Raw genomic sequence first — 144179 nt, forward strand, 5'->3', positions numbered from 1 at the left:
AGCAAATTTAAAATAAGTATCAGAGAAGTATACTTTGAAAACAAAGCAAAAATCGTGAAAAGGAAAAACACAAGCAACCCAGGGTGTGCACAAACATGTATTGTACTCAATGCAGTAGGTAACTGGAGTACAGTTTATTCCAGCTGCTTGGTAAGGTTCAATGTGAACTGCAAACTTGGAAAGGGATCACTGCTTTTCCTTTATCTTAAAAAATATACAAGCCAGCTTTGCAATTAAGAGGAGATCCGTAGCGTTTACTGTAAAGGCTTTGATGTGAGTTCAGTTCTACCTTCTTTAAAATAACCAGAAAAACTCAGAAATGGTTTGCCAGTCTGCTCTATGATCCTACTGTCAGAAAAGGCATTTTATCCACCATAATTTTCAAATGTGCATATTGATAAAGCAAGACAATTTTTATGCTGTCACAAATGACAATCAAGACCATGTAAAGTTTAATATTTAGGTCAAGTTTCCAAACATCTGGGCAGTCCATGTCTACCAAGCACAGCCCTGGTGGGTTGTGTTAAGGAAGACGTGGGAGGGACAGCAGCAAGTCCAATGGGTGCCCAGGGAGATGCTTTGGATGTCTGGAACGTAGCCTTTGGTGATCATGTTAAAACTATTTCTGACTTGAATGGTATTGTTTTCAGCCTGTTATTTAAAAGGTGCAACCCAAAATGCCAGTATTATTTGTATGCAGAAAATACAAATAAATTGAAAACCACCACCTTGGGTTCTACCTCATCCCCTCCCGCGCACACTTGGGTCCAACTAAAATTTCTCTCTTAAACATCTTCAATTACTTCTTAATGGTAAAATCATCTGGTGGTTTCTCAGATCTCATCCCACTGTTGCTCTCAGACACACTAAACCCCACATACATTTTCCTTCTCAAAACTCTGTACAATCTTTCTTAGTTTCCTCATAGTATTTTCTGTTCTCCTGCCTCAAATTTCTCTCTTTGCTTCTTCTATCTAGTCCTCCCCCACCCACTCTCACTCTCTCTCTCCACTCTCAGGGCAAACATACTTTCTTGGATGCTTTTCATAATACCTGTATACAAATGGCTCATATTTTGCTCTGTTCTTCTAATTTTCAACAGAGGATTTCTAACTCTGGACGCTGTGCTGTGCTGATAGCAGTGCCAGAAGTCACTCAGGTGAGAACTGAACTTTTCTTCCTCCTAGGGCTTCCAACTTTCAATAAGAAATACTGAAATAAATACTGAAATAATCAGTAAACAGAGCAGCATCTCAGCATGCCAGTGAAATGATGGCTGTTTGTTTCAGGTTGATCCTGTTCCTCCTTTTAAAAATTGTGTTTTTATTTATTTTTGTCCAGTTAAACTTGCACACATTATTTAAAGACTCAGTCTCAGTTCCAAAAAGTTTTCTTGTATTTCTTTTGTACTTTCTCTTTTCCAGTCCTTTTCACTCTTTCTGGTACTTACTATTATTCAATTATTGGAACCTGAGTAATAATAAAACTCTAATCTCCCCCACAGCTGGCTCTGCATGAATTACTCTTTCTCTACTGAAATTACCCGGTCTTGATAAATTGGCTCTGTCTAGGCAGCAGGCAAGGTGAACCCACTTCATGGTTACAAGTTTTCAACATACCTATCTTGTGAGCTTCCAAAATTATTTTCTCCTTTTCCATTTTGTCCTTGTGTGTCTTCTTGCTTGCGATATTTGACCTCTTTATTGTTGTTAGTGGGTGTCTGAAGGCAGAGAAAGTGATGTGAGCATGGCATTCAGCCAGGCCAGGATCCCATTCCCATTGCCCTTGCCTTCAATGGGATTTCTGCAATAGACTCTTCCCAACCTTTGTGCTTCTCCATCCAGGCGTTATATTGCCACTAAAGTTGCGTTCTTCAAACACAAAACCAGCCATTTACTAAAAAAAAGCTCATCAGCTCTCCACTGCCTACAGAAAAGTCAACACTCCTTAGCACAGCCCCCTAGGTCTTGGATAACCTGATTCCAATATAATTTTATAGTGTGACTTATACCACCCACCACACATATCCAAAGCTGCAACAATTTTAGTTTTAATAGGGTACATCCATGATCTTCTGTCTTGAAGGCAGGGAATAAATTATGGAGGGAGTCTGAGAAGAGGTTGGAACCCAACTACCTGAATCCATTACCTCAGCTCTGCCACTACTGGCTGGGTGATCTTGAGCAAGCTACTTAATCTCCATGTCTGCAAAACAGGAATCAGTGGGACCCACCTTCTAACAGTGTTACAAGGATTAGAAAAGCACTTAAAACAGTAGCTGGCAAGCAGGAAGTGCAAGATAAAGATAATGATTATAATTCTCCATCTCCTTCAGTAGATGATCAAATCCCTGGAGAAGGATCACTTCTCATTTATTCAACATTTGTGCTGTGCCTATGATATGATGATGTAAAAAGAGCTTAGCAAATGGAAAGACTGTTGACTTATGGTTCAAATATAGTGTGACAAATGCTACAATAGAGGAAAGACCAACGTGCGGAGAATAGAGCATGCAAAATTAAATGGTGCAGAATGGATGAGGGAAGGCTTCACACATCTAACACTGAAGAGGAGGCTTGAAGAATGAATATGTGAGGGCCAAGAGTTGTGCAAGGAACAGTGGATGGCGAGAAAACCAGTCTGGAGAAGCAGATTAGGGCCAGTTGCACAAGGCCCTGCATAACCTGTTTAGCATATGCTTTAATGTTTGACCAGTGTTTGTCAATCTCACTGTGCTAGCATACTGGGTGTGTCAGAGAGTTATGAGGAGTCAAAGTATCTTGTTACTAATAATAGCTAAAATGTGGGTACTTGATCTTTTAAAAATAAACCAGTACACACTCCCAAATGATGCTGAACAAAAGAATACATAATCTATGACTCCATTTATATAAAAGAAAGACGAAACCAGGCAAAGATCATCTCTGTTGTCTCAGTTCAGGATACAGGTACCTTTGGGGTGGACAGTGACAGGGAGGGGATTCAAGGGGAGTTCTGGGTGCCTCATGCTATTTCTTGATCTGGGGACTGGCTCCACAGGTGTGCTGTTTCTGAAAATTTAACATGCTGTATACTTACAGTGCACTTTTCTGTATCTTTTCTGCTTTAAAACAAGTAAGTTTGGGGCACAGCACCGTGTGCTCACTTGCACTTCCATATGCTTTTACTTGAAGGGGCGAGGTTACAGACTGCTCTTGTGTTGTACAATGGGAACTCACTGTGCAGACATGTATCAACAGTTTTGTGTTCCTTTATGACCTAACTGGGAATAGCTCTTAGACTCAGAAAGGCCAAGGACAGTGATCACAAAGCTAAGGGTCACCTTTAGCAAGAGCACGGCTTAGTGAGTGTGTGATGAATTGACTTACACTCAAGTTAGTTATACATTTAGAGATTCTGAAATACCAACTTAGCATACCTCTATGATTGCTTTTTCCTCATTTTACATGTAATGAAGGGCTGACAGTTCCTTGCTAACCTTATAAACACAGGTCAAAACCACATCTGCATAGCCATGAGTTATAATGCAGTCAACATTTATGTACCCTTGGGAACAACAGTCAATTTTTTTTTCTTTTCCTAGTTATTTCCATTAAAAAACAATTAGCCATGGGTCACTTGACAGGGACAAGTTCTGAGAAATGAGTTGTAAGGCAATTTTGTTGTCTTGTGATGTCATGTATGTCACAGAGTATACTCAACAAACCTAGCTGGCATAGCCTACTACACATCTAGCCTGTATGGTATAGCCTATTGCTCCTGGACTACAAACCTGGACACAGCAGGTTATCGTACTGAATACTGCAGGCAACTGTAACACAATAATAAGTATGAGTGTGTCTAAGCATAGGACAGTTACTGTAGTATGTGGTCTGTCATTGGCTGAAACATCCTAATGCAGTGCTGGATGTATCCAGCTAAAAATAGTACAAAAAGATGAGAATTTGTCTTCTACTTCAGACCTGTCTCCCAAGGCAGCCACTACTATGACTTCCTTATATAGTCTTACATACATATGTTATACATGCCCAAAAACATATGCAAGTATGTGAATGTGTATTACTCCTGCCCTGATTATTTTTCTAAACAATTGCAAGCCCCATGTTTTACTTGTTTTTCACTGGAGATGTTTTATATCCACAAACATGCATAAAACCCATTACTTGCACAGGCAAGTAATATTCCACTGGATATACAAATTCTGACTTACTTAACAGGTATTTCTAGTGAAGCTCTAAATAAAACCTTAAAAATGTTTTTTACAAACAAGATGGCATCTTTGGGTGCACATTCTTTGACATGCTTTTTAAATCATGGTAGAAACTGCCTCAATGCACATCCTTACCAACAGCAGGTTAAATGCAAACCTTTTGACCTTTGCATTTCTATGTGGCTAACACTGGCACTTCACTGTTATTTTAATCAGCAACCTTCTATTTAGCATCACTGATTTTTCCATTTCTACCTGAATAAGTACTAAACTGTTTCAGTTACCATAGCCTTAATATATATTTCAATATCTGGTAGGTTTAATCTTTCTTCTGTTTCTCTGCAAAGGGATCATTTAAAAAAAAGAAATTTACAGGCAATATTTTAGACTGCTTTAATACCAGACTTAGCAGCACAATACACTTACTGCTCCTATTACACAAACCCAATAAACATATTAAGATTGAATTTACTGCTTCCCCTCAAGAATATAGAACATTATTATTAATGTCACCATTTTATTTTTTTCATTTTTTTAAAATTATGCTTTAAGTTCTGGGGTACATGTGTAGAATATGCAGGTTTGTTACACAGGTATACACGTGCCATGGTGGTTTGCTGCACCCATCAACCCGTCATCTACATTACGTATTTCTCCTAATGCAATCCCTCCCCTAACCCCCACCCCCCAAACAGGCCCTGGTGTGTGATGTTCCCCTCCCTGTAACCATGTGTTCTCATTGTTTAACTCCCACTTATGAGTGAGAACATGTGGTGTTTGGTTTTCTGTTCCTGTGTTAGTTTGCTGAGAATGGTGGTTTCCAGCTTCATCCATGTTCTTGCGAAGCACATGAACTCATCCTTTTTTATGGTTGCATAGTATTCCATGGTGTATATGTGCCACATTTTCTTTATCCAGTCTATCTTTGATGGGCATTTGAGTTGGCTCCAAGTCTTTGTTATTGAGAACAGGGCCGCTGAACATACACGTGCATCTGTCTTTATAGTAGAATGACTTGTAGTCCTTTGGGTATATACCCAGTAATGGGTCAAATGTTATTTTTAGTTCTAGATCCTTGAGGAATCACTGCACTGTCTTCCACAATGGTTGAATTAATTTATACTCCCTCCAACAGTGTAAAAGCATTCCTGTTTCTCCACATCCTCTCCAGCATCTGTGTTTCCTGACTTTTTAATGATCACCACTCTAACTGGTGTGAGATAGTATCTCACTGTGGTTTTAATTTTCATTTCTCTAACAACCAGTGATGATGTTTTCTTTTCACGTTTGTTGGCTGCATAAATATCTTCTTTTGAGACGTGTCTGTTCATATTCTTCACCCATTTTTTGGTGGGGTTGTTGATGCTGGATATTAGCCCTTTGTTGGATGGATAAATTGCAAAATTCTTCTCCCATTCTGTAGGTTGCTTGTTCCCTCTAATGCTAGTTTCTTTTGCTGTGCAGAAGCTCTTTAGTTTGATTAGATCCCATTTGTCTATTTGGGCTTTTGCTGCCTTTGCTTTCGGTGTTTTAGTCGTGAAGTATTTGCCCATGCCTATGTCCTGAATGGTATTGTCCTGATTTTCTTCCAGGGTTTTTATCATTTTGGGTTTTACATTTAAGTCTTTAATCCATCTTGAGTTAATTTCTGTGCAAGATGTAAGGAAGGGATCAGTTTCAGTTTTCTTGCTGGTACAGTCTCTCATGCCTTCACTTGGCTAGGAGAGGGAGCTCCCCAACCCCTGTGCTTCCCCGGTGAGGCAATGCCCCACCCTACTTTGGCTCACCCTCTGGGCTGTACCGTCTGACCAGTCCGAACGAGATGAACTGGGGACCTCAGTTGGAAATGCAGAAATCATCCACCTTCTGTGTCAATCTCACTGGGAGCTGCAGACAGGAGCTGTTTCTATTTCGCCATCTTGCCAGTGGTCCAGGTCACAATTTTAAATAAGAAAACTATGTAGTAACTAAAATTTTTTAGAAAGAATCATATTCATACAGTATAAGCACTTCTCAAAGAAACTACTAAGGTTTTACATTTTTAATATATCCTTGCTGGGTATATACCCCAGAGGGAAATAGTAACTATATTTGTTTTGTATTCCTTCTGGATTCAAGTCCACCAAGAACACATGAAAGTGGCCTTATCTGGAATTAGGGTCTTTGCAGCTGTAATCAGGTTGAGATCATACTGGATAAGGGTGGGTCCTAATCCAATGATCAATGTCCCTGTAGGAGGGAAACTGGGCACAGGCAAGTGTCGTATGAGGCAGGAACTGGAGTGACACTGATACAAGACAAGAGACACCAGGGATGGCTGGCTGCTGCCAGAAGCTGGAAAGCGGCAGGGAGGAATTCTTCTCCAGATCCTGACAGCATGGCCCTGCTGCACCTCGAGTTTGGATTCTGGCCTCCAGAACCATGAGAGTAATTTCAGGTGTCTCTGAAGCCGTGGCACATGTGGCAGATTGTTAGAGAAGCCCTAGTTAACAAATATAATAACCACCCCTGATTTTCTGTCAGTTTGAACTGGCATAAATCTCCAACAGTATACAGCTATATTGGGGGACTTGTCATTTGATGTCTCTTTTTCATTCACTAGGTTGCTTACAATAAGGCAAAAAGTAGGAACTCGTTTAGAAAATCCAGCCGGGCACAGTGGCTCATGCCTGTAATCCCAGCACTTTGGGAGGCTGAGGCGAGTGAATCACTTGAGGTCAGGTGTTTGAGACCAGCCTGGAACATGGCAAAACACCATCTCTACTAAAATGCAAAAACTAGCTGGGTGTGGTGGCGGGCACCTGTAATCCCAGCTACTCTGGAGGCTGAGGGAGGAGAACTGCTTGAACCCAGGAGGCAGAGGTTGCAGTGAGCCAACATCATGCCACTGCACTCCAGCCTGGGTGACAGAGGGAGACTCCATCTCAAAGAAAAAAAAAAGAAAGAAAGAAAGAAAAGAAAACCCTTTTGTGGTGATTGTTTCATACTATTATCTCATTGAGACACAATTTATATTAAGAAAAAACAATTCCTGAAAATTGTTTTACAAAGTGTTCATAGTTTTATTACTTATCACCTCTATGTATTTTAACAACTTCATAAGTGCAGTTGGATTATATGGGAAAAGATTTTTCTTTTGCAAACGGCAGATGGCACCTTGTAGTTCTTTGAAGCATTTAACTGTTCTGTAAAATATTCCCACTGCAGAGAGTACATCATTTGGGACTACTTCACAACCAAAGGAGAAGGCTGTATCCAATTCTTTCACAACCAGAGGCCTTGATGGAGGCTCACGGCTAAATTCTTTTTCATCCCTGCTTGTCACAGCTGTGTCCTTAATCTCCTTAGTTCCTTGTTGGTGTAAAGATGTCTGTTTACTGTTAGCTAGACACTGGTCTGTGGACTCCACTTCAGAATCATCAGAGCTGTCATAATCTACCAGACTTTGAGACGCCGGTGGGGAAGACAGACTAGGAGTGTACATGGGGTGATTCCCTTTGGATGTCACAGCTCTCAGTGGTTCAGAGGGAGCATCAGAAGCCTGAGAGTGGCAAGCACACACCTCTACGTGACTATGAGGAGCAGGTAAACGATGGGGTATTGTTTGGTTGGTGCTTTGGTCTTGGACAAGTGAGGGGACACAGCCACAAGTACTCATGTCATATTTAGATTCAGCTGCATCAAAGTTACTGCAAATGATGAAAAAATTATCCCAGTCCTTTTGTAGTAATTTTAAATATCTAACGAAATATTCAAGAAAACAGGTTTCTGATGAAATCAAAAAGTCAAGAAGAACTGTAGAATCAAATCCTATATTTCCTAAGAAGAACAGGAAAATACAGTGAGGATTATAGCCATTTTCATGTGTGTGATGGGTCCACATTTCCTTTCCTTGGGTCAAGCTTTCAGTGGCTTCACATCCTCTGAAAATGAAGATAATGGAGCATCCAAATTAAGGACTTTATAAAAATAAACAGTTTTAACAGATATAATTCATACAACACAAATTAACCTATTAGATTACTTTTAAATCTATGCATTAAAAGAAAAAAATTCAAGACCCACTCCTTTCTCCATAAGCTCTAAATAAATCTGACTCAGTAAAGCAGAATCCACTGACTTTGGCAGTTCTAGCTTTTGTCTGCCCAATAAAAGTTCTCTGTCATCCTTTTTCTTGACATCAGAATTCCTCATTCTTACAGGTAACCAATTTCATGTGGTAAGATAATTCCTAAACCTCTTTCCTTACCCACCTCAGCAAGGGTGGGCATGTGACCCAGACTGGCCAATCAGAGCACTCCATGCTCCTGGCCACAGTGACTGGTTCTGACAAGGCTCTGTGACCCAAGTGGGCTAATCAGATTGCCCCTGGGACTTCTGCTGGAGCTGTGGAAGATTATAACTGTAAGGCTGAGGTAAGCCTTAAACTGCCGGTTGCCATGCCTGAGAATGAATTCAAAGCTTTGAGACAGAGAAAAAGAGAAGTAATTGATGACATGGTTAGAGTCCCTGTACATATAGTTAATACCTGACCCCAACTTGACCCTTTAGAACTCTTAGTTATGAGCCAATAAATTCTGTTTTTTTCTTAAATTAGTTTGAGTTGGTTTCTATAATTTACAACCAAAAAAAATCTTAACAAATACAACTACATGTGAAAAAAGTATGTATGTTGTAAGCACATGCCTCTCTGGACACACTGAACTGGAATTAAAAAGTGGGAAATTCACATACAAAGTTAAGTTTAATTCAGGGGTTTCTACTTCCTGAGGAGTAAAAAGCTAACTTTGAGTACAATTGAGATAAACTCTTACAGGCATGTGCATTTTCAGACTGAATTTGTATTTGACTGTTTTGAACCTAATTCAAATCACATGCAGGAATTTTGTGTTCTTGATTAGAACCTTTTGAAAATTGGCCCCAAACACTTAGAGTCTAAAAGCAGCCACTGCCAGCAGTGTCATAATACAAGTAAGTACTGGCAGCACAACGCTGCACCACAGATCATTAGCAAGAAATCCCTTTCTCCCAGGCCAAGAAAGAAATGGAAATAAAGCAAATATTTTAGGGTTTTAATAAAGCAGAAGCTGAAACATTGGGAAAGGTCATCAGTTATTAGCTTCATAACCAATTATAGCTATTTGCCACAAGAAGATATTATCCCAAGTACAGCTATTTTAATGGAGCAGAAACAATCAGTATAAATCATCAGTACATGAACTTAACCAATTTCAGACACTTGCCTCAAGAAGGTATCAGCCCAAATTTGACTGAATATTAAAATGAATATTCAGAACAGCTCCTTCGACTATTTCTAAGTTTGTATTCACCTTTACAAAGGCTACTGAAGCTTAATACGGAAAAGCAAGTCTTAGGGGTCAAAAGAGGTCTTATATTAACAACAATCAAGATTCAGAGAAGTGTACTGACTTACTGGAGACTGAATCAGAAGCCATGTTTTCAGGTCCCAATCTAGTTATACTACCTGAGATCTGCCCAGTCAGCCAAGTTTTCATAGTGATGCAAATGCAGTCTCCTTTTCATGTAAGTCAGGTTTAATGAAAGGAACAGGAACTTAGGAGGAAACCACAGTATGTTTCCCCCCAAATGATGCAAAGTAAATAACATGCCCAACACATTCTCAGAAATGTCTTCTGCTTTCCTGACTTGAAGGCAGTTCAATAATATTCTAAAATACACTAACCTGGTCAGTGTTAAGTAGATGCCCAGTGATGCCTTGGCAGCCTCCAGCATGTCATCGTCTTGTTCTATGAAAACCCTAGACAGCCATTTGCACGGATTGTGTAATTGCAGAGAGGGCTGAAGGTGAGGCTTTAAGAAGGTCAGTAACTCAGACATGAACCTCTGCAAGTCAACTTTAAAAAATGCAAATTTCAAAGTGTAGGCAACAGTTGATGAACACATTAATAATACCTTGCCTATATATAAACTCACAGCGTCTAAAGTACCTTAAGATGCAATTATCCTAATTCACTTTCAAAAAGTCATCAGGAATCAGTTAGGAATCATCTCTCTTTGGCAAATGAGGCTCAGGAAAGAAAAGTCACTCATTCCAGAGTGCGTACGTGCAAAATGTACAGCTAGATCAAGTATTCGCAACAACTGCCAAATAACTGTCTCTTAGAAATAAAAGTTATGTGGTTTCTTGCTAAAAACAGATAAATGAGCAGACAACAGAGATCACTTCATCAGATGCCAGAGTTATCTGTGACTAGAGGCAAGAATGCAACCGAGCAAAAACCGTTTTGTCTTCAAAATAACAGAAAAACATATTGTTTGCTTGTTTAGAGCATAGAAGTACTACTATTAAGCACAAAAATAAACAACATTTTAGGGAGTTTTAACTATAATTTAAAACTGAATTATATAACAGGTGCCATCTAGTGTTACAAATTATAACTGCACAGAATTATAAGTAATGTGTAGTTATTAAAAGCTAAATTATATCAAAAGCAATTCAGTGATGTCATTGCTCACAATTCAAACTTTTCACTGAATCTGTATGCTGCTTGTTTAGAGACATTTACTATTCATTTTCCTCAAGTGAAATGGAAGACTTTGAACTCCTGAGTTACTATCGTGGAAATTATATATGTAACAATTTCTTTGTCAATGTGATTTCTCATATATTACCTTCAGTTCAGTATCTAATTTTCAAAAATCTATGTCAGTAGAAATACTAACAGTATGAAGGATTAATATAAATGGGGTGGGGAAATGGAGGCAGGAGGATCGCTTGAGCTCAACATGTTGAGGCTGCAGTGAGCCTGGGCGACAGAGCAAGACCCTGTCTCCAAATAAATAAACAGTAAACATAATAATAACAAAGAAATGACAAACAATAATAACAACAAACATATAAGTGGGAGTGAACACATTTTTCTTTAATCTCTCTGACAGATCTCCATCTGTTGCATCAGAGCTGGAGTGCAGGTGTGCTATGGATCGTGGCTCACTTTAGCCTTGACCTCCCAGGCTGGGGCCTGCCAGGCTATGACGGGAGGATTAGTCTGGGCCCAGGGGGGTCAGGGCTGCAGTGGCCCATGGTTGTGTACCTGCACTTTAGATTAAAAAAAAGAAGAATATAAATAAAATACTATAAATGTTTGAATATGAATTGATTTCCATCACTTACCTTGAGAAGACTAATCAGCAATTCTTTTTTAAACCTAAATCATTCCTTAGGCTCTACAAATTCCTTGAGGCCACAAAAAGCTGCCATGTTTCTTAAAGGTAAATCCAGTTCTCTTTTTTTTTTCGGAAAGTGTAGTAAGTTATAAATAGGATAACATATAGCTTAAATTAGTGGAATTTATACCAGTCCTGAGATTTGATAATTATGAATTACTGTACTTATACAGTAAATAATTACACACTGCATACAAAAGGAGTTCGGAGAATTACCTTTCATTTCACTTGCCGAAGAACAATTTTGAAACTTGATTTCTAAGGATTTCATTATAACTAAGCTTGCTGCTCTAAGGATCACATGATCTGGACCAAAGATATGTTCACATCCAGGCTGAACTTCATCACCTCCAAAAAAGGAATGTTTTCCATGAACAGACAGTGTCTTCAACAACCCTGAATTCACAGCTTGCAAAACAGCATTAGCTAATGCCAGCATGTCCACCGCTACCTGATGGTCTGGTGGCATTAAGGCAGGCACAGATCCACTACAAAGGTCTTCGCCCACTTTACAGAGAAGGCACTTTTTGAGGAATATAATGAACTTTCTTTTGACAAAAGCCTGAATAGGCCAGGTAATAACTTCTAGCACGCAAGTTGGCTTCAAAAATAAAATCCTCTGGGAAGTGAAATGTAACTTCAGGTAGATTCTGGAGGCTATGAGAAGCTCAAGCAACTCCAGGAAACACATCAGGATGTTCACTATTTTAGACGTATCTTGGCAGTTTTCAAAATGCTGAGAGAATAAGGAATTGTAAAATGCTTCAAAAATCGTATTGAAATGAGTCAGGAACTGCTTTAGAATTTCTGCAATTATAAAAACAGGAATTATAAACAGGGAAAACAGTCTCCTTCAAACAATTTTACAATTTAGTTTTTATAAATATCACTTTATAAGATGGAAAAATAGATTTGGAATGTTTACCTCTAACATTAACACATGAGGTGACACAGATTAACGGCTAATAACCACAGTTAAAATTCATTTTATGGCTAGGCGTGGTGGCTCATGCCTGTAATCCCAGCACTATGGGAGAGCAATGCGGGTGGATGATTTGAGGTCAGGAGTTTGAGAGCAGCCTGTGGCCAACATGGCAAAACCTGTCTCTATTAAAAATACAGAAATTAGCTGAGTTTGGCAGCGGGCGTCTGTAATCCCAGCTACCTGGGAGCCTGAGGCAGAAGAATCACTTGAACCCAAGAGGCAGAGGTTACAGTGAGCTGAGATTGTGCCATTGGACTCTAGCCTGAGCAACAAAGCAAGACTTGTCTCAAAAAAAAAAAAAAAAAAGTTATCCTCTATCAAAATATACGAGAAGAGATTTTTTCATACTTTAAGACAGATCAGATGTTCTAAAGTAAGTTTCATTCCTCATTATAAACACAGTGCTCCCAGAAGAAAGATGACGATTGTTTATAGGGCAACATAAACCATACCTGTTTTTTGTGAACATGAATCTTTAAAGATTTCCTTTATTACTGCTGTAAGAGTCCAGAGGCAGTATATTGCTTTATTACTCTCAGAGTATTCAGAAAGATTTTTCTGGCAAAAAGCAATCCAGGAATTACTTAAGGTTATCTACAAGTGAGAAAATAAGGTAGTTAAAATACAGTATTTTCTTTATATAATATAACTGCATACCACACTGTTTACTCATTTGCCCAAAAGAAGTAAGATATGTGGCAGAGAAGAAACAGAAATATCCTATTTAAGAAAAAAAAATGAATATGCCATAGAAAGAAAATAGAAATGAAATAGGAAAATGTTAGCAGTGTTATCTCTAAGTGGTGAATTTTTTATTTTGTTCTTCATGCTTTATTTTCCAAATTTTCTACTTTAACATCACTTTTTCTATTCAGACAAAAAGTTATTGAAAAAAGCAAGAGATTCTAGTTGAAAAGTCAGTAGATGTTTCATTTGTTTATTAACTAATTCAGAGATAAGAAAAAAACTTGACTCTGAATTTGTTTATATTGTTTTTCATTATGCTGAGGCATTACGATTTTACATATGTTATTATGTGAGCAAATGTCTTAATACAAATATTTGAAGAATAAAATCAAATGTCAAAAAGAATTTTAAAGAAACTATAAGAGAGGCCAGGTGTGGTGGCTCATGCCTGCAATCCCAGCACTTTGGGAAGCCAAGGTGGGCAGATCATGAGGTCAGGAGTTTTGAGATCGGCCTGGCCAACACAGTGAAATCCCATCTCTACTAAAAATACAAAAACTAACCGGACATGGTAGCACACACCTGTAGTCCCAGCTACTCCAGAGGCTGAGGTAGGAGAATAGCTTGAACCCAGGAGGCGGAGGCTGTGGTGAGCCAGTATCACGCCACTGCACTCTAGCCTGGGCAACAGAGGGAGACTTCATCTCAAAAGAAAGAAGAAAAGAAACTATAAGAGAAGTAGGTTGGGTGCCATGGTCCTTGCCTGTAATCCCAGCACTTTGGGAGGCGGAGGCAGGAGGATTGCTTGAGCCCAGGAGTCTGAGACCAGATTGGGCAACACAGTGAGACCTAAATTAAAAAAATATTAAGAAAGAGAGATAATAACATACTTTGATGACTTATCTTACCTTTTCTCTCAATTGGAAATATAGAAGCAATGCAAGGCACTGTGCGGCCATGTGAGATAACAATTTATCTGAATTTTGGAACATACAGATCTACAAGAAAACAAATACAATTAACCATTACTGCTGAATGTTAGCATTTTTATTTTAATTATCGAGATCTTTAAAAAAATAAATGGCTTACTAATTTAGAATCGACTTTGGCTGATTCTAAGAGAATTTTAATGATATCTCTGTATTTCTCCTTTGCATGGAAATCAGTTTTAACAGACAATATTCGAGTCATCATTACTTTGATCACTGTCAACTGAAGAAGCACTACTTCTCTGGAACTGCTCATCTGACAGTTGCTCTTCAAACATGCGGGTGCTACAGCAATGGAAGCCAAACCGACAGAGATGGGCTGATGCCGGCCCTGGATACCAGTGTTTGCCTGTTCTGAGGAGGTGGCCATAGAGCAATCTTGTTCTGAAACTGCTGGGTTGAGATAAAAGACGCAATCGTGGCTGTCATTTTCAGGTGTGGCTCCAAGAAGTACCTTCTTGTATAACCGTTCTAAAACTTCACAGAAAACTTTCATTTTGACTTCCAAAATGTGTCTTACAAGAAGGTTGACAACTCCAAGTTGTAAATATTAAATCTGAGAAGTGCGATAAATCTCTAAGATGTTTCTTCAGTGAAACCTAAAATAGGAAAAGTAATTTAAAAATTCTAAGTGCTACACATTTATTACAAGAGAAAGCAACTGTTTCCACTTAATCACTAAGTCTCTTAAGTTAAAGGGAATGCTGACTGCTTAATTTCTAGAATGGAAAATTGTAACAGGAACATTATTTCAAGACCATAACAATGAAATGTATGCTTTCCGTAGAGATTTAAGAGCATAAAATTATGTTTAATTTTAACGCAGCACAAACTTGAACTTTCCTCTAACAGTTTTCAATGGCAATCAGCATTTCTTAACCTTGGCACTATTAATATTTGGAGACAGATAGCTTTGTAGTTGAGGGTGCTTTGCGCATTCTAAGACGTCTGGCAGCATTCCTGACCTCTGCCTTCTAGATGCCCAAAGCACGTCCCACCTGACCTGCCAGATTTTGACAAACAAAAAATGTCTGCAGACATTGTCAAATGTCCCCTGGGGGATAAAATCACTCCAGTTGAGAACCGCTGAGCTAATTCAAATCCATTAACCTTCACCTCCAATTTATATATACAATTTTAAAGTTAGACTGCCATACGGTCAAACTAGATTATGGCTATTGCTGATGCTGATGAAATTCCAATCTAAATTGAATCAATATCAGAAGCAGCAAGTAGCTACTATAGAGGGAGTATGGAAAGAAAAAACTTAGGACTTTGGCATAAGCAAAAGAGATTGCTGAATATCATGACAATGGAATGCTGGAGCCTCTGGGAATGATCTGACCTTGGGGAGGAGGGGGCTTTGAGCCTTTCATTGCCTTTGAGCTATTTCACACCTCTAAACTGTAGGTAACAGACGAGAGGGCAAATAATTCTTGTCCACAGATACGTGAATAACTGTCTGGTAAAGAGGCAACCCTTTCCCCAGTGGAAAAAAATCAGTTTTGCTTCCATTTGTAAACTCATGTTAACATTCCTTCACCCCATGCAGATTTGTGGTTTTCTTACTGCTCCTTTAAACAGGTTGTGCCTGGTTCCCTGACTAATAAGGTAAATAAAATCTTTGATATGTGGTCATTTTATATGGGTTGTGATTTTGCGCTCTTGAAATCTACCCTTTAATAAAATTAGACTTCTCTGCCCTGGCCCATTTATAGACACCCTTCCCAGCTTTATTCCAAAAAACTTCAGAAGGCTACCACTATACTGGGTCTTCCGTCTACAACATGGCCCACTATCCTAGTGTTAGTCTTTAATGGCTGGCTTCTTCCCCGATTTAGTCTCTAAGGAATTTCAGTTGTTGATCACGCCACAACAAAAAGCTGCCCTGTTTTGGTCCTTTCATGAAGAAATAAACATTAAGAAACCTATAGATTTCAGTGATGAATGAAACTTTTGATAGGTATTCTCTGAATCCCACTTTCAAACTGTGGTATGCATCCCACGATTGATGAACATAAATGTGAGTAATGTCCCATCTGACAGTGCTGTACTTTATCTCAGTCCTGTGCTCTCAGAAGGCCAGGAGGGATAACCACCATACCCTTTTTTATTCCAAGAAAGGGTTAACCAGAAAGGACCAACCCACTGTCTATAATTCCCATATAGGACCTACTTCCACCCTTCCTCACTGACTCCCTTGTCTTATTATTCTCTACCTTTTCTCCTTCCTCTTTGAGAGGTTTCCCATTAGTAAACATTCTCCCTATTGCAACTGCCTGAATAAAATGATCTCCTTAATTGCCTGATACATCTTGTCTGTTGCACATCAGAAACTAGTCTTTATGTTCTATCTCAAAGTCTAATTCCATTGCACTTTGTATTTTAGTTATAAAAACATTTCTTCTCAATGAAACCAATGACACTTTACAACAGAATATTTTATTTTACTTACTACCACACGCTCAACTCTTTTAGTAAAAATTTCAGCAACAAATGGAATTATTTTTATGTAAGTGCTATAGCAATAAAAGTACTTCCAATAATATTCCTATGGGTCACTAAGCCCTTACATTTTATCAAAATGAGACTGAATTGCTATTTGACCCAGTTTCAACCCACAAAAAGGACAACTGCATATGGCTCAATCATTTTAGCACACCAGCCAAAGTGAATGCCAGTAAATAAATATTTCAGGGGGAAGATGGGCTGTTTTCTCTCATGGTGGGACCTCGGTTCTTTGATAAGAGTTATTGTGAGAAATTAGATTGAAAGGTTGTAAACTTTAAGAAATATAGACTCAAAACGAGGCTTTAGAGACAGAGGGGGGAAAAAAGCTACGGGGTTATGAAAGGAAGAATTAAACTCAGTTTCTTCCATTATCCTCTTATGGTGCGGTTCTGACATCAGATGTGTGAGGATTTCTCACCACCAGCCAGCCAGCAAGCAGAGCAACCCTGCATAGAGCACTACCTGGGCGTCCTCCAGTTCAATTCTATGTTGTCTACCTGGGGATAGCATCAGATCACATAGATTGAAGACTCAGCCACAATTCTAATGCCAACTGCAAGCCCCAGGGTGCTTCACCTGTGTTTCTGATCAACTAACTCTAAACTGGACTTTCCCCAACTTCCCCTTTGCGTTTGATTAGTTAATACGTTATAGCAGCTCACAGAAATCAGGGAAACATATATGTTTACCGGTTTATCATAAAGGATACTGCAAAGGATATTGGTAAATAGATAGATGGGGTGAGGTATTGGGAAAGGAGCACAGAGCTTCCATGCTTTCTCTGGGAAGGCTACTCTCTAGGAAGCTCCATATGTTCAGCTTTCCAGAAGCTCTCTGAACCTGACCTGCCCATCTCAGGCAAGAGAATGGGGTCTGGAGACAGGGAACATAAGACTGATTCACACCAACTTCCTAGAACGAAATCAAATGTTAACACTTCAGCTGTGACAGGAAATATCCTCTCCATTTACATAGGGCGTATACCGAGTTACAGTGTACTCGGTGAGTCTAAGCAATTTTTAAGTAAATGACTTTGTAACTTTACTTCGTCTGCTTTATTTACATAGGGCATACACCAAGTAATCAATGGAAACCTCTCGAGGATACTTAGCCCCCAGAAAATTCCATAATAGGCGTCTTGAGCCCCTATGCTCAGGCCCAGTCCTACCCTGTGGAGTGTAGTTTTGTTTTCAATAAATCTCTGCTTTTGTTGCTTTATTCTTTCCTTGCTTTGTTTGCGTATTTTACCCAATTCTGTTAAAGACGCCAAGAACCTGGACACCCTTCAACCAGTAACACATTTTGGTGAGCTGGCTAGGAGGTAAGCCCAAAGTTTGGGATTTATTTTTCACCTTTTCCTTTCTGTTCCATAAAAGAGCATCTCTCTCTCTCTCTCTCTCTTTTCTTTTCCAACTCAGGACCCTTGGTGGGCAGCAGCTAAACACAGAGGCAACTGCAGATTTCTGGCCAGGGCCAGTCTGAAACACTCTTTCCTATCTTTCCTGGTTATGGTCCCTGATCCCTACATGTGGTGCACGTTTCAGGTGACTTAAACCTTTTCTTATGCTAAATTCTTTCCTTCCCGTAGGCGACTGGCTAAGGACAAAAGAAGCCCACCCAGCCTCCAATTCCTGTCATTACAGTTCATAGCTGTAACTCTTGTGGAATGAGAAACGTGGGTGAGTGGGGCCTTAACAAATTATATGGATGCTGAAAGTTGGGATTATACACAGGTAGCAAAGGAAAGCTCATAGTAAGTCATCCCCTCTGTAGGGAAAGTATGCAAAGCGGCACCAGTGCCCATCTAAGGTCAGAGAGGTCTCCAAAGGGGGACACCCCAGGGGATCTTCTGGACCTCAACCTCTACAAAGGGGACACCCTTGGCAGAGGTTCTGAAGTCTAGTACTAAACTCTCTTTAGAACTTTCTCTTGCAGTTGCAATACTGGTTGGCCCCAGTATTGTTTGGAATCTGGAGTTCGCTGCTGAACGAGAAAGTGGGATAGCATTGCATGTGCCCAGGCGTTTGTGCTGCTGTTCTAAGCAGGGGCCTGGTTAAAGTGTGATGCTCTCCTTTGGTGCTGTTTGGCCACAGTGTTCTTTGGAGTCTGGGGAGGTTTGGCCTTTAAAAATCAAACTGCCATGGAAACAGCTTTACCCAAAATTTTGATTCCCAGCCATCACTGGATTATCTAGTGCAGCAAGCAAAGTGAAAACAGTGAGCTTGTATTGCCGTGTCATAGCTAGAGTTCCAAGCTATTGGATCTTCGTTCATGTATGTGTATACAGGTCTAGATGTGTTTATTTGTATGTACATTTATTGTTATATGTTGTGTTTACCAAAGTGGCTTATAAGTAAAAGAGTGCTCATAAATTAAGTCTAAGCAATCTTCAAGTTCATATGAGTTAAGTATAACTTTACTAAACAAGCTGGCTTTGAAATTATTAGTAAAATAAAAACAGAAATGCCTTCAGAACTGTCAGCACACATTTTTTGTTTGGTTTTATGTTTGTCTTTGCTAGATATTTTGAGATGTCAGTGTTTTGCATAGAAGATTATAAAATTATAGACCCAGCCAAAACAAAATGATCTTGCTTTGCGTGGCTTTTTTTTTTTTTCTTTTCTTTTTTGACAAATGAGAGAACTCTGCAAAAGGAAAATATCTTGGGCCCCCAAAATCACTAGGCTAAAGGGAAAATTCAAGTTGGGAACTGCTTAGGGCAAATCTGCATCCCATTTTATTCAAAGTCATCATCCCTCTGCTCACTGAGATAAAGGCATATCTGGTTGCCTCCCTTGGAAAGGCTAATCAGAAACTCTGATTAGAGAGAATGCATCTGTTGTCTCTCACCTACCTGTGACCAGGAAGCCTCCTCCTTGCTTGGAGTTGTCCCACTTTTCCGGACTGAACTAATGTTCATTTTACATATGGTAACTGATGTCTCACATCTCCCTTGTTAAAGCTGAAAGAATTGAGCACAGTAAATGGGATAAATTTTTAGGTAAACTTTTTGTGTAAATTAAATGCTTAAAGTTATTTTTGATGCTCATTTAATATCTGGGTCATTTCCAATAAAGAAAGGGTTGCGATATGGGATGCCCACATCTGATGGCACAGGATTTCTTGCTTTTAGGGGTTTTGCTAAAGTTGTTAGGTTACTAAGAATTCTAGTTAACACATCATTCTGTAAACAAAATGTGCCAAAAAGTCTATTAGTGAGAAAATGAATAATTTTGTGTAACTCAGAGGTTATCTAAAAGTTAGTTAAGATTACAGATGTGAAAAGGTTATTTATGAAACAACTTAGTAAGAAACCAGTAAGTAGGGGAGAAAGATGTGGAAAAATTTTAGATGATAATATTACTTAAAACCTGATAGAGAATTGGAGACATTTGGCTAACTAATGTTTTCAGTTAAAGTTCGTACTCTTGATTAAAATAAAACGTCATAAAGAAATGCATCAGCAGTTTGGCAATTTTTTCTTTAAATGTAGTCAAGCCTGAAGCCAGATTTAGTGTGGAGCCAAATTTCACATACGTGCTCACATTGCTTCACACTATATTTACTGTTTTGCATGGATAATGCTGGCACTGAAGTACTTATTGGTCATGTGCTGAGAGCAAATTTCTTGATTGCACAGGATGTATAATGGCATTGGTGAACTTAAGGAAATGTAATTGTGTATTAGTAATAAAATAATCATTATGTGGGTTTTTTGGGTAACATTGTAACCTCCAGGATAGACTGAGTAGGAAAATTTAGGGTTGGTTTCCTGTTTTTTGTTTTTAGTTTTCATTTGTTTGCTGTTTATTCTCCTCTGGGCTTTGCTTGTGTATGCATGTATACAAAACCATGAATTTTTTTTAAGTTCCTAAGGGGAAGGCTTTTATTTGGTTCTGTGGATATTTTGTTTCTTACGTGTTTCTAGAAAGCCACCATTTGTCCCATTTATCTAAAATTCCTTGGCCTGCAGGAATTAATGGAGCACACCAGCTTTTTAACCTTAAACTAACTTTTTCGGTGAAGTATCTTGATTATATTTTTGTAAGCAGAATCTGAGTCATTTCTCTCTCTGCCTAATTCCTCCAAAACTTGTAAACTATTTGTGAATATTCTTAATTCATGGGAATGTGTTTGTTTGCATACATCAAGCAGGGTCACTAGGGCCGCTCAGGGAGAAAGAACCCAGAACCTGGCATGCCGGCAAAAGGGCAAGAATTTCTTACTAGTCAGACTCTGGTCTCTCTCTCTTTGTGCAAACTGTTTAAATGAAAGGTGAACATCACTGTTTATCTCCTCTATAAAGCTTTAATTAATACAACAGGAATTCTGAGACTGGTCTTAAGCTATAGTGAATCTGGTGTGCTTTGTGTTTTTCTGTATTGTTCTCTCATAAAGTGGGGTGCCTTAGGATAAAATGTGTGCCTAGAGCCCCAAAGGCCCAGAGAACTGGTCTGTCATGTCCTTGGGAGCTTGACCTTAAAACCATGTGGCTACACTTTCTCTTTTCACAATGGTGGCTCAGGGAATGAAGCTTTTATCTTTTATCTGTGTATTTATATGTGTTGTGTCTGTAATATGAAAGAGCTTTAATTAATTGGTTTAATAATAATAAAAGCTTAAATCAAATATTTTGTCAGAAAAGTAAGAAGTGTAATGTCTACCACTTAGTTCCTATGACTTAAGTAATATCTGGGAAATAGAGACAGTTTTAAAGGTTATTGGTAAAATAAAAATGTTTTCATAAATATAAACATTTGGTGTTTATAAATATCAATATTTATGTAAATTATATAAATATAAATTATGCCAGTCATATTTTTAAAATTTATTATATTTGCTAAGTGCTTTAAGGTTATAAACGGCTTCTTTGACTTTTTTCTTTCTTTCTTTCTTTTTTGAGACAGAATCTTGCTCTGTTCCCAGGCTGGAGCACGGTGGCACGGTCTCGGCTCACTGCAACTGCCACCTTCCTGGTGCAAGCGATTCTTCTGTCTCAGCCTCCCAAGTAGCTGGGACTATAGGCGTGTGCCAAATGCCCAGCTAATTTTTGTATTTTTAGTAGAGACGGGGTTTCATCGTGTTGGCCAGGATGGTCTCAATCTCTTGACCTCATGATCCACTTGCCTCGGCCTCCCAAAGTGCTGGGATTACAGGCATCAGCCACTGCACCTGGCGTTGCTTCTTTGACTTTTAAAAATCATTCATTTTGGAGCATTAGATTCTAGATAAGTTCTGGGGACATGTGATATTAGCCAAGCCCTTTAGCTATTCAAAGATGGTTATAAGTACAAGAGATTTTATATAAGAAAGGATCCTGTATGATAAATTCTTGTCCTAAAGTGAAGTAACTGGTTGTTTAAAAGAGGAATGTTTAGGACAGGTTAGAAAGCCTATGCATGCCACAGATGGTCTGTATAAGTCATGAAAGAATTTATGAAAGAATTTATGCAAGAAATGTGTAATTTAAAGATGATTAGTCCTCCTAAATGCTTCATAAATGCCACTATGACTCTTAACTATACAACTTGCCTGTTTTACAGGTAGGTAAGTCCTGGGACACATGGAGTTAGACATTGGAAATAGTCAGACTTTATCTGCATTTCTGTCTGGGTTCTAGGCTCCTCCACACATAGTACGTAATTAAAATCCCAAACTTATCAAGGTTTGCACCAAAAGTAAAAGTTGCTAAGAGTTAACAACATAACATGTAATTAAGACTACTGAAGAGGGGCCGGGTGCGGTGGCTCAAGCCTGTAATCCCAGCACTTTGGGAGGCTGAGGTGGGTGGATCACAAGGTCAAGAGATCGAGACCATCCTGGTCAACATGGTGAAACCCCGTCTCTACTAAAAATACCAAAAATTAGCTGGGCATGGTGGCGTGTGCCTGCAATCCCAGCTACTCAGGAGGCTGAGGCAGAAGAATTGCCTGAACCCAGGAGGCGGAGGTTGCAGTGAGCCGAGATCGTGCCATTGCACTCCAGCCTGGGTAACAAGAGCAAAAACTCCGTCTAAAAAAAAAAAAAAAGGACTACTGAAGAAACAGTTTTACATGCAAGGTGTGTAAGAAAAGTGGAAGATGTTTTTGGTAAAAGACTATAAGAAAGCATGGGAATGTAAATTTTTGCCTAGTTTAAAGGGTTAAATGACAGAATAACCAAATTTCTAACCCAAGTAGAACAAGAATTGAATACCAAGAAAACACTTTCTGTCAAATTTTCATGTTAAACCAGCTGTTAATTGTTTAGATATACAATTTGAATGAACTCCACGATCTAAGTCAAATTACCTGTGATAACCCATCAGTTACCAGTGGTATGCACCTAATTTGGAGAAACAACTTGTATTCAAGAGGATATAAGTTTAATGTTATTTAAGCATGGACTCATAGAGAACCAGGATGGCCACCTTGTCCTGAGTCTTTAAAGCTTTTATTATTAGAAGTTCTACATTCCATAACTCATCATAGAAAAGATAAAATGATCCAAATAAAATACGTTGGTGTGAAGACTTATAAATTACCGAAATAGTTTATAACCAATGTTTGGTCCCATATTCCTGGCAAAACAATCAAAGCTTCAGGTACATTTCGTCACCCGATGGACCACGTAAACAATTTATAAAGGGATTTCATTCAATTGTTATTTTCAATGCATGTTTTCTGATTGTATAAAAGCTCTCCAATGCAAGAGGACACACTACATTGTATTTTCACCAGGTAGAGAAAGCTTTTTATGGTTCACAGAGGACAATCAACCCCTTCGCAATCTAGAACCTGAAGATTAACTTTTCTGAGAACATCGGAGAAAGACTGTCCTTGCCACCCACACTGCAGCAAAACTTTGGAACCCTGAACTTTGGGTTTATAATCTCACAACTGAGAAGGGTCCCTCCACACTCTTGGAACTGTACACCCACTGAAACCCTTAAGGTAAAGCTCACCAGGGAAGTCTTTCCCTAGAATAATATGGCATCCTTGATGTGAACAGCTTTTACCAAGATCGAAGATCAAGACTTCTACTAGTATGAGACTCTTATCTTTGCATACTTTTTGTTTATGCCTCTATGAACAACAGAAGGGAAAAGAAGGTCTGTTGTGTGCACTTATGGGGTACACTTTTATTTGTGAAGGATTTTGCAGCCAGCCTCATGTATGTATAACCTTATACTTTGACAGATGAAAGACAAAGGCCCAAGGCAGGTGAGAAACTTTAATGGTACACATATTGCCTCATAATCAGTCAGAAACAGAACACTGGTTCACTCTTCTTAACCCACATCACAAGTTAAAGAGAACATTGCTAGAAGGGCATCTAACATTTGTTAGGTCCTTTTTCCATGGTCCTTTTCCACTGCAAAAGAAGTAATGATTAGAAATGTATTCCTCACGATAGGCTGTATAACAAATTCTACTGTAAAGGCTACAGTTACACAACAGACTTTAAATTCTCTTGTGAAAGTTATGATAGAATTGGCTGAACAGAGAAGTATCTTTGCAGCTGCTGGCACTTGTGGCCTATAGAGAAAACAGCAAATGAAAAGTATAGAGATTCATTGGTAGGGGATTAACAAAGAGATTACTTGGTTAAATGAGTAGGCTCTTTATCTAGCTCATTCTTTGATCTATTTGATTTTAGGTAGTTTGGTTTATGGGAACTCTGGGTAAGGAGCATACTCCAAACTCTTGGTATTATCCTCCTGATACTCGTAACAATAGTCTCAGCCGGACACAGTGGCTCACACCTGTAATCCCAGCACTTTAGGAGGCCAAGGTAAGCAGATAGCCTGAGGTCAGGAGTTTGAGACCAGCCTGGCCAACATGATTAAACCCTCTCTTTACTAAAAATACAAAATTAGCTGGGCGTGGTGGCAGATGTCTGTAATGCCAGCTACTTAGGAGGCTGAGGTAGGAGAATCACTTGAATCTAGGAGGCGGAGGTTGCAGTGAGCCAAGATCATACCATTGCACTCCAGCCTGGGCAAAAAGAGCGAAACTCTGTCTCAAATCAAAATAATAATAATAATAGTAATATTCCTTGTATACTGTATTCTTTCAAAGGTTTTAAATGCTTGCACACAGCGATCAATGTCAAATGGTCTCTTTTTAGTTGAAATGACAAGAGCTGAAAGAAATGTGCGGACGTGAGGACACCATAACCTATGAATCACGTGCTGAGACAAGAAACCCAAAATAATGGTAACAGAGAGGCACTAAGGCCCTAAGTTTTGGTCACACTCTTACCTAAGCGAGAACCTGACCAAAAAGGGGGAATTTTAAAAAATAAAATTATGGGAGGCCATTGTTTTGGACTGAACTCATTTGCTAGGCCCCAACAGACCAAACCAAACCAAAATGTAGTCGCTTGCATTAAGATGTTAAGGAAACACATAAATCCTAGAACAGACTAGGTTTTGTTTTTCTCGTGCAAATCTCTAAAAACATTCCTGACAGCATAGGTATCCACTCCTTGAAGTTCCCATTAAATCTTTTAACCAAATTCATTTCCCTTCACCTAGAAACCGTCAAGCTTCAGATGATCATGCAACAATGGTTCCAGCCAGTTCCAGACACCACTCCTGGCCATCAAGGGTTACTGTGCCTCCACTAGACACAAGGTGAGAGTTCTGTGATTCCCAGTAGGTAGAGACTATGCCCTAAGCCTGCATGAAGCAGTTACAGAAGAAAGACCACTGGTCCCCCCCTCTGCCTCCATAAAGATTTATGAGGATCACACCTTTCTGGGGGGAAATGAGGCAGAATAGGATATGGAGGCAGAGACAAAAGGCTAATTCAAACTGACTCCCTGGAATTAATGAAATGGAAACACTTCATCTATGAAATATTCTCTCCACTTACATAGGGCGTACACTAAGTAAGTGACTTTGTAACTTTACTTTACCCTCTTCATTTGCATAGGGCATACACCAAGTAATCAATGGAAACCTCTAGAGGGTATGAAAACCCCAGAAAATTCTGTAACGGGGCTCTTGAGTCCCTATGTTTGGTCTGCTCCCACCCTGTGGGGTATACTTTCATTTTCAATAAATCTCTGCTTTTGTTGCTTCATTTTTCCTTGCTTTGTGTTTTGTGTGTCTTTCCTTGCTTTGTTTGTGCATTTCTTTAAGATGCCAAGAACCTGGACACCCATCAACTGATAACACTTTCCGATCTTTATGGAGGCTTCCTTACTTAGGCATGCTTGATTAAATCACTGGCCCTTGGTGACAAACTCATCCTCAAGTCCCTCTCCCCTTCCTGAGATGGGGTAGGGCTGAAAGTTCCAACTCTGAGCACAGGGCTGGTTACCCCCAGTAGCCAGCACCCCATCCGGTAGCCATCTAGATGGTCCCAAAAAATCACCTCATTAATATAAGCTGGGGTGTGTGAAAAGTGTTTATTATAAATAACAAAAGACTGCCTTTTACCTCAGTGCTCTGAAGCTGTTCTTGAGCTGCTTCAGAAACCCAGGACAAAGAGCCATATGTTATAATTTAACAAAAGATCAACTTACTGTTCTAGTCCCATGGGAAATTAAGGCTTAAAGCAGATGAGCCTGGAATCTTGGATGGAAATCAAAATATATCCATCTTAGTAATACAGGTCACAAATGCCAAGGGGCCAGGAAGGTAATGAATGAATGACAATAGATGCTAAGCTGTTTCTACTGTGATCAAGCATAAACTCCTCTTAATTACTCTGTCTTTAAAATAAATGTCTGTGGGTAGCCCACTGGAATTGAAAACCGTAGTTTTTATGTGTGTATGTGTTTTAAAGCAATTGTGGTATTAAAGGAAAGGATACATCCTTAAGAAAACAAACTAGAGGATTTAACCGAACACACTTTTTTTCTCAAGTGGATGCCCCACGGCTTGCACATCGCACTCTGCATTACCATGATAGCCTGGGGCAACCTGTACTCTGCAGACACCAAGCTTTTAAGAGATACCAATAAACCCAAGTGTCTGAGGAAGGGTACACAGGATGCTGAGAGGCTTTGAGGCCATCTATAGATGATAAACGAGAGAGACCTCTCCAGCCTGGAAAGGAAACAAACAATTGGAGCAATCTTCCTAGGGGAGTGAAGGGCCAGTGCTTCTCTTAGTGCTTTCTCTTGGCAGAGGAGCTGAGATCACACCAACTGGCCTAAGGATTACTGGTATTAAAGTATAAAATTAGTCTGAAGCCTCTATTTTCTAAGTTCTGCAAATTATTTTAATTTTGCATTTGATGACTAATCAAACCATGTGTCTATTAATATAAAATAACATTCTTCCCACCCATCTTCACATAGAATTGCTGTGTTAGGAATACTAATTGTTAAACTACATTAAGCCCCTCCTGTGTACCAGACACTACTCTAAGTGAGTTTCACAACAACTTTAAGAGGGGAGTACTTAATTATCATACCCATTTTACAGATAAGAAAACTAAGGCAGAAGGATATTACGTCATAGAGCTTAAGGGGCAGAGTCAGGATGTGAAGCCAGAAAATCTAATTTCAGAGGCTGTGCCCTTCACCACTCTACCAAGGCACTCCTCAAACTTCCGCTGGTGCTCCAAAAGCCAAGGACAATAGTTCAACATTGGACCGCAAATTAAGTTGTAACTCATATAGCTCAACTGTTCACACTATAAACAGTATGTCAGTGCTCACAATCATTTTCACATGTTACATAAGATCTAAAATAAAGGTCAATTACTATGCAATTTCCCAATACAAACTAAGATTAATTTTTTTTCAAAAGAAACTCAGCAACCACAGGTTGAAATGTTAATCAAGACAGCCATTTGACTGAATTTTTAAAATTATATAGTCACCCCTAGATATCTGTGGGGGACTGGTTCCAAGACCCACCAAGGATACCAAAATCCATGGACATTCAATTTCCTGACAAAATGGTATAATATTTGTATATAACCTGTGCATATCCTGCCATGTACTTTAAATCATCTCTAGATTACTTAAAATATCTAACACAATGCAAGTGATGTGTAAACAGTTGTTATACTGCATTGTTTTGGCTTGTATTATTATTATTACTGTATTTTTTTTTTTATTATTTCTGAATTTTTTTTTAGCTGAGGTTGGTTGAATTTGTGGATGTGGAACCCATGGATCCAGAGGGCCAACTATAGTACCATTTAAGTCCCCAAATCAACGGGCTAGCATGGTAATCAGACCTTCAGGGGTCTCTGATTTTGGTTAATGATCAGAAATCTTGCAGGATCAAATGTTATTGGTAGAGCTGCTGTCAGTGACACGGTCTTCCGGAATTGTGAGTTTCTGAACAAAACAAAGTGCAGTCGTCCCTCAGTATCCGTGGGAGATTTGTTCCAGGACTCTCTACAAATACCAAAATCTACAGATGCTCAAGTCCCAAAATGGTGTACTGTTTGCATATAATCTACACGCACACTTCTAGGTACTTTAAATTATCTCAAGATTACTTTAAATATTTGACACTGTACATTGTAAATGCTACATAAATATTTGTTACACTGTAGAGCTTAGGAAATAATGACAAGAAGAAAAAAATTCATACATGGTTCAGTACCAACTCTGAGCACAGAGCAAGTTCTCCTGGAAGCCAGTACCCCATCCTGTAGCCATTTCCCCCCCCAATTCCCTAAATATTTTTGATCTGGGGTTGGTGAATCCAAGGGAGCAGAAGCCACGGGAATGGAATCCACAGCTATGGAGGGCTGACTATATTTTTAGTGGCTATACCAAACCCAGCAAGCTCCCCATGAAAAGCCACCTATCCACTGTTCTTCTCAGGCAACAACAGTTCATCAACATTAAAGGCACTGTGAATAAGGGTGCCTATGACCTTGATTTTACTTTCTCTAAAATAATTCCAACCTTTCTACAAAAATTAACTCCAAATGGGTCGTAGCTGTAAAATTTAAATTAAACTTTTAGAAAATAAAATGTAGGAAGAGTCTTAGGGATCTGAGGCTAATGAAAGAGTTCTCAGACTTGACCATAAAAACATGATCCACAAAGGTAAAAACCGATAAACTGGAACTCAGCAAAATTTAAAACTTCTTCTGCAAAAAAAACCCGATTAAGAGGATGAGAAGACAAGCTACAGACTTAAAGAAAAATATTTGCAAAGCACATGACTAGTACCCTAGAATATATAAAGAACTCCCAAAACGCAACATGAAAAAAATAATTCAATTAGAAAATGGACCAGAGACATGCACAGACATTTCACTGAAGAGGATATAAAGATGGCAAACAATCACAAAGAAAGATGTTTAACCATGTTAGCCATTACAGAAATACGAATTAAAACTACAGTGAAATGCCACTACTAGCAGGGCTAAAAAGACTCTAAATGCTGGGGAGGATGCTGAGAAACTAGATTTCTCTTACACTGCTGGTGAGAATGTAAAATGGCACAGCCTCTCGGGACAACAATTTGTAGTTATTTTTAAAAACTAAATATACAACTGTCATATGACCCAGCAACTACACACCTGGGCATTTATTCCAGAAAAATGGAGACTTATTCACATATCCAGAAAAATGGAAACTTATTCACATATCCAGAAAAATGGAGACTTGGTCACATAAAAACCTGTACATGATATCCTTCAGTGAGTGAATGGTTAAACAACCTGTGATTCATCCATACCATGGAATACTACTCAGCAATAAACAATGAAAGCACGATTGATACATGCAACAACTTGGATGGTTCTCAAGGGAAATATATTGAGGGAGAAAAAAGCCAATCTCAGAAGGTTGCATACTGTATCATTCCGTTCTTAAAATGACAACATTAAAGAACGAAGAAGAGGGCCTGGTGCGGTGGCTCACGCCTGTAATCCCAGCACTTTGGGAGGCTGAGGCGGGTGGATCACGAGGTCAGGAGATCGAGACCATCCTGGTCAACATGGTGAAACCCGTCTCTACTAAAAATACAAAAAATTAGCTGGGCATGGAGGCGCGTGCCTGTAATCCCAGCTACTCAGGAGGCTGGGGAAGGAGAATTGCCTGAACCCAGGAGGCGGAGGTTGCAGTGAGCCGAGATCGTGCCATTGCACTCCAGCCTGGCTAACAAGAGCAAAATTCTGGCTCAAAAAAAAAAAAAAAGAACAGAGAAGAGAGCAGTGCTTGCCAGCTGTTAGGGAATCGCTCTTACTTGGTGGGAAGGACTGTAAGGGGTAACATAAAAGATACTTGTGATGATGGAACTTGTGGGGGACATGCTACCCTACATATATGATAAAGCTGCACAGAACTATATACACACATAAACGAGTAAGAGTAAAATGGGAAATCTGAGTAAGACTGGAGGATTGTGTTGGTGTCAGTATCCTGGCTGTGATATACTACTACCATTTTATAAGATGCTATCATAAGGGCAAAGCGGTAAAGACTATACAGAATCTCTCTGTATTCTTTTCTATGATTTTTCACTGTGTATAAATCTCTAATTATCTTAAAATAAAAAGTTTAATTAAAAAAATAATTTCAGGCCTGGTGCAGTGGTTCATGCTTGTAATCCCAGCACTTTGGGAGGCCGAGGCGAGCGGATCACGAGGTCAGGAGTTTGAGACCAGCCTGTCCAATATGATGATACGCTGTTTCTACGAAAAAATACAAAAATTAGCTGGGTGTGGTGGCACATGCCTGTAGTTCCAGTTACTCAGGAGGCTGAGGCAGGAGAATCACTTGAACCTGGGAGGCAGAGGTTGCAGTGAGCCAAGATCATGCCACCACACTCCAGCCTGGGCAACAGAGTGAGACTCCATCTCAGAGAAAAAAAAAAAAAAAAATTCAGACATCAGTCTTTGGATTCCTAGTATTAGTAAGTGTACAGGACTTTTCATTAGCATCAACTAAAATCTAAACGAAAATTACTTGAATTTTGATTTTGAAGGTCTCTAGACCTACAACTGAATAGAATGGTATCTAAAACATGTTAGAGTATTTTCATACAGAATATTTAGATACAGGGTCTATGTTGCCCAGGATGGAGAGCAGTGGCTGTTCACAAAGGTGAAAGCATAGCACAATAGAGCTTCAAACTGCAAGTGATCCTCCCACCTCAGCCTTTCCAGTAGGTGACCATGACACTGCACTCAGCTGAAATACGTAGACTGTCTAAGTACACTGTCTATTCATTAGAAAACACTCTCCCATCGCCTAATTTTGAAATTATCAAAGAACAAGCTCCTAGTAATTTAACCTTTCTTTTTATGTGACAAAAAACATCACTACTTTTTGGGAGGTTTTCTTTAGATAATGTCTATGTTTAAATTCAGAATAAAAAAAATATTTTCATGATCAGTATTAAAAGTAAAAAAATTACTAGTCTTCTTTATATGATGTGGCTACTACATAGACTGATAGACTGGGAAAGTCAATAGGGGGCCTTCCCCTAATTCAACCATAGGTTCAAATCTGATCACAGCCCAAAAGGCTACTTCATCTATTTTGCTTCACTAAGGAAGACTCAGGGACACTTAAAGCAGAAGCTGAGGCACTCCAGACCAAGGCTGTCTTCCAAGATTCTGGTTCCCTCCATCAAAAACTGCATGAACTTTGACAGAAAAAAGAAAATGGGTCTGGTTAGACAAGACCACCTCCCTCCCCTATTGAAAGAAGTGGGGCAGATACCTTCCAACAGCATGCCATGTACCAGTATCTTCCTTTTATTTCCATTCGTCACCCTCCTCAGTGCCCCAAGAGGCTCCAGGAGATTTGGAGTGGGAGGGGTGGAAGGCCTGCTGGACTTTCAAGTTCCAGGAACTGCCAGCAATCCTTAGCCTCAGGGCTAAAGGGGGTACTGGCTGTTACTAGCCTCTGGGTGCTACACCATCCTTTCCTTCCCTCAAAACAGTGGTGCTCAAATGGTGGCATGCACCTGACAGGTTTGTGAAAGCAGACTGCAGGGCCCTACCTACCCCCTAGGAGTTTCCCATAAGATAGTTCTGGGGTGGGGCCCAATGATTTGTATTTCTAACAAGTCCCCAAGTTACTTCTGAGATAGAATACAAACTTTGTCCCGTGTTTATAAATTGTCTTCTTATTAAACTATTGTCTTAAGACTCTGAAACAGGACAGATTTTTTTGGCATGAAGGAAAAGCCTGGCAATCAAGTTATAGATAAAAAACTTCATACTTAAAAGCATTTTTCTGTCGAAGTAATATATTGGTAACAGCCTGGTGACATAGGAGCTAGAAAGAAATTATTTAGACAGATAGGGTAAGAGTCCTTGGCAAGGTTTCCCTTTTAATAAAAAACAGCCCCCAAATCACTTCTTTTCTAACAAAAAGCAGCCTGAAAAATCAAGCTGCAAGCGTAGATACGCAAGCTAAAAGGTTGCGTAGGTGAATGCCAGCAGCTATGCCAATAGGAAAGGGCTACCTGGGACCAGGCATATTCAACATGGAGGCTCCATCTTCCTTTTTCTTTGTCAAACATGTGTATGGCAAAGGAACAGGCAACATGTTGCCAGCCATGATGGGTAAAGAATCCCTCTGCATAACAAAGGATTAGGGTGAGGTGGCCAGCTTCTCACACTATGCAAATAGCACACCTGGTCCAAGCAGTCTCTCAGGCCCCAAGTAAATCAGACACCACCTCCTCAAGCTGGTCTATAAAACCCCGTGCATTTCACCATGAAACTGGAAGACCCACTCGGGTGCCCCTCTCTCTCTATAAGAGAGAGAGCTATTTTGTTTCTTTTGCCTATTAAACCTCTGCTCTTAAACTCACGTCTTGTGTATCCACATCCTCAATTCCCTTGGGATGAGACGACAAACCTTGGGTATTTACCCCAGACAACGAGGCACCTTCACTGGGCTCTGGAGACAAGTGGCTTCACCACATCAGAGTCGCCGCAGGGGCAACTTACCTGCCAAGCTTCAGTGTCCTAAGTTCAAGGGGCATAATGATGGGACCCAGCTTACCAGATGCTGGGAGGGTTAAATTAAATGCCATTGTCTCTGTAATACTCAATTCTAGCGTCTGCCCTGCATGCTCCTTTATTTCCTTTGCAGGTCTACATATGAAATAAATTTGTTTTTGTTTTGTGTCTTGCTCAGTCACCTAGACTGGACTGCAGTGGAACCATCCTAGCTTGCTGCAGTCTTGAACTCCTGGGCTCAAGTGATCTTCCTGCTCCAGCCTTTGAAATAGCTGAGACTACAAGCAGGCACCACTCAGCTAATTTCCCTTTTTTTTTTCGAGATGGAGTTTCGCTCTTGTTACCCAGGCTGGAGTGCAATGGTGTGATCTCGGCTCACGGCAACCTCCACCTCCTGGGTTCAGGCAATTCTCCTGCTTCAGCCTCCTGAGTAGCTGGGATTACAGGCATGTGCCACCACACCCAGTTAATTTTTTGTATTTTTAGTAGAGATGGGGTTTCACCATGTTGACCAGGATGGTTTCGATCTCTGGACCTCGTGATCCACCCACCTCGGCCTCCCAAAGTGCTGGGATTACAGGCGTGAGCCACCGCACCCGGCCCTCCATATTCTTTTTAATAGAGACAGGGTCCTGCTATGTTGCCCAGGCTGGTCTTGAACCCATGGCCTCAAGTGATCCTCCTGCCTCAGCCTCCCAAAGTGCTGGGATTACAGGCATGAGCCACCATGCTGGATCAAGTTGTTGTTTAAAAAAATGAATGAACATAATTTACTTTGAGAAGGAAAGCTCCCTGTTCCCCATTTTAAGGGGGTGGGAGCAAAACATCAGCTATCAGATTCTTTTTTGTTCCCTGCACTCTGGTTAGCAGATTCTTGATCAGGAATTCAGTAGAAACTAGCAGATGTTGAACCTCTGAAGGGGGATAGGGTGTGTTCTCAATGATGAAACAGTGCAAAATCAAGAGGTCACATTCATTTGGCAACTGACAACTTGACTGAGGTCACCCTGGTTCAGCTTTAATTGGGCAGAATGTAGATACCAGCAAATACAGAGCTGCTGGGCAGATTCATGAAAAGCCTGTACTGGATTCACACATACAATGAAGTGATTTTGTTCTCAGAAGCCTGGAATGATACAGGGATTGTGTAATAGCATTGACATAAACTTGGTCAACAGAAAATATACATATTAGGGCAGGTAGTTAGGGAATGGGGCATGATTACTTGCAGGCAGCTAAAAGCAATACAAACAGAGCCACAAAGGTTAGCACAACGACTGGCCCCTAGTAGAAAGGAACTGTTACAACAGGCTGCAACAATGAAGACAGATTGCAGGACATCCTGCTTTAGGCACAGATAAGAGTGTAACAAAGATGAAGCCTGCTGCAACTGGTTAAATCCAAGATGGCCAAAAACTTGACTGAATGCAGACTCTGGGCTGCACTATGCCCCATTACCATAAAACTTCCCTGGGGAAACCACCCACTCCCTGCCACATACCTGAAGCCACGGCAGTTCTGGATTAACCACATTTAGTCAAGTAAAGGTGGCACCCTGATTCAGGGAACTGCCTGCCCATTTCCTGGAAACCCTCTCCTTTAGTATAGAAGAATCTGTGTCTTTATTATGCCTGTCTGTGTGGTAGGCACACCTCTTTTGAGGGTGTACTTGCTTCAACTCTGCAATAAAGCTTCTACATTCTACACTGTGGTCTCCCTTCCAAATTCTTTTGCGCACAGAAGAGAAGAACCTGACCTGGCCTACTGGCAACAGTATCTTTCTCAAGTAGCTCTATTATGTGACCATAGGCAAATGTTTTTTAAAAAACATAGTACAGATTAATGCTGGACATTAGACGCATAATGTGTTCATAGTAGAAGAGATCTCAGAGATAATTTAGAGAAGATTCTCACAAACTGCAGCATCAGAATTCCCTGGAAGGCTTATGAGAACACAAATGGCTGGGCCCGCTCCTTGAGATTCTGATTTAGTGGGTCTGAAGAAGGCCTAAGAATTGAACCAGGGACTACACTTTGAGAACCACTGCATAATCTACTTGGTGTATTGACAAGGAATCTGAGCTCCTTAGGTTTTTATCATATTATGCTAATGCTATGCATTTTTTTCTTTTTTTTTTTTTTGAGATGAAGTCTCACTCTGCTGCCCAGGCTGGAGTACAATGGTGTGATCTCAGCTCACAGCAACCTCTGCCTCCCAAGTTCAAAGAATGCTCTTGCCTCAGCTTCCTGAGTAGCTGGGACTAGAGGTGCCCACCACCATGACCAGCTAATTTTTCTATTTTTTTTTTTTTTTTTTTTTTTTTTTGAGACGGAGTTTCGCTCTTGTTACCCAGGCTGGAGTGCAATGGCGCGATCTCGGCTCACCGCAACCTCCGCCTCCTGGGTTCAGGCAATTCTCCTGCCTCAGCCTCCTGAGTAGCTGGGATTATAGGCACGCACCACCATGCCCAGCTAATTTTTTTTTTGTATTTTTAGTAGAGACGGGGTTTCACCATGTTGACCAGGTTGGTCTCGATCTCTCGACCTCGTGATCCACCCGCCTCGGCCTCCCAAAGTGCTGGGATTACAGGCTTGAGCCACCGCGCCCGGCCAATTTTTGTATTTTTAATAGAGACAGGGTTTTACCACATTGGCCAGGCTGGTCTCGAACTCCTGATCTTGTGATCCACCTGCTTTGGCCTCCCAAAGTTCTGGGATTACAGGCATGAGCCACCATGCCCAGCCAATGCTAAGCATTTTTAAAATAAATGGAAACTCCCCAATGCACTAATATGAATGACGATACTTTCTACACTTAGTTGCTAAATTATGACTGCATGTCTTAAGTGGTACTTCAGAATGAAATGTTTCACTGAAAAGTTTTCCTTAGGCTTCCCCTTTTCTATTCTATGCCTTGTCCCTTTTCCATCTACCCCCACAAACCCACCACCAGTGGCAGGGTACTGTTTAGGAACTGTCTACAGATGTGATACTACCCAGATTTTACTGAACTCCTAAATTCTGTACATACAGACAAGATTTGATTTTCAACTGATAAAATGAGATTGTCTATCTACCTCAGCCAAGTAGTATACACTCCAAGATTTGCAAAAATTAAATGGTTTATATGGTGAAAACATCTACACAACTCAAATAGGAGGACGTCAATATGTCTTTATTTACTGATTTGAAAGGTTCCTTCCTGCCTCTGGGCCTCAATGCAATACTTCACCTTCTGCCCAGAAAGCTCTTCTGTTCACTTTCCCTTTTGTTTTAGACTTAAATATGACTTTCTCTGGCAGGGCTGGGTCCTCTGGCGGTAGTCTGCCCGCCAGCTCTGGGGCTCTGCCTCACAGAGCGTGCCACGACTATACTTGAACGGATCTGTGCAATGGTTTGTGTATGTCTGCACACTAGACTAAATTCAGTTAAGAGTTGTCTGCTTGGTTCTTCCAAGCTAGGTTCTCGCCTAGCTACTGGCACAGCATTTGATACACAGTAGGTACTTGTATTTGTGGAATACCTTCCTGCCCAAAGATTAATTTAGTAGTGTATATGTCTCAAATAATCCTAAAATCTGTCCCAAAGTACATTTCAGTACCATTTTGATCCCCAAAAAACTTTTTAAATGTCACATAATTTTCAAGCTCTGAATTTTTAATTATAATAAAAACGTAATTCAAAAAACTGTAAACAGTAGTACCCACAGCAGGGATTAAGTTCTGAGCTTATTTCATCTTTACTGTATTACACATCGGACAACGTACTCAACAGAAGCAACAAATGTTGAAGTACCATCCTAAAATGGTTGTGATAGAGTACAAACGAAAACTACCCTGGAGACCAAAATCCCTTAGCTAGGACGCAACTATAAGGAACTCAAAAGCCTCCATTTAGCTTCCTTTCTTTCAACATTCTTTTTGCTGGGATGACCAAGGTCTGAAATGCAATTTTTCTACCCAGCCCCATCTCCCTTTTCTGCTCGGTACAGCTGAACTAAGTTGGGCAACAAGGCAGATAATGGGCTCCAAACTGTGCCGCATCTGTCTTTCTGGTGGCCCTCTTTATTACACCAAGATCCCCAGACACCACCTGCAGGCCCAGAACAGTGCCTACTGCCAACTAGAGCATAAACTGCTCATTCGCTCCACCACCAACTGCTTTCTGGGCCAGGACACAGCCTCCTGGGCAGTGGTCCTTGGCCTTGGAATCTGACCTTCACACTGACATCACTGGAGCACTAGGAAAAACGCCCCAGCCTTGGACTCCCCAGAGATCAGCTAAATCAGAATTGCTGTAGGGGGCTAGGGCATTTTTCTAGTGTTGAAGCCTTTTCCTACTCAAGAAATAAACTCAATTCTGACTGAGTCAGGGTTTCATGAATTGCTTCATAAATACTTATCCCAATTATTTCATTTATATGTTGAAAGATGTTCCCATTTTTCTGAGCTTTATATTAACTAAGTAAATGGGAAATGAGGTATATCTGTTAAAAACCTAATCAATACTAACTTGTTAAAAATATTCTGCAATTGAAATTGTTTCAACACAAAGAGGACAAAAAAAAAATCATTGAAGTTATAAAAATTATCAAATTTGATAGCACCAATTCAATAAAGCAATTAAAAATGACCTAGTAATACATTCTGTGAAACTTTGACAATATGATGTTCCTTGGCTATGACATAATCATGTATTTCAATGATTTGAAAAATTGTTGTTTAATTTGAACGCAGGATTAAATGGCCAGAAATACAGAGAGTCAGGAATTAGGAGACAACTCTGTTTCCAGGCTCCTTACCAACAAGTTCTTAGGCCCCCCCATCTCTCTACTTAACTATCATTTAGCAAACACACTACATGAGCTGAATGGGTGCTGAGTCTGCCACAAGACTGAATATATTCTCCACAACAACTTATTATTTATTAATTTCTTTCTCTCCCTGTTTTCCCTTTTTTTTTTTGGAGTTCAAAACTTCTTGACTCTGCAATTAGTAAATGTTATAAAACTGAACTTGTACATTATATGTGAACTGTTAAAAAACAAAATTTGAGGCTGGGCACAGTGACTCACACCTGTAATCCTAGCACTCTGGGAGGCCAACGTGGGCGGATCACCCAAGGTCAAATGTTCGAGACCAGCCTGGCCAATGTGGTGAAACCCCATCTCCAGTAAAAATAATACAGAAATTTGACAGTTGTGGTGGCACACACCTGTAGTCCCAGGTATTAGGGAGGCTGAAGCAGGAGAATTGCTTGAACCTGGAAGGCAGAGGTTGCAGTGAGCCGAGATTGTATCACTGCACTCCAGCCTGGGCGACAGATCAAGACTCCAACTCAAAAACAAAAACAAACAAAAGCAAACAAAATATAAACATGTCATGATTAGTCTACCTCGCATTTTCCCCACGCCCCCTTTCCATTCATTCGCAGGAACCCGCCAACGTTGCCATCCCTTCAGGGGAGCCCTTGGACCGGCGTCGCCATCCCAAAGAGTCCCCTCTCCCACTCTAGGCGAGGCATTCCCAGCCTGGAAACTAACGGAGTCTCAGGGACGGACAGACGCGCCAAGGACCGGGCACTTGCGTCTGAGAAGCGCCGAGCAGGGGCGGAGAAACAGGCACCCCTCTCTTCGCTTCTTTGAGCCTGCCGTCCTCCCAACCTTAAGCCCTGGACCAGGCCCTCATTTGGCCGCACTCACGCCTCCCAGCCCGCCGAGCCCAGCGACTGCTCCGGGTTACCTGCCTGGGATCTGGCTCAGACCAACTCTCTTCACACCGCCATTCGAGAGAACACACCTGCCCTCTCTGGGCCACCGTAGTTCACAGAAAGTACACGCTGGCCCCTCCTCCCGCATGCGCAAAGACCGCGTTCGGCGTACAGTGTCTCTTAGCAACCGTTTAGAGTCTCTCGTCGGGGGCGGAGCCTCGGAAGCCACCACAGGGAAGCCGTGGGGGTAGATGAGTGAGACCAATCGGAGACGAGTCTCAGTCCCGGTCGACACGCCTCCCCTAACTGTCGCGAATGCAGAGGCAGCTTTACGGCAGACAGAAGGTGGGGGCTGCTGGGGGTAAGGAGGAGAGAGGGAAGCAACCAACCAACCAAGTCGCCCCCACTTCCCCCACCCCCACCCACCCCGGACCTGGTTTACGGCTCCAGGCTCAGGCTCCACTGCGGCCGCTGATTGGTTGCTGAAGGCTTGGTCCCATCCCAGTGACCCCAAAGTGCTGGAGGGAGGGGGCGGGGGTGGCCCAGTGCAAAGTGCATCCCGAAAGCCCCCTATCCGGAGACCCCACGGCTGGCACTTCGGACCTCGTATGACCTAGGACCTTGCTGTCCCAAGACCTGCTGGGTCCCTCCGTAGCTGGAAGCCTCCGGCCCGGAGCGCGGCAGCCCCCAGTTCCGAGCCCTGGACCGGGACTGCCCCCCCCCACACCGGAGCCGGGACTTCCTCCCTGCCTCCCTACACCCCTGCCCCGAGGCTGCCCGGCAGCCTGCTCGGCTTTTTGAATGCTCACCGGGCTGGGGCCGTGAAGCACCAAGGAGGATCAGGAACACCAGGGTCCGGCCCTGCCTAGGGTATTTCTTCAATGGAGAAGTTGGTGAGTGTGGAGGAGGCTAAAAGGAGGAAGAGAAGCAGCAGCTGAGGAGACAGGTAAAGTCATATACCTCCCCGGAGGGGAAGAGGGCTGGCTGGGACGGCAGGAGGTAGGAAAATCTCTGCTTTTTCTTGCCTGCCCTTGCCACTCTCCAGTCGCTTTCCTGAGCTCCCCCTTTTTCAGAGCCCCCTCCTCACCCCTGAGGCACTGCCCCACTTACTGGTTTCTGTTTTTCTAGGTTTGAGCTGGCTGAAGTAGACGCGAAAGCAGGAAGGGGTCTACCCACTTACAAGGGAAGCAGAAGGCACCAGTGCCTCTGATCAACATCGTCTCTAAAGGTAAGGAACCAGTCTTCCCCTCCCCCATTGTTTATTCCTGGCCCCTACCTCATTATTTTCAGGGTGGTTGCCTGGGAATGCAACCTTTCCTAACCCAACCCCGCCTCAGTTTACCAGGAAAAACGAAAGCATTACCCGTGCCTGATCTTTAACATTTTATAACTTCTCTGCCCCGGGAACGTATTTTTCCACTTTGTCTCTGTGCATTGTGTTTCGGTGTTTGGCGTTATCTTTTGGTACACTGTGCCATTTACTTTGCTCTGAGGCTTTGAGACCTTTTCATAGCTACCCCCCTTCCTTACTCTCATAGGAATTCCTCAATTCCTTGTTAATTGCTTGTTAATTCTGAATGACTCTCCCTTTTAATTCAACCATAATTTACTATTGCCCTCCCACCTTTCTCTTTCCTATCACCTTTCTTCTCCCTGCATCAGGAAAATCTTTTGAGTTACCGAGCTGACAATGATTTGGTAGAGGAAGGTAAATTAATGGCTTGAGATTTATGAGTGTCAGAAAATTGATTTTATTTCCTACTAAAAAGCGAACCTGTGTACCTTAAGAGTGTGAATGGTATAAAGACAACATTGTTACCCTGAAGCACTTAAGTGTAGTTAACTCTTTTGGCTTTTTGTGTGTTTGTGTGTCACAAAGTAGCTGGGCTTTAAAACTTGTAAGTTACACCTCATTTTCTGGAAGAACTTTAAAAAGTTTACATAATATCTTATTAATCGTCCGACTCTCAGGAATTTAAAAAGAAAGGAACCTTTTGGTGTGCTTACATATCTGGCTCTTAATTTTAGCACTCTATAATAAAAGATTTCTCATTTCAAAACCCTTACATAGAGTTTGGTAGATTGAAATTTAAGCATCTAATTCATGTGATCACATTTCTACTACCATATTTTGTTGCAGCTTCTGAAAATGCACTGAAGGTAAGCATAGGACATTAGTGTAATTCCTAAAGAGGGAATATAAACATGGAAATTATACAAAGTTTAATTGCAAAATTAGCCAAATGAATGACTTTTCTAAAATCCAGTAGCAAAAGTATAAAGTCACTTGTTAATCTGAGTTATTTTAATATCCCAGATTGTTTAGGGAATTTTTGTTACAAGGAAGTACTTTAAATAGCAGAAATTAATATTTTTGTTTTCCTATGTTCCTTTGGACTTTCTGCCCTCCACAAAAAGAAGTTAGTATCTTTACTGATTTTGTTAATTCTCAAGACATAGCTAAAGACGCTTTTAAGGGGATCTGAGGTATACATATTCTTGAGACGGGGAACTGGATGCCAAAAGAAGAGATTCTACAGAATAGGATTTAGAATCAATATGTACCTGTTACTGTTCCCTGGTGAAAACTTAGGGCAGCCTTTGTATGTGTATGTAGGGAATCAGGAGTACTCGACTACATCAGTAAAAGCTAGCAGAAACCTTTAAAGGCTAATTTTATTATGTAAGTATGGAAGTTGCCAGGGAGATGGCCTAATGATTACTTCAGAACTTCTAAAAAATGCTAAAATATTTGAAGTATGTTTTAAAGATCAAAAATGAAGTACTGTGTTTTGTATTCCAGGCCTCTCAGTTAAATATTTTTTCTGCTTTAGATTTAACTCTAGGGTGCTTTCATTTTTAAGGGGTAGTTTCACCTGAGATGGTAAGGAAGGGAGTCTGTGGCTAGTCCAGCATATAAGGTAAGAGAGGAAAAGGCTTTACCCTGGCTCTCAGCCAGTTCATTCTCATTGCTTAAATAGTATTTCATGGATCATCTCATCTTTTAATGGTTTTTCTAAGATTAGGGAATATATATAAATTGTCAGCATCTGTAATGTTTCTAATATTAGAATGATTGAGAGTATTTGTTCTAGATTATGGCAGACATTTGCAATATTGAATTTGGGTATTTACCAACATGGCTAGTTAGGTAGCTTACATTTTTTAATCTGGCAGTTAGCTTTTGTTAATTCTGTTGCCAATTATGTGGTTTAAAAAGAAAATCCAATTTATTTGGTCACCAAATACAGATTTATAATCTCATAGGGAGAATAATTGATTTTAATTGAAGATATTCAATGATGCATCTTTAGTATACTGTGGCCAGTACTTATATTCTTTATACATAAACTGATGTCATTTACAATTATTTAATACTATGACACCTACACTATCTCTTTAATTCGTTCACATTTAACTTTGGTAACCTAGAGATACACACTATCCCTAAAAAGTCTAAAGCCAGATAATGTTTATATTAGCATATCTAGTACCTGACTCTCAGCCTTCCATTTCATTATCAACTGAATGCACTCCTTAAGTAGAATGATTGTGTCCTTTCTTACAAACTTTCTAGGAGCTGACACACATGGCTGCAAAGATGGTATTGGCAGAGCTTGGTTAAAGGATAATGTTGACAGAACCTCATCGTTACAGTACTTGTGATTTAAGCTTTGAGTTGGGTCTGGATAAATGAATTCTAAAATTTCTTCTGTTGCTTCATTCACATTTCATGAAAATTATTGGTTTTCTCTGCTGGAATTTATGAGTCCTAGATAAGTTGTGCATGGCAATAAATCCTTATGTTATATGGTGGTCCAGTCATTTGGATGAAATAGTAATACCTTTATTTGTTTTGGAACATAACCACTATGCTATGCTATGCTGAATGATACTAAAATTACCCTTCTACTTTATTTTGGGTTCCAGGCTCCTGATCATATCAGTAGAGCTTGTGAACAGGCATCTCAGCCATGTTCTACGTTTTGGTCAGGCCTTGTAGTGCTTTTACGTCCATCTTCCCTCTTAGATCTTGTGAACGTGAACCACTGAAGAATTTTTTTTTCCTCAGATCCAATGTCATAGGAGTTGCTGGCTGCATTTATTTTCTTAACAGCATGTATTTTTGTTTACTTTGCAAAGAAATGCTTATTTCTTTCTTTGAGCAGCAAGCCAATAGCTTGTTTCTAAGTTTACATGACATCAGAAAGCACAGTTCCACTTACAACACTTAATCAAAAATGTGTGAACTTTTAATGAAAATAATATGCAAAAAGTCATTAATGTCTAATCATTTATACCAAAGGAAATTGGGGAAATATGGTCAAATTTGGTGAAGGTTTTCTAACTTTGGACAGGGCTTAAACGTATTTTATTTTACGTTTATTTTACTCTTCACTCTGTTCTATCAGTATACATTTTTTTCTTTTAGCTACGTGAAGCAAGAAGTTTTGGTTTTAACTAAATGAACTTCACTTGGCATATATATGGAAATTAGATGGTAATGTATTTTAATTTCAAAATCAGTAGTTATTAATATGGTCAGTAATATCAAAGCTTGGAAGCCTAGATTGCTTTCTTTTGACCCCATGTAGTGGAAAAGAGTCTTCCTTGTTTGGATTCTTTTTTCTTCCTTCTGACTGAGACCTGGAATAGAATTTCTAAAGATTGTACCCTCAGTATCAGTAGCACCTAAGTGCACAAAAACTTACACTGAACATACGTAACTTAGAAAATTACCTCCTTTGTTATATTCCGTTATATTATAGGTGACTTCCATGAACTATCAGATTTTTTAACTTTAACTCCCTGAGGGAAAATAGACTTTCTTCCATTCTCATCTCTGGACTTCCTCTGTGGTTTTTAATAGGCATTCTTTACCACTGGATAGTGTGTTTGCTTTTAAGCTCCATAGTCTTTTTCTTCTTCATTGATACAAACGTGAATAGCTCTACTCTGTCAGGTGCTTTTCTCATAAAGTAACATCAAGAGGAAATTACTTGTTGATGTTTTGACTATTTGGGGGTCTTTTGTAATAAATTATTGTTGTGATTCAAAGAAGTGCAGCTGACAGGGATCATGTGTCCATGACATATGTGTATGTTTTTTTCTGGTAAACGTGGATGTATTAGTACATGCAAGGCATACTTTTTTGGTTTGAACCTGTAGTTATTGTGTGTAACACTTGGTATTGTCAGAAAAGAGAAAAATAATCTTAAACATGTTAGGGATTAAAAAAAAAAAATTCATTTTAAGTATGCAGAACTCTATTGGAATACCACCTGGAGGTGCTACCTGTGGCCAGAGCCCATCACAATGCCAAGTACGCATCAGGCATTCCACAGACATTTGTTTGTGTGATTGAAGGAGCTCATATGGAATGGTCACAAGTTACTACGCCTTTGCATCTTTCTTGTGGGGAGAAAGAGTGTAGCCCCTTCATCTTTTACTACCAGGCCTTTTCTTTATATTTATAATCAATAAATTAATATCATTTCCTATTCTGCTCAGCTCTCATGTCCTCTTTCCTGTCGCTTCCAGCTACCTCTATGGAAATAGTGATGGGTAGTTGGAAGCCAGCGACAACCACAGGATTCTCACAGGCTTGAAGCTGTGTTGGGTGATTTTTACTTCTTATGGGAAGCAGGAAGTGCTGAGAACAAACACACTTAGAAGTGAGATGTCCAGTGATGTTCACTCTTAAAGTAGCTTATGTGAAAAGTGATGGCAAATTCATCTGTGGCAATGTGTGGTTGGAGACATTGATTTGCCTCTTAAAATAAACTTTATTGTAGTAAAACTTTGGATTTGCAGAAAAATTACAGAGGCAGTACAGAGTTCCTGCATGCTCCACACTCAGTTTCTGCTAATAACGTTATATTTTCATATGTTTCTCACCGTCTTGAGGAGGGACTTTCTATACAAATTATTTGGAGTTCTGGACAGCAGATGTGTTTCTCCCTTCTTTGTTTATTGAATCAGTTATTTGTCTCAATATGAACACTTTGATATCTGCTTTGTACTTTGGGTTGTCATTTGGTAGTATTTTAAGTATGGCTCTACGTTGTTCCCTGTCTGGCCATCAAGGGATCTTTCACTTGGCTCCTGTGTCCCTTTGAGCACCTCCTTACTTTCTGGCACCGTGTGATGTTCCAGTCTTAGAATCAACCATTTGTATAAGGATCGTTCTGCATGTTTCACAGCTTGCTTCGTAGGAGTTGTTCTGATCCTGCCTGCCTCATTTATTTAGAAATAATAATAGAGTTTTAAAACAAATTTTATTTCCAAGGGTAAGTTGGCAAACTCTTTACCTTCCTTGAAGAAGTTTGACAAGGAAAAACGTAAGAATAGAGGAAAAGAGAAAAGTGGACTATACTATTTTGGATTGGTTGAAAATTCTGGTGTGCAGCCAGCAGTATGTACAACTGCTCTATGTCTGGTTGCTAAGTGGCCTGACCTTTTCTTGTCTGAAAGTTTAAGTGATGCTCATTCACCATAAGGGGAATGGAGTAGTTCGCCCAATATGTAATTCCTAGAGTTTTGTATAGAAGTTACTTTGTGTCCTTAACCTTAATGGAATTAACAGAGCTGGAATTTAATTGACAGAAAGAAAGATCCATCCCCCCTCCTCCTTTTTTTTTAAGTTGTAGAGAGTTTACTCAGAATTCACAAGGGGAACCTGGCAAGGCTGTTAATGTTTTATCTAGTTTGGTGTATGCATAAAGAAAAAACAATTTCAAAGCAATTGACTTGATGCTTTTAGGGCATATGAAGAAAAAGCATTTAAAGACACAGTCTCCTTTTATTCATCATAGATTTCATTTTAACCCAGGCTACCTACTGTATTGAATGCACACGTATTAAATGCTGTTTAGAAAGTGCAGGTGACTAATGGTGTCAGTTAAAAAGTAATACAGATGAAACAAGTCTGAAAATGTATTCTCAGTAGAGGAAAATGAAGAATCTGTGCTTGCATCCAAATTCCAAAATACATGATTTATTATTTTCTTTATTTGCTCTTTTCAAATAACTGCATTTTTGAGGGGGAAGTCCTGAAACTAAATCATATTTACTGGAGATGAACATATGTAACAAGATTGTTTTCTGTAAGAGTTGATCTGAGTTCCTTCTCCACTCTGTAGATTTATTATAAAGCACTGACATTTAAATTCATCAAAAGGTAGACTGTGCAGACATCTTGATTATTATTTTAAAGAATTTTCCTATGATTGTTATTTTGTTTTTAGGTTAAGAAGGCCTTTTTACTCTGCAGTCTGGACATACTTTGAACCCCCTTCCCACGATGCTGTATGTGCACAATGGTTATTAAGCAATCCAAACATCAGGAGAAGGGACACTCTTCTGTAAGGTAAGTTGACTCGGTCATCAGTCATCTGTGTTGTTTTGGGGGAAAACTCATTTAACTTTTCCTTCTCTCTTAAATCAGTTAATGTATATTAAATATACCACTCACTAAAGAAAACCCAGGTTTGTTTTGGTACTCTTTCAGTCTTTTTCTTGCATGGTAGACCTCATTTAAGTGCCAACATAATCACTTCATTAAAAAGAAAATCTGTTAAGGATGATTGTGAGCGTAGTAAGTTGCCATTAATTTCTTTGGATGGTCTTCAGCATTTTCTCTTATAACTGAGAATAAGCAACAACCTATTCTGAAAGGGTTCTCGTTTAAACATTTCTAAGGAGGGTCAATTTGTGAAGGAATTGAGAGAAGAAAAAAGAGGCAATCTTGTTTATTCCCAGTTTTTTTTCTGAGGAAATAGCTGTTTGTAGAAGTAGCTTGATATTTTTAAATTTGATCATTTAGTCGTGATACTTATGAGTATGTAAAGACACCATTTTTCTATGTATAAAACAACATAGGATATTTGTATTCTTAAGTTGTGATTATTTGACTTGTTGGGGCTAAGTTTACTCTTTGTACAGTCTATAATAAGTTTTGCAAGATAAATGATTGTTGTTAGCAAGATTATCCTGCGATGCTTAACCTACATACGAAAACAAAAATGTCTTTGTAAAGGGCTTTATCACACTTAAAAAATTTTTTTAGAAACAGAGGCTACTAGTTAAGAGATGAGTCTAATCTATTCCTTCCAGTTAGCACACCTGGAATGGCTTTCTAGAAGCTTGTTCATTTAGATTTCTATATGTAGTTAAAAGCTTAAAAACACACTAAAAAAGCTTCTGTATAGACATGTAAGATGCAACTTTTTACCATTTTACTTTGGACTATTCCTGTTTTCCATAAAGGAGATCTCATTTTACTTTTTTATTTTAATTTTTGAGAGAAGGTCTTGCTCTGTATCCCAGGCTGGAGTACAGTGGCATAGTCACGGCTCACTGCAGCCTCGACCTCTCAGGCTCAAATGATCTTCCTGCTTCTACCCCCTGAGTAGTTGAGACTACAGGCGCACACTACCATGCCTGGCTAATTTTTTTATTTTGTATTTTTTGTAGAGGCAGGGTTTCACCATGTTGTCCAGATTGGTCTTGAACTCCTAGGCTCAAGTGATCCTCCTGTCTTGGTCTCCCAAAGTGCTGGAATCACATATGTGAGCCAGTGTGCCTGTCCAGAGATTTCGTTCTGTATTGGGTTTTAGTACATTCCTCTTTTGTGACCTTTTAGAGAGTATGAGAATTCACTGTGTTACTTTTCCTTTTTGTAATTTTATCATGTGGTTAATCATCAGATTGTTTAGATTTTTTTTTTTTTTTTTTTTTGAGACAGAATCTCACTCTCTTGAGCAGGCTGGAGTGCAGTGGTGCAATCTCAGCTCCCTGCAACCTCCTTCTCCTGGGTTCAAGCAATTCTCCTGCCTCAGCCACCCAAATATCTGGGATTACAGGTGTGTGCCACCATACCCAGCTAATTTTTGTATTTTTGGTAGAGACAGGGTTTCACCATGTTGGCCAGACTGGCCTCAAACTCCTGGCCTCAGATGATCCTCCTGCCTTGGCCTCCCAACATGCTGGGCTTACAGGCCTGAGCCACTGTGCCTGGCCTGATTGTTTAGATTCTTAAGGTTTTAAAACATATTGTATCATCTTGCTACTTTTTTTTTTTTTTTTTTTTAATTTTTTCGAGGTGGGGTCTTGCTCTGTGGTCCAGGCTGAAGTAGTGCAGTGGTGCTATCAGGGCTCACTGCAGCTTTGATCTCCTGGGTTCAGGTGATTCTCTCACCTCAGCCTCTTGAATAGCTGGGACTGATCTCCTGGGCTCAGGAGATTTCCCCGCCCCCCTCAGCCTCCTGAGTACCTGTGACTGTAGGCACATCACACCTGGCTAGTAGTATGCATTGTCAAATAAGGTTTACTGATTTAGCAAATGGAACATTCTGTGATACTTAATAGACATGGTATCAGAAACCAGTTATTCTAAATTTCATGTTTTCTACCTTCCCTTCTTAAAGGCTGATCCCTGTGACCTAATGAATCCTTTGTAAAAAACGGACTCAGCTAGGATGTTACACCATCATTGTCGAAGGAACCCTGAACTCCAGGAAGAGTTGCAGATCCAGGCTGCAGTGGCTGCTGGGGATGTCCACACGGTGCGAAAGATGTTAGAACAAGGCTATTCTCCAAATGGCCGAGATGCTAATGGCTGGACTCTGCTTCATTTCTCCGCAGCAAGAGGAAAGGAAAGATGTGTTCGAGTTTTTCTAGAACACGGAGGTAAGTTTCCTAGAAGCACATCTTTTTCCCCAAGGAGAAACATAAATTACATTTAGTTTAAAATGTGTCTATGTGTAATTTTTAATGCTTCTCTCTTGTTAGTACTCAACATCTTACTCTCTTTCCTTTGTGAAGATTTGCTAAACCTGATTGTTTAAAAGATCAGTTTTGTGAATGGATTCTTTTCCCCGACACCATAGTTTCTGTACTGCCAGGCTTGCCCAGGTTATTTCAGCTTAACAGCCTTTCTTCAGGTTGTCCGGTTGCTTTTATTTCAGAATCAGAAGTGACTGTGGTGTACCTGTAATTAGAGAATTACACAGGTTTCCCCTGTTGTTAGTTGTTCAAGCGTATAGACTTAGCACAGGTCCTTTGAACATCATGGGCCTGGCTGGGTACAGTGGCTCATGCCTGTAATCCCAGTGCTCTGGGAGGCCAAGGTGGGTGGATCACCAAGCCCAGCCTGGCTAACATGGTGAAACCTTGTTTCTACTAACAATACAAAATAATTAGCCGGGCGTGGGGGCATGTACCTGTAGTCCCAGCTACTCGGAAAGCTGAGGCAGGAGAATTGCTTGAACCTGGGAGGTGGAGGTTGCAGTGAGCTGAGATCGTGCCATTGGTCTCTGTGCCATTGGCAACCAGAGCAAAACTTGGTCAAAAAAAAAAAAGAAAACCAAAAAAAAAAACAACAAAAATCATGGCCCTAATGATATCCTGTCCGTATCTCTTTTTGTTTTAGGTGCTTTCCTTTGCTATTGTTTTAGAGCACTTGTTTTTTTCCAGCAACTGTACATAGCTTGTAGTTATACTATAAGAAGACTGGTTATCTGAGATCTAATTTTGTATAAATATATGCAGTTGGAAACTTGACATATTCCGTTTTTGGTTTGAAAAATTGTCCATTCCCATGGTTTTTAAACTAATAATTGTCCACAACTAATTTACTTTCTCTAGTCGAATTTCAACCTAACTTTATTTTCCTAGAGATGGATTTTATATATATTTGATCATGTGTACCCACATTATCTCTGTGAATTATGGTTGAAAGCAGCTTGCTTAGGGACTCAAAATTATATATGTGCCAGTCTAGGGCTTTAGTTGCTCCTTAGAAATGATTTCATTTCCTTCCTAAGGTATTCTTTGTTACAAGACTAGCCAAACTTACTTGCATTTTGAAGTGCTGAAAAATGTTGGAAGTTCTAGTATTCTTACAGGAGTCATGTGAATAATATGAATATGTGAATACAAAGGCTGACAGGAGGGCCCACTGCAAGGCTGCACTAGCCCTGAGCCTAGGAGTAGCCGCCTGGCCCAGGGGCCCTGAAACGGGAGTCCCTTGCCTGAAATAGTTGACTGTTGTCAGGGCCCAGAAGTTCTCTGGCCTGTGCCTACCGTGTAGCTTGTCTTCCACATGATTCACGTGGAACCTTACAACACGGAAACCTCAGTTCTGAGGTTAATCAAAGTGAACTGTAAGTGGAATGCCAGGAAAAAGGTCTGTAAAAATTAAAAGGTGGGTGTAGGGTCAGAATTGCTAAAATTCTGTGCAGAGTTTCATAACATTAAGACCAAGATCACGGCTCACAATTGGTATTCCACCTAGTCCTGTTACTTTCCACTTTTGCCAGCCTCACTTTATAAAAAGTTAATAAAAAATGTCCTCAAAATGTATTATTCAAGTAATACATGAATATTGTCTCTTTCAAACAAAGCAAATCTTCAGTTAAATTACAAGTAAAGCCCAAGTGCCCTTTGACTAACCCCTAATCCTTATCCGTCTGCCTCTGCGTGGATGTAACTGGGTATACGTTTGGTTTGGTGCTTCTCCTTCTAGAGCATTTCTTAACCATGTTGCATGGAATCACAGAAATTCTGTCATATGGGCAGGCACAGTGGCTCACGCCTGTAATCCTAGCATTTTGGGAGGCTGAGGTGGGTCGATTGCCTGAGGTGAGGAGTTCTGGACCAGCCTGGCCAATGTGGCGAAACCCCATGACTACTAAAAATAAAAAAAATTAACTGAGCATTGTGGTGTATGCCTGTAATCCCAGCTACTGGAGGCTGAGGCAGGAGAATTGCTTGAACCCCAGGCAGTGGAGGTTGCAGTGAGCCGAGATCATACTACTTCATTCCTGCCTGGGCGAAAGAGCAAAACTCCGTCTTAAAAAAAAAAAAAGAAAAAGAAAATGAAATTCTGTTGTATCATGTTACTTGGGGTTTTTGAATATTAATGATATACTGACTGTATAATTCTATAACTGTTTTTTTTATTCAACTATGTGACTTGAAGACTTTTTAATATCAGAGATCTGCAAACTTTTTCTGTAAAAGGCCAAATAGTAAACATGTTAGGCTTTGTGTGCCATACTGGCTTTTGTAACTACCCAGCTCTGCCATCATAGCATGAAGCAGCTATAGATAGTATATAAACTAATGGGTGTGGCTGTGTTCCAGTAAAACTTTATCAAAACCAATGGTGGGGGGAAAAGGGAAAAACTGGTGAGGGGCTCTTAGGAACTAGAATAGCAGGGGTGTCCAATCTTTTGGCCTCTCTGGGCCACACTGGAAGAATTGTCTTGGGCCACAAATAAAATATACTAACACTAATGATAGCTGAGGACCTAAAAAAAATTGCAAAGATGTTTAAGAAAGTTTATGAATTTGTGTTAGGCTGCATTCAAAGCTGTCCTGGGCTTCATGCCACTTTGGGCTGCAGGCTGGACAAGCTTGCACTGTAGTTTCTGAATCTTTTCTCTCTCTCTCTGTATGTATGAATGTAGCTAGTTACATACAGCATAAGGACATTTTGCTCAATCATGGACCCCATTTACAATGGTGGTCCAATAAAATTACACCATATTTGACTATACCTTTTCTCTGGTTAGAAAAACAAATGCCATTGTGTTACAGTCACCTACAGTATTCTGTACAGCCATATGCTGTCTAGGAACAGTAGACTATATGCTATAACCTGGGTGCATAGTACACTGTGCCATCTAGGTTTGTGTGAGTGCATTTTATGATGTTCACACAAAAGCGAAATCCCCTAACAACGCAGTCCTCAGAATATCTCTGTTGTTAAGCAGTAAATGACTGTATATCTATATATATATATTTTTTAATAGCTTTATTGAGATATAATTCACGTGCCATAGAATTCACTCATTTAACGTGTACAGTTAATAGCTTTTGGCATATTCGTAGAGTTGGATATTCATCACCACAGTCAATTTTAAAACATTTTCATTATCCGCAAAGAAACCTTCTATCGGTTCTGTTAATACATATTGATTCACTGTTCTTCGCAGCTTCTGAATATAGTATTTATAAATATGGATATGCTATCATTTATTTATTTTATTTTTTGGGAATGGCTGAAATTTTCATAGCAGGAGATTTTGGGTTTTGAAAAGAGGGGCAATATCTAGCTTTTAGCCCCAGTCTCTTACCCTTCTTCTCAGAGGCCATCACTTTCACTGGTTTCTTACATACTGTCCAGAGGTCATCTATGCATGTAGGCAGAAATATTTTTCCATCCTCTACCTTGTAACCAGCTCCCTTTTAAAAATGTTCTGTTCTACCTCTTGATTTTTTCACGTAACAGTTAATTAGGTGATAGTTCCTTATCTGCATAGGACTCTGTCTCAGATTTCGTCATATGGATGTGATTTATTTATACTTACCTTCTATTTCTGGACATTTTAAGTTTTCATTTTTCGGCTACTAGACACATTACTGACAATGTCCTTGACTGATGATGTTATACGTGTAAGAGTTTATTTCTTGAATAACTCCAAGAAGTGCATTTGCCAAGTCAAAACATTTTTTATGGATATTGGCAGGTTGTCCTCCAAAGAGATTGTCAACATTTTGTGTCCTTACTGACCAGGCGGGATAGTGCCTGTTCACTTGCTTTTGCTAGTGATGTACTACCAGATGGTTTTTCTCTTCCCCGGTGTGATATACCTGTCTCTCTCTCTCTCTCTCTCTCTCTCTCTCTCTCTCTCTCTCTTTCAAAAAATGACATATGAGTAACAAACATTGCAAGACTGGGCTTTTTGTCTTACTGATTTATTATAATGGTTTATGTATTCTTTGTTACATGTTGCAATGTGTTCCTTCTCTAGTTTTTTTCACATTCTGGTTTTTGTTGTTGGACAGAAGTCTACATTTTAATGTAGGTGAATTTTGTTTTTCTTAGCCATGTAGTTTGTGCCCTTTGTGTCTTGTTCAGGACATATACTGCAGGGTGATTATTTGCCTTTATTTTCTTCTAAAATGTTTTATGGCATTTAGGTTTTTAATCTGTTCAGAATTGGCTTTTGTGTGTATGAGGTAGCCTGGTATAGTTTCACTTTTCTTCATGAAGATAGCCTAAATCATGCCTTCTTTCTTCATTACTGTGCACTACTAGGTCACATACAAGATTTTCATATGTGTGGTTTCGTTTCTGAGTTTTATCTAAAACAATATTTTGGACAAGCCCTATGTTTGTTTTTATATAACACCTTTTACCTGATCCCCTTTCCCTAATAGAATAAGAGATTCAGAGAGTGTTTCTCCTAGCATATTATGAACCAACGTGGAAAAATTAATAGAAAAAAATACCTTACTGCCCTACTTCCTTATGGCCACATGTGGCACTTAGGCATGCTCTGTATTTAACCTAGTCCTGGCCTCTGATCTCTAGACCAGTGTAGGCAACTGTGTGTTCAACCTCTGTACTCCCATAGCTCAGAGACATTGCCAGCACAGCACAAGCTGTGTTCATTCTCACCACCGTGCTCATTCTCAGCAGATGGCACCAAAGCCTCTGATTGCCATGCCGGAAATCTACAAACCATCCTTGGTACCTTTTCCTTACCTCCAATACCACTGATTGCTAAGTCTGATTGATTCTGCCTCCTAAAAAGTTGTCAGATCTTTTCACTTCCTTTCCCTGGAGATTCTGCCACATTCTTGGGTTGGGAAACATTCCTCACCAGAAGGGTTGCAGCGGCCTCTTCCATCCCTGCATCCAGTCTTGCCCCTTCCAACCCAGTCTGCAAATAATGTGACCTGTTAAAATGGAAATAAAAATACTGTCTTTTAAAAATCCATGATTGATTCCCCGTTTTTCTTAGGGTGATATTCAAAGTTTATAAGGTGATCCGTGTGGCCCTGCAGTGTCTGGCTCCTCTTACCTTTCCAGTTTCAGCTTTGAGCCACAGCCCCTCTCTATTCTTTCAGAGTCACGGAGTGCAATGGTTTTGGCCTGGGACCCTCTGGGGTCACTCTTCTGCTCATTCCCCACCCCTGCCCCCCTTACCGGCTCTGCCTGCTTCTCTCTCAGCTCTCACTGATCATTTTCTCAGGGAAACCTCCTCTTACCAGCCAGACCAGGTCACCTGGTATCCATATATGTATATATATCACTGCTATGTGATACTATTGTTCCCTGTGTGACGTTATTCCTCTGTTATATGATATGATTGTTCCCTGTACCTTTTTTATTACAACTATCATAAGCATAGTGAACTGTTTTATAGTTCTCTATTTAATGTCTATATCTCCAATGAGTCTAAAGCAGGTGTCCCCAAACTACGGCCCGCAGGCCGCATGCAGCCCCCTGAGGCCATTTATCCGGCCCCCTGCTGCACCTCAGGAAGGGGCACCTCTTTCATTGGTGGTCAGTGAGAGGAGCACAGTATGTGGCGGCCCTCCAGCGGTCTGAGGGACAGTGAACTGGCCCCCTGTGTGAAAAGTTTGGGGACGCCTGGTCTGAAGCTTCTTGAGGGTGGAACCCATATCTGTTTTGCTTCCATCTAGAAAGAGAGCGAAAACTAACACCAGTTATCTCAAGTAATTGTTCCTCAGTTTTACAGAGACAAAACTAATCTTTTCTTTTATCATAAGGTTGGAAATGGACCGCCTTTTGGTGAGATTAGAAAGTTGCTTGAATGCATCATACATCCCTTCACTCCCCACAGGCTCTCTTGCTCTGTCACCCAGGCTACAGTGCAGTGGCACAATCATAGTTCACTGCAGCCTCTACCTCCTGGCCTCAAGCAGTCCTCCCGCCTCAGCCATACCTGTTACTTTCAAAACAATGTAGTTTCTTTTCTTTTTTCTTTTTTTTTTTTTGAGGTGGAGTCTCGCTCTGTTGCTCAGACTGGAATGCAGTGGTGTCATCTTGGCTCACTGCAACCTCTGCCTCCTGCCTTAGCCTCCAAGTAGCCGGGATTACAGGCGCATGCCACCACACCCGACTAATTTTTTTTTTTTTTTTTTAGTAGAGGTGGGGTTTGCCATGTTGGCCAGGCTGGTCTCAAAGTCCTGATCCCAAGTGATCCACCCACCTTGGCCTCCAAAAATGCTGGAATTACAGGCATGAGCCACCACACCTGGCCTCAAAACAATGTACTTTCTTTAAGAGTTTGTGACTTCCAGTCAAATTGGCTCCTCCTGTTAGTAGCTCAAAGATCCCAATAGGGAACAGTGAGTGAAATAACTGATAAGAAACAAGACTTGACTTTTCACTCTCTCTTTCTCCCTCGCTTCTCACCCTGCTCGCTCTCTCTCTCTCTCTCTCTCTCTCTCTCTCTCTCTCTCTCTGTGTGTGTGTGTGTGTGTGTGTGTGTGTGTGTAGAGACAGAGAGAAAGAAAGAATAAGAATTCACATAGATAGACAGGGTGACCAGTTGATCCTCCATGAACTATATAATCAGCAAATATTTATTGAGCACCTAATGGATACCAGGCCCAGGGCTGGGCCCCGAGATACAGAAATGAGCAAATACGGTGCCCTCCTTCTGGTACTTCATCATCTGCCGGGGGATGGAGTTAGCCTAACACTTACTGAGGGTTAAGTACATGGCAAATTCCTCGTAAGTCTTTTAGGATAATAAGTATTATCAGTTTTTACATTAAAAATTATAAACTACAGAATAAGTAATTCACCCAAGGTCATTACTTCAAAAACACTGGAGCTGGGATTCAAACCATTGTCTTACCTGTAATTCTGTTTTGTTCCTAAAAAAACAAGGCAGTTCCAAAAGAGTGAATTTAAGTGCCGTGTGTAATAAGTCCCCACTGTCTGCTGGGGTGGGAGGGCGAGTGCAAGGAAGACTTCCTAGGGAAAGCAGGGTGGGACTGGAAATCTGGAAAGCTGAGGCAGGGAGGGAGGCTAGAAGGATGGAGGTGTGGAATTACTCCAACTCAGGGCACATTGTGTGTGACGGGTTGAAGGAAAGAAGGAACAGTTTTGGTTTTAGGAGCTGATAAATGTTCAGTATGATTGGAGCATATCCAATAATTTACTGTAGGGACATTGGTGAGCTGTCAAAACCTTCGACAGAGGAATGGGAGAACAGTCGTGATTTAGAAAATTAGCTGATTAGGCTGGGCACGATGGCTCACGCCTGTAATCCCAGCACTTTGGGAGGCTGAGGCGGGTGGATCACCTTAGGTCAGCAGTTCAAGACCAGCCTGGTTAACATGGTGAAACCCTGTCTCTACTAAATATACAAAAATTAGCCAAGCGTGGTGGTAGGTGCCTATAATCTCAGCTGCTCGGGAGGCTGAGGCAGGAGAATCGCTTGAACTCAGGAGACAGAGGTTGCAGTGCACCAAGATCATGCCATTGTGCTCCAGCCTGAGCAACAAGAGCGAAACTTCATCTCAAAGAAAAAAAAAAAATTAGCTGTTTATAGTGTGCAAACATTCCAGAAGGGCATAAGCCCTAAGGCAAGAAGAGTAGTAGCTGGGATGTGATGTGAGAGTGAAATACATCAAGAATAACTGAGACTTTTGGCCTGAAGATCAGGAAGAGAAGAGTTGTGGTTAATTTAAATGGTGAAGATTAGCAGGGACGGGGGAAGCTAGCCAGATGCAGTTTAATAAATGGGACGTAGATATCTAATACCAGTCACTCACCCAACTAGAATTTATCTCAAATATGTTAATGGGTCAGATTTTACTAACGTTAGATTCATATACCTGCATGGTAAAATGTATCGCACAGAGCTAGCCAGAATCAGAGCAAGTGTGGCCATAGTTTAGGCAGAGCGCTGTGCCCATAGGCACCCTGATGGGGAGCGGCCACGTGAAGCCACACTTGCTGCTGCTTCTGGAGAAATCCACTTTTGTTGAGAAAATGAGTGAGTTTGAGTTGAATAATGGACACTACCTATATTCCAAAAGGAGAACAAAGTGTGGCTTTCTGTCTTGTTTAATCTAAGCCTGTGCTGTCCATAGCAGATCTGGTTATTTAAATTTCAGCCAAGATAATTAAAAAGTTCAGTTCCAGCCAGGTGCAGTGGCTCACACCTGTAATCCCAGCACTTTGGGAGGCCAAGGCGGGTGGATCACGAGATCAGGAGATTGAGACCATTCTGCCTAACACGGTGAAACCCTGTCTCTACCAAAAATACAAAAAAATTTAGCTGGCCGTGGTGGCAGGCACTTGTAGTCCCAGCTCCTCGGGAAGCCGAACCAGGAGAATCACTTAAACCAGGGAGACAGAGGTTGTGGTGAGCCGAGATCATGCTACTGCATTCTAGCCTGGGCACAAAGCAAGGCTCTGTCTCAAAAAAAAAGTTTAGTTCCTCAGTTAACACTAGTCATGTTCTAAATGGTTACTTCTGACAAGTGGCTGCCATATTAGAGAGCATAGTCGTCCTTTGGTATCTGCAGGGGATTGGTTCCAGAACCATGCCCCCAGTATACCAAAACCACATATGCTCAGGTTCCTGATAGAAAATGGCATAGTATTTGCATACTACCTTCCTGTATACTTTAAAATCATCTTTAAGTTGCGTATAATACCTAACACATTGTAAATGCAATGTAAGTAGGTGTTATACTGTATTGTTTTTAACCGTTGTATTTTTATTATATTGTTTCTAATTTTTGAATTGAATTATTTTTCATCTGTGGTTGGTTGACTCTCTGCTAGGGAACACGTGGATATGAAGGGCTGACAGTAGAACATTGGCCTGTGCACATAAGTGATACTTTGCTACTTTACTTTCAAGCATCCGGCATCAAATGATGAAAACTTAAGGAGTTTTACAGTGGTCTAAAAATATTTGAGTTTTGAAACACAAACGGGATGCATATAATAGCATCTCGGTACAAATCCTGGTGGTCTTTCTGACCAGTTTAGTGTGCTGTTACAATCGTAATGAAACAGTCTCTATTGTAAGGGTGGAAATTGTAACAAACTCGTTATTATCTTTATTTTCCAATTTTGAGTCTTCTAAAAATTTCAAGACCATGCTGGACATTTCAAGAAAATAACATGAAGAGACCATGTTGTAGTGCATTTATTCATCTTCAGATTCAGTGTTTCTGCAAATTGGCCTGAGGGCTCTTAGATAAAGCTCTAGAATTTAAGTCTATAAAAAAATCCCCAGAGAAATGTCAGAAAACCTCCAGATAAAGTAGGTAAAATTCTTTTGGTGAAACACATGAAAATAAGTAAGAGATGGCTGGTCACGGTGGCTCAAGCCTGTAATCCCAGCACTTTGGGAGGCCGAGGCAGGTGGATCACGAGGTCAAGAGATCGAGACCATCCTGGTCAACATGGTGAAACCCCGTCTCTACCAAAAATACAAAAAATTAGCTGGGCATGGTGGCACGTGCCTGTAATCCCAGCTACTCAGGAGGCTGAGGCAGGAGAATTGCCTGAACCCAGGAGGCAGAGGTTGCGGTGAGCCGAGATTGTGCCATTGCACTCCAGCCTGGGTAACAAGAGCGAAACTCCATCTCAGAAAAAAAGAAAATAAGTAAGAGATAAGGGGGTAATCAAATTCACGGAAGAAAGACAAAAACAATTTTTGGCTTTTCAAAAATGAAAGATTTTGCAAATGATAATTCTAAATGTGGTGCAACTGGCACATTGATGGAAATTTGTGAGAGTACATTGGAAAGCAGTTTAGTAGTGTGTATTGAAGCCTTAAAAACAATAGCTTCTCTTGCCAATATAGAATGTATATTAACTCCATTCATTTGAATTAAGTATAATTAATGATCAGATTAAATAAAATTCTTTTAATGTGACCAGAGGAAGCAATCTTAAAATCGGGAAATATTTTCTGTATAAAACTTTCACCTTTCTGAATATCATGATGTACTGAAAAAAAGCTTGCCTTTTATTGTATATAATTTTCCAGATGTAGGTGTTCTCAATGCTCAAATATAGAGAAACAGTTAAGTAATTAAAGTATGATTAGACCTACAACTTTTTAAAAATGGGTAAAAGAAAAGCTGAGTTTGTCATCGATGTTGACAGTAGTTATTAGGAAATGCGGTTCTTTTACCTTTGATTAGTTTTACCACAGACAGTATAAATATATTTTTGTTGTCATTTCATCTTTTAAAAGAACATAGAAGACAATAATGATGAAACAAAATTCTTGTTGGGCTTATAATATATAAAGATGAAATATATGACAGTAATTGCACAGAGATTGAAACAGTTTCTGTATACTTCTAGAATCCAGTTAATCCCAAAGTAAAAACAGGAATGAAATAATAAAGAGAGTAATTGAAATCGGTGGAATTGAAAATGGGCAAATGATAGAGAAGATAGAACTAAAAAACAAAGGATTCTTTGAAAAGATTAATAAAATTGATTGAATCTCTGTCTAGAATTGGGACAAGAGAAAAGATCCATAACCAATGTCAAGAGTGGAAGAGAGGTTCCTATAGTACTGGAAATCCTGGCCAGAGCAGTCAAGCAAGAGAAAGGAATAAACGGGATTCAGATTGGAAAAGAGGAAGTCAAATTGTATCTCTTTGCTACTGATATAGTCTTATATCTAGAAAAACCTAAAGACTTTATTTAAAAAAAAAAAAAAAAAAAACAGATCTGATAAATTAGTAAAGTTGTAGGTTACAAAATTAACATATAAAAATCAGTAACATTTCTATATACCAATACTGAAACAGGCAAAAAAGAAAGCATGAAGGCATTCTCATGTATAATAGTTATCTGAAAAACAAAACAAAACAAAACAAAAAAACAAAAACCAACAACCTGGGACTAAATTTAGCCAAGAAGGTGAGAGATCTCTACAAGAAAACAAAAGCACTGATGAAACAAATTGAAGAGGACACAAACAAATGGAAAGACATCCCATGCTCATGGATTAGAAGAATTAATATTGTTAAAATGACTCTTCTGTCCAAGACAATCTGTAGATTCAGTGCAATTTCTATCAGAATACCAAGGTCACTTTTTGCAAAATTAGAAAAAACAATCTTAAATTCATGTTTTTAGGATTGAGCCCAAATAGCTGAAGCAATCCTGAGCAAAAGGGACAAAGCTGGAGGCATCACACTACCTGACTTGAAAGTATATTACAAGGCTCTAGTAACCAGAACAGCATGGTATTCACCTAAAAACAGACACAGACCAATGGAACAGAGAATCCAGAAATCTACGTATTTATAGCAAACTGATGTTCAACAAAGATAACAGGAACATACAGTGGGGAAGGGGCACCCTCTTCAGGAAAATGTTGCTGGGAAAACTGGATATCCATATGCAAAAGAATAAAACTGGACCCCTGTCTCTTATCATATGCAAAACACAAGATGGATTAAAGCCATAAATATAAGACCTGGAACCCTAAATCTACTGGAAGAAAATAGGGAAAACACTTTAGGACATTGGTTTAGGCAGAGTTTTTATGGCTGAGACCTCAGAAACACAGACAACTAAAGCATAGGCAAATGGGACTATATTTTAGAAACTGAAAACCCTCTATACAGGAACAGGAACAATTAATAGAGTGAAGAAACAACCTGTTGAATGGGAGAAAATGTTTACAAACTATTCCTCTGACAAGGGACATTGTAATATCCAGAATGGAAGGAACTCAACAGTAAAAACAACAACAAACAATCTCATTAAAAAGTGGCCAGGCCAGGCACGGTGACTCATGCCTGTAATCCCATCACTTTGGGAGGCCGAGGCAGGTGGCTCACATGAGGCCAGGAGTTTTTGAGACCAGCCTGGCCAACATAGTGAAACCCCATCTCTACTAAAAATACAGAAATTAGCTGGGCCCACGTGGTGGTGGGTGCCTGTAATCCCAGCTAGTCGGGAGGCTGAGGCAGGAGAATAACTTGAACCCGGGAGGCAGAGGTTGCAGAGAGCTGAGATTGCATCACTGCCCTCCAGCCTGGGCAACAAGAGTAAAACTGTCTCAAGACGCAAATAGACATTTCTCGAAAGAAGGCATACAGATGGCCAGCAGGTATGTGAAAAAGTGCTCAACATCATTAATCAGCAGGGAAATGCAAATCAAAACCACAATGAGATATCTTATCCCAGTTATAATGGCTACTATTTAAAAAATTAAAAATAACAGATGCCAATGAAGATGTAGAGAAAAGAAAACTCTTAATGCACTGTTGGTGGGACTGTCAATTAGTACAACCACTGTCTATGGACATTTCTCAAACAAAAAAAAAAAATAAAAATACCGTATAATCCAGCAGTCCCACTACTGAGTATCCAAAGGAAAAGAGATGAGTGTACCAAAGAAATCCCTGCACTTGCATGTCTACTGCAACACTATTCACAGTAGCAAAGATGTGGAATCAACCTAAATGTTCATCATGGTATATATACACACAATACTATTTGGCCATAAAATGAAATGAAATCATGTCATTTGCGGCTACATAGATGACTGGAGGTCATTATGTGAGGTGAAATAAGTCAAGCACAGAAAGAAAAATCATCACATTCTTACTCGTGGGAGCTAAAAAAGTTAACCTCTAGGGAGTAGAGAATAGAATGATAGATAACAGAGGCTGGGGAGGGTATGTTGGTGGTAGGAGGAGATGAAGAGGTTGGTTAATGGGTGCCATTCATCAAAAGAAAGAAATTGTAACCTTCAGTAACAGAGTAGGGTCACTATAGTTAGCAACAATGTATCACGTATCTCAGAGTAGCTGCAAATGTTTCCAGCTCATAGAAGTGATAAATGCTCAAGGTGGTGATGGATAATGAAAATACCCTGACTTCATTGTTACACATTCTGTGCATATAATAAAGACTCACATATACCCAATAAACATGTAAGATATTACATACCAATAAAAATTTTTAACAAGAATGGAAAGGGGTATGTCACTACAGATCCTCTAGACATAAAAAAGGTAATAAGGAGTGTAATGGGCAGCTTTGTGCCATTAGGAGAAATGGACAGATTCCCTGATGCACATTGCTAAAACTGGCCCAAGGAAAAAATAGATTAAAAGCCTTATATCAGTTTAAGAAATCTAGTTCATAACTAAAACTTTTCACCAAGAAAACTTTGGGCCCAGCTGGCTTCTCATTGAATTATTTCAAATATTAAAGGACATAAATCAGAATTCTACACAAATTTTTTGGCACAGGAGGGAACCCTTCCAAGCTTGTTGTATGAGGCTTGCATTGCCCTGATACAAACCAAAGACCGTGCAAGAAAGCTATAGGCCAGTGTTTTTCTCTACAACAGACACAAAAAGTGTTAACAAAATATAGGCAAATCCAGTCTACTGGTATATAAAAAAAGGATATTCCATCAAACCCAAGTAGTATTTATTTCAGGAATACAAGATTTGTTTAACACCTGCAAATCAATAGCCTGAGTAATTTATCATCTTAGAATAAACCATAAATACCAAATAATTATTTTAGTAGATTCAGAAAATGAGGTAGTCTTAAATACATTCATGAGAAAGAAGGGAAACCAGAAGCAGAAGGTGATTTCCAAAGCAGTGAAAAGCCACAGCTTCCCGGGTGGTGAACTACTTAATTCTTTCCTTCTAAGATCAGGAATCAAGGGAAGGGTCATTCAGCATTCTACTGTAGGTTCTAACCAGTGGAATAAGGGCAAAGCAGTAATCAAGAGTCATGAATTGGAAAGGAAGAAGTCAGACTGTCTTTATTTGCAGAGAACATAATTGTGCTTGTAGATCCTGGTAAGAAAATTACAAATGTGTACTAGAACTAAAAGTGATTCTAGATAGATTATAGAATACACAAGTCAGTGTACAAAAATCAGTTTTATTTCTAATAGTAGTCATTTGGAAAATGGAATTTTAGCTCATAATAGCAACAAAATTTAAAGTATTTGAGAATAAATGTAACAAAAAGTATGTATGACATGTACACTGAAAACTACAAAACATTGCTAAAGAGAGTTAAAGAGGACCTAAATAAATAGAGAACTGCCATGGCTATGGTTTGGAAAAATCAATAATGTTTAGATCATTTTGGAGAGGTTGCCTTCCTTAGAGTCAGTGGAGTTCTAATGAAAATTCCAGCAGGCTTGTTTGAAGAATTGATAAGCTGATTCTAAAATTTATTATCCCAAATATTAATAATTTAAAAGTAGACTGGAGAACTTAAGCTACCTGCTGTCAAAGCTTACTATAAGCTCTAGTAGTCAAGACAGTGTGGGATTGGTGTATAGAGGGACTTTTAGATCAATGGAACAAAACAGATTTCAGAAATAGACCTACACTCATGGTGAATTGATTTTCAGCAGTGACACCAGGGTAAATCATTAAAAGTCTTTTTAACACACTATGCTGGAACAAGTAGATATCTTTGCAGAAAGTACTGAACCTTGAACTTACCTTATAAACCACACACAAAAATTAATAATGGTCCATTGATCTAAATGTAAAAGTGCAAAATTCCTAGAAGAAAACAAAATTTTTGTGACATTGCATTGAGCAAAGATTTTAAAAAGTGGAATACAAAACCACAAACTGTAAAATAAATGATAATGGGTTTCCTCAAAATTAAAAGTTTTGCTCTTCAAAACATGATACAGAAAATGAAAAGGCAAGCAACAAACTAGGAGAAAATATTTACAAAAAAAATCTGACAAAAGGCTTGAACCACAATATACACAGAATTTGTGTATAACTCATTAGTGAGGAGACAACCAATAAAAATGGATAAAGGTTGGCCGGGCGCGGTGGCTCAAGCCTGTAATCCCAGCACTTTGGGAGGCTGAGGCGGGTGGATCACGAGGTCAAGAGATCGAGACCATCCTGGTCAACATGGTGAAACCCCGTCTCTACTAAAAATACTAAAAATTAGCTGGGCATGGTGGCGTGTGCCTGTAATCCCAGCTACTCAGGAGGCTGAGGCAGGAGAATTGCCTGAACCCAGGAGGTAGAGGTTGCGGTGAGCCGAGATCGTGCCATTGCACTCCAGCCTGGGCAACAAGAGCGAAACTCCGTCTCAAAAAAAAAAAAAAAAAAAAAAATGGATAAAGGTTGTGAACAGACAATTCACAAAACAAAGTGTATGAATAAGCTCAGGATAAGTAGAAATTAAAAGCATCATAAGCCATGATTTTACTCTCTCTAGAATGAGAGAAATTAAAATTACTGATGATACCAAGATAGAGAACAACTTGAACTCATCCATTGCTGGTGAGAATGTAAAATGGTATAGCCACTTATAAAAGTTTAATGTGCATTTAACCTATGACTCAGCAGTTCTCTCCTAGGTATTAAACCCAAGTGAAAGGAAAACACGCATTCTGTCTCTCTGTCTCTCTTTCTCTCTCTCATGTGTGAATTCACAATAGCATTGTTTAAATAGCCTCAAATTGGTAATAACTCAAATGTCTATCTTCTCATGAATGAATTAAAAAAATATGCATCCAGGCCAGGCGCGGTGGCTTAAGCCTGTAATCCCAGCACTTTGGGAGGCCGAGGCGGGTGGATCATGAGGTCAATAGATCGAGACCATCCTAGTCAACATGGTGAAACCCCGTCTCTGCTAAAAATACAAAAAATTAGCTGGGCATGGTGGTGCGTGCCTGTAACCCCAGCTACTCAGGAGGCTGAGGCAGGAGAATTGCCTGAACCCAGGAGGCGGAGGTTGCGGTGAGCTGAGATCGCGCCATTGCACTCCAGCCTGGGTAACAAGAGCGAAAACTCTGGCTCAAAAAAAAAAAAAAAAAAAAAAAAATTATGCCTCTATAGTACACAGTACTATCAAATATAAAAGAATGAACTGTTGATACAACATGGGAGTATTTCAGAAACATCATGCAAAGTGAAGCGAGTCAAAAATCTACATATGATTTCATTAATAGTAATTTTCAGAAAAGACAAAACTTTTTGTTGACCAGTATTTTCCCTGGGACCTCCAGTCTGGAAACGGTTAAAGAGAGATGAAGGAACTTTTTGAGATGATGGAATGCTCTGTATTTTAAATAGGGTCGTGAGTTATATACCTTATACGATTATCAGAGCTCATCAATCTGTACACATAAAGTGAGTGCATTTTATTTTACCTCATTAAAGCTGTTGGAAAAAATCCCGTCATATTCATAGGGAATGTTTATTTGCTTCTGTTTATATACATTAATTTTTTTTCCATTAAATTTAAATGAACTTGTTGAGATTATGCTGCAGCTTGTTTAAGTAAGTTCCACCTGGGGAGAAAATGTTTTTTGATAAGGGAACAAAGTAATAAGTTTGGCGGGGTTGCTGTTTTAGATATGAAATGTTTAGGGAAGGCTTTTCTTTTTAGTGAAAGGACATTTGAGTGGATACAGATGACATGAGTTCCATTAACGTTTTCTTTGCACGTGTCTTGTACATTTCTTGCTGAATTTCTGTCTAGGTGCCTCGTAGTTTATGTTGCTATTACAAATGAGATATCTTTCTTACCTTATTTCATGGGCTAATAATCTTTAAATTACATTTTGTTTGCATTTTCATTTGCTTTCTAATCTCCCATTTAGTTTTAACAGAGACTAAACAGATCATTGTTGTGTGTGTTAATCTCTGTTTTTCCTTGGCTCAGTGTAGCATCAGAATGTACATAGAACCTAAAAGAGACCTCAGATGTAAACTAGAGATGCAAGTGTAATGTTTTGTGACATAAATTTAATTTTACCATCAAATAGTACGATGAGGGAGAAGTGAAAAGAAGGTGTTGTTACATTTCACTTGCAGATTAAGAGGGAATGTCTGCAAGCAGTTGATTGGCCAGGTAGAGATTAGAAGTGATCTTTGGCAAGATTTTTTTGTTTCATTTGAATGGGAGGGGATCTTTTAGGTTTCATGCCTGACTTGGAACTTTTGGTAAGTGATGCATCTGAAACAGGTTTGAGTGACTTTGAGGGCTCAGCAAGTATCTGTCCAATGGAAACATTAGTAGCTCATGCTCATGCCTTGCCAGTAGATGGCAGCAAAATGCTTTGTTAAAATGTTCTCTCCCTCCTTATTTAAGTCATGTAGTATAAATAGGTACTGTATGTTTTTCTCTCAGTTAAGACCAAGGGAGACATGATGCCCTTATTTCCCCTAAATAGATAAAACTAATGCTACCATCATGTATTGTCACTTTACAGTAAATGTTTTTAGAAATCTACATGACATGACCTACCTAAAAAAAATCTTACTTTGTATAGGTTTTGTTAGCAACTCCTTCATGGAAATACTCACTCTCCACAGCATTGTTATTTTACATATAGCTTTCTGCTTCATAGATTTTTCTAAGAGAACCATCTCTCATAATACGTTCTATACCTAAATAACATCTATTCAATACATGAGTTTTTACCCACCTGTGGAGGGTGTGTGTGTGTGTGTGTGTGTGTGTGTGTGAAACATTAATGATTTTTTCCTTTTATTGACAAACAAAAAAGTAAGGGTGACTTTGACAAGAAGACAGTGTTTTAATCCTGGGTAGTTAGGTCTGATCAGTTTATCTTGTATACAGAATTGCTGGCTTTCAGGAGGTTTCCTGCATTACCCATTCTTGTTCCTCTTCTGCCTCCAGCCAGGAATGTCAGCGGGTGAATGCTATCAGGAACCAACCTTTGGCTTTAATGAAAGATCTGAGGCCAGTGACAGAAGTCTGTGACTTGAGTCACAGCACAGATAAACTGTTAGAGTTGTTTTTCCTTCCCCAGAGATCAGTCAATTAGGAGAGGTTTTTGGAACTGTTTTAGAAAATAATATTTATACAATGCTGAGATTTCTTCCAATTATTCACATAATGCATTGCTTAATTCTTATAAACTCCAAAGTTCATGTAAAACTAAGAATTCAGAATAGACTTCTATCTTATGAAAAAACAATTTACCAGGATTACTTGTCATGTATCTGAGATGCTTTGGAATTTGTACAGACCACAGAAAATCTTTTTTCTTATTACTTAATTTACCCTAAAACAACACAGTGTGCCAGACCATAGTACGTCCGTAATTTAGAGCAGCAGATGTTGCTACACATGCTTCTCTTTAAGACCAAGAAGAGGCACAAGAGAAAATAAAACAAAAAGTTCAAAACAGAAGAGAAACTTGAAACAGTGCAGAGATGAGGGAGTTGAGTAGCCAAAGGCAGTCGGTTCAATAGCCAAGAGAGGAGATGTGGTGATCTGAACCCCATATTTTTTTGTGTATATCTTCTTAAACACTTTGTCTTCCTCCTTTCATTAACCCAGACATGATAACATTCTACAAAATTTATTTTCCATGAAAACTGGACCTGAATTAAACGGAGAGAAAATGTACTTGGTGCTTACTGCAGTGTTTGGCTGCTTCACATTGTATATGAGAATTGGCCTCAGTTTACTGTGCCGTGGTGTGTTTGTTGTTTTGTCTTAGAGTCTGCTAATACTTTCATTTTGGTTTTAACTCCAGCTGATCCCACAGTTAAAGACTTAATCGGAGGCTTCACGGCTCTTCATTATGCAGCCATGCATGGCCGGGCTCGCATCGCACGCTTGATGTTAGAATCTGAATACAGGAGTGACATCATTAATGCAAAAAGCAATGATGGCTGGACTCCCCTCCATGTGGCTGCCCACTACGGCAGGGACTCATTTGTCCGGCTTCTCCTGGAGTTCAAGGCTGAGGTTGACCCACTCAGTGATAAAGGTACCACACCGCTTCAGCTCGCCATTATCCGAGAGAGGTCAAGCTGTGTGAAAATCCTCCTGGACCACAATGCCAACATCGACATTCAGAATGGTTTCCTGTTGCGATACGCCGTGATCAAAAGCAATCACTCTTACTGCCGAATGTTCCTTCAGAGAGGGGCAGACACAAACTTGGGTCGCTTAGAAGATGGACAGACTCCTTTACACTTATCTGCCCTTAGGGATGATGTGCTGTGTGCACGGATGTTATATAATTATGGAGCAGACACGAACACAAGGAACTATGAAGGACAGACCCCGTTGGCTGTTTCAATAAGTATTTCTGGAAGTAGTCGACCGTGTTTGGATTTCTTGCAAGAAGTCACAAGTATGTAATATAATTATTACTTTATTGCATTTAAAAAAATCAGCATCTTCTGAAGAGCTTAATGTGTTTTTGCAACGTAAGATGACTAGGTATTAATCATTCCTATAAGCCCTGCTTGGTAAGCAATGCCTCATTCTTCTGAAATAAAAAAAAAAATAACTTTTACTGTATCACAAGATTTCATAAAAATTCAGTTGTGTTTCTGAATGTAATAGGGGTAGACAGTAAGAGCAAGGGAAGAAATGGAGAGGGGGCAGACAGGAGAATTTTTTAAATGAACAAAGATCTGTGTTAGAGCAAGACAATTCCTGTTGGTCATAAGGATAATCTTAACTGGCTTCCGTGGACTTCAAGTTGAGGAGTTAGAGGGAGAATTTTGGATTTTAGATTCCTTCGCTGTGAAAATATCCTAGAATTTGTGCTTTATTGCTAAGTTGTTCACGTTTTAGTTTGGGCTTTTCTGCTTCGTGGGAACCCACATGGAATGAACAGCAGTGGTACTGTTTACTTAGGTATACTGCTAGCGGAAGTTCAGGATGCTACAAATTATTGTAAGGAAGTATTTGCTAACAGTGGGAAGTTTGGCACCACTGTCCCTGGACCGCATGGCTTCCATTGGATTTGAACATTTTGTGTGTGGGTGCTTTTTTTTAAAGCCTGAAAGTGTCAGACCCATTTTGTGTAGTAACACGTGTCTCAGTTGTTTCTCTGATGGGGTATCCATTTGTGTGGACTTAGCCACCCTCTCTTGTCAAGCTTCCATGTGACCAGTTGAATGTGTGTCTCACGCTTAATGTCCAACATGAAGCTAAAATCTATAAACAAAATTGATTTTGCTGTCTGCTGAAATTCTACTAGAGGACAAGGGCTTTACCTGACCTACTTGTAAATAACTCACTCTATCCCTTGGAGCTGAACTTTGGGCTAAAAATTTGCTTTATGAAGAAACAAAATGTAATTTGAATTTTGCATCTTCATAATGGAAGAAAGGATAAAATTAATATTATGTATATATTCAGACTAAAGCATGAGAAGAAATCACACTACTTAGTCTACGTAGTGCTGGCCAGTACAAGTCTCTGTAATGTGGGAAATGGTCTCGCTTTGCTGTCCAGTGTAGTAGCCACTGGTCCCGTGTAGCTGTTGAGCACCTATTATGTGACCAATGCCACTGAGGAACTGAAATTTTAATTTGATTTCATTGTGACATAAGTTTAAATGACAAGTGCCTGGTGACTCCTTTGTTGGTGCACACAGATCTGCCTGCCTTGGGAGAGGTATCTGGGGCTGACTGGTGGGTGTTCCACTGCAGAAAGCTTCTGAGACGCACGAAGGAGCCGAAGATGGGAGATGTGATATCTGCAGTGCTGCAGCTCCTGGTTGCCTTGTTTTTGTTGTTCTTTTAACTTCTATGCTAGAGACTCAGTTACAATGAGTGTGGCTGTCCTTAGGAAGGCATGTTATATACTCACATAAATGCCTCAGCCTCTTTTGTTAAATAGTTTGGTCAGTGGTTAATGGCGTAGACCAGAGCTAGACTGCAAGAGCTTTGGCTCTCATTCTGCCACGTGTTAGCTGTGACCTTGGGCAGGTCACCTGATCTCTCTGTGCCTTAGTGTTCTCACCTTCAAATTCAGGTAATACAGGCTTGTTATGAGGCTTAAATGAGTTCATATTTATAATGCACTTAGCACTTAAAATATACCAGACACTGTTCTTTGTGTTTTTCAAGATAAAGTATGTAACTAATAAAGTAAGGGTGGATTAACAGCAAGGACTGGCTTGCTACTCACAGCAAATCTTCAGAGTCATATTCAACTCAAGCCTCCCGTTTTCAACCCTGTATACAACTGTTTAGAGTCGGTACGTGGAGACATGTAGCCGGGTGGCTGAGAAGAGCCACTGGGTAGCACATGGGCAGCGCCCTGTGTCCCCAAGCCCTCAGAGCTGCCCCCAGCAGTGCTGTTGGGCAGCAGGAATGTTGAGTTCAAGGCTCATATGCGCTTTAAAATTTGAGCAGATAGAAGCATCAAAGGGGACTGCCTCTGTCTGTGCTTCAGTTCTCCACTGCACATGGAGCAGCACTGAGCACTTCGGAGGTCCTCAGTAAGCCCTGGCGGGTTGGCTGACTGCGCACAACCAGGGGTGGGGACTGATGAGACATACGGACTGCATTCCTGAGTGCAGGGCCCTCTGCCCTTTTTTTTTTTTTTTTTGGAGACAGAGTCTCACTCTGTTGCTCAGGCTGGAGTGCAGTGGTTTGATCTCAGCTCACTGCAACCGCCGCCTCCCTGGTTCAAGTGATTCTGCTGCCTCAGCCTCCTGAGTAGCTGGGATTACAGGTGCATGCCACCACGCCCAGCTGATTTTTGCATTTTTAGTACAGACGGGGTTTCACGGTGTTAGCCAGGCTGGTCTCAATCTTCTGACCTCGTGATCTACCAGCCTGGGCCTCCCAAACTGCTGGGATTACAGGTGTGAGCCACTGTGCCCAGCCCTACTGTCTTTTAAGGCTGCAGTTATCTTCAGGTGTCTCAACATAATTTATTCTTTTTTGGCTCTCCAGTGGTGTTACCTGCGAAAAGCAAATTTGGTGTTTCTGATTCACCTGTGTGTTCTTTGGTTCCAAATAGGTTTTCTTGGTAAACAGTACGGGCTAGAAGGAGCAACTGTAGCTGATGCTCTCGACTGAGCTTTCTCAGGAGAAGCAGCTTGAAAGAAGGTTGGTTAGTTCAGGGAGCACCAAATCAAACCTGAGAGTTCCCTCTAGTCTCTGTGCTCTGAGCACCACAGCCCCAGGCATCATGCTGTTGGCTTATGATCTGAGACCTCAGACTGCCGAGGTATAAGGACAGCAGAGGGGCCACACGGTGATCTTTATTCAGGGCCGTTTCAGTGTTCATTGCACTGTTTTGACTAGAAGCAGATTATGTAAATTGGAAGCAACCAAAAAAAAAAATGTAATTCTGGAATTTAAAAACTACTCTGGCCTTTTGGGAAAATTACCATAAAAACTGATATATAGTGCAGAGAAACAGAGCGCACGCATGGCCTGCTAATAAAGTAGCCTCTGCTGGTGCCTTGTTGGCGCTGAGTAGGAGGAGAGGCCATGAAGAGCTGCTGTTGCTTTTCCCTGCAGCCATCCCACTGTCTAGCATTCAGACCTCAGAATATCCACCTTCCAGGAAGGCGGGAGCACAGCAGGGCCCATCCATGGAGGAGCCACTTCTCTGTGCCCAAGAAAGATGAACACAGCTAAGAGGAGCCAGAGCATCTGCCTGAATGACGAGCATCACCTGTGGAAGGAAACTGTGTCCTATTTAGAAGCCAGTTTTTGTTTTTTTACTTGTAGCCAAAAAAGAAAAAAAAAATGAATAAAGAGATAACAATGAAGTCACAATGAAGGTGTGACTGATGTCAAGTAGAAATGATAGTGTCAGCCGGGTGCGGTGGCTCACGCCTGTAATCCTAGCACTTTGGGAGGCCAAGGTGGGCAGATCACCTGAGGTTTGAAGTTCGAGACCATCCTGGGTAACACAGTGAAAACCCTATCTCTACTAAAAATATAAAAAAAATTAGCTGGGCGTTGTGGTGGCACGCGCCTGCAGTCCCAGCTACTTGGGATGCTGAGGCAGGAGATCGCTTTAACCTAGGAGGCGGAGGTTGCAGTGAGCCAAGATTGTGCCACTTGCACTCCAGCCTGGGCAATAGAGTGAGACTCCATCTCAAAAAAAAAAAAAAAAAAAAAAAAAAATTAGCTGGAGGAGGGGGGGTGGTGGCAGGCGCCTGTAAGTCCAGCTACTTGGGAGGCTGAGGCAGGAGAATCGCTTGAACCCAGGAGGCAAAGGTTGCAATGAGCTGAGATCGTGCTACTGCACTCCATCCTGGGTAACAAGAGCAAAACGCCATCTCACACACAAAAAAAAGGAAATGGTAGTGAGGACAGACAGCAGCGGACATTCTGGAGGTAAACAGCCCTTTGTGCCTGGTCTAGGACTAGGGTGAAGCAAGTGAGGTGGCTGGGGCACAAAACTTGGGAGGCCATCATTCTCAGGCTCGTGCACACGAAGTGGAATGATGTGTACATAGTGATTACACACACACCACTCCAGAACTAAGAGGATCCCGGAGGCTTGGGCACGTGAAGAGCAGAAGGTTGTGGGAATGTCTGCCCAGTTCAAAAGAGAAACAACGTTTATGCACAAGAAAAGGTTGGCACGAGAAAATGAGGTCCAGTACTGTAACTTGGAAAAAGATTGTTTCTCAGTGAAGCTTGAGGAGTAAATAACAACACCCACAATGAAGAATCAGAGAGTGATTTAGTGATTTTTTTTTTTCTTATATTCTTGTTCATAGTGTAAACTCTTGTAGTCAATGTATGGACCAAGGAGTTATTCAGAATATGAACTCTTTTAGAAAGATTTCCTGAGAAAGCTGAACCTCGGGCAGTGACTCGCAAGAACGTTTAATGATACACATATGCATATATACACGCACATAGAAAAATGAGGCTTTAATGATCTGCAACTGGAATTTTGTTCAAAGAGAAGTAAGAGAACGTATATTTTTGGGGAAAACCCCACCTTAGAATGCTTAAGCACAAATTATAGACCTGCCAAGGTAAGTACTGTTCTCACCGAGTCACTTCTGCAGGTGAAAGGAAAGGATTGAAAAGAAAGGAGATAGGGCCTGCAAAGTGGCCCACACCTGTAATCCCAGCACTTTGGGAGGCCGAAGCAGACAGATCACTTGAGGTCAGGAGTTAGAGACCAGCCAGGCCAACATGGTGAAACTCCGTCTCTACTAAAAATACAAAAATTAGCCAGGCGTGGTGGCACACGCCTATTGTCCCAGCTACTTGTGAGGTTGAGGCAGGAGAATCTCTTGAACTTGGAAGGCTGCAGTTGCAGTGAGCTGAGGTCACACCACTGCACTCCAGCCTCGGTGACAGAGACTCCGTCTCAAAAAAAAAAAAAAAAAAAAAGGAAAAGAAAAAGAAAAAAATGGTAGCTGCAGTCCCTGGTACAAATGGTATGGAAATTGGAGGAAACTTTTCAGTAATACAGTCCAGTGAGAGGTGAGGTAGCAGTAAATAGGATGGGTCCCCCCCTGGAGAATACCACTGGAAAAGAGGTGGTGTCCGATTGGCTAGATTATTTGCAGGAAAGTTGCCATACTGTGCTTCCTACCTAGGAATTCCTTTCAGTGTGAGGCTTTTTACCCTTTACGTAAGAGGGAAATGTCCAAAAGGCAAAGTGCAGTCAAAGGTTTGTTTGCCTCAGCAGACAAGGTACAGGGCTGTTGGAGGGGTCAGCTTGTCACTCCTTTTTCCCTTTGTGGGGGACATCCACATCTGTACTGTGTTGAGAAGTTCACCTCTGCAGAGCTGCTGCTTAGGCATTAGACAGTCAAGATTTTACAGTTACCATCTAATCATTTCATTAGTCTTAAATTAATAATCATGGTTATTTTCAATTCCCTGGCTGATAATTCCAACACCTGTGCCATAGTAAGTCTGGTTCTGATGTGTATTTTGTCTTTGCAGACTGTGCTTTTTTCTGTGCTCTTAGCACGTTTTGTGATTTGTTTTTTTAACTGAAGCTAGACATGGCGGGTAACAAACTGAGGTAAACAGGTCTTTAACGTGAGGTTTTCTATTAATCTGGCTGTGATTTGGGCTGTGTGTCATGTTTATTGCTGCTGTGGGTGCCAGAGGGTTCCAGTCCCTGCAGTGCTCTTGTTCTTGTCTTGGCTTTGGGCTTCCTTGAGCACCCTCGATGGAGAGAGGGTGCATCTTGCCGCTCTCCGCTTTCATTATCTGTTACACGGGGGAGCCCCGTTGGTGCAGTTGTAGGGTGTGGAGAGGGCCAGTGGTCTGCAGTCTTCTAATTAACTCTCGGTCTTTCAGTGGGCCTGTGTGCCTAGGCTGCGTCTTCACAGGTGTTTCTTCTCATGGAGCTTTTCAACCCCCTACGCAAGACAGGAGGCCAGAGGGGCCTGGACTGAGGAATGCCCTTTTCTCCGTGGCTCTGAGACAAGGCTCTGGGAAAGTCTTTCCCCTTGGAGCGCAGGCCTTTGTCATGGAGAAGGTTCTGGGTGCATTTCACAAAGGTTACTCTCACCTCCCCATGCTGGAGCCTTGAGAGGATCTTTACTGGCTCTTTACCCAGTGGGGTTCCTGGGAGTGAAACTCACAACTGAGTAGGAGGCTTCCTAAGACTGGCTGCCGCTCTCAGACCAATCAATTCACAGGCTGGCCATTCGTCAGAATTACGATGGCAGTGTTCCCACCAGTTTGTGGCTTCAATGACTTCGGCTCCAGTGCCCAGATCCCAGCCCGCGGCTCTGAATGTATTTCTCTCTCCAGATTTTGTGGTGGAGGTTTGCCCCACAACTTCAGTCTACTGATGGATCCATGAAAACATCATTGACTTTGAGTTTGTTCAGGTTTTTTGTCTTGTAAGGTTGGGAGTGATGATTTCCAAGCTATTTACATGGTGAAATTAGAAGTCTAGTTTTATCATTTGTACTTAAAATAGGAAAAGCACATTCTACCCGCTATTCTTTGAGCTGATGAATGTTTTGCCCACTGGGATTAGATGTCTCCTGTACATCATCCCAAAGGTCTCTCCACTGTGCCTGTGTCAGAGACACTGTTGAATCAGTAGAATGGGATGCTAGAGCAGCTAATGGGGGCTTCTGACCTAGCAACTGACTTGCCTTGTAAACTTGGACAAGATACTTAACCATCCCCCACCCCGCTGGGATCAGTTTGCTTCTCTGAAAAGTAGGGAAATTGGAACACAGTCCCCAGGTCCTTCCCTTTTAAAAATTCTTGCCACTAACCGCTTGTAAAGGCTATGATTTTCTTCTGCTTGTGATTTAAAACAAAACAAAAATTGTTTTTATTTTTATTTATGTTAGAATGATGTTTTTCAGTATGGACTTTAACCAGGGCTCCTCAAGATTGTTTTAGGTGCCTATGAGGTCAAAACTCATTTCCTAACAATACTAAGGTTTGTGATTTGCCTTTTTCACTGTGACATCTTTGTTGATGGTGTACAGCAGTGGTAGATGAAACTGTTGGCATGTTAGCATCAACCAACAACATGGCCCCAGCCGGTACTGGTCACTGTTCACCGCCGGACGCTCTCAGGAAAAAACATTCCAGATCCACTTAAGAATGGCTTTGATGAAGCAGTAAAATTAACTTTTATTAAATCGCATCCCTGCAATAGTTTTTAAATTTTCTGTGGCACGGAAATGGAAAGTATTCTTACTGCATACAGAAGTGCAATGGTTGAACTGAAGAAAAGCAACTTCAGTTTGTTTGAGCTGAATCGGCAGCTTTTTCATGGAACACCATTTTTACTTGAAAGAGTGACTAACAGATAAACCATAGCCATTTAGTCTTGGGTATTTGGCAGACATTTTCTTGAAAAATGAATAAAATTCACTTGTCACTTTAAGGAAAACAACTGATAGGACTTACAGTCGGTCATAAAATTTGAGCTTTGCAGATGAGGATTTTAGCAAACTTAACATTTGCTGCTGTGAGATTCCCAGTGTCTAGAGGCTTCTTCAGTCCGTGAAGATATTAACAAAAGTGATGTTTTTTTGATCTCATATAATGGAACAGGTCATCATTTGGAAGATCCACATAACCCAATGAACCTTGTTTTCCAAATGACTAATGCATAATGTGACAAAAATCACACATGGATAAAAGATCCATTCCAAGTACAAGGCAAACCAATGGATTTTAACATAGCAGAGTATAAAAGCTCATTAGCTTGGTTCCAGATTTCATATTGTAACTAACCATTAAGAAACTCCCCCTTGTCTAGTTTTGATGGAGTATCCGAGAAGATCCACAGTTACCAGAAAAAAAGCTATTTAAAAATTCCTTCCTTTGCAACTGGGTATCTGAGTGAGGCTGGATTTTCTTCAGATGCTCCAGTCAAGACTGCATGTGCAACAGATGAAATGCAGAAGCAGGTCTCTCACTCCAGCTGTCTTCTGTGAAGCCAGAAGTTAAAAGAGATTTGCAGAAAACTCTAAGAAGTGCTGTTCGCACAAAAATCCTTTTTGTTTTGAAAAGCAGCTCTTTTTTTTTACTTAAAAATTTCTTTCAATTGATGGTGCGTTTTTCTTATTTTTAAGTGAATTGGATATTTTTTTAAATTCTCAATTTTAACATGGCAAATATAGATAAATATAACTGACATAAAAATTATTTGAGCTTCCCAATTTTAAAAGTGCAAGGAGGCCCTAAAACTAGAAAGCTGAGACTTAGTGACATACATTCCGTAAAATCAGATATTTAGGGGTGTCCTGTTAGCCTACTGTTTCAGAATTTGATGAATCTCTAATGTATTTCTGTTTAAAGTTAAAATCTGTGGATAGTACGAGCGATATTTCATTACTGTTTGCCTTATACTAGCATATTTACCGTGTAGGCTCTGCAGAGATCCTGAAGTTTGTTTCTAAAACTGGCTGGCTGGTCCAGAGGTAGTGTTCATAGTCGGTTACGGATCAGATTTCTCATTCTGCTCTTTCCTTCCTTCTCAATACTACACTTGACCAGTCTTAAAGAAAAAGAAAAATATTGGTTCTACCAGATATTGTGGATTCAAATGGATTCAAGATTCAGATCCATTTGGAAGTCTAGTACCTTTGATCCTAGGTCCAGGTTTGAGAGATTTACTGTGCACAGTAACATATCAAAGGGGCCAGAAAGCTCTTGAATAAATAAAGCACTTATTTTTTTACTAGTGTGAACAACTTACTTTCACAGCTTTTACAGAGCATCTTTTTTTAAATTTTAAGTTCTGGGATACATGTGTACAACATGCAGGTTTGCTACATGGGTATACATATGCCATGGTGGTTTGCTGCACCCATCAACCCGTGATCTAGGCTTTAAGCCCCACATGCATTAGGTATTATCCCAGTGCTGTCCCTCCCCGTGCCCTCCCCACCGCCCTCCGACAGGCCCCAGTCTATGAAGTTCTCCTCCCTGTGTCCATGCGTTCTCACTTTTCAACTCCCACTTCATGAGTGAGAACAGAATATCTTTTATTCCTGTGGCAGGCTCTGGTCTGGGTGACCCTTAAGTCAGAATACAGTAGTTGGTATGTACTGTCCATAGGAGGCTGAGCTGAGGCAGTGATCTGTTTGTAGTAGACACTGTTGAAAGACTAGAAGCAACCGTCAGTATGCTTTGATGGTGTGTAACAGCGAGGGCTGGGCTGTATTTTAATTTGTACATTTTAAGAAATTAACTGGCTTGTATTTCTAAAAGAAAAAGATCACGTAGATGGGAATTTAGTTGCATAAATGGTTTTGCAGAAGACAGTCTGTGAGGTACTTAAACTAGTTGCTTTCTGGAACATTCATCACAGATATCTGAAAATACTATTTTATAAATATTTCAGTAACCTGAAATATTTTTGTTTAAATTTCAGCAGTAGTCAAGTACTATGTGCTAGCTGTAGAAGAAAAACTTTAAAAACATTATTTTAAACTTTAAAATAACTTAAGGAGTAATAAAAATCATGACCCCTCTTTTTTCAGTTTTAAGAAAGTAAAATTTAGGCTTGGGCTTTCTCAGGTTAAGCACAATACAGCAGTAAGTAAGTGAGCAGCCGATCACACAAAATGCCCCTAAGACAAGTGCCCTCCCATACTGTGTTCCTTTTGAATGCTACTTCGATATTTTTGTAGGGTGGTTTATCTAAAATAGTGTTGTATAGTACAACTCTGGAGAAATAATTTTTGTAATACATTTTAACCAGGGGTATTTTTGATTATTGATTTATAATTATATTGTAGTCTTAACTAGGTTTTTCAGTCCCAGTTATTAAGAATCACTTTTAGAAATAAATAGTACACAGTTTTTAGTCAAATTGCACCACATTTTAAAGTTCTTTGATAGGGAAAATATCCTGCCCTTTATAGTACTTGTATTACTTTATGTTTTTAATATAGGCATCTAGAGATTTCTTGTCATTTGACTTAGTACAAATAGAAAATATAGTTCAGAGCCCACTTACCTATGGAAAAAAGCAATCAGTAAATAAATATCATAAGGCTAGTATTGTATCCATTGGGATTCTATCTAAGAGAATATTATAGTTATTTCAAGGGGAGCTTGAAACTGCCTTTGTCCTATAAAGTTAGATTTGTTTAGCACGTTTCATAGTAAGTCCCTGTGAAGGGAATTCAGAGACAAGAGCAAAGTAATAAAATGTGTTTATGATAGGTTGGTTTTTTTTGGTTTTTTTGTTTTTTTTTTTTTTTGAGACAGAGTCTTGCTTTTCAACCAGGCTGGAGTGCAATGGTATGATCTCAGCTCACTGCAACCTCTGCCTACAAGGCCCATGCAATTCTCCTGCCTCAGCCTCCTTAGTAGTCGGGACCACAGGCATGTGCCACCACACCCAGCTAATTTTTGTATTTTTAGTAGAGAGAAGGTTTTGCCAGGTTGGTCTCAAACTCCTGACCTCAAGGGATCTGCCTGCCTTGGCCTCTCAAAGTGCTGCGACGCCCGGCCTATGGGAGGATTTTAAAATGGGAAGCTGAAATAAAACAAAGAGGAATTGGGTGACCATCCCAGACGTGGACCTAAGATGGAGAGGGGCTGGAGGGCCGGGTGTGCAGAGCAGTCCTGAGGATGCTGAGCTTTCATTTATTCCTTTACGCCTGCCCTCTTCCTCCAGCTTGTACCCCTGTCCACCCCAAAGAGCCACTTCGGAACTTTGTTTTGCCTTCATTTTGTTCACTTTGGGTATTTAAAAATGTTTTTCTTCTCTACCTTTATGAATCCACATATTTTTAAACAAGTAAATAAATTTATCCTATCATAAAAACGGTAATGGGGATGTCAAAGGGAGGTGCTTTAGGATATTTAATTATCTAAATTATGCCGCTGGCCCTGGTTTTGTAATTTATACTAGACCAGGCCCTTCAAAAGCTGATTTCCTATTTTATACTAGCCCAATTACTACTAATGATGGGCTTCTTTATAAAATGAAAAGACTAATAACTCTTTGAACTATTATGTAATTCCATTGTAGTTCATTAGTATGAATACCTGCTCATTTTTTCTGCATCCCATAAAGGTTTTGTAATTCTTTAAATTATGGTCTTTTGTGACATGTCCTCCAGCTTTCCCCTGTTATGATCCCATGGACAGGGAAGTTGTTTTTTAACAGGGGAGGAATTAATTTTCTAATATCCTAGTAAATGCTGTGCACATTTATGTTGATTTTTCTGCTTTTATTCTCTTTGTTCTCTTTCTCCGCCTTCTCTTCCTCTGTCACTGCCCTTCCCTTCCCTTGGCCTTTTAATCTCTGGGATAGTGCCTTGTTGATTACATTAATAGATGCTCAGTGAATACTTCTAAGTGATGTGTTGACAAAAAAATATTTCTTTTCCGGTTATAGTCTTCTATTCCTAAAATGCCATTTCTGAAAAAAATAGCTCCTTAGTCTAAGAAATGACGGTATTTACTATTTATTAATAAGCAGTCCTTATTACTCCTGAAATTTAGCCCACTTTTCACTCAGCAATGCTGGTACCTGGCAAGATGAGTTCATACCTGTACACTCATGGAGAAACAGTGTAATGATATTCCTCACTTCATCTCTGCACATCTTTTTACACAGGTAGAGGTCCTCAGGTCGCTGCCTGATTCACGTCAGGCAGGGATTTCCAGAATATGATTTCTATGAATTTGCCCAGGACTGTTTCCCACTAATGGGTTTCCAGTTGCTCCTTTACTGGTAAACTGTCACCTACTTTTCTTACTGTCGTGACAGCAGGAAGATGGAAACTCCAGCTTCCAAAGAGGGGCACTCTGCCTTTTTAGTAACTAGAAGCAAACATCTTTACCAGTATTTAAAAACGTACTTACCTGGTGCTCACTGTGTGCTTGGCACTGTCGTAAGCACTTTACCAAAACTCATTGTTTTTATGCTTGTAAAGCCTTTGAGGTGAGGGTTCGTTTAGGAGAAAACAGGCCGGAAAATTGCCCAAGATCACACAGATTTCAAGTGATGGTGGGGCCACGAGCCAAACCCAGGCAGCCTGGCTCCAGAGTTGATGGTTTTAACCGCTGTGATACGCCTCTGACGTTAAAGGACGTTCTGCAGACAGGAGTTACACGTGCCCAAGAAACTTTTAAAAGATCAGATTCTCCCAACAACACACGTTTTAAGGAGAAGGAAAAATTAGTAGCAAATGGAAGAGAGCGTTTCAACATATTTAGGCCTAAGAATGCGCATTTTTCCCTGGGAAAGGCTGGCATAGAGCTAGTAACTTGTGAAGATGTTAGCGTTTCTGTCGATGCTTCCCTTGAGTTAAAGTTGCTGGCTCATTTTTGCCCTCTTGCATTTTATCATAGATAATGAGGAAAAGCCAGTGGTACTTCCAGTGTTCTGCCTCGGGAATCTTCTTAAGTAGGTCATTCGGTCCTTTCCTATTTTCCACATTACCACAGTGACAGTGTTGCCAGACTTTGCACTATTACACACAAGGCTTTCCCTTCTTCCAGCTTCTAATCACATTCAAAAAAAAATTTTTTTTACACCCTCAACCAACAGGCTTCTTCAAGGTCTTACGGCTCTCTTCTAACAGTCACCTCAAAGCCCTCCCACTGCCTGGTGCCACGGGCAAAGCCTCGCTTTCAGGTCGAAGGGTCTCACTTGGTTATCTAATGCCGTAGAATACAGTGGCTTAAAACAACAAGAATCATTTGTTTTTCTTCCCCGCCCCACACGTTGTTTTCCAGAGCAATTCGACTGGGCCCTCTCTGCTTTGACAATGGCTCACTCTTGTGGCCGGGAGCAGTGGCTCACGTCTGTAATCCCAGCACCTTGGGAGGCTGAGGCAGGCAGTTCACCTGAGGTCAGGAGTATGAGACCACTGAAACCGCATCCCTACTAAAACTACAAAACTTAGCCGTGTGGTGGCACATGTCTGTAGTCTCAGCTGCTCGGGAGGCTGAAGCAGGAGAATTGCTGGAACCCTGGAGGTGGAGGTTGCAGTGAGCCAAGATTGTGCCACTGCACTCCAGCCTGGGTGACGGAGTGAGACTTTGTCTGAAAAAGAAAAGGCTGGCTCAGGTGGCTGGTGAGTTGGTGCTGGCGAGTTGATGCTGGTGGTTGGCTGGGAGCTCAGCCAGGATTGTCAGTCAGTGACCTCAGTTCCCTTGTATAGGCTGCTAGGGCTGCTTCGTGGCATGGTGGCTGTGTTGCAATAATAAATGTCCCAAGAGTCTGGCAAAAGCTGCATCACCTTTTATGACTTAGCCTTGGAAGTTGCATAACAACAGTGTCACCATTATCTCAAGCCCACCCAGTTTCAAGGAGAGGTAACAGAGACCTCATCTCTTAATGACAGGAGTGTCCAGTCTCATTGTGGAAAGGCATGAGAGGTAGGAGGTAACATGGTCGTCTTTGGAGAGAACAGTCTGCCATGAAACAAATCCATGTCAGAAGATCTCCCATTCCATCACCTTTTGTCTCGAATCCTTATTTAGCTAAGCAAATTCTAGTAATTTAGTTTTTACCACTTTTCTGGATGACAGGTTTTCATTTAAGTGTATGCATGTATACATACATATGTCAACTTTTTCCTCGTCCATTTTTTGCCTGAATATGTTGTGGTGATTCTTTTTATTAATATTATAGCCAGAAAGGGCTGGGCACAGTGGCTCATGCCTCTAAACCCAACACTTTGAAAGGCTGAGGCAACTGGATCACTTGAAGCCAGAAGTTCAAGACTAGCCTGGCCGACATGGTGACACTCCATCTCTACTAAAAATACAAAACTTAGCTGGGTGTGGTGGCACACTCCTGTAATCCCGGTTACCCGGAAGGCTGAGGCACAAGAGTAGCTCGAACTTGGGAGATGGAGGTTGCAGTGAGCTGAGATTACACCATTACACTCCAGCCTGGGCGATAGAGTAAGATTGTGTTGCAAAAAATAAATAATTTTTTAAAAAATTTATACTTAAGAACCCATCGTCTAATAGGAAAATCAGATTCTTTAAAGAAAGAAGATTCACATCTAATTCATATTCCATTTGCATTTGTAGATCAAAAATGACAATGATAATTTATTATTTTCCTAAAGTAGCCCATGAATAGTGTTGAAAAATCAAAACAGGCTTGGAAATGATTTGCCATTGACATGGGTGTGTTTCACGGTGCATTCGCTGATTTATACTTGAAGCATTTAATGCATATTAAGCATCCATTCAACTAATAGTCACTGAGTACTGTGTCAGCTGTTAGGTTTACATTGGCAAATGGAGCCAGATACAGTCCTCCCCTTGTGGAACATGCCATATAGTGAGGAAAGTGGCCATTAATTAACACGTAATAACCAAATAAATGTGAACCCACAACCTTATGAAATGTTATAAAGGAAAGGAACTCTGGGAGTATCTGATGGTGAATCCTGACATAGTCTCCTCTGATGAAGTGCTATTTTGGCAGAGATCTGAAAGGTGGAGGAGACATAATCTTGCCAAGAGACAACGTGAGTGTGTGTCACATCCCTGTGTGGATCCATGCACAGACATCTGTGGATGCACATGTGCCTAGTTCATTGACATTTCCAAGAAAGCAGTCACTTCTGTTGTTGTTCATTTAGTAAACTCTCAAAAAGCATATACTCATACAAGCCTTAGCAGAGGTTTAAGTCAGCCTTTCTCATTCATGAAGTACTTAATTCTGAATAACGGTGATCGCTGTGAACAAATACAATGGATATAAGGGATAAAGTATAAGACTAGTTTTCCAAGTGTGGTCTAGCAGGCCCTGGGGTCCCCAAAAGGTTCTTTTAGGGCATCCATGAGGTCAAAATGATTATTTTTTTTAATAGAGAATGCAAGCCACAGTTTATATTTTATAAACACAAACTTTTTATTTTAAATACAAAATAAGAAAAGATAGTGCTATGTTAACTGTTATGAAGGGTGAACACTTGATATAAACTTTAAAAGACTGTTTTCTCCATCTGCATCAATGTAATTTCATGATTCTCTACCCATTTCATTTATAGAAAGAATCTCTATAATCAAATTCTCATTCGTTTTTGTGCCCCTGCGTGGGAAATGGTAGGTGAATACCTGTAGGAATACAGTTTCTTGTCTGCTCCTCCACTCGGAAGGAGCCCTGTGTCTGTCTAGTATCCTCTCAGAACTTTGTCTTCATGAGCAGCCAGATCATAGAGAAGAGCCTTACAACTTCTTGTATCCCACAGCTTGACAGTGTTATTTATGTAAGGATCCTGAAACCAGTTGCTGTTCATGGGTAGGAGACCATATTAATGTTGTCTCCCATCCAGTAGGTGAGGTTAGGGACAGCAAAACCAAAGAACCATCTCTAGTTTGGGGATCCCACAGTCTGATATGCCTATCTGTGCTTCCAGATGCTAAACATATGCAAAGTGGAGAATAGAAAATAGAATTGAACACTTTATTTCCTGTAAAGTTGACTTAAAATTGCCAGACACAACATCCCACACACCAATTGTATGGTCCCAAGATGCACTGCAGATTTCCTTAGCATCTGACCACAGAACTGAGGACGTTGCTTCCTTGTTGCCAGAGAGGGTCAGTATGGGAGTCCTTGTTAGTCCCAACAAGGACTTTCTTAGTCAATTTGTGGATTCCTCCATTTCATCTTCTCCTGTAGCGACTGTAGATCAGATCCTCAGTATCTTATCCCAGGAGCCGATGCAAAATTCAGTTCCTGAGCTATCAACAGTGGTAGAATAGACACTTGCAGCATGACCTGTGCAACAGTGTAGGGATTTCACTTTGTTTCTTTTGGCATTCCACTCCCGTAAGAGAATAGTCTGATCCATAGAGGCACTCAGTAATAAGCAAGACAAATTGTCTTTTTTTCACCCAGGCCCCATCTTTTACAACATCCATATATATGTCCCACAATTGGCTAAGAAAGTCCTTTCCTTCCAAGGACCAGATCTGAGAAGCCTTTTATCATGAGAACCAGTCAAGATCCATACCTCTGCCCCTTAAACTGGACTGATCCTGTCATCGTGGACACATTGCTCTGGCTGGGGTACTGTCTACTTCTCCATGTGTTCTATTTCCATAACTTCTTCTGACGAGATGTTCTCCAGTTCCAAGTGTTTGACAAAGGGCATTCACGGAAACTGACTTGAATAAGAAAATCAAACTCCATGTATTTGTGGAACCCATTTTTATCCTTTAGTAATTTATTGATGATGTTAATAAGGTCAGCGCTTTCAGAGACAGCAGGGATTGAGAAGGGAGCACACCGACACCTATTGCTGGTTGTCAGTGTAGAAGCGTGTTTGGAGCTGAGCCACAGCAGGGAGCGCACACGAGACTTGCCCACAGAAACGTATGGGTTAGTAGGCTGAGAACCGAAGCCGCCGTCTCTTAGGACTATGAAGAGAGCTCAAAATTAGACTGTGCAGATGTGAGAAGCTGCAGTCTAATCCTGGACTCTGCTTTCTCTCCTTGGGTCTCCTCCCGATTTTCATAATAAGACTGAGACATGATTTGCCTTTCTTCTCATTCCTTTTCTCAATGAGTATCAGTGTTTTCCAGAGACTAGGTGATGTGGTTGATGTGATTTATCTCAGCAGATTGAATTCAGAAGCATACATGAAAATTCAGTTATCATCTATTAAGCTAGACATTAAAAGGCTATGCAAAAATGTGAAAGAATGGCATTCTTCTTGTTAAATTGTTTTTGGTTTTGGAAAACACAGTTATTTTTCGTAGTGATGTGTTAACGTGTAATGGGTTCATTATTTTTAAATGAATTTAAAAGTATTTCTAAAATTTGTTTTAACTCATAATATGGCATTTATCTATAGAGATAGTCCACATAAAACGTTTTTTGGGGGGAGGGGGTTACAATAATTTTTTAAAGCGTAAAGGGGTTTTGAAACCAAAAAGTTTGAGAATGACTGAAATGTGGCATTCAGCTTGACTTTAAGCGTGTTACTTAATCTCTCTGAGACGCTATAAAACGGCATGATGATCAAAGTACTTCCCTCATAAAAGGATGAAAGGAGTTAACATGTCATGAGCTTCTAACAATACGTGGTGCAGAGTAAGCATTCAATATAGATCAGCTTTATTATCATGTTTAATATGAAAGCAGAACTTCCGTGACTCCAAACACGACTGAAACACAGTTGAAGAATTCTTGGTTGTTCTTGGAGCCATCTGTATTGTTTTTGTAAAACAAAATACTCCAAAGGGAAAGGAATTGGATTTTATGATTTTTCTTTTGAGTTGAGATAGAACAGGGGTTTTTATTGGCAAGTGTGAGGGTGTGGAAGCGTGAAGTGATGTAGTCAGAACACCTTGAGGTACGTTTTCAACACCCCCACTTCTTGTTGCATTTCTCAACCATCAGCCTTACAACCGAGGTTCTGCTACGTTCAGAGTCACGGAGAACAGGTGGCGGATTTGGAAAGCTTGTTTGGAAAGCTCTGCAGAGACTGTGGTGGGCATCAGGGCTCCATCTTCTTAGACCCAGAGACGCAGGGGAGGCTGACAATAAGGGACATCTCACTCAGTCCCCACACTTTTCAGATGGAGAAGCCAAGGCTCTGATCAGAGAGATGATTGGCTCACAGCTGCTCACCCAGCGTAAGAGAAACCTAATCAGGATGAGAACCAGAATTTTCCTGACTTGTAATGGAAAGGATATGAGGCTTAGAATCAGAACTGTTTTTAGTCTGTCTGAAGCCTTACTTGGTTGTCTGATATCAGCAATGTGTTTAAACCTGATACTCAGTATTCTTATTTGTAAAATGGAGGAAAAATATCTGCCATCCCAGGGTTATGAAAAGGATCAAATGAGGCATCGCATGAAGGTCCTAAGACACTTTGAGTTGATATCTTTCTGGTCCTTTCCATGTAAAGTCCATAGAGAGAACTCCCAGTGAAATGCATAGTTCTTTGCAAAAGTGTCTTAAATGTAGTACTTTGTGGCTTTTGTAACATTTTCTTTTTTCTGTCTTTTTAGGACAGCCCAGAAACTTGCAGGACCTGTGCCGAATTAAAATTCGACAATGTATAGGCCTTCAAAACCTAAAGCTACTTGATGAACTACCAATTGCCAAGGTCATGAAAGACTACTTAAAACACAAATTCGATGATATCTGATATGTCAGAACTGTGAGCAAGATTAGGAGTTATATTCCAGATACTTAAAAGGCTTTTGGCCTTGCACACAGTATATCCTATGCAATTTCTGATTTGCTGTGAAATCAGAAAGCAGGTATACACTTTTGGGTTTTCTGTTTGTTTGGTTGGTTTTCATTGTAAGGGAGGGACTTTTTTATATATATGAAAACACACGCCACATGCTTGAAGGTCTTAATTTGGTTTCTTGGTCCAAGTTTAAGAGGTCCAAGCTTTGTATACAATACTGCATTTAGAAAAATGGTTGGTTTTTTTTTGCTCTTGTTTTTTTCTTGAATGACACAAGCAGGTTTGGAGTGGAGAAGGTACCCTTTCCAAATTTCTGGTTTCCTTGGTAAGCATGGTATTCTAACCCAGCAGAGCACCTGCTAACGTTTGGAGGCACAGTTTGACCAGGGGGGCCCTGGGTTCTTCTGGAAGATGCCCTAAGAAATGTTTAAAATAACGCTGTCACCTCATTCATTTTTAATGAGTACAAATTGGCCGTTTCAAACTGTTCTTTTTCCTAATTAATGTAGCTTTCGGATGACATAAGTCTAGAATCTCTGCTTTTCTTCTGGTGTGCTCTTGTTTTTAATTTATTATTTTTTAACAACTGTAGTACACTACCCTGAGACATTGTATCTTGATTTCTATCTCTAGAGTTGTGCTTTTAAAAAAAATTAACAGGAAAGAAAATAACTTTACGAAGCCAGTGTATTCTGTTTTTAAAACTGTGCCTGCAGTGCAATACTCTTTCTGGTGTATTTTATCCATTATTTCACTTGCTGGTCATCATTTCACAGCCAGCTTTGACGTGCCCGTGAGAACAGGAGCCGCCACTTTAATTTTCATTGCAGAACCATAGGATGTCAGTAGCAATTTCCATTTTAAGCTATGCCTTTTACTTCACTTTATGCAGAAAATTTTGTACTCTGGTGGTAGAGTGTTCCCTAAAAATTGTTAAATCATTTGGCTTTAATGGTTAAATAATTTGAGGTGGCTTCATGGTGTTTCTTTTCTTCCCAGTTTAAAAAAACAAAACAAAACAAAACTTTTTAAGGGTAAAATCTTTAAGGGATACACATATATAAGTCTGGCTAATTTCTAATATATGCTAATTACAACATTTCCTGTTTTAAGGTTATATACAGTGAGGCTCTTCAGGATGATTATTTTCTGGGTTGATTGGGCATATGTGTGCCGTGTAAGCACAGGTAGGATAAAGTGTAGGTAACAATGAAAAAGGTTCCAGAGGCATTAGGCATCTCAGAGGATGCCCTCCGAAACATTTTCTGTGCTTGATTTGTGTTAATAGCTTCAGAAAAACCTTTTAACATGTCCCAGTGTCGTTCCTAGTGCTTTGGGAAAAAATACTTAAACACTGTTAATAAATTTGTTATCAGAAGTTTACAAGATGAAGGGCTTCTCTCATCTGAATTTCTGGATTTCAGTCATAAAGTGTAAAATGATTTCACCTAGAAATGTAACTAAGTGGAATTAGGAGTCTTCTCTGGCTTTACCTTTTTCAGAGCCAGGATGTGCTGTTTTCTCAAGCACGGGGTTTGTTCTCTTGGGTGCAGAGTAGCTGTGGCTTCATAGATTCTGATCTGTTTGTGCCCAGGCATTGCCCAAGTTTCTGAAGACGGGCAGCTTCAGAAAAAAGGAGTGTTTGGGAGATTGCTGGTGTGGCCCATAGACTCTTTGGCATAGTCCCTTTAACAGGCAGCCAGTCTGAGTGTGGCCAGTTTTATAACCATCCCCAAACTAGCTGGAACCTGATGGATAGGAACGGGTAGTCTGTCCTTTTCCCCATAAAAATGTCTCCAACAAGTTATTTCCGGAGAGAATCCCTTGTGAAGACAACTGCTGAGCTGTATTCTTGTTCTTTCCACCAATACCCAGGTCAGGGCTGAGACACACCAGCAGTTTTAGGGACATGGTGTGGCCAGAAATGAATTGAGTGTTACTTCTCCCGGAAGCCCCAGGCCCAGGCAGATGAGGAATCAGGAGGGTGTCTGGAGTTTCTGCACGCTGGTCAGTGATGTTAACGTTACACTTGCACACGGCTTATTTCCCCAGATGTGTGTGTGTGTTAATTTATTCACTTAGTTTAAAACGATTTTCTCTCCCCAGCCATTCAAAGGTTTCCAAACTAAGCCACTGAGTTTGAGTCAGGGAATTCCAAGTAAAAAGATCAGATTAAGGTAAATTCTTTGTTCTGTATTGCTGCTGTGACTACAGAAAAACAATTATGAGAGCTCTTCCTGGAAGTCTGAAATTTCTGTTTAATGAAGAAGTGTATAATTCCATTATTTATTGTTTGAGGTTTGATTTATCTGAAAGCTTAAAAAGAATGTTTTATTTTTGTTGTTAATAAAATCCCAATCACATACCACATTTCACAATAATTAAAATGTCTCCAAGTTGGTTGCTGGTGAATTACAGTGGTGAAACCTGCAGGTCTGCATTTGAATTGGGTTGACAGAGAAGCATTCTGTGATCACATAATGAATAGAGAGAACAGGTATTTTCAGAAAAATCAACAGGTTGTTTTTTCCAGAAACAGAACAGAAGATGTTCAGAGTATTTTCAAATATGTCACTGATTCTTTTATGTTTCCTTTGAAATGTATTATTTAAGCCTATTACTAAACCTTTATAAAAATATATTTGGCAAGTACACCAAAGAAACCAGCTCATAAAAGATTATGATCATTAATGAACTGCAAACCTCATCTTTCAAAAACAAGGTTTTGTGTTTCTTTCTTTTTTTTTTTTTTTGTAAATATTTGTGTTTATAAATGTACAGCAGAGTAAGAGTGCTTTTTAGATTATTTAATTCCCGTATTTCTAAACTATTTACTACACAGTAATCCATGCCTGTTAGTTTGGAGGACTTGACTGTTTCGTTTTTTAATTCATTATCAGTCATGCTTGGAACAGCATTTCCACTAGAGAATTCAGTGTCCTGGCAGTAGCAGGAGCACACATCTGGAGCATGAGGGAGTTTAGCATGATTTGTCAGATGCACACCCTACAAGACAAGAATGTGTAGTTTAATTACCAGAGTGGACCGTACGAAATCGAGATTCTGATTCCTGCAGAAGTGCTCATTAGCCCAGAATGTGATTGGGATAAGGCCATTTGCCCACAAATTTAGCTTTCATGTAACTCCTAGTGTGTTATATCATAATGTATTTTGTTCTTCCTTTTTAATGTAAGTTTTGCTTTGGGTCAATTTGAATTAAAAAAAAAATCAAATCTGATTTAAAACATGTTGGAGTTGTGCTTTATTAACAGTCTACCTTAACTTTTTAATATGTCCAGCTATTTGGTGAAAATAAATAAAAATCGATCCTTCCTTCATCAGCATTTTAGATCGCTGGGAATTGTTTAAGAATACGATGATGTGAAAACAATACCACTGTACGTTGTCACCGGATAAGCCAGTTCTTACCCTCCTTTAGTTTTTTTTAATGCATTCTGCAAATACCAACCAACAAAAGATGTTCACAGTGTTGAGTGTATTGACCCAGCACTGGGCCTTCTTGGGCCATAATCACCACCCGCCTCATGCATGCCACACCTTGACCGAGGACAGGATTTGGACCTACGTTTCTAAACGTAGGACAGTATGCAGTCAAAGCAATGAATCTGAGGGAGCTACCCTGCAGGAGATGAAGCAAAACAACTTTGATTTCACATTTCCTCTGTAAAACATAAGCACAGCTTGATTCAGGAGAGACCTGAAGCGAATATGAATGATGGTGTGCTGAGAGAGAGGGAGGAGGGACTGCTTAGCACCCCACGCAGAAATGGGATGTTTTGGAATTACAGTCTTGTTGCAGTCTTGTCCAGGGTTTGGCACGAATGAAGGCCAAGAATAGGACATTTGAAACCATTTCTAATGATCAGCAGGGGAGTTCAGCTTTGAAAAATAGCTGTGTTGCTTGGAAACCTTGAGATCATTCCTTTTCCAATATGATATAAGTAGTGTATTGTTTTCTCAGCCGAAAGACAGTTTCCAAAAATGGTTTACAGCTATTGATAAAACATTATCTAGTTGATTAAAAAACAAACAAACAAAAAACACACAGTTCCACATCTCCTGTATTTGGATACTGAAGATGAAGGAAGATGGATTTGTATCCTCTGCTTCTATTTATGTAACTTAATGTAACTATATGTGCTTAACTGAAGGAGTAAGAGTGAAGTTTTACGAAGTTCTGATGTTAGAACTCAAGATACAAAGATACTAAGATACAAAGATAATTTTTCTTTATCTTCAGTTACTTTGTTATTACCTGTTAAATAACACAAATGATCAGCTAGCATATGGCCTCCTGGACCTCATGACTTCTCTCGTATGCCCCTGGCAAATATATTTCCAGAAGACCATGGCACATTTGATGGATATTTCCTTATCTTCCAGAAGAACTCCATGATTCCTGAGTGACAGTTAACCTTCTGAATCACGTTTGAAAAGACTGAGGTGATTTGTGTATGGTTGTAAAAGATCACGGGTGTGGGAATAAAACCCTGAACTGGCCCTGTTGCCCAGTGCTTGATCCCTCACTGTCCTGAGCGAATGTCTTACATTAAATGTTTAGATGTGATCTTCAAGTCTCCTTCATTCCACTGTGCCTAGAGCACCTCATGCTGCCTTTCAGTTGTGCATCTGCAAGGCAAGGGGTTGATTCATGCTGACCTGTAAACCATTGGAAGTAAAGGATAACATTCAAGCACAGTGTTTCTCTTCTTTCGCAGATGTGACCTTTTAAAAAGTCATCACTTGTAGTTATAATTTTATTTTTGAGACAGAGTCTCGCTCTGTTGCACAGGCTGGAGTGCAGTGGCACAATCTCGGCTCACTGCAACCTTCACCTCCCCTGATTGTCTTGCTTCAGCCTCCCAAGTACCTGAGATTATTGGCATGCACCACGATGCCCAGCTAGTTTTTGTGTTTTTAGTAGAGATGGCATTTTGCCATGTTGGCCAGGATGGTCTCGAACTCCTGACCTCAAGTAATCCACCTGCCTTGGCCTCCCAAAGTGTTGGGATTACAGGCATGAGCCACCATGCCCGGCCTATAAATGTATTTTAAATCTTGACTCCAGTATCTTGAAAATCTTACTTGGAACCTTTGTTTCCTTTTTATTAAAGCATTGTTTTAAATTAAAAGTGGAATGTTACGTTACATTAAGAAGTAATGAAGTGATTCACTTTTCTGTGAAATCGTAGTTAACGAATCAGAACAGAGATGGCTGAATTTGGACAATGGCATTCAGTTTAGTTTGAGAAATTTGCTTATGTGATGAGTAGACTGACCCTTTGTGACTGACACAGGACTCCAGCTGCAGAGATTTCCTATTTTATCTGGCAAATGGAGTCATGTTTTTCTTGCTGCTCAAATTTGAGATAATGTTGCTTTTCTTCCTCTGCTAGTTTTAGGTCAGGTCACTTCTTAGTTTTCTTTTTCTTTACCAGAAAAAAGAACACTTGTGGGGCAGGGACTTACTGTACATGACCATTTTAGATTTCTCTAGAGAGTTTCTAGATTTTCCCTCTCTTAATTCTGGTCACTTAACCCTTTAGTGAAATACAAGCCTGAGTACAAGGTGTAGACTCAGGTTGTTTTAGTGTGCTACTTCAGAGTGCCCAAATGGCTTATTTCCTCTGCCTTACCTTCCTCTGGGTAGAAATGTAGCTTATCGTTTTGGAAGAATGCCTAATGAGTTGGCTACAGCCATCTTTCATCTTGGGTGGTACCAGAGAACAAACTGCATTTCTTCCTGCCTTACCACTGGTGCGCTTAAGCAGTCATTTGCTATGAGTTCACTGGGCAGAGAGTTCCTTGAAGACAGACACTGGGTCTTATCGGCCTGACCCTCAGACCGTATTTGCCAAAAGAATTCATTTTCTAGGGCTTTAGTGAAGCATGTGGCATTTGGTCCCTAGCCTGTTAACTTCATTCCGTCAAGACTCCAAGGAAATGAAGGCCAGGTCATTCATAGCTTTGTCTCAGGTACGTATGGCCCTCCTAATTCCTGCCAGTATTGCCTTTTGCTCGTCTTCTTCCCTCCGCCTCCCTTCAGCTTCCCTGCCGTCAGCGTCACCTGGCAGTGGAACTAGCTACTGGTCTCCTGTGGGCACTAAGACCTTCAGGTGAGACCACTGCATTTTGGCTGCCACAAACTATGAGTCCGAATTCTCCCTCCCTGAGCTCCCGGAGTGCTGCAAGCCCCCAAGGAGGCAGGGCAGGGCACACTCTAGATGGCTGGTTCAGAGCTGCCCCCAGGCACCCACGGCTCACTTGAGGCATCCCCACCAGTTCCAGCTGGGCTGGTTCAGCGCTATCCACGAAGCCGGATGGGCTGAGATGGAGCCCCTGCTCAGTCAGCACCCCATGTTGCTTTCTCTCCAGTGTTTCATCCACCGCATGAGTGGCATCATTCTTACACGGGAAATCCTCGGCCGACTTGGTCCTCGTTCTCTTGGACCGTATCTGCACTCTTTAGTGTCTGCCTGGCACAGCACCTTTCCCACAGTCAATACTCCCACAGTATTTATCAAGTGAATCTAGTCCTTCCTTGGGCAGGTGGAAGAGCCAGGCCTCCTTACCCACTAAGCTGGTCCTCACTATCTCTGAATGAGTGTCACTCCTCTTCTTCTGGCATCAGCAGTTTTCCATGGAATGGAAATCACTCCATTATGAAGACAGTAATAATAGAGTGAGACCCATTTTGGCAAGAGCTGGCAAGGCTCAGGATTTCACATGCTGTACTTCCTGGATTTAAAGCCCACACATCTATAAAATGCCTGTAATTTCCTATAAAATGTGGTCCAAGATTTCAGCACTAGCCTCCACCATGCTTTGTGGATAATTGGGTAATTTTTTAAAAAAATTGAGACACAGTCTCACTCTGTCACCCAGGCTGGAATGCAGTGGTGTGATCTTGGCTCACTGCAACCTCTGCTGCCCGGGTTCGAGTGATTCTTATGCCTCAGCCATCTGATTAGCTGGGACTACAGGCGTGTACCACCATGCCAGGCTTTTTGTTTGTTTGTTTGTTTGGTATTTTTAGTAGAGATGGGGTTTAGCCATGTTGGCCAGGCTGGTCTTGAACTCCTGACCTCAGGTAATCTGCTAGCTTTGGCCCCCCAAAGTGCTGGGATTACAGGCATGAGCCACCACATCTGGCCACCTTTTGGATAGTCTTGAATAAAAGGAAACAGCTTGGGTTCTGGGACCCCCTTAGGAACTCCGTGTGCCCTTGCTGGCCTCGGGAGTATGGCAATAAGAACTACTTCCTAGGCAAGGATACTACTGCTCTCAGCTCTGCCTGTCCACTGACGATGAGACGGGCTGGCTAACTGAACACACGAGCCTGCACAGAGGCCAGCAGCGTGCATACTTGACTGGCTGCTTCTTTCAGCTTTCGGCACAGGCAGCCCCCCTTTCACCGCTTTTTGTGACCCCTCACATTTATAACATATGCTTCCACTGAAAAGAGAAGAGAGACCTGTCAAAGAGACTTGGGGAGGGGTACAGAGAGGAACTTGGGTATGTTGTCTTAGAAATAAAGTTGAAATAAATATCCATGTATCAGATAGCACCCGGTTGGGTGGTCATATACATTTGACATTTGACATTTGCTTATGTGGAGTCTTCTCCTGAAGTTTATATAAGAAGCTGATAAGCTATCAGTTTGTTAGACCATTAGGCAAGTAAAAAGTAAGATTGCCAATGTCAGTGTGCTGATTTCAAGACTGTCACGTCATTAGAGTCTATCCTAATTCATCAGCCTTTGAGACTAAGATAGTGAGTGATGCTTTATCCCAGAAAGCAGTGTTGACTCAAATATACTATCTATAGAGCATCTCAAGGTTTAAGATCACTGTGCACATGTCAGTGACACGGTGGCCGTGTCTCTTGCAACTTCCTGTCAAAACGAATACTGGGTAGATTTGACAGTCACCACCCCAGCCTCCCAGCCCCATCCCTGGCAGGTGTTCCTAGGGACTGAGATGCAGTGGCTCAGGGCCCTCCACCTGCCGGGGTAGTATCAGTAGAGCACAGATGAACGGCCGTCGCCTCCTCCCTCTCCTAGTCAGGAGATTTCCCTGTGAGGAATGGAGCAGGACACACAGTGGCAGTCCAGTGACAGATTCTAAGGAGGACCTGGCACCTGGAATGGTGACAGGCTGTGCTGAGGGCAGTAGCATCCTTACCTAGGGGCCCCTCAAAGACTAGGGCACATCTTGCCTGAGGCCAGGAGAGCTTTGCCACCGTGCCCTGTCTGCACTGGGACTTAGAAAGCAGCTGCTTCTCTGCTACAACCTGTTCTGAACACTCACCTTTAGCCCCACTTCTTATTAAACCTGTTCTTGGACACATTTGTCCTATAATGTGTAAATGACATACTTGTTACCACCCACTCCAAGGGGTGTGTATGTTTACGTTAAAGCCTTAGATGAACAGGGATGAGGTTCTGATACAAGGCATGCTGGTGCTGGGTGCGGTGGCTCACAACTGTAATCCCAGCATTTTGGGATGTCAAGGTGAGCAGATCGCTTGAGGTCAGGAGTCTGAGACCACCCTGTCCAACAAGGTGAAACCCTGTCTCTACTAAAAATTTTAAAAGTAGCTTAGCATGACGGCGTATACCTGTAATCCCACGTACTAGGGAGGCTAAGGCTGCAGAGAATTGCTTGAACCCGGAAAGTGGAGGTTGCAGTGAGCTAAGGTGGCGCTGCTGCAGTCCAGCCTGGGCAACAGAGCGAGGCTGCATCTCAAAACACACACACACACACACACACACACACACACACACACACACACACACACAGCATGCTGGGGAGGAAACTATAGCTCTGTCTCACCCACATCCGTGGAGGGAAGGCTGGGCCCGTCGCTCCTCTTCAGAGAGGTCCCCTGCAATTCTGCAGGCCAAGGAGGGCTTCATTGTTCATGGCCAGTGGATTTAGAGTAACCTATGCTCATCAAGTCTAGACAGGGATGGGAAACAGCAAACTGTTTCCAGACTTTCCATCCCTTTCCTCCCACCGGAGGAGGTGGTGGAGAGGCTGGTTCCCAGGCGCGAGTGTGGCCTGCCAGTCTGGGGGCTAGGGAGAGCGAAGGACTGGTTTCTGTCCTGCTGCTTGCCCAGTCTGCACCCAGGACAGCGGCAGCCTCTAGGAACAGCTTTTTTGGGTGTTTCTGTTCCAGTGGGGAGGGTGCCCTTTCCCTCCACCTTCCTTGCCCTTGGGTCTGTCTGTGTCCTTGGGAAAGTCCCGGTTGGAGGGGTTGCCCCACAGTTCTTCTTTGGAAAGGGGAAACTGGTTTGTCTGCCACGTTGCAAGCCCCTGGAAGGCAGGGATCTGGCCTTAGGCTTGCGGCCCAGCAAAGAGAACGGCCTTGTGTGCGGTCCCTGGCTGGCAGGTGTCTGGTGAGTGAGGAATTGGGCAGGCCCCTGGTCCTAACCCTGGTGCCAGGTGAGGGGAAAGAATCAATGATTCGTTCAGGTTCCCACTCCTAATCCGCATTCCCTCCCAGGCGTACTCACCACCACCCTGCCAGGCGGAGGCCGGGGCGGCGGGGTGACACTTGTCCGCCCACTTCCTCAGGCTCCTGAGCTGGAGCAGCTCGCCCTTCCGGGTCCCCGCGGGCCTGTTTTGTGACATGTGTCCCGCTGTCCTGTGTGTGTGTGTGTGTGTGTGTGTGTGTGTGTGCGCGCTTTTCGGGGCTCCGAATTCAGGCCTGGGAAGCCTCTCTGAGGGAAGACACATGACCTTTCCCGGGAAGCGGGCCTGTGGCATTGTTACCATGTTGTCCAGGGGGCCTTTGATCTCAGGAGCGTCACGGCGCCGCACATGGGTGCCCCTGTGATCGTTCCTGAACATCCGTCTGCTCTGCTGACGTCGCCGACGTCAGTGACTCGAGTCACACAGCTGCCGTCTCCGGCCCCCGGGACCTCGGGTCCCTGCCTCGGGCTGTGTGGGTTTGGAGGCTGCTCCCTTGTTCCCCGAGTTCGCCCCAGCTCTCCTTAGGCTTCTTCACTAAACTCCACGTGCTCCTGTTTTCGACTCACGGAGACAGTCTGTGGGCACTCGGGAGGGGACACAGACGGAAAGCACCCAGAGAGCCTGCAGGGCGCCCCGCTGCTGGCGATGCTGGGCCCGCTCTGGCACTGAGTTGGCACCATCCTCCTTTGCCCTGACGCCTGGCAGACTCCTAGGTTACAATACCAAGCCTGGCTCCCTCTGCAGAAAGGCCTTTGAAGGGAGACTCGCAGAACTGTGAGAGGAGGCCGCGGCGAGGCCGAGTGTCTCGGGATGAGCTGTGACGTCCTGGTCACCAGGGTGGGCTCACCTGCCTGGGAGGAGGACCCTCTCCCAGGAGAGCCACTATGTCACCAACCCCAGGCCCCACAGTGGCTGGCTGGCACCTGAGTCCGGGGGTAACCTCGTCTGCGGGCCAGGCTGGCTCCCAGGTGCTGAAGTCCTCACGGCGTGCTCTTCGGGACAGCTTTGTGCCTTAAGATTTAAAAAAGCACATATATGGCCGGGCGCGGTGGCTCAAGCCTGTAATCCCAGCACTTTGGGAGGCCGAGGCGGGTGGATCACAAGGTCGAGAGATCGAGACCAACCTGGTCAACATGGTGAAACCCCGTCTCTACTAAAAATACAAAAAATTAGCTGGGCATGGTGGCGCATGCCTGTAGTCCCAGCTACTCAGGAGGCTGAGGCAGGAGAATTGCCTGAACCCAGGAGGCGGAGGTTGCGGTGAGCCGAGATCGCGCCATTGCACTCCAGCCTGGGTAACAGGAGCGAAACTCCGTCTCAAAAAAAAAAAAAAAAAAAAAGCACATATATACGTTCCACAAGGAAATATGTAAACCCTGTTATATGAGGAGCCTGATGAGTCCTTTGAGAATTCTGTAGAAACACTTACTCATGAAGCCTGTAATTAAGTAACTTTGGCTGGCTTCATGGAAATGCTTGATGTTTAGGAAATTATTAGAGGGTTCAAAAAAAGAAAAAAACCCTACCCTGAGATTGACCAATACCACTACTTCCTACTCCATCTAACAATTATTTGATTAAGAAGTGCTCTAATCATGTGGGCAGTAATAAAAAGCCTGCTTAGTAGAAGCTCATCTTTGCCCCATGCACATTTGAGAGATTTCTCAGGTCAGCATCCATTCCCTGGAAGCGACTCCTCCCTGAGAGGAGTCCCGTGGTGCTTCTAACTCAAGCCTCACCCCGGTTCCGTCCTGCCCTTGTGTTCCTTACTGTGCATGTTCTCAAAATTCCGGAGAGTTTAGAAATGACCTCGGTGAATGCTGCTTGCTCATTCAACACACACTGCAGGACCAGATTAGTGCCAGCACTCGGAAGGAGCCCGCGTGGGAGCCCAGATGAGGAGCAAGAGGACAGAGCAGGGGCTGGTATGGGAAGACAGGGCTGGGTAGAGATCAGGACTAGGGCTGTGCGTGGCCGGGAACGTCTACTTTCCAGATTCAAAACATACACAATCCCTGGGGTGAGGTGGAATTACAGTACTCCCTACTTTGGAGTGAGTAAGCAAGCACGTGCACCCACTGGAGAGTTTTTAAAAATAGTGCGGGTCCCACCCCAAGAAGTTCAGAGGCAGTAATTCTCAGGTGGGCTTTAAGAATCTCCATGTCTAGCTGGGCGCAGTGGCTCATGCCTGTAATCTCAGCACTTTGAGAGGCTGAGACAGGCAGATCACCTGAGGTCAGGAGTTCTAGACCAGTCTGGCCAACATGGTGAAACTCCATCTCTACTAAAAATAGAAAAAAAAAAGCTGGGTGTGGTGGCATGCACCTGTAGTCCTAGCTACTCAAGAGGCTGAGGCACAAGAATTGCTTGAACCTGGGAGGAGGAGGTTGCAGTGAGCCAAGATCGTGCCATTGCACTCCAGCCTGGGCGACAGAGTGAGGCTCTATCTAAAAATCAAAACAAAACAAAACAAATCTCCATGTCTAACAAGCATCCAGGTGAGGTGTGTGCTGTTGGTCTGTGGACCAAACTTAGAACCACTGTGTGAGCGTATTTGGACTCTTTGTAGCCAAAAAAAAAAAAAAAAAAAAAAAAAAAAAAAAAAAAAAAAAAAAAAACAAGGTAAAAAAAGAGAAAGAAATCCTACCGTCACTATGAGATGTTACAAAAGCCACTTACCTGCTTATCCATGAGTTATGAGTAAAGATGTCTCAGTGCTTTTCAGAAACTGTGCGTAAAACTGAGGCTTCTTATTTTATGGGCCAGCCTTGAATAGTTCTGCATGTGTTATGGGAACAAAGACTACAAATCTCTCCTGCCATTCTACAAGCTGACTTGACATTAGGCCTTTATGTCTCCAATTATCTTTTGCAACTACTTAATTCAAAACCAGTAGCCTATAGTTCCGTTATCCTGCTGTTACTGCTCTTTAGTCTCGTTGAGTGGCTCATAAATAATCATGTGTGCCAAACACTAATGACAGCCCTAGCCTGCTCCAGGGTGGGAAAGACAATGACTCTAGTTGCCTCAGCCAGCATGTGCCTTGGCACTGCCCGTGAGGCAGCCTGCCAACGAAGTATCTCTAAGAAGCATGGGCAGTATTGCCTCAATTGCTGATAGCAGAGAGAGAACACCTTGCCAGCTCCAGCTTACTACAGCCTGACCAACTTACTCCCTAACCCCCAGATAGTAAAAGAAACCACGGCACCTATGAATCCTTTCCCAGCCACTCAGTGCAGCCTGAGCTTTTTGGGGCTGGGGGGCAGGGGGGTTGGGGGGGGTGGGGAGCATTGAGAAAAATAAATCAGCTAGGAGGTGAGCATAGCCTCAGATCAGATGCTGCTGCTACTGTGGGTTTTAGAGCCACTAGTGGGACCACTGACAGAGAGTCATCTCTGCATGGAATCTCACTGCTAAAACAAAGATGGTTTGCCAGGTGTGGTGGCTCACACCTGTAATCCCAGCACTTGGGGAGGCTGAGGCGTGTGGACTGCAGTTCAAGTCAGCAGTTCAAGACCAGCCTGGCCAACATGGCGAAAACCCATTTCTACTAAAAAACACAAGTGATCCAGGTGTGGTGACAGGTGCCTATAGTCCCAGTTACTCAGGAGGCTGAGGCAGGAGAATCACTTGAACTTGGGAGGTGGAGGTTGCAGTGAGTCAAGATTGCACTACTGCACACCACCCTGGGTGACAGAGCCAGACTCTGTCTCAAAAAGAACAAAAAAAAACTTTTTTTTTTTCGTTAACAGCTTTTTTGAGATACAAGTGTTATACAAAAAAAAAAAAAAAAAAAAAAAAGCACACATTTAGCATATACAGCTTGATGGGTTTGGTAGATTCCCATTTGAAAGTGGAAAAATAGACAACTCTGAAGGAAAAAGGACATCCAAAGTTTCCCTTCAAAATACAATCGTCTACCACACACAGCCCAGGGCTGGATCCAGCCTGCACTGCTCCAAAGCCTGGCCAGTTTTGTAGCCCCTCTTAATGAACACAGCCTGTCAAGATGTAAAGAACAGCGGGTTCAGAAATCTTTCATCAGGCAAAGGTGCTTAATAAGATATTTAAGGTCTTTGAATCCTCATAAAGATTTCAATCGTCATAATTTCCAACCTCTGTATCTACTAACTTGCCTAACAATGTTTTTCTAGAGGGAAATGCAGCCAGATCCCTGGCCTACCAGTTCAGGACCCCTGACAATTCCTGGCTTGCCACAATATTGATTTTATTTGACTGTTTCAGACTAAGTGAGTTTGATGAAATGTACATGTTTGGGAAGTAAGTACATGGCTGTTTGTGCTATTTTTCTCTGAGTTTTCATTTTAATTTTTTTTTTTTTCAAAAAAGAACAAGGAAAATTGTCTTCTTACCCACTTAATTGTTTTTTGTGGGCTGGGTCTATTTTTTCCTCAGTTTGTGAATTTCAGCACAGAGGTTGGCACATTGCAAATATCGATCCCTTACTTGGAAGTTTTATTCTGTTTTGGTGGAAAAAACAGACTCCTAAAGTTCATTGGTTAGGTTGGTTATTGACATGAAGAGCTTCCTTCCTTCCTTCTTTCTCTCTTTCTTTTCTTTTCTTTCAACTACGATGTCCAGTGCTTCCTATGTCCGGTGCACTGTAGTCCTTCCTGGAAAAAGAATGAGATCAGGAACCTGCCTCCCAAATGTTTAGATTCTTGGAGAATAAAGAAGATAAACAAAAATTCTTAATGCTCTAGGACTAAAGCAAGGCTGCCGAAGAATGAAAGACAAACAGCTTCTGCTGTGCACTCGTGAGGTCCGTCTCCACTTTCTTTCTGATTAGCTTGCTAAAAAGACAAAAGAGGCTGAGCCGGGCTTCACGTAGCCTGACACTGAAGGCTGGCTGTGCTGGTAACTGGCAGCATGACTCTGGCTGAGTCATTTGCCCAGGGTTAGGGGCATAAGCTAAGTGCTCTTTCAGCTGCCACACACCATGATCCTAACATCACAGAGAAGCCAGCAGGGGGAAAAACTGGGCACCCAGGGTGACAGATCCAGCTGGGAGCCCTACATTGGCTGCCTGTTACCATGCTCCCCTCTTACCGTGGCTTATTAGTGGTGGCTTATGAAAAGGCTGGAATCCATGCTCCAGGGCCTGTCCTGCTCTGGTGGAGGGTTTAGCACCATAAAACTCACTTTGTAAAAGTGCACCAGCTGTGATAAATAAGCTTAAGCCTCAGTAATCACTTTTTCACTTTTACCAATTACTCTAGGCTGCTTTGTGACAGAAGTTAATACCAAGTAAGAATTTTAAAGAAGCCTCATTTTCCTTGTCTAATTAAATTAAATACTTGAAAGGTGATTCGCATCTTGATTTTCCCCCCATTTAGTTAACTGAAAATTACAGGGTCTTTCAGGAGTTTGAGTCACCTGATTCGCCGGCTCAGCCACTGGGGTCAGGGAGCCCTCACCCTGGGACCCGCTCCTTCCAGTATGCCACCCACCGATTTTTTGTGCACAGCTGTTCATGGTGAGGCCCTTGGACCAACACTGCCCAGGAGAATTTAGGGAGGGCATGCCTTGTTAGCTTTCTAATACCGTCACAAAAATCAGCACAGGATGCCTTTGTCTCCAGGCTTTTAATACTCCCAACACGAAGCGGGTCTTTCTAGGGCAAGAAACCACAAGAACAGCCTCATCCCATCCAGTTCTTTTTGTTGTAAGCCAGTAACAGAATTCACCTGCACTGACTTCATCCAGTCAGTGTCTCTAATCTTCCTCCCAGTAAAGATCTGGACTATTTAACCGCGAGAAGATGCCTGGCCAGTTATCTCAGTGGTGACGATAGGATACTGAAATTTGAGACCTGCAATACTTTATTTTCTGTTTTTACCCCCTCTGCCCTTTGTTTCTGAGATAACACACATACATTGGAAATGCTAATGTGTTCCGCGGAAGTGTTTGCTTGGATATGTCAGGGAGCCTGGCTAATGCATCATGTGTGAGTGCGTGAGTTTGGCTGAACATCTAAAGAGTCATTATCTGTAAAGCGACTTTGTCTTGTGTAGGTTTCATGTTTGAATCAAATTATTCAGCGGTATTCCTGCTCTAAGTTACACCCCCCATGTATATAATCACTGTGAGCATCTTTTGAAGAGTGCTTTTTTTATTTCAAAATGAGTATGTACCCTTATAATATAATCAGTGAACAAATACCTTAAGTAAAAAGTGGAAGCCTGTTCTTCCTTCCCAGTGTTAACCATGTGGTATGGATTCTTCCAGCTCTTTGTGCATCTGTCTGTGTGCATGTGGTTTACAAAAATGATCTCTCTGCAGCTTACATGTTTCTACTCACAGAGATTCGTTCATGTTACCATGTGCAGATATGACAAATTCTTGTTGATACCTAAATAATATTCCATATTCATTTTTTCTTCCAACCAATGTAAAGAACCTTCCACATGCCAGATGCTTCAGAAATACAGCAGGAATTAATTCTTTTTTTATCATCTTTCTCTGGCTGATTTTTTTCTCTGGAATCTAAAGTATCTAACCTACTTCCCAATCACCGTATTATCATCAAGTGCTTTTATTTTTTCAGGCTGAAATTTGCTTGATGTGTATTTCTTTATTGTTTATAAAAATATAAACTCAGTGAGACTGATGACGTTGCTTGTCTTAACTGATATACCCTCTGCACTAAAATAGTATTTGGCACATGCCAGTGACTTAAAAACTGGATTCTATGCATAGCTGAATGGACAGATGGATGGATGGATGGATGGATGGATGGAAGGATGGATGAATTTTCTGTGGATAAAGCCAGTTGGGGAAGAAGTAGAACTGCTCATTGATGACCTTGATTCGGTTTCCTTGAACTTCCAGCTCAATTCTACGTACTTTAGACAGTTAAATGGAGACATGACTGAGTCTTATTTATATTCATTTTATCTTTATATGTGTGTGTGTGTGTGTTTACGCATTTTTTTTTTGTTAAAATATTAACTACTTCCATACAGATGGGAAAACAGGCATTCCCTGAATCTTCCAATAATTCCTGCCCCTATGGCTCCGGACCTCCTGCATCTCAGATACTTCATCCAGATCCAGCAACTCCAGGACTGGCCCTTGCCCCAGCAGGTGGGCTCTCTGGCACCTGGCTTCTATGCAAGGACCAGTGTCAGCTGAGACTGGCAGAGCTCTCGTCTCGAAAGTTGCTCAGTGTTTTTGATATCACTTCTGCCTTCATAGACTGGATAATATTCTGGTTTACTCTTTCAAGAAAATCATTTGGCTTTAACCTTTAAAAACACAGATCAGATATGTCACTCCTCCTCTCAAACCCACTGATGGCTTCTACCTCACCAAATCTCAAGTGCTTCCCATGGCTTCCAGCCCTCTCTGGCCTGCACACTTCACTGGAGCTGCTCTGAGCCCTGCAATCCCCACATGCAGAGCACATCCCTGCCCTGCAGCCTTTCTGTGCACTGACTGTTCCTCTGCCAGAAGTACTCCTTCGGGAACGCAGGGCGGCTGGCTCCCTCACTCTAGCCTCAGCCCAGAGGGCACCTTCTCCAAGAGCTCAACCCTGGCCCCTGGGCCAAAAGTCAGACTCCCCATTCCCAAGCCCCTTACCATGCTTTATGTATTTCATCATAGCATGATGTATGTCTGTACACCTGGACTATAGCAGACCCTCAGTAAATATTAATGGAATGAATAACTGAACTGAAACATCCTGTAATGGGTATAATTCTTTTAGTTCAGCATCCAGAGGATTGAAAACTAACATGAAAACATTTTCTTGTCATTCATATAACCAAGGACAGGAACTGGGCAGTATTTTATTTTACTGGATTTAGAAGCTATCATTAGTGCAGGTATGGCCCTCTTCCATTTTTCAAGCAATCCTCCCGCCTTGGCTTCCCAAAGTGCTGGGATCAGAGGTGTGAGGCACTGTAGCTGGGCTACCCTGCATTCGGATCTTACCATGCTCTTGTTTCCTCTTTTCATGCCTAGTAGTTTTGTTATGCATACTTGTTTGCTGGTGGTATTTTCTCTGTTATGCTTTTCAGAAGACAAAGTAGTGGAGTGCATGGCTTTCAATTAGAATAGATTTTTCTCTAACTTAATGTTTTTTTTATTTTTAAAAATATTTTTGTTATTTTGGTTTTCTTTCAGTGTTTTCTTTCCCCAGCTGTTTAATATGAAAGCATTATGCAATGAATATCTCCACTGTGGTTTCAACATTTGTAAAGATTTGAACATCACTGAGTTATCTTTATGTGTACATGAAAGCCTATATATCTTCTTTTCTGTGCTATTTAAAACTAAGTTATTGGTTGGGCATGGTGGTTTGTACCTGTACTCCCAGGACTCTGGGAGGCTGAGGTGGGAGGGTCACTTGAGCCCAGGAGTTAGAGACCAACCTGGGGAATATAGCAAGACTCTATCTCCATAAAAAATTTAAAATAGTAGCAGTAGTCCCAGCAACTTGGGAGGCTAAGGTTGGAGGATCGCTTGAGCCCAGGAGTTGAAGTTGCAGTGAGCCATGACTGAGCCACGGCACTCTAGCCTTGGTGACAGAGTAAGACCTTGTCTCTGAAAATAAATACATAAACGAAGTTGCAGACATTATGATACTTCACCTGCATCCAAAAATAAAGACATTCTTCAATATAACCAGAGACTAATAGCATTCATAAGAAAACAATGGTATTTCAAAATCTAATATAGAGTTCGTGTTCAAATTTCCCCAGTTGCCACAAGAATATGTTATAACTGTTTGATATGTATATATAAAACCATACCTAATCTTGGTTTACACATTGCATTTGTGTCTCTTTGATTTTTCATTCCAGAATAGTACACCCTACCTTAAAAAAAAAAAAAAAAAAATCTCAGCCTGGCCAACGTGGTAAAACCACGTCTCTACTAAAAATACAAAAACTTAGCTGAGCGTGGTGGCAGGCACCTGCAATCCCAGCTACTCCAGAGGCTGAGGCAGGAGAATCACTTGAACCCAAGAAGCGGAAGTTGCAGTGAGCTGAGATCACACCATTGCACTCCAGCTGGGCGACAAAAGCAAACAAACTCTGTGTCAAAAAAACAAAAAATCTCGACTTGACTAAGGAGTCTAGAAAATATGTCTTAGAGAATATCCCATATTCTGGATCTGTGTGCCTGTTTATCTGTGGTGCCATTTAGCTTGTTCCTCTACTTCTGGTGTTTTCGGTAAACTCAAAGTAAGTTTGGCAGCAGGCTGGGCCCAGGGTGGGCGTTTTTGGCAGGTATGTCTCATAGATGATGCTGTATGCTAGGATATGTTTTTAGAGTTTCATCTCTAAAGGCAACTCAAAATAGACAGCTCCCAGGCCTTGTAGAGTGGTTACTAATTGATTCGAACATTAAACAGGCAAGAATTATTTCTACCCGAGGAAAACCTAATGAGGAAAACATGTGGCCCCTTAGCAAAGGCTGGGAAACGCTTGCATCTCTTCCAGGGACTAGCCAGTGCCCGGCAACGCACGGCGCTTTGTTAATGCGCATTTTCCGACCCGGTATGTTCCTGCGGTCGAGGCGCAGGGCAGCGCACGGAGAAGGCGGCCTGGCCAGGACGCTTGGGTTTTGTTTGGACGGAGGATTTGGGGTCTTCGTTTATTTACACCATGGTGGATGTTTTTGTCCCTCACCTCCCCTCTAATCCCATATTTCATCTCTCTGGCCAACAACCGAATAATAAAGTAAATAGATAGGACAAGCTGGTGGGTCCCACAGAGCAGGAGCTGGCGAGACTTGCTTGAAAATTCCTTTTAGATTTTTTAATTCTGTGACTCAGAATTGTGTTTAAACACCCCCACCCCCGTCCTCCCGCAAACGCACCACCCCCCACGGAAATGTGGGTGGGAAAGTGGAGAACTGAGGGTCACCATGTCTCTCTGTTCCCACCTATCCGAAGTGGCCATTTCTAGATGCCATTTTCCAATTGTTTCCTTCCTGTAACAAGAGCCTCCTGTACTAAAGAAAACCATCCTTCCTGAAATGTGGGTTTCTGGGGCCTGAAAACGACACATGGTGAGTGTAACGAAGTGGAGCGTCCGGACTCCGTGTGGCCGCACGGGGCTCCCCTCAGGGGAGGGGGCTTCCGCCTGCCCCTCGGGCCATCGCCATCACTTCCTCCTCCGAACTCCACGGTCCTCGGGCCTTGCTGCCTGTGATGGCCTAAAGGTTGTGGTTACCGGCAACTTAGCGATCTGAGCGGGCGCGTGCGTGCCTGCGTGCGTGCGCACGTATGTGCGTCAGTGCCTACGTGCGTGCGTGGGTGCGTGCGTGTGCGCGCGGGTGCGTGCGTGGGTGCGTATGTGCGTTAGTGCCTGCGTGCGTGCGTATGTGCGTTAGTGCGTGCGTGCGAGCGTGCGTGCGTGCGTATGTGCGTTAGTGCCTGCGTGCCTGCGTGGGTGCGTGCGTGCGAGCGTGCCTGCGTGCGTGGGTGCGAGCGTGCCTGCGTGCGTGCGTATGTGCGTTAGTGCCTGCGTGCGTGCGTGCCTGCGTGCCTGCGTGGGTGCGTGGGTGCGTTCGTGGGTGTGTGCGAGCGTGCGTGGGTGCGTGCGTGCTAGCGTGAGTGCGTGCGTGCGTGGTGCGTATGTGCGTTAGTGCCTGCGTGCGTGCGTGCGTGCACTTGCCGGATGCCCTCTCTTCCATGGAAGTCTTCTCAGTGACGCTCTGAGGCAGGCCCGCCATTACAGCAGGGTGAAGAGGAAACTGAGGTACAGAGAGGCTAAGGGAGTGGCCCGAAGTCGTAGGACAAGGAAGTGGTGGGAGGCACGGTAGCCACCTCTCTGTCTCTAGAAACTCTCAGGGGCCTCCGCTGCAGACAGACCATGCCGGATGGCAGCGAACTGATCCCTTGGCTGGCTTTACTGTGACATTGTTACACCATTCACCCAGAGCCCAGGTGACGCGTCTCGGGGCACTAGCCACTGTGGGTTGGGTTTTGCCGGAAGCCCACCTCGGCACATTCCGCTGCGAATCGCTTTCCCCACTCGGACCACGGGCTCCAAGGCTTCTGGCTGACCCGCGGGTTCGGTTCCTTGTCAGCCAGTCCAGCGAGGGGCTGGGTAACTGTCGGAGGGCCCAGCTTCCGAATCTAATTCAAGCGATACCAACCAACGAAAAGCACCACGGTCTTCGGCTTGAAAAAAGTTCTTCGTGAATAAGAGGTAACATTTCATTTCAGTTCATTTTCTGGATGTGTCTTTCCACCCATCCTCCCGTCCCTCCCATCTCCCAGAAAATCTAGTTACTGTGACGCGGTAACAACCAGCAAGCCTGAGATATGTTTGCGCTTAGACGGGGAGTGATGCGGCCATGGGTGGAAGCTCATGCCCAGGTCTGAAGGAGTTCGCCTGTACGTGGGTGTCGGATGGGGCTGTCCTCCTAGGGGCGGCTCCTAGGGCACCAAGGGATGGACAGCGCTCCCAGCGTGGGAGCAGCACTCGGCTCACTTGTGAAGGGCTTAAAGCTTTCTGCATGAGACGGCTGGGCTGAGTCCTGGCAGGAATTTGCCTTGCCTGAAGATGGTGGGTCCAACCCCCACCACCATCACAGGAGTCTGGGGAGCGCGAGGAAACCTGGCTGCTTCCCCCTGGGTAAAATGAGTCCTGAATGAAGCAGGCTTTTGTAGACGGTTCAACACATTCGGCGCCTCCTTTTCTGAAACCCGAATCAAGACTTATGATCTCTCTATGAGCTTTAATGCTGCTTGGGGATGTAGGAGGCAGCTTGGAAGAGGGTATTTTGTACCTGAAATGTGAATTTCTGGGACATTTTGACAGCTTATGAGGACTGAGGTTTACGCATTTGGAGTTGTCACTTTCCTGGAGATTCCAGGGTGTTTGGTTGCTGTATTAGATTGCGAGGGTTGTTACAGAGCGCGCAACCCGGGGACTTAAACAGCAGAAATGTATCATCTTCCAGTTCTGGAGGCTGAAAGACCAAAATCAGGATGCTGGTAGGGTGGGTTCCTACTGAGGCCTGGGAGGGAAACTCTGCTCCAGGCCTCTCTCTAACTTCTGAAGGTTTTCTGGCGATCTTCGGGGTCTCTTGGCTTGTTGAAGACTCATCCTGATCTGTGCCTTCATGTCCATGTGGCAGTCCCCCTGTGCATATCTCTCTGTGTCCACATCTCTCCTTGTTATAAGGACACCAGTCTAATTAGATTAGGGCCCACCCTAATGACCTCATCATAGTGCAGTCTGCAAAGACTATTCCCTAGTGAAGTTACAGTCTGCAGTGCTCGGGCTGAGGATTCAACACATGAATTTTATAGTTGGGAACGCAATTCCACCCATGAGAGTCATCGTACTTGGCTCCACATAGCCATGGCCTGCTCAGTGCAGTCAACCTCTACCTGGGCCTTGGACACTAGATTAAGACCAGAAGGGTGAGGGCTCATCTTTCTCTTTCTTTTTTTTTTTTTTTTTTTCTTTTTCTTTTTCTTTTTCTTTTTTTTTGCGGGGGACAGGAGTTTTATTATTACTCAAAGATCAGCGTTTTGAAAGATAGGGGCTTGGGAAGTGGGAGTGCTGATTGGTCAGGTTGAAGATGGAATCATAGGGGGTCAAGGCGGGGTTTTCTTGCCATCTTCTGTTCTTGGGTGGGATGGCAGAACTGGTTGAGCCAGTTTACAGGTCTGGCTGATGTCAGCCAGTCTATCTAGAGCAGGGTCTGCAAAATATTTCCAGCACTGATCTTAGGTTTTACAATAGTGATTTTTTTTTTTTTTTGAGAGAAAGAAAAAAGAATAATAAGAGGAAGAAAGAGAAAGAGGAAGAGGGAGAGAGAATGGGGGTATTGCTTTATTGCCCAGGCTAGAATGCATCTAAATATGGGTATGCCTTTAATTGTGCTTAGTAATGGAGACATGAAAGAAAATAAGGGACGAGAATAACAAACGAGGAGCCAACCAATATTTCGGTTAAACTTCTAAGTTGATATGACGTGGTACTAATAAGAGTGAATATTTTGTGTATTTAAAGTGGAGAGTTCTATAAATGTTAATTAAGTTTACTTGTTGCAGATCTGAGTTCAGGTCCTGGATATCGTTATTAATTCTCTGTCTCATTAATTTGTCAAATATTAATGTTGAAGTCACCCACTATTATTGTGTGGGAGTCTAAGTCTCTTTATAAGTCTTGTATATTTGGGTATTCCTGTATTGGGTGCATGTATGTTTAGAATCTTCAGCTCTTCTTGTTGCATTGATCCTTTTATCATTATATAATGTCCTTCTTTGCTTCTTTTGATCTTTGTTGCTTTAACGACTATTTTATCAGAGGTAAAAATGGTAACTTCTGCTTTTTATTTATTTATTTTTGCTTTCTGTTTGGTTGGTAAATCTTTCTCCATCCCTTCGTTTTGAGTCTTTGTGTATCCTTACATGTGAGATGGGTCTGGATGCAGCATACCAATGGGTTTTAGTTTTTTATCCAAATTGCCTATCTGTTTTTGGATTGGGGGATTTAGTCAATTTAAATTTAAAATTAATAATGATATATGTGAGTTTAATACTGCCATTTAATATTTGCTGGCTGTTTTGCCCATTAGTTGATGTAATTTCTTCATTATATTGATACTCTTTTTGGTGTTTTTTAGAAAGGCTGATACTGCTTGTTCCTTTCTATGTGTAGTGGTTCTTTCAGAAGCTCTTGTAAAGCAGGCCTGGTGGTGATGAAATCTCTGAGTGCTTGCTTATTCACAAAAAACTTTATTTTTCCTTCACTTAATGAAGCTTAGTTTGGCTGGATGTGAAATTCTTGGTTGAAAGTTCTTTTCTTTAAGGATGTTGAATATTGGTCCCCACTCTCTTCTGGCTTGTAGGGTTTCTGCTGAGAGATCTGCTGTAAGTCTGATAGGCTTCCCTTTGTGAGTAACCTGACCTTTCTCTCTGGCTGCCCTTAGTATTTTCTCCTTCATTTCAACCCTGGTGAATCTGACGATTATGTGCCTTGGAGTTGCACTTCTTGAGGAATATCTTTGTGGTGTTCTCAGTATTACCTGGAGTTGAGTATTATCGTGCCTTACTAGGTTGGGAAAATTTTCCTGAATAATATCCTGAAGCATATTTTCCAGCTTGGATTCATTCTCTTCATCACATTCAGGTACACCTATCAAGCGTAGATTAGGTCTTTTCACGTAGTCCCATATTTCTTGGAGACTTTGCTCGTTCCTTTTTATCCTTTTTTCTCTAATCTTGTCTTCTCGTTTTATTTCATTGAATTGGTCTTCGATCTCTGATATCCTTTCTTCTGCTTGATCAATTCGGCTGTTAAAACTTGTGCATACTTCACTTAGTTCTCGTATTGTGTTTTTCAGCTCCATCAATTCACTTATATTCCTCTCTAAATTGTGTATTCTTGTTAACATTTCATCAAACCTTTTTTCAAAGTTCTTAGTTTCTTTGGATTGGGTTAGAACAAGTTCTTTTAATTCACAGAAGTTTGTCATTATCCACATTTTGAAGCCTCTGTGGTCTTTGTATTTACCGTCTTTGTAATTGGGTTTCTGAGTGGACATCCGACTTACTGATTCTCAGTGTCGAAATCTGAGCAACCCACTGCGCCAACTAAAACAGCAGCGTTAAGATTGATGGTGCTTTTCTGACTCTGCACCAAGAACTGACGCTCCAAGGCACCGGCAAAACCGCCTCACCGGTCACAAGAGTCGCGCTGGTGACCCGTGAGTCTCCTCAGCTGGGAATCTCTTGGTGCGTGAGCAGCAAGAATTCATCTGAAAGTGTGGTGTCCTCTTATTCTCTGCGCTTTCACTGGGAGCTACAATCCCGAGCTGCTAGTGATCAGCCATCTTGGATCTCTCCCTACAATAGTGATGTTCAAGGGCTCATCTTTCAAAGCATGCTCAGGAGTGGCAGGAGGCTGTGAATCACAGGGACGCAGTGCTGGGAGCACTGGGTATATGTGCAAGTCGCTTCAGGGAGAGACGAGGAGATGAGGAGAGACGGGGTGTTTACACTATTGCTGGGAAGCCGTGGGCATTGCGCCTGGCTGCCTTGCTGCAGCCCTGTTAATACATTGGCTGTTCAGGACCCTTTCCCCAGAGCCCCAGGCTGAGCTCTGGCACTAAGGCCCACACCTGCAATTGGAAGGCTTGAGGTATTGGAAAGTAAGCCCCACCTTGCCCCACAAGACTTCCTGAGAGCTGCCAGGTGAGCATGGCAGGAGGTAACCCTATTAGTATCTGGAAGCCACCAGAAACGGGTGAGCCCTCCTGATGGCTCTGTTGTTAAAGGGGCAGAGACAGGAACAAAGGTTTCATGAACTTAATCTCCACCCAGCGATTCTTCTTCAACATGGAAATGGCAGTGCTGCATAGCAGGGAGGTGAACTCTGCACTCGGGTTCTACTGGGGAGAACTTAAGGAAAGCTCATTTGCCCCTTGGGTTAAAGCACCCTAGCGCTGCGCCTCTTTCTGGGAATCTTTGTGGGTGTGTGGAATTAGATGTACCTGTGTTCAAGTCCTGACTGTGTACCTCTGTGTTGCATGGTGATGTGTAAGCCACCTCATTCCCAGAAACTCAGTTTCCACATCTGGACAGTGGGCACAGGGCTCCTGTGAAGAGGACCCAGATGATGGTTGTCAACAGGCACTGGCAAATGACAGCCAACAAATTAAGCAAGCTGCATCCAGCCAAATTGCTCAGCTTCTGCTTTGCTAGGGTTATTTCCTCCACCTCACTCCACTGCAAAATCCATACTGCTGAAATGGAGGCCAAAAGCACTCCCTAAAATACTTGTGACTCTAATTTCCTGTAATCACCCAAAACTGTAATCCCCCATTTTTTTTCCTTTTTAAGAGGAATTACCCAATAGAGCTTGGAATTTGTTTATTAGTGTTTATCTGTGCACATTTGCAAAAGGGGGAGACCAGTTGGAGACAGCAGTATTTACGAAAAAAAAAAAAAAAAAGCTTGTGTCCTATTTGTGTGTTTCTGTGTGTGTGTGTTTGTGTGTGTGTGTGTGTGTGTGTGTGTGTATGTTTTAATGAGTCACAGTTGCTACAGAGTGATCTGCTGGGCATGGGGATTACCGAATACTCTAACGTCAAAGGCTCTAGATTGTACCATCATTGTAAGATGCACCATCAGGCTAGTAACAGCTTTTCAGAAGGCAAAAATAACACTGTCTTAATATATACATTGATTGTAAAAGGCATCATGAGTTCAGAAATGTTAAAAAGATCATAAAATGTAAACCAGGAAATACGGTGTGTGAATGCTGACCTTCTGGCAGAGGGCAGGACAGCCACTGCCTCATTAGAGGCGCCAAGACAGAGCAGGGGGCAGTTTGGAACTGCTGTTGAGTTTGGGGTTGTGTAGTTGGGAGCCTCATACGCATGAGATTGGCGCAAATGTGCCCCTTTAGAAAAGCATGGCTTGTTCTTTTCATCTCCATGAGCCGCTTAGGGAATGCCTTTTTGTACTTTTCTTTTTTTTTTTTTTTTTTCTTTTGAGATGGAGTCTTGCTCTGTTGCCCAGGCTAGAGTGCAGTGGTGCGATCTCAGCTCACTGCAACCTTCACCTCTTGGGTTCAAGTGATCCTCCTGTCTCAGCCTCCCGAGAAGCTAGGACTACAGGCATGCACCACCACGCCCGGATAATTTTTGTGTTTTTAATAGAGATGGGGTTTCACAATGTTGCCTATGATGGTCTCCATCTCCTGACCTCGTGATCCACCCACCTCAGCCTCCCAAAGTGCTGCAATTACAGCCGTGAGCCACCGAGCCTGGCCTCTTTTTTATATTGTAGATTGATAAATTATAGTTGTATACGTTTATGGAGTACAAAGTGTTGATTTATGAATACAATGTGAAAAAATTATACCAAGCTAATTAACGTATCACTGCAAAAGTTTTTACTTTTTTTCTGGTGAGAACACTTGAAGTTTACTCTCTTAGCAATGTTAAAATGTACAATGCATTATTATTTACTATTTTATTAGGATGTACACTGCATCTCCAAGGAAAATAAAATTCCTCCTTTTTTCTGATTGAGGCCCTATACCCTTTGACCATTCTCTTCCAATTTTCCCCAACCCCTGACTCTGGTAACCGCCATTCTATTCTCTGCTCCCTTCCCTCCCTCATTCCCCTTTCCGTTTCCCTCACACTGTCACCCAGGCTGGAGTGCAGTGGCATGAACATGGCCCACTGCAGTTTTGACCTTTCAGGCTCAAGCAATCCTCCCGCCTCAGCCTCCTGGGTGGCAAGGACCACAGGCCTGTGCCACCACACCTGGATAATTTTTTAAAATCTTTTGTCGAGATGGGGGTATCACTGTGTTGCCAGGGTTGATCTCTAACTCTTCAGGGATCCTCCCATCCCAGCCTCCCAAAGCGCTGAGATTACAGGCATCAACCACCACGCCCAGCCATCTGCTTGTTTTCGATTCTACATATAAGTGAGAATGTGTGGTATTTGTCTTTCTGTGCCTGGCTTATTTCACTTAGCATAATGTTCTCCAGTTCCATCCATGTGTTTGCAAATGGCAGATTTTCCTTCTTTTTACAGCCAATAGTGCTCCATTGTGTATATGTACCACGTTTCCTTTATCCATTCATCTGTTGATGGACTCTGAGGTTGATTCCATATCTGCCACAGTGAATGTGCAGATGCCTCTTTCACATACTGAACTCAAATCTTTTGGCTAAATCCCCAGAAGTGAGATTGCTGGATCTATGGTAGTGCTATTTTTGTTTTTTTGAGGACCCTCCATATAGTTTTCCATAATGGCTGTGCTGATTTACCAACAATGTTCAAGCGTTTCCTTTACTTCATATTTTTTTTTAAGTTAGGCCTTGAGGCTTACTTTTATCTGTTTGGCCTGGGCAAAATTACTAAGACTAGGACACATAGGAGTACACAATTGTCCCAGCAAAGTGGTGCTATTTGCAATCTCCTATCCCAACCCCTCTCACCGCAGCCTCCACCTCCTGGGTTCAACTGACCCTGTCTCAGCCTGCCAAGTAGCTGGGACTACAGGCACACTGCATTCCCCAGGTGGGACTGCGTCACTCCTCTGGCGCATGGGTTGCTTTGAGCTGATAAGATTTTTTCTTCACTCAATGGGGTTGGCCTTCCATGTCTCATATTCTACTATTTACAGGTTTTCACATTTTAACATTTCTGAAATAGGTTGTGGCTTAAAATTGATGGCATCTTATAGTTTATAATATATGGTAGCTGACTCAGACTCACCTGTCAGTCATTCTCAGGCCAGGTTTGTGTCCCAACGTTGCCCCTGGAGTGAAATGAAAGCTGCTTTTTTGTTTGTTTTTAAAGATTTTTTTTTTTTTTTTTTTCCCGAGATGGAGTCCCACTGTGTTGCCTAGGCTGGAGCTCAGTGGCACAATGATCTCAGTTCACTACAACTTCCACATCTTGGGTTCAAGCGATTCTCCTGTCTCAGCCTCCAGAGCAATTATGGCATGCCACAACCACACCTGGCTAATTTTTGTATTTTTAGTAGAGATGGAGTTTCACCATTTTGGCCAGGCTGGTCTCGAACTCCTGACCTCAAGTGATCCACCCGCCTCAGCCTCCCAAAGTGCTGGGATTACAGGAATGAGCCACTGCACCCAGTGAAACAAAAGCTTCTCGTGGTCCTGTGGGCCCCACTCATCTCTCCTTGGCTAGGGAATGGGTGTTGCTGATTGGTTGGGGATACAATCATGAGGGTATGGAAAATGGTCCTCATGCACTGAGTCTGCTTCTTGGTGGGAGCCACAGAAATCGGTGGTCCTGGTGGAGTCATCCAGTAGGCAGAAATGCAAACGTCTACCAGGCGTGGTGGTTCATGCCTGTAATCCCAGTACTTTGGGAGGCCAAGGCAGGTGGATCACAAGGTCAGGAGTTCAAGGCCAGCCTGGCCAACATGATGAAACTCCATCTCTACTAAAAATACAAAAAATAGCCAGGCGTGGTGGTGGGTACCTGTAGTCCCAGCTACTTGGGAAGCCGAGGCAGGAGAATTGCTTGAACACAGGAGGCGAGTGCAGTGAGCCAAGATCGCACCATTGCACTCCAGCCTGGGTGACAGAGTGAGTCCGTTTCAAAAAACAAAACAAAAAGGCCAGTCTTAGGCTCTACAATCATGATGTTATTTACGGGAGTGATTGGGGAGGTTGCAAACCTTGTGACCTCCAGAGTGATGGCTGGTAATAGGTTAGCTGTGAATTCAGGCTTCTGTAAGCTGTCTAACCCACTGGCCTTTCATTAGTTTTACAGAGGCAGTTTAGTTTGGGGGAAGGGTTGCTATCATTTAAATTATAGACTGAATTTCTCCTAAAGTGAGCTTAGTCCACACTCAGGAATGACCAAGGGCAGTTTGGAGATGAAAGGCAAGATGGAGTTTGTTAGGTCCGAGCTCTTTTACTGTCGTAGTTTTCTCACTGTTACAATTTTTGCAAAAGTGGTTTCAATGTCATTGAACTATGTCTATCAAAAAACTCTGAAGTCTGTGGTTTTGCAGCATCCACAATTCAAGGGTGCTTTAAACACTTGCTAGCATTTTGTCATCAGATATGAAAGGATATTTTAATACAGGGCTGGGTCTTTAACTCCAGAGGCAATTGGTATTTCCAGTCCAAATACTGCAGTAGACAAACACTCCAAATCTTATTTCTTCACAGGCTCCTTTGTCGTGGACTCTAACAGAGTCTTCTCTAAACATCAAAATGACTTGAGGGCCATCTGAGCAGGCAGGGGGTGGTTTCCTGTGGACCCTGCTGGTGTTGAGGCTTTACTTGTGGGCCCCAAGGCCAGTAAGATTCCCTGGTGGGATGGGTCTCCTGGTTCTATTTCTGATAGCCCCTTTTGTCTCCACCTTTGCCATGCAGAGCTGTCATCTATACATGCTTTCCTCTCCCTTCCTCTTGCTAAAAATATGAATTGCACCTTTAATTCTGGAGGCCTGGCTGGCACGTGGGCCTTTTTGGAGGTGCTGAGGTGCTAGTGACAGTAGCTGCATCTGTGGAGAAGAAAGGAAGGGTTTTCTCTATCCATCCTCTAAAAGTACCCATGATTTTGTCCTGTGGGTCTGGAAGAGAATCTGGGCTCGTCATTCCAGAGAGGAGATGTTTTGCCCTTACATTTCGGAGTTGTCATCTCCCTTTTTATGCTGAAAGCTGCCCTTGGAGGGCTCTCAGGTCTTGGCCACAGGAGCAGGAAAGAGCTTCCTCGATGAAGCGCTTCTTTAGGGCAAGGATGGAGGTGACTTCTTCATTTCCTCTTTACTGCTGGGCCCTCCTGAGAAGAGAGGGGCAGTGGCCATCCTGAGCTCACCGCAAACCCCTTCATATTAAAAAAATGTAATTCCACTTATGATCTCCAGGGCTTTAAACAAGGTACTCTGTTTTCCCCCAATGGAGTCTGACCTGGCTGACATTTAGAAACTCTCAGGCCTTAGGGAAGGATAGAGGATGAATATCATCCTTCAGTATCTGATTCCATTTGCAATGAGAGGCTCTCAATTCCTCTTCATGGTCACCGGACACATCCCATGGGATTTGGTATCTTGGCTGAGTTTCCTTGAGAGCTGGTCTCCTACAGAAGCAGGGTTAAGGAAAACCACGTCCAGCCACCATGTGCTCATGGATGGATTGAGAAGAAGACCAGAGCCTCAAAAAGACCACTGATGACAAGCAAGCTCCTGCGCTGTGGTTCCAACGGATGCTCTGGTGGAATGAAGGATGTGGGTGCACTTCCTAGGATACCAGGGTAGGGACGCCCAGGTGCTGAAAGAGACATGGAGGGCAAGGCAGGCCCCAGAGAATGAGGGACCTGGAGTCACTCCAGGAGAACAACCTTGTGCTCCCGTGTTGCCAGGCAGCTGGCTGGAAAGTAGCTGTGGGCTTTCTAGAGTGCACCCTGGGCTGCATCTGTGTCAAGACAAGATCAACAGGACAATGATTCTCCAGCCGAGATAGGGGGAGGTAGCCGCACACCCCAGGGGCTGTTTCATTTGTTCATTTAAGTTCATATAGCTAGGGATGATTTTTAAAAACTGTAATTTTAGGTTCAGGAGTACATGTGCAGGTTTCTTTAAATTTTAGGTTCAGGGATACATGTCCAGGTTTGTTCAGGGATACATGTGCAGGCAAACGTGTGTCATGAGATTTGTTGTACAGATTATTAGGTCCCCATGTACTAAGCCTAGTACCCAATAGCTGTTTTTTTTCTGCTCATCTCCCTCCTCCCAGCCTCCACCCTCAAGAAGGCCCCAGCGTCTGTTGTTTCCTTTTGTGTCCACGTGTTCTCATCATTTAGCTCCCACTTGGAAGTGAGAACATGTGGTATTCAGTTTTCTGTTCCTGTGTTAGTTTGCTAAGGATGGTGGCCTCCAGCTCCATCCATGTCGCTTGTTCTTTTTTCTGGCTGCATGGTATTCCATGGTGTACATGTACCACATTTTCTTTACCCAGTCTGTCATTGATGGGCATGTAGGTTGATTCCATGTCTTAGCTATTGTGAATAGAGCTGCAATGAGCATATGCATGCATGTGTCTTTATGGTAGAACGATTTACATTCCTTTGGGTATATACCCAGTAATAGGATTGCTGGGTCGAATGGTAGTTCTGTTTTTAGCTCTTGGAGGAATCGCCACACTGTCTTCCACAATGGCTAAACTAACTTACACTCCCATCAGCAGGGTGTAAGTATTCCCTTTTCTAGCAACCTCACCAGCATCTGTTACTTTTTGGCTTTGTCATAATCAAGAGCTGTTTGAGTTCTGGAAGCAACTTCCTGCCACCAGATGGTCTTAGGTATGGTGGGAAGGGGGTCCCATTAGCACCCTGTATGCTGCTGTGGTGTATTCTGGGGCTTGGGTCACAGTGGGCCTGGGGTGGCCACTGTGGACCCCTGGGCCCGGATGGCACCTCCCTAGAATGCTGGAAGGCAGGTACAGCTCAGCCCCAACTGGGAAGGGCACAGCTGGAAGTGACTGTGTCCTGTCTAGTTTGCCTGTCTTGGAGTTTTTGGGGTTTTTCCCTTTTTGCCTCTCTAGATAATTTTCAGCTTCACAGTTTCCTACTCAGAAAGGAGAGCGGAAGAAAGCTAATGTTTCCTGAGCCCTTGCGCCAGCCACATTAGAGGTGTCTTATCCTAAGCTTCCTAGCCACCCTGCAGGGAAGTGTCCTTCTCCTGTTGAGCAGGCCAAGAACTGAGAGAGACAGGCTAGGCTCCTTGTGGAATCTGGGTGCAGATTGACATCCTGGGGGAGCCGACCCTGGTATAGCCTCCTCTCACCCCTAATGGGTAGTAAGCCCTCATCCCCCTCATAGCAGCCTGGGCAACACCTGCTGGACGTCCCCTGAAAGGACAGAAGTCACGTTGACAAAAGGCTTGGAGGCCGGGCGCAGTGGCTCACACATGCTATCCCAGCACTTTGGGAGGCTGAGGCAGGTGTACCATCTAAGGTCAGGAGTTTGAGACTAGCCTGATCAACATGGCAAAACCCCGTGTCTACTAAAAATACAAAAATTAGCCAGGTTGTGGTGATGGGCACCTGCAATCCCAGCTACTTGGGAGTCTGAGGCAGGAGAATCGCTTCAACCTGGGAGGTGGAGGATGCAGTGAGCCAAGATTGTGCCACTGCATTCCAGCCTGGGTGACAGAGCAAGACTTCTTCTCAATAAATAAATAAATAAATAAATAAATAAGACCTGGAGGTTGGAAACTGCCCCTGCTGCTGGCCCTCAGGGTGCTGGTCTCAGATGTTGTGGGGAAATTAGCCCCTTGGGAGGTGGCAGGCTCAGGACAGTTGGCAATACTCAGGGAGGTCCGCCAGGAACCCCGCAGCTCCAGAGGGGGAGGGTGAAGATGGCCATGGGAGGGTGAGGGGACACTTGCTGCTGGCACAAATACCCCCTGCATCTCAGTGGCTTGGTGCACAAGCCTCGGTGTTCCACTCTAGGAACAGCAGTCTGAGCAGTCCTGGGCAACGGCAGCCCATCCATAGAGGCCTAGATCTCTCCATCTTGTGTCTTTGCCATCCCCCAGGGCCCCAGACTTCCTCCTTCTCCAGCTGGAGAATGGAGGGAAGGCTCAGTCACGTCTGCCTCAGAAGCGACACTCAGTGCGTCTGCCAAAATTCCTCTGGCAAGAACTAGTCGCTTGGCCTCACCTGGAGGTGCAGAAAGGGGGAAATGTCGTCCCTGGCAGCAGGTCTGTTGCTGGACAGGGCTGTCTCCCATGTGCCACCCCACAGTCGGAGGTGAGCACACATTTTGGGTGAGCACAGAGCCTTCTCTGCAGTAGAGGGGTCAAGGGCTCGACGTAAGCAGGTGACTGTGAGAAAAGGCTGCTCCCTGAGGGCCACCTGCTGGAGGACAAAGACAAGGGTGAGCCTGCAGTTCCCAGTCATGGTAAGATATGTCAGCTGCACACAGGAGCAGAGGCTGGGCCACAGCATGGTTCCTTACACACGAGATGTTCTTGGACCATGCCTTCTGAGCTGGTGCCTTGGTCTTCGAGAGTGGACTTAGAGCTAGGAGCCCTGGTGGGGAGCAATAGGGAACCAAAGAGCGACAGAGGGTGTCAGGAGATGGGTAGTTAGAGCAGAGCCAAATGTGGGGGTCTTTCAGGCCAGGGCACCCCAGACGTCAGTGTGTCCTTGGCACTAGCTCCTCAGCCCTCTCCTGGAGACAGCTGGGCTCACGGGCAGGTGACCTGTGGGGTTCTCACAGAGGGGTCATCCCTTACTGTCTTCCCTGGCCAGTGACTTGGAAATGGTCACCCAAAAATCCACCAAAGGCATATGGGAATAGGTGAAGTCATTTCTGGATTTGAATTACGAGATTGATTGGGATGATGAAAACCTTGGAAATCTAGATGAGTGATTTGAATTTTAGTCCTTCAGTGTGTTTCACAATTGAGGAAAGCAAATGACTAATATTTTATCTTCCAGAGCCTAGAATCAATCTTCAATCTTTCTGTGTCTGTTTGGCTCCTTGGATATTCATTCTAAAGGCATCATGTTAGATGTCGTGAAACAAAAACCGTCTATAACCCTAGTAGGAAGTGATTGAGGCATGAGTAAGACCCAGTGAGGGGAGGACCAGTGGAAGGGACTTTTTCTGAAAACAAAAGAAGAGTGATTTAAAGAGAGGAGTATTTGGTTAGTGACATGTATAGCTCCTAGATAGTTGTCCTAAGGAGAAAAAAATTAAAGTTTTAAGTGCACAGCGTGATCAATTATATCTTTCTTCTCCTTCTACATACCACTCCCCACACATGTCCGCTCAGCCAAAAATGATATAATATGTAAAACCAGAAATCCAAGTGGGAGCAAAACCTAATCATGATAATTAAATGGGTAAACATGTGTTCTGCCAAAAGTTTAGCAGTGTTGTAATCAAGTGAGTAAGAGTTTCTCAGAGATACTCAATGTGAAGCTTCTTGGTGCATAAGGAAATTCAGTGAACTTTCAGCTGGAACGGTGTGAGTCAAAGGCAGGAATGCACTCCTCCGGCTTTATTTGGAAACCCTCAGGGTGGACTGAAAGGGTGATGGAAAGAGAGAAATGAAAGGGGAAAAAGGGGGAGCCTTCTAATGGATTGAATGCTTTCATGTGGCCAGCCAAAGAAAAAAAATTCTTGCCGGAAGCAGAGGACAGGGAGGCATGACATTACTCAGCCGAGGATTACAAGAAAAAGAGGAGCAAATTCGGGGAAGAGTGAGTGGCGCCACCTCTAAATGCTGCTGCTGAGTGAGAAAGGTAGCTCTGTTACACACAGAAACTTCCAGGTTTTCCCCAAGTCAGAGTGTTAGACAGGAATGATTCCAGGGTTAAATCACTCTGCTGAGCTGTGTCATATCAGCTGCATGGGTGGGAGCGTCTGGGGGAGAGAGAGAGAGAGAGCACCGGGAAGTGAGAAATGAGGGAGAGCTCTGGGACAGGCGAGGGGTGAGGGGCTCTCTAATAGTGATAGTAATCTGCACTCGAAATAAATCAAGCAACCCCCCAAACAAGGTGTAAAGAAGAGGCAGCCAACACAATGTAGGGCAGAAGCTTGACTCCAGACCATTCCTAGTTGATACTGGGAGTGTTGTGCCGCCGAGGACCCCAGGGCCATAGCTCAGTCATTGCTGTGGGCTACACGTGCTGCCCTGCTGCTGCAAGGACCCTGTCCCCAGGCACTGTCCCTGCTGTGCTCTTTGGCTCAGAGCATGAAGACTGGGCTACTGGGGTCTGAGCCCCAGCAAGCCTGACTTCCCAGCCTCCTGGCTGTGGGCACGGTGTTAGGATAGAAACTCTGGGTTATGTTTAAAAGCACTAAACCTTAAAAAGAAGGCAAGCATTCCTTCAGATTCTCCACACTGCCTCTGTGCCCTGCCCATTCCTCAGTCAGCCACAGGAAGAGGGCATCCTGCACCCTTTGGTACCTCGGTCCCTGTTAGGGAGGCACCTTTCTGGAGCCTGTAGCCAGAGGTTTGGGGCTGCAGGAGGCGTGCTCTGTGTGCCCCAGTGACACCGATGCAATAGAAGTGAAATGTTGTAGCGCGACCCTCCGGCCCACCAAGAGGCTCATCGGGTATCACCAAGTCAGAGGTAAGGCAAAAACCTGTTAATCGCATAGCCAGTATGCCAAGCCAGTATGCCAAGACATCAGTAACACTAGATGAGGGGCTGTCATCAGTATGCCCCGCCAGTAGTGGGATAGAGGGAGGCCTGCAGATCCCAGAATCTCCCAAGGCAGGTAGTCCCCCAGCATGCAAAAAGCTCCTTGCAGTCTGAGAGCACATCATGCAGAACAAGAACGTGCTTTGCTTCTGTCTTCCCTTTCTACACCCACACTGTACTCCAACTGTGATCTGGGGCATAGGCACTGTGTAGGACAGACCCAGGCTAGAGTCTTGGCTGTGCCCTTTCTAGACAGTGACCTAGAGCTTGTCATTTTCCACATCAGCATCTCCACTCCTGTGTAAAGGTGTGTGGAGGAGAGCTCCTGAGCTTGCCTGGATCCAGTGCTCTGCTCTGTTGGACCTCAAGGGAGTTTCTGTTTTCCTGCCTTCTCAGGCAGGACCATAGCACTGCTCTCAGCCAAAGGTCCAGGAGGGGAAGTGATGAGGATCCCTTCTGGGCCAAAATCATTACATCATTTGTGATGTTGGTTTTGCCTATAATTCCTTTGGAGAAATGCTCCAAATGGAGTCACACGTGCTGCCCTGCTGCTGCGAGGACCCTGTCTCCAGGCACAGTCCCTGCTGTGCTCTTTGGCTCAGAGCATGAAGACCAGGCTACTTGGGTCTGAGCCCCAGCAAGCCTGACTTCCCAGCTGTGCAAGTGGCCTTTTTTCTTTTTGTTTGTCACCTCATCCCCTTCTCTTTTCCTCATTTGATTTTAAAAGATTTGCATATTTTATTTTGTTCTCTATCTCATTTCCACAAAGAATATGAAGTGTCTGATATTGTCAAGATGTAGGGTGTGTGAATCCTCTGGCAAATGCCATTTCACCAGAATGTTTAATTAAGGAGGGCCCTCAATACTCAAGAATCAGTTAATAATGGTCTGAGATTCCCAGGTGCACACGTGCATGCACGCATATGCACCCCGCCCCACCCAATGGAGACAGTCCCTGATTTGAGTACTATTGGTTGTCCTGTCTCATACCTGCTTATAAGAGTTGTGCCAACTGGTGTTTTGTAAATGCCTGAAAACTCTGGGGAGAAAGGGCCCTGGCCAGCTTGGATGGATGCCTTCACAATAACCAGTGAGGATGCTGAATTCCCAGGGCAAACTCGGGAGGCACTAAGGTACCTTTCTCTTGTGATTAGAATGATCCCATCACTTCCCATAGATGATTGGCCCAAGATACTGAAACTCGGGAAATGAACCTGCGCCCACCCTTCGTCCAGGGGTCACAAATGGAGCCCACTTCTGCACGGGAGTTTCAAACCAGGGTCTGTGTGTCGGCTTCAGGGTCTTTCCTAATTCATTGAAAATTGTGTGCCAACAATCATTATTTTGTGGAAAGGGTACATAGCTTTATTGGATTCTCAAAGGAATCTGTGATCTTCTGAACCTTAAGAACAAGTAGATCAGGTTAATGCATTCTAAGGTAGAAGGAATTGTGGTCAATTGTGCAAATAAACGGAAAGATATACTTTGCCAATATTTGCAGAGAAAGACAGGGTGAAGCCAATTCTAGGCACTTGATTAACATTATTGTTACTTTCCTTGTAATTCCTGGCCTGAAAGCCTCCCTTGGTACCACTTTTCCCAGCCAAGTGGTGCTTTCTTCCAAATGCCTTGTGGTGCCTCTCAAGTTTTGGAGAGCGGCCAGTGCCATGACTTCAGGACATGCTTAACTTCCCAGGCCTTTAAAGGGTTGTGCAAGTGACCTTTTTTCTTTTTGTTTGTTCTCCCATCCCCTTCTATTTTCCTCATTGTTTTGTGAATTTTAAGATTTTTATATTTCATTTTGTTCTCAATCTCATTTCCACAAAGAATATGAAGTGTGTCATTTTGTCAAGATGTAGGGTGTGTGAATCCTCTGTGTATCTTACAAATGTCATTTAACCAGAATGTTTAAGGAGGGCCCTGGATACTTAAGAATCAATTAATAAAATCATTGACTTCACTGAGGATTGATGCAGAAGTGTATCCATTTGCATTGTCACTGACAAGGCATGAGGCATGTGTTTGCTGTCTGCCTTGGGAAACAGTGATCGTCTCTTCTCCAGCACTGATTCTTTTGTTGGATGGTTGGATGGTTCCTTGGGGCACTGATGGGCTTTAAGGTTTTCTCCTCACTGGTGACAAGGCGAAGACTTGTTTGTGGATATGGGTATTGTTTCTGTTGTTTTAGTATGTTCTTGATGTGAATTTGTTTTATTGTAGAAATGATCTTGTGCATTTAGAGTTTTGATTATGTTCCAGCTTGTTAAGGGTTTTGCCCTGCTGTACAGTCTGTGAGCTGAAGAGGCCAGAAGCATAAGGAGCTCCAGGAAGCTTCCAGCTGGCCCCTGGCAGGGACACATGTGCCTACATTGGCCAGACATGGGTTTGAGACAGACACACGTTTCTCCATGTTGAAGCTTCTCCAGCTCTTGGAGACGGACCCTGTGTTTGTCATTGGCCAGGGAGGTCCTCTCCAGCCTTTCTCTTTTGGACACTTTTACCCAGGAGTATAAGTAATTGTGGCCCTCAGTCCAGAGCTCCTGTCGAGACCTGTATTGAGAGGTGTGCCAACAGTGCAAGGAACCCAATCAGGCCTCTGTTCCGGCTCCTCTCTGACTTACCTGCTCAGGACAGTGACAGCCACATTCCCCTCAGAGAACAGGAGTCCATGCTGGCCCTTGTCCATTCTCACCCTGGTGCTCTGACAGTACAACAGGTGCTACCCAGTGCAGTGGGGGTAGCAAAGGACATTGCAGCTTCTTGACTCTGACTTTTGGGCACTGGGTATAAATGACCCCCTAGTCCAGATCCCTCATGGAACTAGCCCTGCTCTGGGATCTGGGAGCAAGCCATAGAGACATGAAGAAGGGGAGGTCCAAGGGGTTAACTAACAGATGACCAGTGTCAAGAGCAGAGCTTGGCACCAGGGCCCAGGGCCAGGAAGGTAGCACCAGGTAGATCTGGGGTGACCCAAGAGAGCTGGACATCCTCAGGTGCCTTTGTGGTTCATCATGTGAGGGGGATGTCTTCTATGGAAAGAGCCAGCAGACAAAGAATCAACCAACACAATCATTTTAGCCACTTATCAATCCCTTGGGTAAAAGTCCATTTGGTGTTTAACTGCTCATCACATAGACGTACAGATTTTATGATGGGTTGACTTAGGGTTTATCAACTTCACAGTGGTGTGAAAGTTATACACTGACTAGAAACCGTACTTCAGCACAGTATTCAATAAACTGCATGAGGTATGCAACATGTTATTATGAAATAGGCTTTGTGTTAGATGATATTGCCCAACTGTAGATGAATGTCAATGTTCTGAGCCTGTTAAAGGTCAGCTAGGCAAAGCTATAATGTTTGGTAGGTTAGGTGTATTAAATGCATTTTTGACTTACAATATTTTCAACTTATGAAGGGTGCACTGGGATGCAATGCCATCATAAGTCAGGGAGCATCTGTAGTCTTTACAGGCCAATGTTCTCATGGAATAATGAGGCAGACACTCAGAGAAGCTGTGTGAGGTGCCCAGAAGTCTTTGGTCATTTAGTGGCAGAGCGAGGCTCAGGTTGAGTCCTCCTCCCTTCTGTCCATGGCTGCTTCATTCCCACCAGGCAGTCCCATCCGTTCCCTTAATATATTGTCTTGAGTTTGGTTCTGACACTTCTTTGTCTTCAAAGGCCAGCAAATTCAATGCCTTGCATCTGAACTCTTTATCTAGGGAGTTTGGAATACTCTCTATGCATCTTCTTAGACTTCTGGAATGTTGCTAACCTTAAAAGTAGGAAATCGTCAAGGAGGCACTTGAAAGTCCCTGACTTACAAGATAACTCTTAGTCATTCCTTACTAAGAATTTTCTCAACTTTCCTTTCTTAAGGGTTACCCAGCAAGTCACATTTTCATCAGCTAGACCTTCATGCTTGCTACGAGCCAGTTCAAAGAGAGTAGGGACTCGGGCTTTGGGCTCAGGCCAGTGAGCCTGGGCTGGCCTGGCTTTTGCCCTCATTCCTGGGTATCTGTGACGCCTCATGTCACTGGATAAATGCAGTGAAGTGATTCCTTCACTAAGGGTCAATGCCTTTTCTCAGGCCACAGAGCAAAGCCAAGTTGGGAAGACTCCAAGGTCACAGAGTTTTAGGAGCACAGAACCAGAGGGAGGAGAGAGCAGCTAAGAGATGCTGGAAGTGGCATGACAGTGGCGTTCCGTTTCAGGGGGCAGCATTTCACTCCCATTCTCTGACTTCCATTTCTTATGGGCTGTCACCGCCCTCAGTAATATTGATGGAGCCCGGGTTCTCCTCTTAGCTCTTCTTCAGGCTTTATATGGACCTCAGGCAGTGGGCATCATTAAGCATATGCTTCAGCATAGTGAAAAGATAGGATTCTGAAGGTGTTACCCTATGGGGGCCTTTTCCTTTGTGGCTTCTAAGTGGCTCCTGCACTAAGACACATTCAGTGGCTGCAGGAAAATGAATCTCTGCCTACCCAGTATGTCTAGCATGGTGGGACTTCATGCTTCAACTTTGTAGATAGTCCTAGGGGTGGATATCAACTCTACAAGAATTTAGTGAATAAACATGCCATCTTATACAGAATAAATATATATATATATATATATATTTATGGCATTAAAGGAGTTCCTACCACGTGCCAGGAGACGCGCTGGGCACTTTACCCTCTTCACCCTATGGTACAGCATTTAGTCCTCATAGAAAATTCTAAGATAGGTGCTGTTACCATCTCTACTTTAGAGACGAGGAAAGTAGACTTAGCAAGAGGAAGTGGCTCTCCTCAGGCCACATGGATAAAGTGGCAGAACGAGGCTCAAACCTGGGGTTGTGCGGCTCCAGTGTCCACGTACTTCCTTTGAGCTGGTCAGCCTCTTAGTGATAATTGTGGCTTTGAAAGTTTAGAGGGAATGGCTTCAGCTGGGTGTCCAAGCAAGCCGTATCTTCAAAATGAGTACCTTTTTAGTGGGTAGAACGCAGAGAAGCAGGAAAAGAGGGAAATTCCAAGAGGGTTGGGCCGGTAGTGACGAACATGCATAACTGGTTTGATGGATGCACAGTGAACAAGTTTGGCCAGAATCAAGCAGCGTTTCTCAACAGGGGCACTACTGGCATCAGGAAGGGACAATTGTTCAGTGTGTGGGACTGTTACAGGCATTCGAGGGCAATTCTCATGCCTGGACTCTGCCCAAGAAGTGCCACCCCCATCCTAACGACGATGAAAATGCTTGTGTGCGTTTCCAAACACCCTCCAGGGCACCCTAGGTTGAGAACCACTAGAGTAAATGAGAGCCAGAGATCAGCTGGGGATTGTTACTGGGATTAGACTGAGGAAGGCCTCGAAAGCCAAACAAGGTTAGCCTTGAGGCTGGAGACAATGGGGAGTGACTGAAGGTTTATGAGTGAAGAAGAGTATGAGGAGCAGCCTGGTGGAGGCACTGGAGAAGGAGAGAACCTAGACTCCAATGAGTGCAGACTCTCAAGGGAGCTGAGAAGACCTGCAGGCCACCTCCGGCCGTTCCTACAGGGATCAGTCTCATATTCACACGAAAGAGGCCTGTACCACCACCAGTAGAGGAATCATGACACAGAAGTGTGTGTGACTCCCTGATGAATCTCTAAAGGAATTAGGGGCTCTGCTCAAGGTGTGGTCAGGAATCAAGGCTAGATAATAGAGAGAAAACCTACCCTGATATTGCTAACAGAAAGGAAGCAGGGAAGGAAGGACAGAGGGAAGAGAAACTAGAAGAAAGATGACTGGGAAGCTTGCCAAGGATTCTTTCTTTGCCTTTTTAGTTCATTTTATTTACAGCTGTCTGTGAGCCCACATCCCTTTATCCAAGAGGTCATCAAACTTTGTCTTACAAAATTCATCACAGGATTAACTTGCAAACAAGGAACGTGCTGTACCAGCCATGGGTACTTGAGCTAGGAGTCTCAGGGAACTTACTCCATACTACTAGGCCTCAGAAGTCTTGGCCCTTGACCTATGATGTCTCTAGGCAGAGAAGAATACAGGGCTGTGGAGTAGAGGAAGAAATCCTCTGAGGTCCATGTGAGCTGGCTGTCTCCACTGTGTCCTGAATGAGGCAGCTCCACTGGGGACTGAAAACTGAAACCTAGACCCCTGGTTGTCCTTTGGGGCCACTGGGCATTGCTCTTTGGCCTGGAAAAGATGCTGCAACTGCTAGCATTCCAGTTACCAGACAGCTTCAAGAATGATATGTAGTTTTGTTTATAAGGAAAAATTCCAAGCCCCTAAGAAAATTCCCAGAACAATGATTGTAATTCATGACAAGACAGAGTATATGTAGTTTTTCTGGCGCCTTCACCCAGGTTGTTGATGTAGGACCTTGTGGGATTTTCTTTTTCATCCTCCAAGGAAGTTACGCTTTTTCACCAAAATACTGATTTTAAAAAATGAAACTTCATGGCTCTTTCAGGAGGATTCAAAGGAATTCTAACGTAATATCAATGTTTCTAAAGAACTTTCTCAACTCCATTTCAGCTGGGCTGTAAGTCATCATTTCTTATCCAGAGTAGGGGCTGATTTTGTAATGCGTTATCACATTGATATTGGATTTTAACTCAGAGGGTGGGGTGGTATGACCTTGGTATAATAAAATTTTAAATTCCCCAAGTCCTAATATCCACAATTATATGACGGCAGAACAAATTTTGTTATGTATTTAGTGAGGAACACCACCCAGGATCATATTCCAGACTTCTACCAGTTCTGAAAATGTCTAGTCAGTATCTCTTCAAATGTTGACTTGTCTCCATTCTTTTCCTCCTCTTCTCTAACTCTGAGTAAATTGATGTTGGTCTTCTCATTCCATATTCTATATTTCTTAACTTCTCTTTCATATTTTCTGTTTTTGTCTCTGTGCTTCATTCTAGATGATATCTACTGACCTAGCTTCCAGTTCCCAAATTCTTTCTTCAGCTTTTTCTACTTTTGTTGAACCTGTTTACTGAGTTTTAAATTGTGATTATTCCTTATTTTTATTCCTAGAAGTTCCATTTGGTTCAATTTCAAATTTGTGATGCCAGTTTTTGTAGTTTCCTGTTCTCTGCAGGATCATTTAAGCTTCAAAAATCTTTTAACATCAGTGAGTGTAGTTATTTTATAATCTATGTCATGTGATTCTAGTATCTGATTTTCTGCAGGTTTGTTTCTGTTGTTCATTCCTTCTGTTGGATCTCCCATATGGTGCCTCGTTTCCTTACATGCTTGATTATTTTTTATTGTAGAATGCTCATTGTCCTTGAAAAATTATTTGTGGGGTGAAGTGCTTCCCTTCAGTATTGCATTTTTTCTTCCTGAACTTGCCTGAGGTCACTACTGATCAGAGTACTTTAAACTAAATTCATACTTAAGTTTAGTTTGGGACCATCCCAGGAATATGAATTTGGGATGCAGATCTCCCTGAAGGCCTGCTTGTGATTGCAAATACTGATAGGACATCGCCATCCTTTCCTGCTCTGCTCAGTGCCTCATTTAGTTCCCTTACTTGGATGGGAGAAGATTACTACGGACTCATCTTGTTCTGAGTGTATAGCTTTTTGGGCTCATGATTTAATGTGGGGAGATTCTCCTGTTATACTCTTCACTTTTGCCTTTGTCCCCTCACCATCAGGAACCAATCAAAGTTAAAGTTTGCTGGATCGGCAGATGCCCTCAAAGCAAAAGCAACTCCAGTATTGCTCTTTCCTCTCCGGGGCTTCCTCTTTCTCTTAAATGTTTGGCCTAAGAATTCCTCACTATTAGGTTTAAACATATGATATTATTAGTATCCCATTTTTGACCCTCAAAAAGGCAACTTTATTAACGCTAATATTTAGCCAGCTTTTGGATGCTTCAGAATATGTGTCTTTCCTATTTTATCTGACATTTGTCATTGTTTTCTGCAGAAGGGTTGACCCAAATAATCCGGTCTGCCAAATTCCCCAAAGTGGAGTCTGCCTTTCAGCTCTTCTGGCTAATTCTTGTGGGAAGACTTTTCCTTCTCCAAAGCCAGCTCATTCATGTGTGATCTCTGGGAACTGCCTCCCACATAGTACCTTCTTATCTTGAATGACCACAGTTTTTCTCTTTCAGTTAACCCCTTCTCTTCTGCCATTTTGGGTTAGTAGTTCATGTTTCTCTCTACTGGAAAACTTTTCCAGCAAATGAGAATGACTTCTTTCTCATCATCTCTCTTCTAACTACTGTAGAAAGTAAATCAAAAAAGAAAAAGGCCATAAAAAATGAAAAATAAGTGAACAGGAAACGGCTGAAAGGCAAAAATCTGTTTTGAAGATGTTTTGAAAGGTTGATGTAAATGGAAGTCCAGAATTACAGCCATGTAATTGCCTATGAGAGCAGTTGACCCCATTTGTAGCAGGAAGACAGAGGACCACAGAAAAGAGATCTCCAAAAAAGATACAAAAGTAATAGATTATGGGATGTACTTAAATGTGTCCAGAGGATAATTTATCCAGAAGAGATGTTAATGAATAGCTAAGCAAAACAAAACAATAACAACAGTACACATGCACACACATGAAAACAAGGCGGAAGGCAGGAAAGAAAGAGAGAAGGAAGGAAGGCAGGAAGGCAGGAAAGAAAGAGAGAAGGAAGGCAGGCAGGAAGGAAGGAAAAGAAGGAAGGAAGGAATAAAAAGGAAGGAAAGAAGGAGGGAAGGAAGGAGGGAAAAGAAGGAAGGAGACTACACGGAAGTTTTTCTAGGGAAAAGAAAAGCTGTAAAGCAAAGGAAAGATGGTCACTATGTGTATGGCTCAGCTATAGATAATATTTACATATCCATGAATATGTGAATATAAAAATTGGTTTGTTGTGGTAAAACTATTTTAGGAGAATGGGGAATATATATGTGGGTGAGGGGTGGTATAGGAGAGCTAAATTCTTGTTTTCCCATTATAAGACGTTAACAGATAGTACCTAAACCTAAAAATATAAAAATGTGCTCATACAAACATGTCATTTAGAAATATGGCTCTGTGAAAATGTTGGAAGAAATAGCTAAAATACGTCAAGGTGGCTGCATCTGAGGATTCAGAATCAAAAATAAGTGTGGCAAAAAAAAGCGAGTGTAACAAGTAACTATGTTTTAAAATTATAAATCTTCTAGTATCATTTGACTTTTAAAACTGTATGCTTTTATTACTAAGATAAAACATGAAAATTAAATCAAAAATATAAATATTAGACAAAAAAAATATATATATGTCATTATCATGGTTGATTACGTATCTTGAAAACCTGAGAGACTAATTAAAGACTTAGTATTGAGTAGAATATGTAGCATGTTTGCTGGGTACAAGGTAAATATACAAAATAAATTGCTTTTCTGTATTATCAAAATTTAGTTAGAAATGAAAATGGGAAGCTCCTATTCAGTTGTTTAAAATTCTACAATATTAATAGGAATAAAACTAGCAAGAAGAATCTAATATCTACTGAAGAACATTATACAACTTTATTAAAGGAATTAAAACAACATTGGAGAGACATGTACCTAAACAGAAAGTCAAAATTGTATAAAAATGAAAATGAAATGTGATTTTAAATGAAATCTCTATACTATATCTTTAAATAAATATATCTTAAAGGTAATCAGAAAGAACAAAGTCTGAGAATAGCCTGGAACACCTTGTAAAAGAATGATGTCAGGGGGGCAGTTTGCCTCATGGAATATTACAACTTTAAAACTGCTTTAACAAAACAGTATGGCATTGACACAAAAATATTCACATAGATCAGTGAAACAGAACAAATCCAGAAATGGTAACATTTTCTTCATCATCTTTGGCTTGTTTCATTGTTGCAGACATGTATTACTTCATAATTTTAAAAATCTAATAAAGATAATTCAATAATCAATGAAATATTTTCATTTACACACATTTTAAATATTTCTTTAGAAAAACAGTGGTATTGTCAGATGACTTTCTCTTTTTCTGCCTGTGTTTTTCTTCTTTTAAAAATTCTAAGGCTTATTGTCAAGTATCCAATAACACAGAAGTATATTGACAAAAATGTATAGGTTTCTCTTCAAGACCGAGTCCTCATTCCCTTCTCAGAGTGTGTTCTCCCTCTTGATCATTAAGTTTGATTTACATGGTTCAGATTGCATGGTCATTTTATGGTCCTATATAGTACATTACAAAAAAAAAAAAAAAAAAAGATTGCTGCAAATATATTTAAGGATTTTAAAACTTAAATAATTTTTGAAAACTTCAAATAATTCTGTACTTGCTATTCTTTGATATTTTAAATATATCTTTTTACAGTGTCTCATGCAACAGAAACATAGATTATTAAAAGTTCTTTATTGCAGATCCCATCTCCCCACCTCACTCCCAATCTGCTTTCTCATGCTAGAGTAACAGGGTGGTGAGGACCATTCTAGTTTTTTGTTTTATACATACATATATATATATTGCACTTGAAAAAATGGGTCATAATAAACGTATTGTTTTGAGACTCTATCTTGCATTTGAGAATATGCCTTTGGTCTCTTTTTGCTTCTATATATTTAGAACCACCAAATTCTTAAGAATGATTGCATGATATTTCATAGGAGTAATATACCATCATTTATTTGGCCAGTCCCATTCTAAAAGACATTTAAGTTTCTCCAACTTTATTATTAGCAATACTGCAGGGAATGTTCCTGCATGTGCAGTATTGTGCATGGTGTGAGGATTTGGGTCAGGTACATTCCTAACTGTGAGATTACTTGATTAGAGGGCCCCCTGTTGGGTCACTGGGCATCGCTCAATGCCATCCAAAACAGGGTGCTCATTCCATACTCAAGAGCTTGTGATGGATTCCTTTCTTCCATAACCTAACCCACATGTAATAGTACCAATCTTTAAAGATTTTTTCCAATCCAGTGCATTTTAAAATGCCATCTCATCGTTTGAACTTGTGTTTTTAAGTGTAACATTTGTGTTTCTTCGGCGAATTGTGTTTTGGTGTCTTTTGCCTGGTTATTCTGCCCAGGTTGCTCTTTTTCTTTTATTAATTCTTAAAATTTTTTATAGTTTGTTAATTGGGATTATTTATCATACACATTACGCATATTTTCTTCCTGAATCTCTCTCACCATTAAACTTAGAAAATAATATCATTAATATACAGAACTTTTAAAATTTGTAGGTAGTTGAACACATCATTATTTTATTTTATGGCTAATGGATCTGATATCTTGCTTGGCAAAACTTTCTGCATATTAAGTGTGAAGATATGTTCCTGTATGTTTTCTAATACATTTATAATTTTATTTTTTGCAATTGATACTTTGATTCATTGGAATTTTATTTTTGTATATAGTGCTGTGGTAGGGATCTGAGTAGTTTAATTTTATTTTTTAAGACAGGGTCTCACTCTATTACCCAGGCTGAAGTGCAGTGGCATGATCATGACTCACTGATCAGTGGCATGATCACTGCAGCCTTGACTTCCTGGGCTCAAGGGATCTTCCTACCTCAGCCTCCTGAGTAGCTGGAACCACAGGCATGTGCCACAATGTCTAGTTTTTTCTTTTTTTTTTTTTTGGTCGGGGGGTGGAGTGACATGATCTCACTATGTTGTTCAAGCTGGTCTTGAACTCTCGGACTTAATTGATCCTCCTGCCTTGGCCTCCCAAACTACTGGGATTACAGGTATGAGCCACTATGCTGGGCTCTAAGCAGTTTATTCATAATACTAGTTTAAGGTCCAACCTTCATTTATTGAACATTTGAGCCTGTCTCTGCTAGTTTGAAATGACACCTCTACCATGTATTATGAGTCTGTTTCAAGACTTGCTCCTTTTTTCCCATCAATTTGTCAATACTCCCATGCTTTAATAACCAAAACTTTATAGAATAGTTTGATATCCGATATCTCAAGAACCTTTCAATTTTCTTATTTTTCAGATACTTCTGGCTCTTCTGTCAGATATACTTAAAATAGAAACCATTTTGCAAATTCCATAGGAATCCTTTAAGATATTTGTTGGCAATTTATTCAACTTGTGCACTCTTTTGGAGAGATGTGAGCCTTTTATAAAAATGAGTATTTCCTACCAGGTGTAGTTGATGGGGGGAATAGAGGCAGCAAACCACCTTGCCGTGTATGTACCTATGCAACAATCCTGCATTATCTGCACATGTACCTCAGAACCTAAAGTACAATTTTAAGAAGGAGCATTTCCTTGGAGAAACATGGAGTTATTCAGGTGTTTCAAAAAATGTCCTTCAATAAATTTTTGAATAAATAATTTTTATTTATTAATAAATACTTTTTCAATAAATATTGTTTCAATAAATATTTTTCCATATAGAATTTATAATATTTTATTTCTATGGGAGTTTAAAAATTGTTTAAACTTGTTTTTGTTTTTGGCCAGGTGGGATGGCTCACGCCTATAATCCCAGCACTTTGAGAAGTCAAGATGGGTGGATCACTCAGGTCAGGAGTTTGAAACCAGCCTAACCAACATGGCGAAACCCTGTTTCTATTAAAAGTACAAAAATTAGCTGGATGTGGTGCTGCACACCTGTAGTCCCAGCTACTCAGGAGGCTGAGGCTGGAGAATTGTTTGAACCCAGGAGGCAGCGGTTGCAGTGAGCTGAGATCGTGCCACTGTATTCCAGCCTGGATGGCAGAGCGAGACTCCATCTCAAAAAAAAAAAGCATTGTTTTGGTGTTCTTTTAAGTGATTTTGTTTCCATTACAGTTTTAAATGCTGATTGCAGCTGTATTGGAAGTCCACACCTTTTTTTGTACAGTACAGTAGGGAGGTTAAAGTGCTGGGGGAAGAATAGGATGGCACTCAAAGTTATTTCCTCACCTGTTTTTATGAAAACACTTGGACCTCATCCTCATCACTGGTTTTTTTGTTTTGCAAAATACGGCGAATCATGATAATACTTCAAGTTATAATTCCTCAACTTCTTTTTATCATTTTACTATTTATTAATTTATTGATTTGTAACTGAAGATGGAGTAGATACATCTTCTTGGGCGGGATATCAGTATACCTCAGGGGTTTTAAAATGTATTAGGAAATATTTCATACATACAAAGAATGTGTAGATTGTCTACATAAGGAATAAAGAATAATATAATGGGCCAGGCACAGAGGCTCACGCCTGTAACCCTAGCACTTTGACAGGCTGAAGCGGGCAGATCCCCTGAGGTCAGGAGTTTGAGACCAGCCTGGCCAACATGGTGAAACCCTATCTCTACTAAAAATACAAAAAATTAGCTGGGTGTATTAGTCCCAGCTACTCTGGAGGTTGACGCAAAAGACTCGCTTGAACTCAGGAGGCAGTGGTTACAGTGAGTCAAGATCATGCCACTGCACCAGCCTGGGCAACAGAGTGAGACTCTGTCTCAAAATAAAATAAAATAAAATAAATTAAAAAAAAATATATATATATATAAAATGAACCCTCATCTCCCTACCACTCAGCATAATAAATAAAACACCATTAAGTCTTTGAAGACCCTCTGAAAATCTTTCTGATTTGATTCCTTTTCTTCTCTTGCAGAAGTAAGCAACGCCTTGAACTGTTTATCCTTTTTCTTTTCCTTCTTTCTTTTTTTTTTTTTTTTTGCTTTTTAGGAATCTGTATGTGTATGGAGGCAATTTTTCAAAGTCACACACACATACACACACACACACACACATACAAACACACACACACACATTTCAACACACCTTCCTTGCCTTCTCAGGTCGTTCTGGTGAGAATCTTTGCCATAATAAGCCACTGTTGGCCTTGGGAATGTGTGGAGTACCCCAGAGTTTGGGGTTTGAAAATTGTTAAAACTTTGGCTTTGATTTTTTTTTTTTTCTTTAATTAGAAGTACTGGAGTCTGTTTGCTTTTTTTTCTAGCTTGTTGTTATGGTTATTTCTCCATTAGAGCCCATCTTTGTGCCCTCTCACACACAATGTTTAAATTACTATCACCTCTTCATTTTCCAAGAAAAACTTCATATTCATACTATCAAGTCTTTCGAAAAGTCATCTGACAGTTTTGATTCAAAGTATGTTACATTTTTAAGTTAATTTAGAAAAGTTTTTATATTTACTATACTGAATCTTCCTAATTAAGAACTCAGCATTGTCTTTATTTGTTAAAATTTTATTTCCCTTAATAGAGTTCATAGCTTTCTCAGTAGGTCTTGCTGTGATCCTAAATAAGTTTGTCTGTATGTCTGTACTATTTAATATGATTTTAAAAGCCTTCTTTTACATTTTGTTTTCTACAAAGCAAATCTATTGATTTCTCTGTAATTGTTTTTGAAGCCAGTCAGAAGCTGTTCATTTGAAAATATTCAGATACACCTACCTCATTCATAGAAGAGATGAGTATCAAATGAGAATAAGCAAAGGCATTTTTAAACTGCAAAGTGATATATGAATGCGACTTATCCTGGTATTGTTGTTTTAAATTGTTGCCCAAGTCCATAGCCAATTGTATTTGCCACAGCTATGCTGTGCCATGCTGTGGCAATAAGTTAACCTTGTAAGAAACAAAAGTTTATTGCTTGCTCTTATAAGGCCCACCAAGAGTGGGCAATAGTTCTCCACATGGTGACTCAGGGATTCAGGCTGCATCCATTTTGCCCCCGGTCACTGTAACACAGGAAGAGAGGAATGGAGGACACACACTGCCTCCTACTGCTTGTCCTACTAAAACCCATCTTTGGTGCTCACAGTCTGTTGGTCAGAATTAGTCACATGACCTTGTCTCACAGTGAGGGAGGCTGGGAAATCTGGGGTGCTCACAAGAGGGTAGGTACGTTAGTGCTGCTTCCACCGCACCAGCACAGTCATATAGACGGATGTGTGTCGTCTGGTGCTTTCACCGAGAAGTTTCAGCCACAGAGGATAGGCCTTGCAGCTGCTGACAATGTGTGAGAAAGTGTGCTGAACCCAAACGAACTCCTGGGTTCATGGTTGATTTCCTGGATTTCTCATTTACACCTTTTGTTCTTTCTGACTCTGGGCTTCTCTAAGTAAACAAAGCCTCACTCACTCAATCCTTTGGCTTAGTTGTGACTTCTGATTCCTCATGGGGCACTGGGTGGCTTCTGAGGGAGCATCTTACCAGGCTTTCCTTGGGCCCAGTGGGGAGTCTGCTGGAAGAGAGCACCTCCAGCTCCTGCGGAGAGCAAAGGAACCCAGTGTCAGGGCTGAGCTCTTTTGGCTGCAAGCAACAGAAACCCACTAAAACCTGACTTCTTTCTTTTCTCACACCCCATATCCAATTGCCAGGAAACCCGGTTGATCTTTCTGGAACTGCCCTCACCTTTTTCTAAGCACCATCAGTTAACATTCAAATGATGCAAGCTCCCAAGCAGCCTCCCTATTTCTCCCCATATTCCAGTCTCGAGAAAATGGCTAAAGCGTTGGTTTCATCGTGGAAGTCAGATGGTGACATTCTGCCCACACCCTCCAGTGACTGCCCGGGCCTGAGTCCCCCGTACCGCCCCTGCCTTTTACCCCACGTCTCTGGCCTTCACTCATTCTGTTCCAGCCCCAGTTTCGTTGCTGTTCCTCAAACCTCCCAGGAGGGACTGTGGTCAAAAGGTGACTTCTGCTGGCCAGAGTGTACAGGCCCAGGGCCACCACAGCTCCCCATGGTCTCCATCCCAGGGCCTGTCTCCACCGCAGGGGACATGCAGCAGGCTGGAAACACTCCCTTCCCTTTGTCTTCTTCTTGGGAAATGTCAGTGCCTTTATCCCTGTGTGTCAACACCCACCCTCCTAGAACTTGGCAAGACACCTGGGAGAACTCAGAGCAGATTGTAAACTCCATTGATTCCTAAGAAGGGAGGGGACGAAGGGGATTTTTTACCTCCTATGACTGTTTGCAAGTAGATATCCCATTACACGACTAGTGTAAGGCCTCAGCACATTTTGAAAATGGTAAGACACATACATTGCTATAGAGTCAACTGTATTCGCTGATGACGTAGTGGGCCCAAATGTTGTGTCTGAGGTTCCTATCTTCCTGAGTCCTCCTTACAACTCTGTGAGCCAGGCCTGGTGGAAGTTTCCCTTGAACCTCAGAGGAGCTATGGGGCCTGCTGTAGCCACTTGGCTGGCAGAAGGGAGAAGCCATGCAGTGAGCCCAGGTCCCTCACTTATCACCCCATGTGTTGGGTGCTGAGCTGCAGCTGGGGAGGCCTACCCCTGAAGAAGAAAGATTCCCCAAGCCTGGAACCCACAAGAGCAGCAGGTTTGGTGTGGGACCCGAGGACCACCTGCATGAAGACTACCTGGTATGTTTGTGAAAATACACATTCCTGGGCCCCAAATTGGAATCTCAGGCGTGGAGCCAAGGGACCTGCTGTTTATCATGCTGCCAGGTGATTTTGTGCACACTGGCATTTGAGAACTTAGGGGACTCTGGTGGGAGAGACTGGCTGGTTGACAAAGGATCACAATAGGAAGTGACAAATCCAGTGTGGATGAGGTTGCAACCCGCTCTGGGAGGAGACCCGAAGGAGTGGGGTGACTCAGGCTGATGTCACAGAAGTCGACATTGGAGTTGGGCCCCAGAGGATGAATAAGAGTTCACGGGCTAGAGGACTAGAAGAGTGTTACAAAAAGAAGGGACACTGTGGTGAAAGGCACACTGGTGGGAAACAGCATGACCTGGTGTAGAATAGAAAGTGGCTTGGTGTGGTTGAGGCAGGACGTGAAGGGCATGGATCTTTAGGGAATGGTGCAGGCTGGCTGGGGGAGTTCAAGCCAAAGAGGCAGAGGCCAGACTGTGCATGTCCAAACAGCATACCCTCAGTTGGTACAGGCTCTCTAGCTGTCCTCTGGAGGCACAGAGGAGGTTGGATGGGAGGGAAAGAACCCCCCAGAGTGGAGCTGAGAGCAAAGGCCATCACCACGTTGAGGGCAAGGCTAGTGCAGGCCTGATGGAGAGATGGAGCAGGCTTCGAAGGAAATTGGGAGATAGAAGCCAGGGGACTCAGAGAGGACAGGCTTTGAGGAGTCAACATCTCTGGCTGGGGCAACTGAAAACTGTGATGCTGTTACCCTGGCCGGAGACAGCTCGGGGGAACTTGGGAGAGAGGTCAGCTAAAGATAATCAGAGAATCCTAGGAGGAAGCTGGGCATGCCAGTGGGAAAAGAGGCAGCCAGGAGGCCTTTGCTGAGAACCTGCTATGTGCCCACGCTGCGGCTCGCTGGCTGTGGTCACTCTTGAAATCTGAGGAACCCAACTATGTGGGAGGGAAGAGGAGGACTCATGGCTGTGATGAGCAAGGGATGGCCTCTGAAGGAATCCCTCTGCCATCTTTGATGCAGATGAAATATTGGTGTGAAGGACCTTCCATGCCTTCCAGGTGCCGAGGCTCACACAGACCATGGGGTCCCAGCAACCTGGAGCAGCTGTCATAGGTGCCCCCTTCGCACTTGTCTCTATCATGTCGGGAGACCTTCTCTTCACGCTGCTGCTCTTCCGGAGTGGAGTCTGCGGACCTTGAAGTGGGCCAGGCAGCCATAGAAAGGGAGTCAGGCCACGGGAATGTCTGCTCACTCCTGTTTATCTTGCAAGTGCTGGGAAGGCTCTCACTGGCCTTCAGTTCTTGGTGACAATGAGTGAGGAAGAGGAGGGACAGCACCTTCTGGGCAGCAGATGAGTAAGGTGCCAGAGCCACGGCCCTGCCAGGCTGAGCGGCCATGCAGCTTCATTCCCAGAGCTTGTTGGTGACTGGGGCTCTCAGAGCTGAGCTGGCCTGTGGGACTGTGGGCAAAAGATCTGGGGAGCCCTTTGGAGGTCCCCATTCAACCTCCTCACCAGAGATGTGGTAGAGATCCCTGCCTTCTCTGGAGGTGGGCGAAGGTCCTTTCATTCAAAGGTGATCTTCCTAGGCCGGGCAGGATCTGAAGGCTTCATGACCCTGGCCTCTCCACCATATGCCTTCCACACTGGGTGCTTACCCTGTCCATATGCCACCAACCGCAGAGAGACCCCCACCCATGCCCGGCCAGCTGACGCAGGGCTCTGCAGCCTCCTCTTTGGACCTGTGGACAGGCTCTGCCCGTAAAACTGAAGTTGAAGTCATAATGCTCAGTACTTTAGAACTTGCCCTGATTGTTTGGAAATAGAGTCATTGAAGGTGTAATTAGTTAAATTAGGAAAAGGCCATACTGGAATAGAGCAGGTCTCTAATCCAGTAAGACTGGTGAGTTTATAAAGATGAGAAACTTGGATAGAGATGAGCACACAGGGAGAACGCCATGTGAAGATGAAGGCAGGGGTCTACCAGCAAGGAACACCAAGCCAGCCAGCAACCCGCCAGGAGAGAGACTGCTCAGGGACAGATTCTCTCTCATGGCCCCCAGAAGGAACCATCCCTGCTGACCCTGATCTCAGACTTCCAGCTTCCAGAACCATGAGATGATACACGTCCATTGTTTAAGCCACCCGGTCTATGGTATTTGTTCTGGCAGCCCAAGAAAACTAAAGCAAGCTCCATTACGCACAATGCAAGCCGAACGTCTAAGAGCCCTGAGCCTCCAGGAGGCAAGAAGGAAGATTCTTGTTGATCCGCCCAGAAGCGTGAGGCTGCTGCCTTTTGTGATAGGAACATACCAGGAGACCTGTTTGGAGGCCGCCACAAGAATGCAGGCAACAGAGAGGTTGGTGTTTGGATTGGCTGGTGGCAAGGAGGATCAAGGGAAATGGGTGGACTGAGAAGAATACGCAGCCTCACTAATCACCAGGAAACACAAACCAAAACCACAAAGCAATAGCATCTCGCACCTGTCAAGATGGCTATCAGCAAAGCCCGGAAGACACGTGTTGACAAGGGTGTGTAGAATGTAGAACCCTCACACAGTAGGTAGGAATGCAAAACGGTGCAGCCACTCTAGAAAACAGTGTGGAGATTCCTCAAAAAAAAAAAAAAAATGAAAATGGAACTATTACATAATCCAACAATCTCACTACTGGGTATTTATTCTAAAGAACTGGAATCAGGATCTTGAAGAGACGTCTGCACTCCTGTGCCAGTGCAGCATGAGTCATACCAGCCAAGGTGTGGAAATGACCTAAGTGTCTTCAAAGAATGAATGAATAAAGAAAATGTGGTATAGACACATGAGGGAATATTACTCAGCCTTGAAAAAGTTGAACATCCTGCTGTCTGCAACAACATAAATGAACCTGGAAGACATTGTGCTAAGTGAAATGAACAAGTCACAGAAGGACAAATAGTTCATGGTTTTACATCTGAGATACTGAAAATAGAATAGAAGCAGAGAGTACGATGGTGATTACCAGGGGCTAGAACAGGGGAGAATGGGGATTTGCTGATGAATAACAAAGAGTTTCAGTAAAGCAAGATGAGTAAGTTCTAGAGATCTGTTGAACAACGTTATCTGTATAATCCACATATTGTATTATAAGCTTTTTCCTCCTTTTTTTGAGACAGAGTCTTGCTCTGTCACCCAGGCTGGAGTACAGTGGTGCACTCTTGGCTCACTGCAACCTTCACCTCCTGGCTCAAGTAATTCTCCTGCCTCAGCCTCCCAAGTAGCTGGGACCACAGATGCACGTCATTGTGCCTGACTAATTTTTGTATTTTTGGAAGAGAAGGAGTTTCACCATGTTATCCAGGCTAGTCTCAAGCTCAAGCAATCTACCTGCCTCGGCCTCCCCAAGTGTTTGGATTACAGGCGTGAACCACCTCACCTGGCCTATACCCAGTATTTTAAGGGTGTAGGTCACATGTTTATTATTCTTATTGCAATAAAATACATTTATAAGAAGATCTTTGTAGGGGAACTAACGTTGGCTAAACCATGGAGGAAGCGGGATGGATGAGCCATCTATGGAGAGGGGAAAATACTGGAGGCAGATTAGGTTGGAAGGGGAAGATCAAGAGTTAAGCTTCTGGCTACACTGAGTTTGAGGTGCCAGTGAGATGGTAAAGAACGTGAATCCATTGGGCAGTTAGTGAGATCAAACTGGAAGGTCCGAGGAGAAGTCTGGGGCAGACACATCGTGAGGGGTCATCAGAGCATGGGGATAGTCACAGCCATGGAGCAGCTGGGGAGGGTCAGGAAACTGCTGTTGGACAGAGCCCAGAGCAGGGGATGAAGAGAACCAGGGCCAAGCCTGAAGGGGTGTCAGCACTGGCCAGAGGGGTAGAGAGGCCCAGACCAGTAAAGGAGACCAGGGCAGAGTAGTGGTCAGAGGGGTGGGAGGAAAACCAGGCGGGGGCTGGGCTGCAGGGTGTTTCAGAGAGACCAGAGAGTGGACTGTGTAGAATTGTGTCGAGAGGTTGAGTTGGCTGAAAATGGAAATGTGCCAGGAGGAGTTAGGGGTTCTAGCCACTGGTGACATGAGTAAGAGTGACATTGATGGAGGGGTGGAGGCAGGGTCTAGGGAAGTGGGCTGAGGTGCTGGAGGGACAAGAGGGCCTGAGATGTAGAAGGTGGGCACGTCACTCCAGTAGACCACTGGTTTTGCTTCAACTTTTCTTGCCCGGAGCAGTAAACATTCAACAGTTACCCCACAAACACGAATGGGACACACATCATTTCTCGATTCCTGTGTGGGCCCAGGAGTCACCATTATTCCCTGTTTTAGAGACCTTCCAGACCAGTGGGGAAATCAGAAATGGAGACAGATGATTATAGTAGTGGGGAAGGAGTGAGGAAGAAGTAGAGAGGCTGACCACATTAACCTTGGAAGGTGTGTAAGGAACCCTTATTCTTATCAGTGAATAAGGGTTTTTAAGGCAGAGAAGGAGAAACAAGAGCCAAAGAGGTAGCTCAGTATCTGTTCTTCTCTGAGGGGCCCCAGCAAGTTATGGGAGACTCTATGGCTCAATTATTTATATTAAAGGCTGTGACAAAGCTTGCAATGAACATAAGCATTTACGCTTTTAACTCAGCATTTCCCAAATTTGATTAAGACTCTTTCTTTAGGACGCATTTGGGGAAGTTTGGGGTCATATGGGAAGAAGTTATTGCAGGCTTTACACCCTCTAGAAAGGTCACTGTAATGGCAGTGTCTAGGCCAGATGGGAGGAGAGGGAGATGAAGAGTGCAGAGCTGGATATGGCAAGATTGACATAGACTACTGTCTGGGCAGAGAAGGGGCAGACTCCAGAGAACTTAGGAGAAAGAATCACTAGAACGAGGTGACCTGACCCAGGAGTGTGTGTGTGCATGCACACATGCATGTTTCATGTGTGTGTGGTATTGGAGATGGTGGTGAAGACTGTGAAGGTGATGGAGGTGGAGGTGGTGGAGGAGGTGGAGGTGGTATCGGTACTGGAGGTGGTATTCCACCACCACTGAGGGAGTGATGGAAGCTAGAGGTGACAGTGATGGTGATGGTGGTGGAAGTGAAGCTAGAGGTGAAGATGAGGTTAGTGGAGGTGATTGTGTTTATGTTGGTAGTGGTAGAGGTGGAGGTAAAAGTAGTGTAGGTGGAGATGATGGTGGTAGAAATGGAGGTGAAGGTGGAGGTGGGTTGGTACTCATTTACGCAAGAGCATGACCCAGCTACACCACTGGATGTTATGCTTCGGAATTTTCTGGTAGTGGTGGTGGAAGTTGTGATGGAGGTGGTGGAGGTGGACGTGGAAGCAAAGGTCATGGTTGGGGGTGGAGGTGGAGATGATGTTTATATTGATGGTGGTGGTGGCAGACGTAAAGGAGGTAAAAGTGATGATCGTGGTGGAGGTGGAGGTGGTGGGTGTGGCAGTGGTGGAAATGGAGGTGAAGGTGGAAGTGGAGGTCATGGTGCTGGTGGAGGTGGAGGTTGCAGTCATGGGTGTGGTGGTAGAGGTGATGGTAGAGATGGTGGTGGGGAGATGGTGATGATGAGTGTGGGACGTAGTAGAAATTTCTGACTCATGTCTGCATGGATTCATCATGATAGAGAATGTAGAAGGATGGCAGGTTTGAGGCCAGGATGGATGTTAAAAAATAGCTCATTTTAGACATACTGAGTTTGATCTGCACAACAGACACAGGATTTCCTGAAGAACTACCACGTAGGAGCTGAGGCTCAGGGGAGGGCTTTGGGCTGGAGACACAGACTTGGGAGTCAACAGCCACAGAAATGGATGGAACTCCAGAAAAAGTGAGTAGAAAGAAAGAAAGGTTGACTTTGGGTCCAGATTATGGTCTGCTCTTTAAGCTCTAGTAGGAAGGGACAGTTGTGCCTCTGAAGTGTTAAATCTCTCAGAAAGTCCCTAAGCATAAGAGCCAGTGGTGCAGTTGGTCATGCTCTTGCAAAAAGGAGTGCCAACCCAATGCCACCTGAACCAGGATGAACCTGTTGTGGCCTGCCCACTGCTATTCTTCACCATCGTCATCACTACCTCCTCTACAACCACCATGACCACAAGCTCTACCATCTCCACCATCGCTGCCAGCTCCACATTCACCCGCACCTGTCCTTTTGTCATGGGCCTAAGGGATTAGGTGCATGCTTTTGACCCAGTTGCTCATAAGCAGCCCCTTGGTGAAGAGGGATGTGAATACCATTTGGGAGTGGCAGACCCTGCATCTTGTATCCCTTGGCTGATCTTGGGTTGACACTTAAGAGGGCTGGGCTTGTCTCTGCAGATGGCTTTGTTGCTCACGTGATCACTGGACCTAGGTTCAGATTGCATGGGTTCCCTTCCTCAAAGCCCTTCAGGCTGCACTGCCCTCAGCACTGTGTTAGTGGCTTAGTGGCTCTGCCACCTTGGGTTGTTAGACAAATGTCCCAGCACTTGAATGGAGCCAAAGACCACAGCTGCAGCAGGGCGCCTGACACCTATTTGGTCTTTTCAAGCTTTGATAAATTAAGTGTCCATGCCACACCATCAGGAGGGAAGGCTGAGGGTGTTGGGGGCAGGATTCTGTGCGTCTGGGCTTGCATGCGGCTTGTGAGTGGCTTGTGATGTACGTGGAGAGATGACAGGAAACGAGCCAGCAGGGACACGGGCATTACAGCCATCATGCTGAGGCATTACCTGCGCTGAGGCAGAATCTGTTTTAAGCTAAAGCAGTTGTGCTTGGCTCTTACCTGTGTGTATGATGTTCAGGCTTCAGAAGAACCAAACATCTTGAAAATCCCCAGTAGGAAGGTAGAGGGGAGGCCCGGGTTATGATTTACATCATCCTCTTGTGACAGAGAAAAGGCAAGAGCTTTGAGTGGTGCCTATGGGGTGGGGGGAGGTAGCATGTCCACGCTGCTGCCAGCTCCATCTGGGTCTCCACTAGAGAAAGGACCTTCCCCAGGCACCCCATTCAGAATCCCCTGTTCCAGATGAGTAGATATCCACGCCGACTTGGACTCCTTCCCTTCCTCCCCAACATGCACCCTTCACTGTCAGCTTTCACAATGGAGCTGCTGATTTGTCAAAGGGAAGGAGAGACGGTTGTTTGGTATTTATGTAGAGAACAAAAACCGGCCAACTAAGCCTTCTAGTTTGCATGAGTGGCATCCTCCTGGCCTTGCTGGTGCCAGTGGGGTTTGGCCTGCTGAGGTTCTGTGCCTGCAGCACTCTAAGGAGCAGGCAAAACTTTGCCAGACTCCATCCCTGCCACACCCCGTATGCCACAGCCAGACCGGCGGATGCTC

At 42.4% G+C, this 144179-nt stretch overlaps 2 protein-coding genes and 1 pseudogene across 8 annotated transcripts; 1 reads left to right on the forward strand and 2 right to left on the reverse strand.

Annotated features, from left to right (window-relative positions):
• Positions 1-4707: 4707 nt before the first annotated feature.
• On the reverse strand, positions 4708-38334 carry LINS1 (lines homolog 1). 7 transcript variants are annotated; one of them, XM_074400101.1, is made up of 9 exons: positions 38223-38314; positions 29080-30195; positions 19446-19553; positions 14181-14679; positions 14000-14089; positions 12857-12998; positions 11636-12226; positions 9915-10086; positions 4708-8133 (listed from the first exon to the last, which is right to left on the reverse strand). In XM_074400101.1, exons 4-9 carry the CDS (start codon positions 14574-14576, stop codon positions 7254-7256), a joined length of 2271 nt encoding a protein of 756 aa, XP_074256202.1. In that variant the 5' UTR covers positions 14577-14679; positions 19446-19553; positions 29080-30195; positions 38223-38314; the 3' UTR covers positions 4708-7253. The 7 variants fall into 7 exon arrangements, with proteins under 7 accessions (XP_074256202.1, XP_074256206.1, XP_074256201.1 ...); XM_074400105.1 differs by lacking the exons at positions 14181-14679; positions 29080-30195 and adding an exon at positions 37696-37817; XM_074400100.1 differs by lacking the exon at positions 38223-38314 and having other exon boundaries at positions 29080-37677.
• Positions 38335-38639: 305 nt separating this feature from the next.
• Positions 38640-89977, forward strand: ASB7 (ankyrin repeat and SOCS box containing 7). The gene is made up of 6 exons (XM_003940540.4): positions 38640-39136; positions 39319-39418; positions 45438-45559; positions 47619-47880; positions 66549-67154; positions 85202-89977. The coding sequence occupies exons 4-6, from the start codon at positions 47670-47672 to the stop codon at positions 85339-85341; spliced, it is 957 nt and encodes a 318-aa protein (XP_003940589.1). The 5' UTR covers positions 38640-39136; positions 39319-39418; positions 45438-45559; positions 47619-47669; the 3' UTR covers positions 85342-89977.
• On the reverse strand, positions 82242-83033 carry LOC104653304 (ribosome biogenesis protein WDR12 pseudogene; annotated as a pseudogene).
• Positions 89978-144179: the final 54202 nt, after the last annotated feature.

Source organism: Saimiri boliviensis, chromosome 5, assembly GCF_048565385.1.
Source record: "Saimiri boliviensis isolate mSaiBol1 chromosome 5, mSaiBol1.pri, whole genome shotgun sequence".
NCBI lineage: Eukaryota > Metazoa > Chordata > Mammalia > Primates > Cebidae > Saimiri > Saimiri boliviensis.

What these genes read in the sequence shown, in the direction of transcription:
- LINS1 (XM_010351240.3), bottom strand. Translation starts at nt 14,576, where the DNA reads ATGAAAGTTTTCTGTGAAGTTTTAGAACGGTTATACAAGAAGGTACTT. An exon ending in TTCGGCAAGTGAAATGAAAG is followed by an intron (nt 10,087 to 11,635) that starts GTAATTCTCCGA and finishes CATTTTTTAAAG; the next exon opens with TTGACTTGCAGAGGTTCATG. An exon ending in ATCTACTTAACACTGACCAG is followed by an intron (nt 8,134 to 9,914) that starts GTTAGTGTATTT and finishes CTTCATTTTCAG; the next exon opens with AGGATGTGAAGCCACTGAAA.
- ASB7 (XM_003940540.4), top strand. Translation starts at nt 47,670, where the DNA reads ATGTTACACCATCATTGTCGAAGGAACCCTGAACTCCAGGAAGAGTTG. An exon ending in AGTTTTTCTAGAACACGGAG is followed by an intron (nt 47,881 to 66,548) that starts GTAAGTTTCCTA and finishes TTTTAACTCCAG; the next exon opens with CTGATCCCACAGTTAAAGAC. An exon ending in TTTCTTGCAAGAAGTCACAA is followed by an intron (nt 67,155 to 85,201) that starts GTATGTAATATA and finishes CTGTCTTTTTAG; the next exon opens with GACAGCCCAGAAACTTGCAG.